Genomic DNA, 131,772 nt, shown 5'->3' with positions numbered 1-131,772 from the left:
TTTGTTGTTTCGATTCCGAATTCATATCTAATAACGTAGTTGATGCTTGTAATCTGTTCTTGAAACCTTGTTCTTGACTGAGAAACTAGGGCTGATCTATAATCTATTCATCTTTAGTATTCCAATTAGATAATCATTCTATTACTTGAGTTTAAATTAGGATTCTTTTTAATCTTTAAAGTTCAGTAATTGGGTTTTGTAAAAGGCAGTTTTCATTTTGGTAGGAGCAATTAAAAATCTCTGAATTGCTTATTTACTTTGGGTTAGGTCAATTGTTGGAAGAATTTAAGTTCTCTCTTGTTATGTTCTGTCTTTGGGTTAGGTCAAATGCTTTATCTATGATAAACCCTTTTTATTGTTGAATTAAAGCAGTGTGAATTTTCTTATTTGATTACAGAAATTGAAAAACCCCAAAAATAGTTCATATTTGTTCTCTCTTAGGAAATAATTTCTACTTTTTTGTTTTCGCTCGAAGAAAGTTAGTCAATTTTGATGAGAGCGAATTGTTTTGTTAAGGATACATTACTTACACCATTTCGTCGTATAATCATGATACTCCATATCGTATGAAATTGCTACGTAATGAAACTGCCTTAAAGTTGGAACAACTCGATGTTAAAACTGCCTTCTTGCACGGAGATTTGGAAGAAGAAATTTATATGGCTCAACCTGAGGGATACAAGGTTGAAGGCAAAGAAAATCAAGTATGTCGTTCGAGGAAGTCTATTTACGGATTGAAACAATCCCCTCGCCAATGGTACAAACGATTTGATTTTTTCATGCTAAAGCATGGTTTTCGCAGAAGTGACTATGATTGTTGTGTATACATCAAGAAGCTTCGCGAAGGTGACTTTATTTATCTCCTTTTGTATGTGGATGACATGCTTATTGCTTCTCGAAGCATGGTGGAGATAAATAAGTTGAAACCTCAACTCAGTCAAGAGTTTGAGATGAAAGACATAGGCGCTGCAAAGAAAATACTGGGAATGGAGATTAAGAGAGAGCGGTCAAGTAAGAAATTGTACTTGAGTCAGAAAGGTTACATCGAACGAGTAGTTTCTCGGTTCGGGATGCAGAATGTGAAGGCGGTCTCAACACCTTTGGCACCACACTTCAGGCTCTCGGGAAGACAATCTCCCACTACTACGGTGGAGAAGGATCAAATGGATCGTGTACCATATGCTAGTGCAGTTGGCAGTTTGATGTACGCTATGGTGTGTACTCGTCCGGATATTTCACAAGCGGTCAGTGTGGTTAGTAGGTTTATGGCAAACCCGGGAAAGACACATTGGGAAGCTGTGAAGTGGGTCTTGAGGTACTTAAAGGGTACAGTTGATACGGGTTTGTGCTTTGGTGGAGACACATGTCAGGTAAGCGGTTATGTTGACTCAGAGTTTCCAATAACTCAAGGCGGTTTAGTTTGGATGCATATAGGCAGTTTCCAATAACTCAAGGCGGTTTTGGTTTCCAAAAATTGAAGTCGGTGGTGAGCATCCAAATTTGGAATGGTCGGCTTATACTAATATTTAAATAGAGGACTTGAGTGCTTTGAATCATCAACAACAACACAAAACAACTCAAGAGCAATTACTCATAGAGTGAGAGCTAGAGAGAGTGAGCAAGTGAGAGAGATTCTGTTCATAGTTTTGAGCGGTGTTTAATTTCTCGGTCGTCGAAGATTTAGTATAGAAGGTTAATTTCTATACGGTACCATCTTGGGACGAACTTGCGGGTTGTATGAGTCGTCTTCATCTATCCTTCGATAAAGATTTCTTGTTCGCCCGAGGACGTAGGCTTTAGGCCGAACCTCGTTAATTCTGTTCGCATATTTAGATTTTGGCTTTGCTTCTCGATTAATTTTCGTAGTCGGATCAATTTCTAGGATAGGTTCGATAGCTTCCGCGACTTTTAGTTCCAACAGGTTTATTGAATTTTTCTTTGGGTTCATGATGTAGAAAGTTTAATTTTATTTCATATATTTGAAATTTATTAACGATTGTTGTTCTCTGGTTATTAATCGATAAGTCGATTTCTCTCTGTCTTGGCTTAATTTAGACAGAGTTTCCTTTCTCTAACTTATAGAGAGATAAACTAATAAGGAATAATGACTAATCATTATTCCTTGTTTCAGACTAACCGAGATAGGTGTTAATGTAGTCGAGGCAAGAATAAATTCTCTTTCCTTAAGACATTTTACACCCCCGTAACAGTACCAAACGTTAGGGTGAATGCCTTCGGGATACAACGACTAACCTTTCAGAATTTTAAGATAGTACTTCTCTATTCTGAAAGCGGACGAACCTTTGTCAGTATTATGAGCTCTTGGACTAACGCGGATGATCTTCTAGATGCTTCTGAAATTCAAATTTCACTCGAGACTTCTTTCTTCCTTTTCCAGATATTCTAGTCTAACCAGAACCTCTAGAAAATACTTCTTTAATTAGATATTCTAGGCTAACCAGAACCTCTAATTGTTAGAAGGGGAGAAGAAGAGAATGAATTGAATTGATGAAAAATGAAGTGGGTTTGATGGGTTTATATAGGAATTGAATAGGTGTATAGTGTCTTTTGGGTTAAAGAACACAACTGTTCGGAACCAGGGGCTATAACTGAATATAAGAGGGTCGGTTCATCTTGGGCCATCAGATCGCGCTTGAAAACGCGGACGGAACGCTGGCCGTCAGATGCGTTCGCGCGTGCCCGCGAGATGCCCGCCCGAGAAGAATCTCGGCCGTTAAATGATGATCCGGTGAGATCCCGTGCTTTGCCCGCCACGGGATCAGCGCGGACCGTTGGATCCGCGAGGATCCAACGCTTCTGCGCCCGGCCCGCATCTATCCCGCCCGCTCAATTTCACGACCGTCAGATCTCGCGCAATCCCGTGGAAAGAACGCCCACCGTCCAGATCTGAGCGCGTTCTCTTCGCGCGAATGCCCCCCAACTTGACTTGTCTTCTTTGACAATTTAGTACCTATTTCAACCGTTCTTCGTTCAAACTTTAACCTTGAATTTCTCATTCATCCGGAATCGGATTTGAGTGATTCTTGGCTCTAAATTGTAGAGCTCGACCAGACGAACGCAATGGCGCGTTCCGTTTCTGAGTTTGACGAGTCGGCTCGAGCCAAAATAGGCTCCGATTCCAACAATCCCCCACATGAATGAAAATTTGAGGTTTTATGCTATGATATATGCAGACATACTATACTGACAGACTGACACTGACAGAGCTCATAAGCGGAACTTCGCTGCATCGGAAGAAGGTAGTCTTTCGACTTTGAACCTTTCCTAGTGAATAACTACAAGGTCTACAAGGACGGCAGTGAACTTTACGTCTTGAACTGAGTCCTGGGAATTGTAATCCAAAATAGCTATCACACAGCTAATCCCATACTTACTTAGGTTCTCGGTTGTGTTCATTTCGGCCCTGAACATTCCCGATTTCGTGTGTGCTTTAGAGAAGTCGTCCTAGACGACCTTCCCATAGAACCGGCATCAATTCACACACATATAGGTTATCCGTAATAAGGTATCCTGCTATACCTCACGTTAGAATCAAGTTCTAAGTTTTCGGATTCATTAAAAGCTTAATGCTTAACCTCTCAATGCAGGTAACACTGTTGTCATCCTAGGAATGGGTAAGAGATAGAGATCTCTTACAGTGTTACTGTCGAGTCAGGATATAGCTTCAGTTCCCCTTTGAACCTAGATCGTGGGATCTCCAGTCATCTAGGTAGGGTTTCACCATGCCTTTACTCATTTACTTTAGGCGTTAGCCCCATTCCCCTTGATGATGCAACTACTAACTCTCTAGATAACCCTTTTGTAAATGGATCCGCTAGGTTATCTTTGGATCTTATATAATTTATAGTTATGATCCCTTCAGAGAGAAGTTGCTTAACGGTATTATGTCTCCGACGAATGTGTCGAGACTTACCGTTGTACATCTTGCTTTGTGCCAGTGCAATCGCTGCTTGGTTATCGCAGTGTATGTTGATTGCAGGCACCGGCTTTGGCCATATTGGAATATCTTCAAGGAATTGTCGCAGCCATTCTGCTTCTTCCCCTGCTTTATCTAGAGCAATGAATTCTGAATCCATTGTTGATCGAGCAATGCACGTTTGCTTCGAAGATTTCCAAGATATGGCAGCCCCTCCCAGTGTAAACACATATCCACTGGTTGACTTAGTGTCGTCGGTATCTGATATCCAATTTGCATATGCATATCCCTCTAAGACTGCGGGATATGTGGTATAATGGAGTCCGTACTCCTTCGTCTTTCTTAGATACCGTAACACTCTCGTTATGGCGTTCCAATGTGTGTTATTCGGGTTACTCGTAAATCTACTTAGCTTATTGACTGAGTAGGCTATGTCTGGTCGAGTACAGTTCATTAGGTACATTAGACTTCCAATAATCCGAGAGTACTCTAATTGTCTTACTGCATTCCCTGTATTCTTCATTAAGTGAATACTTGGATCTATCGGAGTGTTCGCCATTTTTAGGTCATCTTTGCTGAATTTTTCTAAGATTTTCTCAACGTAATGTGTTTGAGATAAACTTATCCCTTCAGCCGTCTTGGAAACCTTAATTCCAAGAATGACTTCTGCTTTCCCTAAATCTTTCATATCGAAAGTTTTCGAAAGCATTTTTTTAGTTGTATTAATGACATCTAAATTAGTTCCCATAATTAGCATGTCATCTACGTACAAACATAGAATAACACATCCTTTAGCAGTTACCTTTGTATAGACACATTTATCACATTCGTTGATCTTGAATCCGTTTGATAATAATGTGTCATCAAACTTTAAGTGCCACTGCTTTGGAGCTTGCTTTAGCCCATATAGTGATTTCACTAACCTACACACTTTCTTTTCTTGACCCGGAGCTATGAACCCTTCTGGTTGGTTCATATATATCTCTTCTTCGAGTTGTCCGTTTAAGAAAGCGGTTTTCACATCCATCTGATGAATTTCTAGATTATATAAGGATGCTATAGCTACTAACACTCTTATTGAGGTGATTCGACTAACTGGAGAATAGGTGTCGAAGTAATCTAACCCTTCTTTTTGTCGGAATCCCTTTGCGACAAGTCTTGCTTTGTACTTGTCTATAGATCCATCGAGTTTCAATTTTCTTTTGAAAATCCATTTGCAGCCTAGAGGCTTGCAACCTGGTGGGAGGTCTACTAGCTCCCATGTATGATTTTGCATGATGGATTCTATTTCACCATTAACAGCTTCTTTCCAGAATGGAGCTTCTGGAGTAGCCATTGCTTCTGTGAAAGTTTGAGGTTCATTTTCTACCATATAGGTTAGAAAATCAGGACCAATTGTCTTAGCTTTCTTTGTCCTTTTGCCTCTTCGAGGTTCGAGTGTTGTTTCCTCGATTTCCATATCATCTTCTTTAGATGTTTCTAGATTTTCCTCTTCCTCATCTCTTACACGTTTTCTACTTTCAGATGAGACTTCTGAATCCTGTTTGAAAGGAAAGATGTGTTCAAAGAACTTAGCATCTCTCGATTCCAGAATGGTGTTTACGTGTATATCTTTGATTTCAGACTTCTGTACTAGAAATCTATAGGCGCCACTATTTATTGCGGGCCCTATGTATACACAGTCCACAGTTTTAGGTCCTATCTTGACCCGTTTAGGAGGAGGAACTAATACCTTTGCCAGACACCCCCACACTTTCGTGTATTTAAAGGATGGCATCCTTCCTTTCCATAATTCATATGGAATTTTACCGGTTTTTCTATGGGGTAACTTATTTAATAAGTGATTTGCCGATAATATCGCCTCCCCCCACAAGTTATGAGGTAAACCAGAACTTATCAAGAACGCGTTCATCATTTCCTTTAATGTTCTGTTTTTCCGCTCTGCTACACCATTTTGTTGAGGTGTATAAGGAGCCGTTGTTTGATAAACTATGCCATTCTTCGCACATATTTCGGCGAAAGGAGATTCATATTCTCCACCTCGATCACTTCTCAAAGTCTTAATCTTTTTATTAAGTTGAGTTTCCACTTCGGTTTTATAAAGCTCGAACTTATCGATTGCTTCATCCTTACTTCTTAGTAAGTAAACATAACAAAACCGAGTGGAGTCATCGATAAAGGTGATAAAGTACTTTTTACCTCCTCTGATTTGAACCATCTTTAAGTCACAAATATCACTGTGAATTAAGTCTAGAGGTTCTGTGTCTCGTTCTATTGATTTGAGTGATGTCTTAGTCATCTTTGATTCTACACATGTTTGACATGTTTGTTTTGAATCAATTTCGACTTTCGGAATTAACTCTAAGTTCATTAATTTCTTTAATGACTTGTTATTCACATGTCCTAGTCTTTCATGCCAAATATTTAAAGACTCAGCAATATAAACGGAATTATTAATTTTATTAATAATAGACGCCTTTGGCGTTACAGAGGTTACATTTAGTTTAAATAACCCCCCACATAAGTAGCCCTTCCCAACATACATCCCATTCTTAGACAAGACGAAGTTGTTTGACTCAAAGACTAGTTTGAACCCATTCTTACTTAGAAGAGAACCAGAAACCAGATTCTTTCGGATATCTGGAGCATGAAGTACATCGTTCAAAGTTACTTCCTTTCCTGAAGTGAACTTTAGTATGATCTTCCCTTTTCCTCTGACCTGGGTGGTTGAGTCGTTTCCCATGAACAGGGTTTCTCCTTCACTTATTTCGTTATAAGAGGAGAAGAGGCCTTTGTCACCACAAATGTGACGAGTTGCTCCGGTGTCGACCCACCACTCTCTCTGGTTGTTAACCAGGTTGACTTCAGATACCACTGCACAGAGGTTCAAGTTCTGAAGTTTCTCAGTCACTTCTTCGGCTTCAGTAACCATAGCACATAGATTCTGAGTTTCGGTATCTTCTATCAGCGAGGCTTGGTCATTCGGCTTCTTATGTCTTTTGCCGGTTTTGGAACGACAATCCTTTGCCATATGGCCTCGTTTGCCACAGTTGTAGCATTGGCCGAACCTTGTCTTTTTCTTCGGCTTTCCTTCGTCTTTAGACAGATGCTTACGCTTCTTACTTGGACCAGTCTCTACGACGTTCACATTCGAGAGTCTTTCAGAGTTCTTCTCGGCAGTGCGACTGTCCTCTTCGATTCGAAGCTTTAGGATGAGTTCTTCAAGGCTCATATCCTTATTCTTGTGGCGGAGATAATTTTTGAAGTCTTTCCACCCCGTGGGTAATTTTTCAATCAGAGCTCGGACCTGGAAAGGTTCATTCGTTATCATGTTCTCTGCCTGTAGTTCCTGTAGGAGACTCTGCAGTTCCTGGACTTGGGTCATAACTGGTTTTGAATCAGTCATCTTGTAGTCCAAGAATCGTCCTACGATGAACTTTTTGACACCCGCCTTTTCAGTCTTATACTTATTGATAAGGGTGTCCCACAGTTGTTTAGACGTTTCTATAACCGAATATAGATTATAGAGTCCGTCATCTAAACTGTTCAGGATATAGTTCTTGCACAAGAAGTCTTCTTGTTTCCATGCATCTATTTCAGCAGTACGTTGTGCCTCATCCTCTATTTCTGCATGGGTGGGTCTCTCTTTGGTTAAGTATTTAACCAGACCCAATGTCGTTAGGTAGAACATCATCTTCAACTTCCATCGGTTGAAGTCAGTTCCCTTGAACTTCTCTGGTTTTTCCCCATTGTTTATGTTAGGCGGAATAACTCGTAGAGTGGTTCTTGTTCGTGCCATTTCCTTTTCTGAAACACACAGAAAGTATACCAAATTAATATCTTATAACCAGAGAAATAATCGCTATAAAATGTCTTAAGATTGTTGTTCTCTGGTTATTAATCGATAAGTCGATTTCTCTCTGTCTTGGCTTAATTTAGACAGAGTTTCCTTTCTCTAACTTATAGAGAGATAAACTAATAAGGAATAATGATTAATCAATATTCCTTGTTTCGGACTAACCGAGATAGGTGTTAATGTAGTTGAGGCAAGAATAAATTCTCTTTCCTTAAGACATTTTACACCCCCGTAACAGTACCAAACGTTAGGGTGAATGCCTTCGGGATACAACGACTAACCTTTCAGAATTTTAAGATGGTACTTCTATATTCTGAAAGCGGACGGACCTTTGTCAGTATTATGAGCTCTTGGACTAATGCGGATGATCTTCTAGATGCTTCTGAAATTCAAATTTCACTCGAGACTTCTTTCTTCCTTTTCCAGATATTCTAGTCTAACCAGAACCTCTAGAAAATACTTCTTTAATTAGATATTCTAGGCTAACCAGAACCTCTAATTGTTAGAAGGGGAGAAGAAGAGAATGAATTGAATTGATGAAAAATGAAGTGGGTTTGATGGGTTTATATAGGAATTGAATAGGTGTATAGTGTCTTTTGGGTTAAAGAACACAACTGTTCGGAACCAGGGGCTATAACTGAATATAAGAGGGTCGGTTCATCTTGGGCCATCAGATCGCGCTTGAAAACGCGGACGGAACGCTGGCCGTCAGATGCGTTCGCGCGTGCCCGCGAGATGCCCGCCCGAGAAGAATCTCGGCCGTTAGATGATGATCCGGTGAGATCCCGTGCTTTGCCCGCCACGGGATCAGCGCGGACCGTTGGATCCGCGAGGATCCAACGCTTCTGCGCCCGGCCCGCATCTATCCCGCCCGCTCAATTTCACGACCGTCAGATCTCGCGCAATCCCGCGGAAAGAACGCCCACCGTCCAGATCTGAGCGCGTTCTCTTCGCGCGAATGCCCCCCAACTTGACTTGTCTTCTTTGACAATTTAGTACCTATTTCAACCGTTCTTCGTTCAAACTTTAACCTTGAATTTCTCATTCATCCGGAATCGGATTTGAGTGATTCTTGGCTCTAAATTGTAGAGCTCGACCAGACGAACGCAATGGCGCGTTCCGTTTCTGAGTTTGACGAGTCGGCTCGAGCCAAAATAGGCTCCGATTCCAACAATCCCCCACATGAATGAAAATTTGAGGTTTTATGCTATGATATATGCAGACATACTATACTGACAGACTGACACTGACAGAGCTCATAAGCGGAACTTCGCTGCATCGGAAGAAGGTAGTCTTTCGACTTTGAACCTTTCCTAGTGAATAACTACAAGGTCTACAAGGACGGCAGTGAACTTTACGTCTTGAACTGAGTCCTGGGAATTGTAATCCAAAATAGCTATCACACAGCTAATCCCTTACTTACTTAGGTTCTCGGTTGTGTTCATTTCGGCCCTGAACATTACCGATTTCGTGTGTGCTTTAGAGAAGTCGTCCTAGACGACCTTCCCATAGAACCGGCATCAATTCACACACATATAGGTTATCCGTAATAAGGTATCCTGCTATACCTCACGTTAGAATCAAGTTCTAAGTTTTCGGATTCATTAAAAGCTTAATGCTTAACCTCTCAATGCAGGTAACACTGTTGTCATCCTAGGAATGGGTAAGAGATAGAGATCTCTTACAGTGTTACTGTCGAGTCAGGATATAGCTTCAGTTCCCCTTTGAACCTAGATCGTGGGATCTCCAGTCATCTAGGTAGGGTTTCACCATGCCTTTACTCATTTACTTTAGGCGTTAGCCCCATTCCCCTTGATGATGCAACTACTAACTCTCTAGATAACCCTTTTGTAAATGGATCCGCTAGGTTATCTTTGGATCTTATATAATTTATAGTTATGATCCCTTCAGAGAGAAGTTGCTTAACGGTATTATGTCTCCGACGAATGTGTCGAGACTTACCGTTGTACATCTTGCTTTGTGCCAGTGCAATCGCTGCTTGGTTATCGCAGTGTATGTTGATTGCAGGCACCGGCTTTGGCCATATTGGAATATCTTCAAGGAATTGTCGAAGCCATTCTGCTTCTTCCCCTGCTTTATCTAGAGCAATGAATTCTGAATCCATTGTTGATCGAGCAATGCACGTTTGCTTCGAAGATTTCCAAGATATGGCAGCCCCTCCCAGTGTAAACACATATCCACTGGTTGACTTAGTGTCGTCGGTATCTGATATCCAATTTTCATATGCATATCCCTCTAAGACTGCGGGATATGTGGTATAATGGAGTCCGTACTCCTTCGTCTTTCTTAGATACCGTAACACTCTCGTTATGGCGTTCCAATGTGTGTTATTCGGGTTACTCGTAAATCTACTTAGCTTACTGACTGAGTAGGCTATGTCTGGTCGAGTACAGTTCATTAGGTACATTAGACTTCCAATAATCCGAGAGTACTCTAATTGTCTTACTGCATTCCCTGTATTCTTCATTAAGTGAATACTTGGATCTATCGGAGTGTTCGCCATTTTTAGGTCATCTTTGCTGAATTTTTCTAAGATTTTCTCAACGTAATGTGTTTGAGATAAACTTATCCCTTCAGCCATCTTGGAAACCTTAATTCCAAGAATGACCTCTGCTTTCCCTAAATCTTTCATATCGAAAGTTTTCGAAAGCATCTTTTTAGTTGTATTAATGACATCTAAATTAGTTCCCATAATTAGCATGTCATCTACATACAAACATAGAATAACACATCCTTTAGCAGTTACCTTTGTATAGACACATTTATCACATTCGTTGATCTTGAATCCGTTTGATAATAATGTGTCATCAAACTTTAAGTGCCACTGCTTTGGAGCTTGCTTTAGCCCATATAGTGATTTCACTAACCTACACACTTTCTTTTCTTGACCCGGAGCTATGAACCCTTCTGGTTGGTTCATATATATCTCTTCTTCGAGTTGTCCGTTTAAGAAAGCGGTTTTCACATCCATCTGATGAATTTCTAGATTATATAATGATGGTAAAGTGAAGCTACAGAAGATTCTCCATTAAGACTTGGACTCCATTCTCTAGAGGAAGAAGAGTCTTCATTAAAAGATAACAGGGGGTTGGAAATTCTGTGTAGTAGATTTGAAGCCTCTATGACTTCCTCTCTTCATTGCAAATTCGAGATAGCTTGAGATCCCAATCAAAGAATTATTGATACTAACCCTCATGTCTTTGATAGAACAATCTTTAGAATTTGAAAATTTCCAAATGCCATGGAATTCCTCTTTGAGAGAAGAAGAACCTGCCCATTTATCTTCCCAAAATGAAGTTTTTTCACCATTATTGATGTGGACTGTGGTGTATTTCTTCACAAGCTTTGCAACCGTTAAAATTTGTTTCCAAGAATCGCCTTTTTTGTGTCGATTTAGCTCTTTCGGGTGCCACCAAAATGGATTCCCCTTGTGTCGCTCTCTAATCATCTGATATCAAAGAGTGTTGCTTTCGTTTCCATACCTCCAAATTCATTTAGCAAGAAGGGAGAGATTAGTATCTTTCAGTTTCTTGATTCCTAATCCTCCATGACAATGAGGTTTTGTGATTTTGCTCCAATATACCCCGTATTTTCCTCTTGACTTGTGAGTCTCCCCACATGAAAGTTTTTATCAATCTATCAATTTGGTTTGCAATGTTGCTTGGAATGAGAAAGATGGATAATAAGTAGAAAGGCATCGCTGATAGGGTCGATTTAATGAGCATTTACATAATAAATAAACATTGAAGTACGGAAACATCAACGTCAAAAGAATCAAAATGTAAAAATTTTACGAGAATTTTGTATATTTCTATTGTGGTTAAAGTCAACGTAATTATGTTTGTAAAATATGATTGTTTTTTTAGAGTTTGAAAGGTGTTGGTGGAGTTGCCAAATTTTTTGCAAAATAAAAATAAAATACTACGAGAAACTCGATGGTGTTGTCGGCTGCTAAATAATCTCACTCGTTGCAAATTACAAAAACGTAAATGATTTTCTCAGTAAGTCATAAATATACGACAAAATATAAATCTGTTGTTAGAATCAAGAAAATGTTGGGAGTATGTATAATTTTTTTGAAGAAATCTATTGCTCTTCCATGTTACATTTTCTAGAAAAAAAAAATCAGATTCTCAAGAGACAAATAATTGAAGAAAAAATGTGAAAGGATTCTTGTTTTTTATCTTGGAAAAAAGTTGATGACAAAGATATGAATTTGAAGCAAAAGAGTTATGGAAAAAGAAAGATAATGAGAGGAATAATTTTCTGTTTTGTGAAAAAAAAAAAAAGTGGTTTGAAAGTTTTCGAGAAAGAGGACTAAAGGGAAAATGAGAAACTAAGTCATTTTTTGACTAGAAGGTAGGTTAAGTATCAAGATACAAGAACAGAGTTGGGAAAGTAAATTACTACTGCTGGAGGACCTAAATTATATTTTAAATTATGTTTGGCGACCAATCAACCCTATGTTTAGACTCACAACCCATCCACCATACCGTTTGAATTTCTCAATTTGTACAACATTCTTCAAAATATATTTACCATAGAAGCTTGTAGCAATTACTAATGAACAATAATTGTAAATCTTACTAACTCAAATGTGAGAGCGATTGCGGGCCTGCGACAATCCACACACAACCCTCATATGTGAGAGAGTTGCATGTATTTTCCAATCTTCAGTTTTCTAGATATTTTTGTAATTTACAACTGATTGTTAAATGTTTGCAATTGATTGTAAAAGGGTTCCACTGGTTGGGAAAGGATTGCAACTACTTGTAAAAGGATTGCATTATGAAAAGGGTTGCAATATCTTGTAAAAGGGTTGAAAAAAAATATATTTGATTTTTAACCAAATAAAATACAAAAATATTTGAATTTTAACAAAAATATGAATATTAGGCTTTTATCAAACAAAATATAACTTGTCTTTTAACTTAACAAAACTCGAAGTGTGGACTAAGTTTAGAAATGGATACAAATTCTTTTTACCGAAAAGGTGAAATGGATACAAATTCTTTTTACCGAAAAGGTGAAATGGATTCAAATTCTTTTTATCGAAAAGGTGAAACTTTATTATACTAAAATATATGTAGGAATGATGAACCAAGTAGAGAAATTGATGTCACCGGAGAAGAGTTATGAATGTCACTGGAGACATTGACATTTGATTTCAAGGATGAAGGTTGAGTTAATTCCATAACTTTATCTTCTTGTTGTTTATGTGGTAATCTTCCTTCCTCCATTATAAAAAATTCTTGTCTTCTCCCATTTTGTTATTTTCTTCTTCTTCTTCTTTGATAAGTTTATACATTCTCATTTCTGTTCACCGGTCCCTCTTCTGTTTCTATCTCTACCCTCTTTCTCTCTGTATAAATAAGTATCAGAGCAAGAGAGAGAGAGAGAGAGAGAGAGAGAGAGATCGAAGAAGATACAAAATAAATAAAGAGAATACATACTACATAATATCACCAAAAAGATGTCTACAAAACTTTTTGAACTCTAGCATCATTTTTTTATGTATCTACATAATATTACCAAGGCATACTATAGCCTAAAACTGTATACATAAATCGCAGGTTGTAACTCACAAATCTTCTGTCAAATATCTTTGAGCATGTCTTACTACAGTTGGTCTAAATGGGTAAAGATATGACATCATGGTTCTTTTCTTAATTAGTTTCCGTTTCATATGAGAGACAATAGAATTTTGTTCGCTAAAATACATTGGGTAACATGTGCATTTACATAATAAATAAACATTGAAATACGAAAACATGAACGTAAAAGAATCAAAATGTAAAATTGTATGGGAAATTTATATGCTTCTGATGTGGTTAAAGTCATCGTATTTATGTTTGTAAAATATGATGGATTTTTTCAGAGTTAAAATGCGTTGGTAGAGTTTCCAAAATTAGTGCAAAATAAAACAGAAATGCTACGAGAAACTCGATGACGTGTTGTCGACTGCTAAACAATTTCGCTCGTTGAAAATTACAATTTTTTTATATTTTTTTTTATCTTGGAGAAAAATTGATGAAAGAAATATGATTTGAAGCATAAGAGTTACGGAAAAAGAAAGACAATGAGATAAAAAAAACTCATTCTTGTGAAAAAAAAGGTAGGAGAGTAGTTTGATTGTTTTGGAGAAATAAGAATATAGAAAAAAATTAGAATTTAAGTCGTTTTTTAACTAGTTGGTTTGTTAAGTATTAGGATAGAAGAAAAGAGTTAGATACGTAAATTACTACTCCTAGAGGACCTAAATTATATTTGTACAACATTCTTAATTGATTATCAAAATATATTACCATAAAAGCTTGTGGCAACTTCTAGTCAATCATAATCAAAATTGTTGTAAATCTTATAACTTAATTTTTAGGTATTTTTGTAATTTACAACTGATTGTTTGATGTTTGTTGTTGGTTGCAAAAAGGCTGGAAAAGGATTGCAACTACTTATAAAAGGATTGTATTATGGAAATGGCTGCAACAACTTGCAAAAGAGTTGAAAAAAATATTTGATTTTTAACCAAGTAAAAATAGAGTAGAGTCTTATGGAAAAGTCATGAGAAAAAAGCGCATAAAGGGAGATTTGAGTAAGAAAACATATTTATATGTGTGGGGTGGTAGAGTTATGTATTGAAATTAGAAAGTGGAGAATCATTCTACCATAACAAATCCGTTCCTCATTATTTTCGTCAAACTAAACTATGGAAAATCAATTCTCCCATAAAAATTAATTTTCCCGGAAAACACAATGTTACTGCAAAAGACAATTTTATTGTTCACGCTCACGCTCATCAAACGGTTCCTAAGTTGAAGTGCCAACTGTGTTTAATTGGATATCTATTTGGATCCAAAATTAGAAACATTTCTAAAAAAAAACAAAAGTCGGAAGTCTCATAATTTAGAAACAAATTCCAAAATAACCGTTGAAAGAAAGAAAGAAGAATTTGAAGTTCACTCGGCAAAATCAACTTTATAAATACTCACCCCCACTTAATTAAGAAAGAAACAAACAAACAAACAAAAACTAATAAAGTTTGAAATATTTTAATTTTAGTCCGTCAGATGCAAACACCACACAAAGAATGGACGGTCAGACTTATACCTTGAGTAACCGACCGAGCTCTTTTAATATAATAGATTTAATTAATTGGATATCTATTTGGACCCAAAATTAGAAACATTTCTAAAAAAACAAAAGTAGGAAGTCTCTTAATTTAGAAACAAACTCCAAAATAACGGTTGAAAGAAAGAAAGAAAAATTTGAAGTTCACTCGGCAAAATCAACTCTATAAATACTTACCCCCACTTAATTAAGAAAGAAACAAACAACAAAAACTAATATGGAGAATCAGGAGAAGATGATTGATGAAGTTATGAAGCTGAAAGACATGCTATCTGTTTCAGAAAACTATTCTGAATCTAGGGTTTTCAATCCAATGAAATCTCTTCAAGCACTTCCTATTACGGTTGAAATACTCCAAGTAAGTCCCCCCAGTTTACTCTTATTTGTGTTTTTCAATTTGGATTTAGGTTTACTGTTATTTAGAGAGAGGGAATCATGCTGTTTGTCTCGTTTTATAGTTGTTGTTTAGAAGTTTAGGGTTCTGACAAAAACCCTTGTTTTTCTTCATTGTTTCTAAGAACTAATTGAAAGATTATCAACTAATTATGGTGGTTTAATCATTTTTCAGGCTACCCAAATTGGAAAAGTTATCAATAAAATAAAGAAGAAATCAGAGTCCATTAAGATCCGTCTACTAGCCCAAACTCTCATTAGTAAATGGAAAAATGTGGTAGATGAGTGGATTGAGAAAGATAAGACGACTACTATTAATGATGTTGCTACTCAGAATTTGATCAACAAAGATGAAAACCCAAGTTTTAATCATGAAAAGCAAGAAGATGGGAAAATGGGATGGGTTGTAGTTAAATGCCTCCGTATCGATGCCAACCCATTGAAAATCAGATTTAGACTACAGAAATTGCCCCAGCATGAACCAGCAGAAACACAACCTGCAAACTTATCCAAGATGGAGGAGAAACATGACAGGTTGTTGGTGGTCTTGAATGAAAATAAAGATCAAGTTCAGAAGGACGATGAGTTTACCTTCCGAGCAAAACTCGAAGCTAGCAAGAGAAAACGTCACGATGGGTATGAACCCGCTGCAGAAACACAACCTGCAAACTTATCCAAGATGGAGGAGAAACATGACAGGTTGTTGGTGGTCTTGAATGAAAATAAAGATCAAGTTCAGAAGGACGATGAGTTTACCTTCCGAGCAAAACTCGAAGCTAGCAAGAGAAAACGTCACGATGGGTATGAACCCGCTGCAGAAACACAAACTGCAAACATATCGAAGATGGAGGAGAAACAGGACAAGTTGTTGGTTGTTATGAACGACAATAAAGATCAAGTTCAAAAGGACGATGAGTTTACACTCCGAGCAAAAATCGAACCTAGCAAGAGAAAACTTAGCGATATGTATGAAGCAGCTGCAGAAACACAAACTGCAAACATATCGAAGATGGAGAAGAAACAGGACAAGTTGTTGGTTGTTATGAACGACAATAAAGATCAAGTTCAAAAGGACGATGAGTTTACACTCCGAGCAAAAATCGAACCTAGCAAGAGAAAACTTAACGATATGTATGAAGCAGCTGCAGAAACACAAACTGCAAACATATCGAAGATGGAGAAGAAACAGGACAAGTTGTTGGTTGTTATGAACGACAATAAAGATCAAGTTCAAAAGGACTATGAGTTCACATTCCAAGCAGAACTCGAAGCTACCAAGAGAAAACTTCATGATGGGTATGAAGCAGCCGAAACACAAACGACAAACATATCGAAGATGGAGCAGAAACAGGACAAGTTGTTGGTGGTTACGAAAGACAATAATGTTCAAGTTCAAAAGGACGATGGGTTCACATTCCGAGCAAAACTTGAAGCTAGCAAGAGGAAACTTCACGATGGTTATGAAAGAATAGAGAAAGGTTTGTAATCCTTATCTTCAATGATTTTGATTCGTTCAATTTTAGTTAGCTTCAAATGGTATTCAAGTTGGTTTTGTTGTCTTTCATGTTCAATATATTAATCATAGTTTTATGTTATGTGCAGCCAAAAAGCAGAGAACGATAAAGACGATTGACTTTAAAAATCTTCCACAAAACAGAGTTGGCAATGGAACTAAAGTGAAGACCCAAAATTTGCGACAGCGCATAATGAAAACAGGACAAAGTTTAGATAATTCATACAAAAGTAGTTGGGGTACAAGATCGACATATTGTATTTGAAGACGTCAAAGGGCACAAGTTGAAGTTCTCAGGAAAAAGTCTGATGTCTGAAATTATATAAACAATGGTGATGTAGTTAGATAAATTTGATGAAGAACTACGTTATGCTTGATCCCTTTTCTATTTTGTGGGTATGTAGGCAGCTGCACAATGGCATGTCATTGTGTTGTTCAGCATAAATATTTAACAAAAAAATATTCATTCATTCATTCATTTTATAACATGTATATATCTAGTCCATGTTTTCGTAATGATCAGACCACCATCTTCTTACTGTTTCTTAATTCATTTGTTGTATAATATTTGTACATAAACAATATATAACACTATTCCATTGTTCTTTTTTGTTGTTTCGATTCCGAATTCATATCTAATAACGTAGTTGATGCTTGTAATCTGTTCTTGAAACCTTGTTCTTGACTGAGAAACTAGGGCTGATCTATAATCTATTCATCTTTAGTATTCCAATTAGATAATCATTCTATTACTTGAGTTTAAATTAGGATTCCTTTTAATCTTTAAAGTTCAGTAATTGGGTTTTGTAAAAGGCAGTTTTCATTTTGGTAGGAGCAATTAAAAATCTCTGAATTGCTTATTTACTTTGGGTTAGGTCAATTGTTGGAAGAATTTAAGTTCTCTCTTGTTATGTTCTGTCTTTGGGTTAGGTCAAATGCTTTATCTATGACAAACCCTTTTTATTGTTGAATTAAAGCAGTGTGAATTTTCTTATTTGATTACAGAAATTGAAAACCCCCCAAAATAGTTCATATTTGTTCTCTCTTAGGAAATAATTTCTACTTTTTTGTTTTCGCTTGAAGAAAGTTAGTCAATTTTGATGAGAGCGAATTGTTTTGTTAAGGATACATTACTTACACCATTTCATCGTATAATCATGATACTCCTTATGGTATGAAATTGCTACGTAATGAAACTGCCTTAAAGTTAAGGGCCATGAGAAAGAACCCATGACGGGTCATCAGAAAGAACCCTAAACGAGCCATAAACCAAACTAGATATGTTATTTTAGCACCTATAAGTTACATGGGAAAGTTCCTTTGGTAAATATGCAGTTACTGTGCCTCGCAAGACTCGAACCCACAACCTCTTGGTATTTTAGAAGATGCGTAACGACTGGTCTACAAGTCCCATGTCCGTGGGAGTAAATTGTTATCACTTGCGTAGTATAGATATAGATTGGAATAATATTGATTTAGCTTAGGGTTTATTGAATTTTTCCAGTCTTTCATTTTGATCTGGGTGAATGATGTAGAAAATTTAATTTAATTTCATATATTTGAAATTTATTAACGACTTTATTGAACACTATGATGGAGCATTTGTTCATTTATTTTTGTTTCACAGTCAAATGCTTCTTCCGGAATGGGAGTGGCTGATCACAGCAAGAACACATTCATGTAACTGAAAAGAAAGAAGGTGCATGGCTATGTTGTCTTTACAAGAACTCATTGTATCCCCAAGTGCTTGAATTCTTCTAATCCATGACAATGAAGAAGTACCATTCTTCCAAGTTTTCATTTCCTTTATGTTTCTTTAACCAAGTGTCACTACCATCTAGTACACTTACTATCTGTCTCATACTTGGCCTCAAATTTGGGTCTGATTGTGTGCAAGCCCTTCCCAATCCTTATAATCTCTTTCTTATCATACTTTCCATCTAACCTCTAATCTACTAGTTCAAGCAATGATCTTTGTTGGTTTACGAATCGTGAACTTTCTTGAATAGAAGCACAGTAGGGCGTCGAAAATCAACGACCATTCGATCCGTAACCACCTCAAGCACTACAACTCTGAAGCTATAAACATTAGCCGAAGTTTTAGCTTCACCTGTTTCGATATATTCTGGTGACATGTAGCCAAAAATCCCTTGGACTCACTTAATGGGATTAGCAACTTGGATTTGATGGTTGTTGTGCTTATTTCTTGTTAGGAATTCAGCTATGGTGAAGTTACTTTATGAGAATAGTCCCACATGGGAGAAGGGGTAACTTATATTTTTTTTTTGATGAAGGTAAAATTGTAATCAAGAATTGCTAAGGTTGCAACTACGAAGGGGAAAATAAAACACTGAAAAGACAAGGAAAATTACATATGAGTTATTGCATCCCATTTGAAAATCCGATCAGAGATAATGGTGGAAGATGACCAAGGCTCATTAACACTCCAATAGTGCACAAGTCCTTTGATGGAAATGATAACATTTGCAGCGGATTTGTCCTCGTCCTTGAAAATTCTTCTTTTTCTTTCATACCATAGGCTCCAAATAATGGGAAAAGGAACAACAAACCCGGCGAAGCTATTTATGGTTCTTGTTGTAGGAATAGTTATGTCGTCGAAGATGTCTTTCGTAAGATTAGCATGTAACCAAACACTACTAAGTGAAGAAGTAATGTATTTACAAATATTTGTTGAGAACGAACATCTCAAAAATAAGTGTCCGAGAGTGTCTCCGTTCCTCTTGCACAACGAACATCGATTTTGGAAACGAAAAACCTCTCGTTTGAAGAAGATCATAAGTTGGGAGTCAGTTGTGATAGGCTGCCCAAATGATAAAAGAAATTTTTGGAGGGACAAAGTTGTTCCAGATAACTTTGTTGGGAAATTCTCTGGGAAGATTACCTTGGTAGCTAGCATAGAAGAAGTTGTTATGATGATGGTAAAGTGACGCTACAGAGGATTCTCCATTAAGACTTGGACTCCATTCTCTAGAGGAAGAAGAGTCTTCATTAAAAGATAACAGGGGGTTGGAAATTCTGTGTAGTAGATTTGAAGCCTCTATGACTTCCTCTCTTCATTGCAAATTCGAGATAGCTTGAGATCCCAATCAAAGAATTATTGATACTAACTCTCATGTATTTGATAGAACAATCTTTAGAATTTGAAAATTTCTAAATGCCATGGAATTCCTCTTTGAGAGAAGAAGAACCTGCCTATTTATCTTCCCAAAATAAAGTTTTTTCACCATTATTGATGTGGACTGTGGTGTATTTCTTCACAAGCTTTGCAACCGTTAAAATTTGTTTCCAAGGCTCGCCTTTTTTGTGTCGATGTAGCTCTTTTGGCTACAATATAAATGTTGGATGCTATTACATGTGAAGAGGTGTTAACCTCTTAGTTTAATATTGATCGAGAAAGAAAGAGAGCCGACCGAGAGAGAAAGAGAGGTGAACCAAAGGGAGGGGGGGAGGGGGGGAGTTTAGCGGTTGAGTTGATAATGTAAAATCATTTCTCTATATGTTTATTATTTGAATAAGTTACAAGTATATATAGGTATACAAAGTAAATCTAAACTATATTTATTTAATATATACAAAATCAAGATTAATTTTATCTAATCAGGTAGATCGTACGGGCCAGCAGACACTCGGGCAGCCGAGTGGAGGCGGGTTGGATCCGTATGGATCTTAACACTCCCTCTCAAGTTGGAGCGGGAAGTAAAGTGACCCCCAACTTGCCAAAGTATCTTCTGAAACGAATCAGCACCAAGAGATTTTGGTAAAAATGTCAGCAAGAAGTTGATCTCCAGATGGTGTGTATTGTGGTGCAATGATGTTGGTTTTGATCTTCTCACGAACAGGTGACAATCAATTTCAATATGTTTTGTACGTTCATGGAAGAACGGGTTGTCAGCAATGTGGAGAGCAACTCTATTGTCACAATGAACAACCATTGGGGAAGAATGATCAATACCAAAAATAAAGAAGTAGATATTTGAGCCACTGAAGTTCACATGTAAGAGTGGCGAGGGCACAATATTCTGTTTCGGCACAAAGCAACTGTTGGTTGCTTTTTAGATTTCCAGAATAAAAGGCTACAACCTAACATGGTAAATAGCCAGTAGTTGAACGACGGGTGGAAGGATAACCAGCCCAATCGGAATCGCGATATCTAGTGATATGTAGAGAACTATTGGAAGATAAAAAAAATACCTTTGCCTAAGGAACCTTTAATATAGCAGAAAAAACGGCGAGCCGCTTCAAGGTGAAGATCAGAAGGGGATTATAGAAACTGACTCAGGTTATTGACCCCATAAGTAATGTCGGGACGTGTGACAGTGAGATATAGATGGCGCCCAATGAGGCAGCGGTAAATAGAAGGGTCGGAGAGTGGAGTCCCATCTGTAGGACTGAGAGGAAGCTTTTGTTTCATCGGAAAATCCGAAGGACGTGAAGCAGCGAGGCCTGAATCTTGAATAATGTCAAAGACATACTTCCGTTGGCAGAGAAAGATACTTGTAGAAGAGCGGGAGACCTCGATTTAAAGAAAATATTGGGGACGTCCCATCTCTTTAAGAGTAAATGTACGATCAAGAAAGGATTTGAGATTAGAAACTGCCGAATTATTATTTCCCGTGATGATTATGTCATCAACATAGACTAACACATAAATAAAAGTGGAAAGAGAGGTGAAGGTAAAAAGGAGTAAATCTGATTTAGATTGAGTAAAAGAGCGACGAAGGAGAACTGAGGAAAACTTTGAGAACCATTGGCGAGAGGCCTGTTAGAGGCCACCATAAAGGGATTTATTAAGTCTACAAACCGTAGACTCCTCCTGAGATGAAAACCTGGGTGGTAATTTCATAAATACTTCTTCATGAAGATCACCTTGGAGGAAAGCAATATTGACATCAAGTTGATGGAGAGACCATCCTTTTATTGTTGCAATGGATAGGAGGACTCTAAATGTCGAAAGTTTTCCAATCAGAGCGAAAGTGTTAGTATAATCAAGGCCTTCGATCTGAGTGTATCTCTTGGCAACAAGACGGGCCTTGTAACGTTCTATTGTCCCATCGGATTTGAATTTTACTTCATAGACCCATTTGCAGTCGATTGGTCTTTTACCAGAGGGCAGAGGAACGACAAACCAAGTGTCATTAGATTCAAAAGGCTTGATCTCACGAGCCATCCCGTCACGCCAGTGAGGAGACTTCATGACCTGAGTGGAAGTGGTGGGCTTCGATGTTGAGATAACCGAGGATAAATTTTTTTGTGAGAGGTCGAGAAACAATTGATGGGAAAATATCGTTCGAGCGGATATCCGATATTGGGAGAAGCAGAATAAACGAAATCATCGAGGTAACTCGGACGGTGGCGATTACGGTGTGGTCCAGTCGAGACATGGGTGCTTGTAGAGAATGAGTTAGAACATGGCAGTTGGATCCGAAGCAGGTAAAGGTTGGGTACAACGGAAGGAACCAGAAGATGGTTTTCTGGAGGCACCGCAAAGGACGTGTTAGTGGGAGCAAAGGGTGCCTGGAGGCACCGTTATTGCGTCAACTAAACCATCGGTTGAGGAGATGTTGGAGCCGGAGGCTCTGTTGTAACCGGAAAAGAATTTGACTTTGTCAGAAACGTAAAAGTTCCGTCATAAGAAATCGATATGGAAGGGACTAGTTGGGATTCGGTTGGAATGGGAGGAGGACCCATCGGAAAGTTTGTTTTCATGGAAAGTGACATCTCTTTAAGTAAAAATACGATGAGAATAGATGTCATTGACCGTACGGGCCGAAAACTCAGGTGGTCGAGTGGAGCCGGGTTTGATCTGTATGGATCTTAACATTACATTGTTTGTGTTCCCAGGGTTGTTTTACTTGGATTAAGTTCAACTTTTAGGGCTAAGGTAAGTAAAGGCCAATAACTATTTACTCAAACTAACAGTAGATTAACTCGTAAAGGTAATTTACCTGATATATCAATAGGTTTAATTCTCACAATCACATGTTTGGAATTCTACCAAGATGTTTGAGGGAGGAGGAGAGGGAGGAGGTGAAGAGAGAGAAATAACGGTGGTTATAGTAGTTGAAGGTGGTTAAGGGAAGAGAAGAAGAAAAATTCGAAAAAAAAAAGTAAAAGTTGTCGGCAATGGATCGTTTGTCTGTGACTACTACCAAAGTGAAGAAAAAATGGTGGTAGGTTTGAGGGAAACAAAAAGAAAATAGTCCAAAAAATTTCACTCACAATTGTTTCTCTGTAATTGGAAATAAATAGGTCAACTTCAAATTGACCAATTTTTGACAAAAATTTTACTCTCCAAAAAAATTCTAATGTTCTAAACGTTGGCCTAATTATAGCTAATGAAACATAAATTGAAATAAAGAAGTATACAAACACCTTTTGTGGACAATCACTTGTCTATTCCCAAACTACCAAAACAAAATAATAATCTTCAAAAACCAACTTGTTTTTTTTGTTTTTGGTGAAACCCTCAAAAACTAACTTGAAACTAAAACAACCTCACTTAATATAGTACTAGTTTTCTAAAATCATTGGGTTCCTAATACTTAATCAGTCATGAAGTGAGAAATTAACTACTTCCAAGCAAGAAAATGAAAAAATGGAAACAAAAAATTAGTTAATTAGATTTTACTACATTAGTCTCGTTACACTAAAAAAAAATATTCAAACTATTTGAAATGAAAAATTTGGTCATAACTCTGCTTTCATTTTTTGTTTTTGATAAAAGAGCACTCAGTTTTTTCTTGTCGTTAGTTTCCTAAATATTTCGTAATTTACAAATAATTGTAAAAGATTTGCAACTAATTGCAAAAGAGTTGCAACTAGTTTGGAAAGAGTTGGAACTGCTTGCAAACAAGTCGAATAACTTACAAAAAGGTCAAAAAAATATAGCGTTCTCAACCAAATAAATTACAAATATTTGGTTTTTAACCAAACAAAATACAAATACAGTATTAAAGATTTAGCGAAACAAAATATAATTTATATCTTTAAGTGTAATTAATTACGAAAAACAAAATAAATTACGAAAAACAATATTTCCGCAAGTGACAATACTCCCACTTGAAGTGACAACTGTAATTAATTGGATTTGTAGCAAAATCTATTTGGAATCCAAATTAGAAACATTTCTATAAACAAATTTAGAAACTAATCTAAAATAACCGTTGAAAGAAATTAGAAATTTACCAGGAAAAATCAACACTATAAATACTTATCTTCCCTCACTAATTCAAGAAAACAAAAAACAAATATGAAAACTCAGGAGATTGAGAAGATCACTTATGAAGTTTTGAAGATAAAACACATTCTCTGTGTTTCAGAAAAATACTCTGAATCTATGGTTTTGAATTCACTGGAATCTCTTCAACTACTTCCTATTACTTTTGAAATCCTTCAAGTAAGTCTCATATAACTCTTTTTCTAAACTATTTGTGTTTTTTCGTTTGGGTATTTCACATTATCACTTGTTAATCTAGAGAGGAACAATCATGTTGTTTAGAAATTAGGGTTTTAGGTTTACGGGTCGTGGGTTAGGGTCTTCGGGTTTTGACAAAAACCCTTTCTTTTTCCCCATTGTCGTTGTTAGAAGTTAGGGTTTTAATTTTACGGGTCGTGGGTTAAGGTTGGTTTTAGGGTTTTGACAACAACCCTTCCTTTTTTTCATCGTTGTTGTTTAGAAGTTAGGGCTTCAGGTTTACGGTTTAGGGTCGTGGATTAAGGTTCTAGGGTTTTCACAAAAACCCTTCTTTTTCTTCATCGTTGTTGACTGTTGCTTTGAAGTTAGGGTTTTAGGTTTGAATAGCATTATCCTTTATTCCTTTAGGTTTAACGTCGTGGGTTAAGGTTTTTGGGTTTTGACAACAACCCTTCGTGTTTTTTCATCGTTGTTGTTTAGAAGTTAGGGTTATGGGTTAAGGTTTTGACAAAAACCATTCCTTTTTTTTCATCCTTTCTAAGAACTAATTAAAGATTAGCAACTAATAATGGTGGTTTAATCATTTTACAGGCTACCCAAATTGGAAAAACTATCAATGAAATAAAGAGGAAATCAGAGTCCACTAAGATCCGGCAACTAGCCCGAACTCTAATCAGGTAATTAATTAATAAAGTACATTATTTCTTGATATAATTAATACTTTCATCATTAATCAATTATGGTAATTAAACATTGGTTGTATTGAAATTTAATTGCAGTAAATGGAGAAATGTGGTAGATGAGTGGATTGAAAAAGATAAGACTACTACTACTGATGTTGCTACTCAGAATTTGATCAACAAAGATGAAAACCCAAGTTTTAATCATGAACAGCAAGAAGATGGGAAAATGGGATGGGTTGTAGTTAAATGCCTCCGTATCGATGCCAATCCATTGAAACTCAGATTTAGACTACAGAAATTGCCCCAACATGAACCAGCAGAAACACAACCTGCAAACATATCGAAGGTGGAGAAGAAACAGGACAAGTTGTTGGTTGTTATGAACGACAATAAAGATCAAGTTCAAAAGGACGATGAGTTTACATTCCAAGCAAAACTCGAACCTAGCAAGAGAAAACTTAACGATATGTATGAAGCAGCTGCAGAAACACAAACTGCAAACATATCGAAGATGGAGAAGAAACAGGACAAGTTGTTGGTTGTTATGAACGACAATAAAGATCAAGTTCAAAAGGACTATGAGTTTACATTCCAAGCAGAACTCGAAGCTACCAAGAGAAAACTTCATGATGGGTATGAAGCAGCCGAAACACAAACGACAAACATATCGAAGATGGAGCAGAAACAGGACAAGTTGTTGGTGGTTAAGAAAGACAATAATGTTCAAGTTCAAAAGGACGATGGGTTCACATTCCGAGCAAAACTCGAAGCTAGCAAGAGGAAACTTCACGATGGTTATGAAAGAATAGAGAAAGGTTTGTAATCCTTATCTTCAATGATTTTGATTCGTTCAATTTTAGTTAGCTTCAAATGGTATTCAAGTTGGTTTTGTTGTCTTTCATGTTTAATATATTAATCATAGTTTTATGTTATGTGCAGCCAAAAAGCAGAGAACGATAAAGACGATTGACTTTAAAAATCTTCCACAAAACAGAGTTGGCAATGGAACTAAAGTGAAGACCCAAAATTTGCGACAACGCATAATGAAAACAGGACAAAGTTTACATAATTCATACAAAAGTAGTTGGGGTACAAGATCTGCATATTGTATTTGAAGACGTCAAAGGGCACGAGTTGAAGTTCTCAGGAAAAAGTCTGTTGTCTGAAACTATATAAACAATGGTGATGTAGTTAGATAAATTTGATGAAGAACTACGTTATGCTTGATCCCTTTTCTATTTTGTGGGTACGTAGGCAGCTTCACAATGGCATGTCATTGTGTTGTTCAGCATAACTATGTAACAAAAAATATTCATTCATTCATTCATTCATTTTATAACATGTATATATCTAGTCCATGTTTTCGTAATGATCAGACCACCATCTTCTAACTGTTTTTTCGTTCATTGTATAATATTTGTACATAAACATGGAGGATAATAGTTCAGGTTTGATCACCGGATTAGAATATTAATATGTTGTGACTTAACAAATAAACAATATATAACACTATTCCATCGTTCTAGCTAGGTTTACAGTAACAGGACTATATGTATTTCTGATTACTTTACAAGAATTCATTGTATCCCAAGTACTTGAATTCTTCTAATCAATGACAAAGAAGAAGTATTCCTTCTTTGCCATTCTTCCAAGTTTTCATTTCCTTTATGTTTCGTTAACCAAGTTTCATTACCATCTAGCATACTTACAACTTGTGTCATACTTGGCCTCAAATTTGGATCTGATTGTGTACAAGCCCTTCCCAATCTCATCAGCCTTACCATCTCTTTCTTATCATACTTCCCATCTAACCTCGAATCTACTAGTTTTAATCATGAAAAGCAAGAAGATGCGAAAATGGTGGGAGACAAAAATTCAGGTGGTGCTTATACCATCTTGAGTGATACACTCACTCCTGAAGAAGGGGTAAGTCTCTCTTGCTCTCTCTGTGTGTGTACTTATAATGTTTATGTTTAACTTGTATATGTTTTGATGATTAAATAATTTCTCAATTTATATGTGCAGAGAGTGGTTGCGATGAAATGCCCGGATAACGTCACCTATCGCATGAAATTCAGATTTAGACTAAAGAAACCGCCCCAAGATGAACCAGCAGAAACACAAACTGCAGACGTATTGAAGATGGAGGAGAAACAGGACAAGTTGTTGGTGGTCTCGAACGAAAATAAAGATCAAGTTCAAAAGGAAGATGGGTTTACATTCGGAGCAAAACTCGAAGCTAGCAAGAGAAAACTTCATGATGGGTATGAAGCAGCAGAAACAAAAACTGCAAACATATTGAAGATGGAGCAGAAACATGACAAGTTGTTGGTGGTCTCGAACGACAATAAAGATCAAGTTCAAAAGGACGATGTGTTCACATTCCGAGCAAAACTCGAAGCTAGCAAGAGAAAACTTCATGACGGATATGAAAGAATAGAGAAAGGTTTGTAATCCTTATCTTCAACGATTTCGATTCATTCAATTTCAGTTAGCTTGAAATTGTATTCAAGTTGGTTATTGTCTTTCATGTTTGATTTATTAATCATAGTTTTATTTTATGTGCAGCCAAAAAACAGAGAACCATAAAGGTGATTGACTTTAAAAATCTACCAGAAAACAGAGCTGCAAATAGATGTCAACCTAAAATGAAGACCCAAAATTTGCGCCAACACATAATGAGAACAGGTACAAGTTAAGCCACAAGGCCTACATATTGTATTTGAAGACGACAAAGAGCACAAGTACAAGTTCTCAGGAAAAAGTCTGCTGTCTGAAACAATATAAACAATCGTGATGTAATTAGGTAAATTGGAAAAAGAACTACGTTATGCTTGATCCCTTGTCTATTTTGTGGGTACATAGGCAGCGGCACAATGGCATGTCATTGTGTTGTTCAGCATAAATATGTAACAAAAACATATTCATTCATTCATTCATTCATTCTATATTTAGCCCATGTTTTCGCAATGGTCAGATCACCATCTTTTAGCTGTTTCTTCGATCATTGTATAATTTTCGTACATAAAACAGTATGATTTGTCATGGAGGATATAGTTCAGGTCCGATCATCGGAGTAGAATATTTCCAGGATGTGACTGAACAAAGAAACAATATATAACACTATTCTATTGTTGTAGCTAGGTTTACAGTGACATAGTATGTCATGAGCACATGTATATAGTACACTATCTCCCTCTCTCTCAACTAATTAGAAATTGAAAACATACAAGAATATGACTACATGTATTTCTGATTACTTTACAAGAATTCATTGTATCCCAAGTGCTTGGATTCTTCGAATCAGTGACAAAGAAGAAGAATTCTTTCTTTGCCATTCTTCCAAGTTTTCATTTCCCTGATGTTTCCTTAACCAAGTTTCATTACCATCTAGTATACTTACAATTTGTCTCATACTTGGCCTCAAATTTGGGTCTGATTGTGTACAAGCCCTTCCCAATCTCATCAGCCTTACCATCTCTTTCTTATCATACTTTCCATCTAACCTCCAATCAATTAGCTCAAGCAATGATCTTTGTTGGTTTTCAAATTCGTGAACTTTCTTGACTAGAAGCACCTCAGGCCGTCGAAAATCAACTGCCATTCTACCCGTAACCACCTCAAGCACTACCACTCCAAAGCTATAAACATCAGCTGAAGTTTTAGCTTCACCTGTTTCAATATATTCTGGTGACATATAGCCAAAAATCCCTTGGACTGATTTATTCGGATTAGGAACTTGGATATGAGGATTGTTCTGCTCATTTCTGGTCAGGAATTCAGCTATGGCGAAGCAACTTAAACGTGGGTCATTCTCGGGGTTGAGAATGATAGCCGAAGAAGTAATATTCTTATGAATAACTTGCTCATCCCATTCTTCGTGAAGATAAAGAATGGCTGATGCTAGTGATTTAATAATTTTGTATCTATGGTGCCATTTTAAGACCATAGTTCTATTCTCTTGATGATGATCGAAAAGAATATGACTAAGAAGTCGACAAGCCGAGTAATCATAAACAACAAGAACTTCTCCTTGTTCAGTGCACCATCCATGGAGCTGAACTAAGTTTCTATGTCTAAGCTTGGTAAGATTTCGAAACTCATCAGTGAAACGAGCCACAAGTGCAGGACATGTCCTCATCCCCAGGCGTTTTACCAAGACATGGTGACGGTTATTAAGGTATCCATGGTAAGCAGTACCGAAATCCATCTCTGCTACTCTTCGATCTTCTGAAAAGTTATTTGTAGCAGAGGCGATTTCTTTGTACGATATTTCTTGTGGTGTGTCAACCGATAGGAAGCTTTTCGTGTGTATGAAGTTGCTTTTCCTGGATCTACTGGTATTGCTTTCACCATTTTCAGCAGTAAGATATACGGTATTACCTTCTATGGCCGTGCTATATAGAGATGAATTTGATTTAGTTGTCGTCATTGTTGTTCTTGTTGTTTCAGAAGAAGATAAGGAGATGTAAAAAGGGTGTGAATGGAAAGATGGAAGAGCGGGTAGTTGCCTGATATTATCACCGGAGAGTACTTCCACCGCCCATTTCATGGTGGGTCGAGAATTTGGATCATTTAGTGAACACAACAAGCCAAGGTGAATAAGACGATTCATATCAAAAGCCTCGTAAGAACCTTTTAAAAGCCGACGATCTATTGCTTTTAAACACATCCCTTCATCATAAAGCTGCCGGATCCAATCAAGCAAAACGATTTCTTCATCTGGGTATGCAAGATCAACTGCTCGACGTCCTGAGACTACCTCCAAAACAACTATACCGAAGCTAAAAACGTCTGACTTTGCTGTTGCCATATTATTCCTCTGAAAGCTCTCAGGAGACAGGTACCCAATCGTACCACCAATTCTAGTCGTTTCTACTAATCGAAATTGTTCATCTTTATTTCTGAAAGATAATGGAGAAAACACTGTCGAAACTTGTAGTTCATGGTCTAGCCAACGAGCCAAACCAAAGTCACCGAGTCGAGCGTTATAATGAGAATCAAGCATAACATTACTTGTCTTGACGTCTCGGTGAATGATCTGAGTTTCCAACTGCTCATGAATATAGAACAGAGCTGCTGCTAAACCAGATACAATTCTCAATCTACTTTCCCAGTTTAGTGTTATAGTTTCTAACTTCTCTTGTTGTTTAAAGAGTACCCGATCTAAGCTTCGATTAGGCATATAATCATAAACTAATAGTAACTGATCTTCATTAATACACCATCCTCTTAACTTAACAAGATTTCGATGACGAAGTTGAGCAACTGCCATTAATTCAGCAGCGAATGTCTTTTCAAATCTTTCTCCTTTCTCTGCAACACATTTTACTGCAACAATAGTTCCATCACTAGGTAAAACTGCTCTATAAACTCGACCGAATCCTCCGCTTCCAAGAATTTCATCTTCACTAAATCCATTACTACCAATATAAAGCTCAGAGTAGCTAAAAATCCTTGGGTTATTATTAGACAGCTTCTCTGACAGTAAAACTCCTGGTATGTCTTGGTATAATTCAGAACTTAATTGTTCTTTTAGCTGACAGAATCCAACCCATTTATGGTTATAAAACTTGTGTAATGAGTTCCGAAAGAAAGTAAGAAATCGTCGGTATAGATGGGTTTTCGTATGTTCTTCCATATGTTTATCTATGGGTAAGATCAAGCTAAAACAATTCAGAAGCTGCATATCATCAAGAGGGAGAAACAGAGAAAGAGAGAAAGTTTAATGGGTAGTGATATAGGGTTCAAAAAAGGTATGATTATAGTGTGAATGTAGTAATGGACTTATTCAATATTTGGTTGAGGGTATGTATTGACTTTTATTTATTGGTATTTGTTGGCCGGAAAGTTCTTTAGATGTGATGAAAGAAGAAGAAATAAAAGACAAGGAAGAAGGTTAAACAATTGCTTGGTGGATATTAGTTCTTTGTCTTTCAACAAAAAGAAATATATTAGTTCTAATCTTCTAGAAAGGTGAAAGTTCTATCCAAAAACTTAAAATTTTATAGTTGAATTTGTTGTTCGTACGGCTTCTAGACAGCTATTTTTTACATGGAGGGTGAGAAATCACATGAAAGACTTCGACAGGTTTGTTTGGAAAAAGACCATATATATATTAGGATTTACGATATCAAAACTGATAGGTGCATGAAAAAGTGGATCGAAATTCAAGGTAGACGGCAGGATTTCGCCCAATAATTGGTAGGATTTCACCCAATCAATCAAGAAAGAGAAACATCGGGGAAATCCTATCGTCCACCTCAGATTTCAGACCCATTTCAGGTCACTTTTTTGTTTGGGAAGAAACTCATTTTTGTTTCCGTGATGACTTAAGACTATTAAATGAACCCTGAAAGACCTACTATGAACTTAAATTGGGAAAGTTGGACAAACACCTGTGTGGATGTGGAGCCTCAAACCATGACACTTACCAAACTAAACAAACCCTTTTAATAGAAATATTAAATGCAAATGACCCAACTAAAATTGTTGATGTTGTAGGTTTTAATTTTTTCTTTTTTCTTTCTCCACTTATCGAATGGCCCAATGTTCTAATAAAGTTATACTTGATTTCATATATCGTGACTTTTGCCTTTCGTCTTTGGAATCCTTTTTAGGTAGCTTAGTTTAGATGTTCGGTGGCCTACTACATCCGTCTCTCTATCTCTTCATCTTTATGATATGACTAAAAGAAGAAAGGTGCGCTATGCTATTCGTCCTATTTAAGAAGTAACCAACAATTTCAAAATATCTAACCTCTATTACGATTATTTGTTTATTTATATATTTATTTTCCTCGTATGATCATCAGTAATGATAAGAGTATAATATCTAAAGAATTGGACCCGTAACTATGTCGAACCCACATACAAGAAACGCAAGGAGGTAGGTTTCTCTATTCTAGTTTGTTGGAGCTACCTTATCTAGACACTGTCAAAAGAGATCAATCACTTCAACCATATATCTAAAACATCAAATATATTATGTAATGTGTTTATTCTATATATATGTACAAAAATTGCATTTATTTTTAAAATGTTCCATTGGTATTTGATGTAAGCTGGTGACGTTACTGATGGTGTATGTGAGCTCACTGCACCTATTGAGATCCTGAAAATACAAAATTGCCATGATCCACGAGGTGACATACCCGATATAACTGACAGTTTGAGAAGGTCGGAGTTTTTTGAAGCAACTAGTTCTTCCTTTCTCTTTTATAGCAGTTTGATGTGTACCAGTTACTAGGTGCAGCATAATGGATCTGTGACTCTCTCTCTCTCTCTCTCTCTGACTTCAATCATGTTCCCGAGGAAAGAGAAGACCCGCAATCTCTAAACCAGCAAGAGTTCTTCTGCATTTATAAGTGCATTATGAGCATAAACATAATCATCAAGACGACAAGCAACACTAATCTCATGAAAACAAAAAACTAGGAAGATTGGCCATGTATTTCTGTCTAGTCTGTAAGAAACCAAAATCGAAAAATGTTTTTCTCGTTCTTTTTCTGAGTTTATGTGCATCAATTTCACTTCGGAACATAACAACGGTGAATATTGGAAGGTAGGTTGTGAGGTTTCATTAGTCATTCCTAAGAGAATAATTACTTCGTATCGTTGTTTACTTCGATTGATTCGTCTTGTGTTTTTATATAACTGGAAAATGTAGAAATTTTCATCAGGAAGGGAGAAGAGACTTACTTTGAGGCTGGTTTCTTTTAAATTCTCTACCAACTCCGCGAGCTCCATTTGTTTCGATGATGTTGCACGCAGCGTCTGAATAACATAATCAAATTATGGTATATTAACTAGACGAAAAAAAAGGAAAAGAAATATTATCTACAAGTATTATACCCCTTCGAGAAATAACTCATTCTTATTCAAGTGTTTAAATACATGTATAACTCATACTATTTTTTCGAGATATTGGGCATAAGTCATATTTTAACGAATTCATTCTACATTGCCTATTTTACCCTTGTTTTTGCTCTTCCTTTTTCTCAATATCTGACTAATACTTACTGATAGTGGTAACAAATCCTACTGGAGAAAAAATACGGAATAATCAAAGAGTTGAGTTTTAAAGGGTGACATCCTGGCTTCCGTAGGAATCACAAAGTCGGTTACCCGAAGAGAAATAGGTTGATCCTCTTCTTAGAAACCCAACATAGGATATACCTATGCGAGTCCTAGGAAATGACTTCAACATGAAAACATAGAAAGGATGGGGTGCTACAGACATAGGTAAAAGTACTAGCAAACACTTAATATTCATGTCACTTTTATAAGACAACCATAGGCTCAACTTTAGTAGTTTTTCACAATACTCAATAGGTAATTGTACTCCTCGGGAGAAAAGAAAGTAAGAATAGAAAAATAATCACTAAATTATTCAAAATGAAGAGGAAGCATATGAGAAGAAGGTAGTTTCCTTACCATCTTAGTCTTCTGCAAGTCAAATTCTATGCCTTTAATACGATTTAACGAATCAATGAGCATGCCGTCTTTCTCGGGAGGGATTCTCACAGGTTTATTCGTGATCTCGGTTACTAACTCTTCTAATCTCTGTAACCTTTGCAAGCATGGATGGACTGCGTATTCTTCTGCGGTCAGATACGTAAGTTGATCTTTGGAATCTGGATTGACCTCATCAATATTACGTTGGTTTTCCAAGTGTCCCTCTACATTCTGCACTTCACCTAATCTCGCCAGACCTCGACGTACAAAATTTAAAACAGCCAACACTTTGAGTACAAAGCGAACAGCAAATGATATCAAATGAGAAATCAACTTCGTTTGCTGCCTCCTGAGATTGCTGAAATCATCTGCCATTAATGTCAAATCTCATTAACAGGTGTTAAGATAATAAAAAACAGTCTGATTCTGGTATATAAAGAACTATGATGAGAAGCTGCACCAAGGTGCAGCCAAAGAAAAATGACATTATCTCTAAATAATTTATGTTCATGAAATATGTGTTAGCCTGAAAACCAAAGAAATGGAACCGTATAAGGTTATCTAACAATGATACTCCTTTAGTAACTTTTAGCTGTGCCGGTTACTCATGACAGGCACTCCGCACTCAAATACTCTTGGTTGGCATTCACACTCACTGACCACCACATGAGGTTTGTGGGTAAATATCATGTATGCAACTGGAATACAAGCGTGTTGTGTTGGACCATAAGTTGGTTAACGGGTATCTATGTATTATGTGACAATAGTTCATGCAAAAGTAAGAACATCTAAATAGTAATAAATGACCTAATAACTTGGACAAGAAAGATTTATGTCTACAAACCTATCCACTTTTGACATTTTTCCACCTACTGTGCCTAAGACCTAGTACTAGAGTGGATATTGATATCAACAGTGCCTTAATTGTTACATAGATATAAGGTACTTAAAACTGGCTAACTCAAGTACCAAAAAAATCCAAGTCCTTGACTCATTATAGCCCCAAGTATCAAACTCGCTACAAGCTGTTACAAGAACTGCTCAACCTCAACACAAGTCGAGACCAGCAACGTTAATATCTTATAGGACACAAAATACAAAATAAGGTGGGCTATCATTATTGACAATGGTAGTGTGGGAAGTTTTTATTCACAACCCTTGTGAAGATTTGGCAGTTGAAAACATAACTACCATATCAGACTTGCTGGACGAATAAGAAAAAAGAAACGAGAACTATCTAATTCTATGTTGTCAATGTTGCAATACTGCTGCTACGATCCGTTGATCAGACTAGCTCCTAGATACTCATATCTAATTGCTAGTCCTCAGTTGACCACTAGCATCAGATTCGAATTTCGACACCTTAGCCAACTATTTGCAGTTTTGCACCAAATTACATGTTCTGGACATATGTTCTTATGATGCATGAAAGGATGGGGAGAACTTTAACGTCAAATGGTAACCAACAAAAGAAATGCAAAATTTATGATTTTTTTGGTGGGTACTTACTTGCTGATTCAACATTTCCAACTCTAAGGGAAACACCATGCGGTTCACGCAAGCTGTTGACTACTGCAGGATCATCCACCCTTACCTAAGGAAAAGATGGACATAGAACAAATAAGACTAAAAGGTTTTCCCTTCAATAACTATTGGGTAAAAGTCAATGCAAGTGGTACTCAACGATGAATTTGTTGCTACTAGTGTACAAACAATGACAAGAATAAATAAACCCATAAACCGACAATTACCTGTATCTGTTTTTAGTCATTAAGTTACAGTGAAGTTAATGTCCCTGGCAACTTTAGCAGGACATGCTAGACAATGAAATAAGGAACCAAGTTTTTGGTGTGTTAACTGTCGGCATGGTATCATGGATAAGAGAAAATGCATTGCCTCCATATTTTGTGGACTTAGCAATCATACTATATTAGTTCTTAAACATCAATTACCACAAAGTTCGTAAATAAGAGCATAAGCGAATTGTTAACATGACTTGTGCATTGATATTCATCAGAAATGCACATCAATGGTATACAGAAACTTCGTAATTTAAGAGTGTATTGATATTCATTGTGTTGCGAAGATATTCACTGAACCTTATTTAGAATTCATTGTGCTACGAAGATATTAACCGCATCTTACTTAGAATTCGTAACAGGAACTTGTTATGTGGATAACTCCATAAAAATACTGCTAAACCTGATAAAAATCCTAAAATTGCTACCTATGATAATCGTAATAAATAGAGACTAATTCTAAAAAGGATCACAATTTAATCAGGAGTTCAATAATTATCCTAAAGCAACACGAAACTAGAAATCCTTCAATGTTGTGGTTGAATCATATGAGACTGTCAAATAAGACATTTTCATTTCACATCAGTGTCATTGTCACTATTGAACTCTTTTTAGATTTCTCTGTCAAGTATGAAACTATTCTTCTTGTCTTATTACAACGATATTCTTTTTAGAAAAACAAACCAGAAAACCCTATTTCTCGAGAGAATAAGTGAAACAAAAAAACTGACCACATAATATGATGATAGAAAGATACATGAAGTTGCATTTACATTGGATCATTTTACTAAATTGACATAATATATGCACGTATGTATATTTACAAGGGACGAATTACGATAGGATTTGAGAACATCCGCCATTGGTACCCATGCCTTTCTCAAAACCACGCACCAAGGCAGAAGCCCTTCCAATTATGCAAAGCATGTATTTTGGAGAAATTAAGACATTGTTAACATGGATTATGGACCTTTTAATATGGAGAAAATTTTCAGACTAGTCAATAATTTAATAAAAAGAGATTTCTGGAAACTTACTTCTTCACGAAGTAAAATTGATTGTGTCAGCGGAGAAGTCCTTAGCCCACTTGAATGCAAAAGGTTTTCAAAATCTGATCCCGAGTCAGCGGGAAATATTTCGCTATTCATAACCTGTAATGAAAAACGCAATAATTAGATTCAGAGTTTAAAATATCAATAATTTTAGCACTACGTGAAGGTATAAAATGCTTTCTTGATACGTTACCTTTGTAGGTAATTTAACTCGTAAATGTTTATTTCCATCTCCATCAGAAGAAGTAGTAGACTCCCTTATATCTGTTGCTTCTCCACCAAGTACCATCTGTATAAAGGATCAAAGAAGTGATTTTTATTCTGGAAAAACATAAGCATGATCCAGGCAACTTACATTAACTGTTTAAGCACCACTAAATATAAACATAAAGTGTCCTTACTTTCATAATTTCTGGATCATTCCATGGTCCTTTGTCAGATCTAAGACATCCTCCTACAGTTGGACATATGCAAGAGCCACCTAGAAAATCCGGCAATTGGCTTTTGAAAAGTAAACGATAATATGAATTTCAGAACAACAGAAATAGCATATAGTTATATAATCAGCCAAACTTCAAAATTCTGCAAATAAAATATCCAAGAGAAAATCCAGACCTTGAATCTATAACCTGCAGCAGCTTGTTTTGGTAATTATTTCCTAAAACCTACAAAACCAGAAAAAAAAATTGTTTCTTTTAGTTTCATCACTCCTGGAAAGGTCAATAGGCTACAAATAGCAGAAGCTCCCCATACATGTATCTTTGTAGTAGTCTTTGGGTCAAGAAAACCTTTTATAGTGTTCCATAGCAACTTGAAGCCGCTGCCAGCATTAACAATGTACATCTGATGTAAAGTCTGTCAAATTAAGCTGGAATCAGTAACTATCTGCATGTTTTTTTCCTTTTGAATTAAATCATACCTCAAGTTCCTTGCAATTAATTACATACCTCAGGATAGTTATTACCATCAATTTTCTGCATTCGGATAATAAGGTCACGAGCAACCTTACCAAAGCTCATCCAATTCTGCATATTACCCACGTCAGATAAATTTAGAACAAATTACCAACATGAAAAAAGTCATATTTAGGTTCTTACCACCCCTTGCACATCCAGTATTGTTGTTGTTGAGTCAATGTGTCTCTTAGCTGCAACAGAACATGCTGGAAATTTCTGAAGAAAAGCTTTCTCAAACCCTTGAACATGGTAATTTAGAAACCGTTCCAGTGTAGTAACATTCATTAGCTTACTTGGTTCAACTTTACCGATTCTTTCTATATAAACAGGTCTCCCGTCTTTGTCCACCCCATGGTAACCATGAGGATAATATCGTTGAACTTCATTAAACTCATCATAAGTGAAATCCTAATTAAGAATTCGTCATTTTGCAAATCCGTTAGACTGTTGAAACGTTATCAACTTCTCAAAAAAAAACATGGTGAAATGGTTCATACTGATATATACATACAAGCTTAGTTCTCATCTAATTTATGTATGCTAAAACTTAAATAGTGCCGTTCTCCTGATGAGATATATAATATAATACAAATGCTCAGAAATTTGAATGTTTGAGAATGTTTCAGATCCCCGATTAAGGCTTCAACTGTCTTTAATAATAAATCAACTGAAGTATTTGTAAGCCCTAGAGAGCTTTCCGATATTTATTCTTTGAAGAATTGAAGGTCTCAAGGAACCTTTAGTTGAAAACTTAAATATGAAGAAAACAAACTGAAACGACAATGTCAACCCAATCAGGTTCTGAATGAAAAATACTAATTAACTCGGACTTTTCTTATTCTCGTCGCGGGATCAACTTCCTAATGTGTTGTCCATGTGTCATCAACAGTGATGACGCATCCACTAGGTGTCTTCCTGGTATGGCCAAATGTTGAACACCGGAATTTATAATCCCGAAAACCTCTAACCTTTCAATCTAAACTACCACCTTATTCAAATAAGCACTGATTTAGATGCAGATGGATCCAAAAGTTCACAATGTTAAGCATATATTTTCAAATAATCCCATTTGACATGATTCTTGACTAGTTCACAATGATAGACATCACTTCACTTGGAATGCCAAAAAGTTTGGATGCATCGACACAATACTTTCAGGCTATAATCAATAGGTGGACAGGTAAACTGCATAGTCAGTTGTCCATGATTGCATCACTAGATTCTCACTGTGCAACCATGGAATGTGCATACCACGTCATCAACAAGCAGTCTAGCAGTACAAAAGAATGATCGAGAAGCGCAATCACATATCTAGCCTAGGCAATCCAGATGGAAACCATACCTCGTAAATATATATAGACACCTCTCTCTACAAATCTGCAAGTCACATTGTTCGCTTGCCCTAGCTCCACCCTAGGTTTCTCAGGTATTGGCTTTTCTGATACCAACCCCTGAATAAGCTTTGTGCTGACCAAAATTGAATTCTAAAACTATAACTTATGACAGAGCATTCTCAGAATGCAATCATACAAAAGGGTTTGAATCGATAGATGTTGCACTATAAAGTTTAAATGCTATATAACAACAGAAGCTTAATACGAAGATGATTAAATAACTACCTGTAAAATTGAATCTACCCTGTACTCCTTCCTCCACTGGAGCATTTCGTCCCACATCTGAACTGTTTTTTCAATGTCAAATTTCCTTGCCTTCATAAATCTGCACCCACATAATTATTTTCTTTACTTACCACTCATGATCAAGAAATTCATTTTTATCACATTTAGAATTATTTTGTATCCAATACACACTAAAAATTCGCCTTTTCCTATTTACGATTTTTAAATGTAATAGCTCAAATTGTTATGACCCTAGATTACTTGTTATACATTTTGCCCCTTATCAACAAATCACTAATTGAGAAGAAATGGGCACCCTTAAAATTTGTATTAGACCCATCTCCACACATAGGGTTTAAGTTGTGAAGGAGCAAAGCATGCAGTGATATAGGCTGGAGTAAGAAACTTAACACAATTAAACCTAATTATACTACTCAAGTACGAAAAAAAAAGATGGAAAGCTAGTAATTATTTTACCTAAGCATCATATGATAATTATCATGTTGAGATGGAAGCAAATCTTTAACAAGCAAGATCTGACGAAATTTATTAACAGCTTCTTCCTCTTTCGCATCTCGAATATCTTCAATCGAAAACGGGCAATCGCGTACCCTCTTCCCTCTTTTTCTAAGAGAATGACTGAGTTTAGTTGAAGCACTCATTGCCTTCTTCTTCAAAGATCCGATCCCAGCTCTTGTTATCCTCTCATCCTCACAAAAATCTGAATCAGACTTTCTTACACTAATATCTTCTAATCCTTCACCTATCAAAATACCTAAAAATTACTACAAATCTTCATAAAAACGTAAAGAAAAAATCCGATTTTTACGGATCCTGATGAACTTTTAACAATAAAAAATCAAAAATTACCTGGCATTATATCTTTCTCTAATTGTAATTCAACTCCTAGATTCAGATTTCACCTACAAAAAAAAAAATTAGATTACATTTGTCGGTGAATAAGTTTCGAATCAAAGCTAAATCAGTCAAATTGATAATCCAACCTGAACTCTAGATAGAAAGCAAGATTGAATACCTAAGATCTAGCTCCAATCAAATTATAACTCCGATTAACATAAAATCAATGAAGAAATGAAGATCAATTAGCATGCATTTCAAATTTTACAGTATGAATTTAACGGTTTATTTGATTCTTCTTATCGAGATTTTGATTTGTGTTAGATAAAATTGAATCGGAGGAGTTTGTAAGAATCAAATAAACCGATGATGAGAGGTTGTTGATCTATCTATTCTTTTTTCTTTTGTTTCTCTCTCTAAAAATGTTAGAAGTGAAATGTGAATTTGTTGAGAGTTAGAGAGAGAGAGAGAGAGAGAGAAAGTAAAGAAGAAGAAGAAGAAGAAGAAGAGTAAGGAAGGGACTAGGGAGTAGGGTGGTTGTTTATTACTGGGACACGGTTTTTCCCGTTTACGTTACGAGGTCACGCTCCCCGGCTCCTCCTCCTCCTCCTCCTCCTTTCTACTTTCCACTTCAACATAAATAACGTGGCGTGCAACCGCCGCTGCCTCCACACATTATTTTTTGACAATCGACCAAATGGGAGTGTCTATTGGTTTTGATCTCTTCGTGATGTATCAACGTCGTGAAACGAATGAATGTTATTAGCCTTGATGTATTTTGCGAAAAAGACATGAATATTTCAAAGAATGGTATACGCACGTAGATGTCAAGATAACAAACATCATTACTTAATAGAACTGATCATTTTGGTAATGAAATAAGTTTATAAATATTCATAGTAATAACAGTTAGATAGTAAATACGGCCTAATAAAAATTAAGTTTAGATACTTTTGTACTTCCCTCTTTGCTCTGCATAACCGTTTCTAGAGAGAGAAAGAGAGATCGGGATCTAGTTCTCCGGCGAAGGGTCTCCCTTCGCCGGATTTTCCTCTTTAATACTTGCCTCTTTTATGTTTTCTATTATTTTCTCTCCCTATCAACTTGTGGTTTTTGCTCGTCATGTGATCCAACAAAATTTCAATATGGCAACCTAATTTAAATCTTTAACCTAATTCCCTCATGCCTAATTTTTTTCCAAAACCTCTTCATGTGTATTGATCGAAGACCCTAGAAAAGATTCAACCACTTTCTCCGATGGTTCCTCGGGTAATTTACAGGGATCCGTTCCATTTCAAGAAAAAAAGGATTCAAAGTTGGGGTTTTTGTAATCTTTGATATTGGTTCAATATTAAGTATGTTGCGAAGTGAAGAATTGTTTTGCAAATCACTACATTTGGGGATTCTATTTCAGCGATTTTGTTGTGAATAAAAAGATCTGCACGCACCAAATTCAATCGGATTGTTAAGATAACAAAAATCAATTTCCCGAAGAACAAAGAAGAAGGAATTGACTCGTCAATTTGCCGAGTTACTGTGGAGAAGTGAAGGAGATGTCAGTATTTTAATGGTGATGGTGGTGGAGTCGTATTTCGGTGGTGGTAGTGGTGGTTTTAGTGTGGGGTATTGGAACAAAGAGGGTTTTAAAGGTGGTGGTGGTGGATTATTTGATCTTTGTGTGGGTATGGTTGTTTAGACCTGGTGGTGTGTTATTATGGAGGGCTCGAGGCAGGGGTGGTGGTGGTGGTCCGACGAGAGGATGAAGAGGAAGATTATTTAGTTTTTCATTATACTTTGGTAATTGGACGACAGGCTTTCCGGTGATGGCAGCGGTTTTCCGGTGATGAAGGAGGTTCTCCGATGACGGAGGCCGTTTTCCGGTGAAAGCGGCGGTGGATATTTTATTATTATTATTATAGTATTTGTCAGACCATTAGAATCTCTTTTCACGATCTTTAGGATCTTTTTGTCGACCTTTAAGGGTTTTTTATTCTCGATCTTTACGATCTTTTGTCGACCTTTAGGGTCTTTTATTCTCGATCTTTAGGATCAATGTGTCTGTGTCTAGTCCAATTTCTTTCCCTTCATGAGGCACTTTGCATTTAAAGGCATGCAACTCTCATGAAGTTTTTAGAGGAGAGAAATAAGAATTATCATCCATGTAAAATCGTGATTTTATCAAATATCAATTATGAATGGAAATGTTTCCCTTGGCTTCAAAAAAAAAATAACAGTTGGACCGTTAAAGACTGTATAAAGAATTTCATAAAAAAAAACTGTATAAAGACACTTACAGACCATTATTGTTTGTCTCAATCGTCTCAATCTTGTTTTTTAAGTCCAAGTTATGAAGATCTGAATCGTCTAAGTCTAACTGATTCCAAATAGAGCTACAATAGTCATTTAAAGTTATTTACGTAATAGGCTCTTAATTCATCTAATTCATTTATGTCTGACTCTAGTAGTCGTAAAATTAGTCTGGAGTCTACAATTCAAATGAGCCAGACACACTAGTCAAAGATAAAATCAACATTCCGAAATCGCTCAGACTCGATCATTTAGACTATTTTGTACCCGTGAGGTCTAAATTAGGAAGAAACAAACACTACCTTATCGTTACATTTGCTTGTTGATTTTCTTTGAATATTATTAATGAATGGATGTTTATAGGGAAATAGAGATGGTATAAAAGGCATAAAGAATTTTGGAATCGTAATATTCCACTTACACTTCAATATTAGAACAAAAGAAACTTATACTTCTATAGTGGATATCTATAGTGACTTCAACAATAGCTATTTCCTAGTCGGGTGATTTCCTTATCTTTAAATTATTAAATGCAATGGCCTTATGTCCGGCCATACATTATACCACCACATTTTTACTTGACCCTTTCCATTCTTTTTTAAGTTAATAGAGGTATACTTACCTAAGCGGAAACATCTCCTCTAATTCTTTTTACCAATATTTCAGATATTAGAATAATATATGGCAAAACCAACTATTAAAACAACAGTAATGTGGCTGCTTATATAAAAACACAATGATTTATTCTCCAATCTGCTCATAGAGGTTTTAGAGGGGACAAATTAGTAGACAAGCCCAAACTAGTCAAGCAATTAAGAATGTGGGTATTTTGATATTCTTAGCATTCACAAAAATTTTGTGGGGTAAAATATCTAATAATTACATACATTTCTTGGGCATATAATATCAAGAGCTTAATCGAGGTCCAAACCCTTAACCATGAACACAATTAATTGCTCATTTCGTTAAGTTCAAGCCGTAACACTTAAATATATAAAAATATAGCATTGTGTTTGAATCATATGTTGGTGAGTATTGATCGAAAGAGGTAACAAGCCAAAGACTATTGTCCAAGTTATTACCTCTTTGAGATAAAGGAAGAAAAATTAAAGAAAAGGGTGACATGTCTAATTTCTAGCCAAATGATACAGAAATGATAATTAGACATAAAAAATTTCATAAGTAGACCCATTTGGAGACGAGAAAGAGAGATATCATGGAAAAAGAAACCTAAATTGTGTATCAATAAAGGCAACATCATGGGCAAAATCCTAAAAGACTTAACCAAATGGCCCACACAATTAACATATGGAGCACAAGTGCGTGAAGTAATAATAATCAGGCATCCTGTCATTGAGCGTGGGTTAACCCTATAATGCAGGCCGCTCCTTAATTTAGTGTTTATCAGGCTTATCGACCACAAATAATTTGCTTGAAAGCAGATGCAACCAACACTCATGTGTACCATGAAATCATTCACACCTCCTCATTACTTGCCCACGCTCTTTCTAGACTCTTCTTTTTCATGATTTTTCTTGATAGACCCCAAAATTACATCAAAAGATCAACATGATTACATAAGAGAATAGAATAAACATAATAGTGTTGACATAACATCATTACATAACACGGAAAATTCCGAAAGAAACTGACACTCCCAACTACTATAACTTACGACCTCCAAATGTTTTAGATTATTGACGTGCAACTAACTGAACCATCAATTATTTGTCTTTTTTGTTATTTGTATCTTAATAATATAATTATAGATGTGCTTTTACAATAAATATTTCAATTTTTTTTTCGCTTTGGGAGATAAATATGAACCTTCTTCTTTTGACTGAAAGTTATGTAGTACTTTCCAAATTTTCCTTTCAACCCTGGCAATCTTTGCCCTATATTTTTCGTATTCGCTTCTTTCTCCAATTATCCACCGGCAAGTTATGTCTCTCTATAATTGTTTCATTTCTCCGTATCTTCCACTTAAGTAAGTTTTACCAACAAATCTTCTCAAATCAACTGTTGATTTTGGCCTTCTTATGTTTAACTAGTTATTGAGGAAAAAAATGTTTAATTTTCTTATAAATTTTACTGTTTCAGTATTGGTTAGTTTGGCAATGACGGTTTTTATTGGAAAAACTTTTTGTGGTTGGGTTCGTTGAGAGAACTATATTTATTTTCGTCTCTATACATTTTCTTGAGCAGATCTCTTTTTACTAGCACCAATAAATTTGGTTATAGTTTTTTTCGATATTGACTACGATAGTCATTATAAAGGCATTAATACATCAATACGATGTGATGAGCACGATAATCGTCAATTTAAATCCTTACATAAACATGCCTAAAGCCCTACTAGCTTAACGCTCAACTAAACTACAAGCCTAAAGCCCATCTAACTACTTCATTTATGCTCAATTTAATAGATCTTGAATTTGTACTTCTAACGGGACCGAATTTGGGTTCTTCATATTGAAGACTGAAGAGTAGATGCACTACCAACTCTTAGCTAAACTTAGCTATAATTATATTGAGGGTGGGAATTCAGGGGTAGACCCACGTTGGGGTCACGTGCCCCCACGACCCCAACTTAAACATCTACGTTGGTCTAAAATTTCGGGGACTTGTTTTTTTCTAAATAAAGGTACTTGCAAAATTTAATCATAAATAAATAATTGGCTCAATGGAGAGAGGCATAGTTGGTAGATGTATGTCACACGTAAATATAGGTAACTGCAAAATTTAATCATAACTCAACAATTGGCTCAAGGGTGAGAGGCATAGTTGTGAGATGTATGTGACATGGGTTCGACTCCTACCACCTTATATATCCTTTTTGTATTTTTTTTTGTATTTTTTTTTTGACTAATTCGTTTTGGGAAGTTTAAAGAGCCAAATCTAATTAGTGTTTAAAGCAGCTCCTTCCTTCACAAACATCATCTCAAAGGTTTTTTGAACTAATTCGTTTTGGAAAGTTTAAAGCACTTCTATTTATTGTTAAAAGTGCCTCCTTCCTTCACAAACTTCCTTTCAAGGGGAGGCGCCACTAACACTTACAAGGGGGGCTTCGAAATTCCCCATTTGTTGTTATCCTCCTTTTTTTTGTCATTATCTATTTGAAATTTTCTTTTTAACTCATATTTTTCGACCAAAATTCCATTAGCTTATTTTCTTTTGTAAATTCGAGTTTGACATTTTTTCTGCTAAAATTCATCTAACCTCCGGTAGAGTTATTTGCATCCCTATATTTCACTTATGCCTTCTTCATATTTCATTTTTATGTATATTTTCTAGCAATATTATTTCAAAGTCATTTTTATCTCTCTTCCGCCCCTTCCTTAACTTCTTCACCTAATATGAGTTATAAGGATTCTTTTGCAAGATCACATCTGACGGCTGGTATAAATTTTTTTTTTGTAATTCGAATAAGGGTACGTATTAGTGTAAACCGACCAAAATCGGATAGGGATATCCTTACAATAACTACTACCACGTATTTCTCTCCCTACTCACGTTTTTCTTTCACGATTTACAACTTATTTTGTGAGTTGGTTAATATCTTCTCTATTTCTTCTCCCTTATCTTCCATCTCCAAAGGATTCTTCTTAGAAAATTTGATTTAAGTCGGGGTTAGCCGAGAGGGATCTATCGCGCCTGTAGGACACGGCGGCAACCTAGTAATTATAATAAAACAGGTCAGTGGTTATATGGGATAAAGCTGACCATATATTTCTGTTGGAAGTTTGATAGAGATCATATCTAACTGTTGATATAAACCTTTTTCATTTTAATGGACTAAAGAAATAGAAGGATATTAGTGTCAACAATAAATTTTAGATATGCTAAAATCTGTTGCAATCTCCCTAAAATATTTCTTTCTAATTTTCTTTCGTGATCTCCCTAAATTATCTCTTTCTATTTTTCTCTCACAAAAAAACAAATCCAACTCAAGCATTAGCTAATGGGGATCAACCGCATCCTACGAACACGTCAAAAACTTAGTGAGATAAAGAACAGATAAATGAGAAAATTTAATTTGTTGGAAACCGGAAGAAGATAAAAAATTTGTTTCTCAATTTCTTCACTCATCCCGTGCCAGGAGTGTTGATGACCTTGAAGAGCTTTAATTATGATAGAAACTAGAGAGAAAATATTATTCATTAATCTCACACAATTAGAATGAATCGATTACAAAGAGATTTAGCTTATATAGCTTTGATTATTAGAATTCTGTTATGGAGAGAGGAGTAACAGAAAAAGGTTGTTAGAACTAATACCTAACTTAGTTAGTTATGACCTCAGTTTAGTAGTTGCTACTCATTTAGTTTATAGGCACCACTACTCATTATTTGTGTATTTGTAAGTTTACACCATTGAGACACCATCTCCTAACTTCATCACTTGATATTGAAACACTTGGGTTACACCTTTGGTGTGTTCTCTGTCAAGCCCTATCAAGATGATGGATCGAGTAAGACCATCAACTTGTCCCTGAGAGATAGAAACATATCCTTGGAAAGACCCTTAGTGAGCAAATCTACAGGTTGCTCTAATGTGGGGATGTGTCGAATTAGGAGCGGACCAGAAGCCACTAAATCCCTCACAAAATGATAATCCACTTCTATGTGTTTAGTCCTAGCATGACAGATTGGGTTACCAGCAATATTCTTAGCCCCCATTTTGGAGCTTTGGACTGAAACAAAAGAGAATTTTCCATTTCAGTAATTTGTCTTTTTCTCCTTTCAACTCTTCCATTTTGCTGAGGAGTGTATGTACATGAACTCCTAAAGAAGATGCCACATTGATCAAGATAAGACCTGAATTCCCCTTTAGATAACTCCAAGGCTCCATCACTCTGAAAATACTTGATAATGGTTGAGAACAGATTCTCATGTGAAGTCTTGAAAAGTTTGAAGTATTTTAAGCTATCTGATTTATGCTTGAGAGGATAAATCCATAAGAATTTACTAAAATCATCCAAAAAAAGAATAAAGTATTTGTCACCATTGAGACTAACTTTAGGTGAAGGTCCCCAAATGTCACAGTGTACTAAGTATAATGGTGTTTCAGTATAGCTCTCTGATATAGGAAAGGGAAGCAACTTACTTTTTGCTAAAGAGAAAGGATGCCAGAGACTTTTCTTTGGATTATCTTGAACTTGAATTAACTTGTTCTTAGATAATAGATGAATAATAGAGTCTGAAGTATGTCCTAACCTTGTGTGCCAGATGGAAAATGGTGCAGCCAAAGAAACCATATAACTATGCTGATTAGATTCTTCTTCTATATCAAATGTAACAGGATATAGATGATTGCTCATTGTTCCTTCATTTAAAATATCATCAGATCAAAGATCTCTTATTTGATAACCCCATGGAGTGAACCTCAGAGAGCATTGATTATCATGTGTGAACTTTGATATAGAGAGTAAGTTTCTCTTTAGATTAGGAACATAAAGAACATCGAACAAGTCAAAGTTATAGGATGAGGTATGTAAATAAGCATTACCTGTAGCAGCAATTGGAATAGATAGACCATTACCAACCATTACTGAATCTGATCCTCTATATACTTGTGGATTGGGGATAATGGAAGAATCATTAGTCATATGACTAGTTGCACCAGTATCAGCCAACCAAATTTTCTTAGTAACAGTATGATGAACCTTAGTAGAAGATACATCTGTGGAAGGAACTATAACCACCATATTTGCCTCTTCAAAAGCAATTTCTTCTGAACCATAATCATAGTTCGATTCATATAACTCTTCATCAGTAGGAGTGCATTTTATCATTTTATCATCTTTACTTTCATCTGTTCTTTCATACAAATGTATACCAGCAAAATTCCCTCTTTGAGTTCGAATTGGCTGATTAAACTTCTTTTGCTGTGGATTGATTTCATTTTTACTTTGTGGAGGTTAAATTGCATCATCAGGTGGATATCTATATTGACACTTAGAAGCAAAATATCCCCATCTTTTACAAATTCCACAAGGAATTTTGGAAAAATCAAAATCAGTTGCAGAATCTCCAACATTTTGAGATGATGAAGAAGAACCTTTAACATTTTGATTATAAGACCTACTTTGATCATATGAATAAGAATTTTGATATGGCGTATATGAAGAATTATTAGATCGATTAGGCATATTAGATGGATACTTAGGTGGTAACTTATTTGCATAATAAGCAGTAGTTTCATCTTCTTGAAGCTGTGTCTTCATCCATTCTTCATGATGAATTATTCGAGTGCGTAATTCACCAAATGAAATGGATGATTCTCTATTATGAATAGCTATAACAAATGATCTATACTCTTTGTCTAGACCTTTCAAAATTATTCTACATTCACAGCAAATTAGAGAATCAGAAAGAGTCTTAATTTTTCGAAGATAATCAGTAGTAGTAGACTCACCTCTTTTGACATTCTGTATCTGTTTACGAAGAGATGCTATCTTAGCTTCATATTCCTCAACATAATTTTGTTCAAGAAACCTCCAAATATCTCTTGAAGTTTGAAGACCAAGCACATCAGAACAAATTGAGTGAGTAAATGTTACTTTTCGTACAGGATTTGACGAAGTTATCTGTCTTTCGCCATTGAAGAAATAGAGGATTTGGAACTTCAATATTGCTACCAATGATTGTTTTTACTGGAATGACTATAGAACCATCAACAAATCCAAAAAGATCAGTACTAATTAGAATTGCTTCATACTGATCCTTCCATATAAGAAAGTTCGATCCAACAAGTTTTTCAGATACGAAGCTTGCTATATTAGGAGGTATTCGGTGATGAAAAATTTGGAGAAGAAGCTGAATTAGATGAGTGTGATGCCATTAGTGATCAATGAAGACGAAGAAAACTATAGTTTCTAGAGAGACAAAAAGAGGAAGAAGATAGGAAAATAAATCACCTCTGGCTCTTATACCATGATAGAAACTAGAGAGAAAATATTATTCATTAATCTCACACAATTAGAATGAATCGATTACAAAGAGATTTAGCTTATATAACTTTGATTATTAGAATTCTGTTATAGAGAGAGGAGGAGTAACAGAAAAAGGTTGTTATAACTAATAATTAACATAGTTAGTTATGACCTCAGTTTAGTAGTTGCTACTCATTTAGTTTATAGGCACCACTACTCATTATTTGTGTATTTGTAAGTTTACACCATTGAGACACCATCTCCTAACTTCATCACTTGATATTGAAACACTTGGATTACACCTATGGTGTGTTCTCTGTCAAATTAAAGATAAGTTATCTCACTCCATTATGGTTTTTTGGTATCCCTCCTTATGTTCTCCTTCCTTGCTGCTTAGTGCACGATGTACTCCAGTTAAAGCTGCTATAGTTTTCCAAAGTGAGAATGAGCTATAACGCCAATACCTACTTTATATGATTCAAAAATAAGAGGGGTCAGTCAATGTTAATATTAATGAAATCTGGAATAGTAGATTGCCTTTGAGAATGATTTTTTAAGTGGGTTTGTAATCATTAGAACGCAATGGGTGAAAATTGATTTGATCAAATATGAGATCCAAATAAGCTGGTGAGCTCTAAATTGGTAACTACATCTAGTTTTCTAAATAAATCAACTACATTATCCTAATAATTAAGTTAAGCTCATATGTCTTGTATATATATAAATATATTTCAACCAAAATATCTAAGAAATAAAATTTGTTTTTATTTACAGAAGCAGGTTTAATTTAAAAAAATGAAAATAACGACTATAACATATGCATGACATAAGAAATAAAACATGACATAAGACATGAAACAAACTTAACCGTTAAACCGAAACATCAGTATCCCATAGAAAATGAGAATAAACCAACCAATATATATACATTAATGTAATTGTGAGAATAGTCTCACATGGGAGAATGGGTATCTAGCAATCGAGAATAGTCTTCTCCACTCACTGCCAATTGGTTTTGAGTTGGATGACCACAAACTTAACATAGTATCAGAGCTAGGTCCCGCACGTGATAGGCTTAAAAATCACATGTGTTCCACGTTCCTCCCAAAAAATACACGTGTTAAGCTCAAAGAACGCCACACGTCAGGGGGGCGTGTGAGAATAGTCCTACATGAGAGAATGGGTATCTAGCAATCAAGAATATAAGGTTGGGTGTCTAGCAACCAAGAATATAAGGTGTAGGTCCTCTCCACTCACTGCCAATTGATTCTGAGTTGGATGACCACAAACTTAACAGTAATCAATAGTACTTCATTTGTTCATCACAAAACCCTCGACTAGAGAATTAACTACTCATAGATTCAATCTTATATGTGCATTTAGTTGTAAGTGAAATTGAGTCTAGCATGATGCTAATTGTATAGCAACCGACTTCATTCACTTGTATCACCTAGTTAGAATAAAAACAAGTAATATTTAAGAAAATCAAATAATAAAAACAAAGTAATATTAATTAAGAAACAAAAGATATTAGTATACACTATTCAACCACTACTATAACTAGATGAAATTTCCTACAATTAAATTAAAATATTTATAAGAAGGATCGTATCAGTAGTTATAGGATTACCAAATCTTGAAATTAAATGCCAATGATTTTGTAATTTATAACCCAAACAACAACTATAAATCTAAAGAGTCCATTAGCTTTATGTTTCACTACTTAATTGACAAGAAAGAGTAGCTCTACTTTCAAATTAAGTTTTATTCATTTTTTATTGTTGAAAAAAGTTAATTTCTCTTGAGATGGAAAAGCACGCCCCATCCGTTTTCTTTCTCCTCGTTCTCTTTGTCTTCACTTCAGGTTTTTTACATCGTGATATTCTCTTTACATTTCTACCAAATAGATTTATTTTGAGATATTTTTTATTCTCATAGTATCTAAAACAATTGTAATTTCTCAACAAAAAAAAAAATTCTAAAACAATTGTAATTAATATATTTTTATGTAGTGACAGAGATGGCTGATGCACGGGATCATCCTAGAATATGTACTGATAAGAGTCAAGGTTGTGGTACTGCCTGCCATATAAGATGTGCTCTGGAGAAAGGAGGCAAATTTAAATGCCTCCATGCCATTGTTTGTGAATGCAAGTACCCTTGCTGATCAATCAACAATAATCCCTATCCATAAATCAATTAACAAGAAGAACTAGATGTATGAAATGTTTGTTATCCATGAAATATCCGTCTATTATAATAAAACAGCTCAGGTTACATGAGGTATAAGTCTGAGCGCCCATTTTTATTGAGAGTTTCAAAAAGATCACATCCGACGGCTGGTATAAATCTTTTTTATGTAAATCAACTCAACAGGGAAGGGTATTACCGTCAACAATTAATTTTTAACTTCTTGAAACCACTTGTGGACTTTTATACCCTCATTTGTATTAGATATTATCAAATATGTAAACTTCTAACAAATTAACTGCAAGGCTATTGTCGCCATTTACTATATACCCAACAATTATGGGAGGAGATCGTGGAAAGAAGAGAAATTAGTGGGGAAGAAATTCAGTTAAAATATCTCTAAACTACATAAATCACTCTCCCTCACCCACACACATATTTTTCTCCACTAAATATGGTTATATTTTTCTCTCTCTCCCTCTCCTCTCTGCAACTCGCTCTGCTTTATTAATTTCAGATGGTTACAGCGTTAGCAAGAGGTATTTGTCCCGTCATAGGACCAGGTGTCTCACAATCTGAGTATGCTAAGATCATAGGAAGAGTGATGTTTCTGATGAATCACACCAGACTTGACATTGCGTTCGTAGTAAATAGACTCAGTAGATACACACATAACCCTAGTGAGGAACACTGGAAAGCACTTCATCGCCTGCTTAAGTATTTAAGAGGCACAATTGATCTAGGCCTGCATTATGGAAAGTTCACAGCAGTGCTGGAAGGCTACTGTGATGCTAACTGGGTCACTGACAGTGATGAAGTCAGTTCAACTAGTGGTTATGTTTTTGTGTTGGGTGGAGGTGCTGTATCATGGAAGTTGATAGGCCTAAAATTAGGTCTTTCCCCAAGTGTAGGGGTCAAGTTATAGTATTTAAAATAAGATCGAGTATCGTTCCAAATGACAAGCTATTTTACCTAAATCTCGAATTAAAAACCCCCTTCGAATTTTTGGTTTGATTTGGAAACTACTTAAAGAAAGAAAACAATACTAATAGACTAATAAGAATGAAATCAAGATGAGAAAAAGGATCTAGGGATTTCGATTTCACCATATAAATGGACTACTTAAGACAAGCATTCAATCAACAAATCACTTTTTGTTTATAACTCAAAACCTAGCTTAATGAACTAATTAGGTTTCGGATAATATTCTTTAATAACACAATTCAAAATCAAGAATATATGATTGACTATCATATAAAACTAAATTCCTACACTATCATTCATTATCTAAAAGGCATATCTCATCTAATAATTCAATAAAAGCATGAAATATCTAATTATAATGCATGAATGATAATAAGGTTATAGAATCAACATGAAATGACAATCAATAGGCATTGAAGCTCAATATAAGGATTCATTGATTTATAACATATCTCAAAATAAGCCCAAAGATGGGTTTCCTCTACACTCTAGATACAAATTTAGCTACTCATGGAATCTAAAGTAATATTCATTGAATTTATAAAGTAAATGGAATTACAAAAGATTAATGGAAAGAAATCACCAAGAATGTTCAAAATCCATATTCCCATGTATCTCCATTTTGATGTCCAATATTAGCTCCAAATGTCTCAAGAATATTACCCAAAACTCCAAATAATAACTTATTAGAAGATAAAAGAAGAGAAATTTAGAAGAGAGATAGAAGAAGAAGAGATTTTAGAGAAGAAGGTATAGAGGAATTAGAAGGTTAGAAGAAGAAATTAGAAGTAGAAAGAAAATGTAGAGAAGAGATGAAGGTGGTAGAGAAAGTAGAAGAAAAGAATGGGGGCTAGGGTTTTTAGTTTAGAAGAGGTAGAGAGAAAAGGAGGCTAAAAGAGGAGAGAGAGGCTAAAAGGGAGAGCTTTGGTTGGTTCTCTAAAAGTCTTTATATAGAGTTAGGGTTTGGTTGGAGTTAAAGTGGTAAAAAGTGGAAAGCTGAGGGCTACTTTTGGAATTTTTAGGGGTTTAAAATATAAAACCCTAAAAATACACAAGTGTAGTGGCGGCTAGGGTTTCTGGTTGGAATTTCGGATGCTAAGGTGTAGCCGATTCACCATATTATAATGCGCCACAAATATAAGCCGTCGGATGAGGGCTGCACGGATCTGGAGGGTCGCGAGAAAGCCACGTGTCCTGGAGCACGGAATCTAGCTGCTTCGAGCAACACGGAATAAGAATAAAGGACGAGCCGTGCGATCCAGAAAACGCGGAACCTAACGGCTAAGATTAAAACGTGGAAGCGGGACTATGGAGTTAAGTTGCGACGCGCTACACTGGATCATGCGTATAGGATCCATTTCGATGCATAGAGGGAATACGAGAATTGGATACGCCGGCCTTCACAATGCGCCACGTGTTCCTCAGTGTACCGCGTGCCTGAATCCTTCCCGACAGTGTCCCGAAACTTGACCAAATGTGCACCAAATGTTGACCTGACTTTGCATTTTTCACTCATCCGGACTCCGAATTGACTTCCGTTTTCTCCTATGGACTCGTCTCGACCTCTACTTTTCAGGCACGCACTGACCTTGGCCAAATTACCAGAATATCCTTCACTCCAGATGATCAAAATACCCTTCATGCATCTTTTCCTCGTTTTTAACCGTTTTTCACACCTAACTCTACAAAAGACACCTAATCAAGAAAACCAACCATTTGATTACAATAAAGACTCGAAAAGAACTAACTCTGCTAAATTAAACGACTCAGATGGGTCATTTTCATGACCCATCAGAAGTCTTCCAAACAGACATGCATAGCACGTTCCACTATGGAGTCTGAGTTTATCGCTCTTGAACTGGCAAGTCAGGAAGCAGAGTGGTTCAGGAGTCTCTTGGGAGACATACCACAATGAGGAAGGGAAACTACACCAATTTCCCTTCATTGTGACTCACAGGCTGTCATTGCAGTTGCAAAGAATAATGTGTTCAATGGCAAGAAGAGACACATCAAGATAAGGCATGCTGCAGTTAAGCATATGCTGAAAAATGGTGTAATAGCCTTGGATTATGTGAGGTCAGAACAAAATCTGGCAGACCCACTTACTAAAGGCTTAACGAGGAGACTGGTTCTCGAAACGTCTAAGGGAATGGGGTTGAAGCCTCTGTGATGATTTTCCATTCTTGTGACGTGGAGCGGAGTCAGCTAGAGTAAAACTAGCAGAGCTCCATTGAGGGTCAGAATTTGACCTAAGGATGAGCCTAAGGCTCTTAATGTATTCATAGCCCCTTGTGGTGGTTCTAATGAGACGGACTTGATGAATACACCGATAGCTAATGTATCCATTACCGTAATGGTGGTCCTATTGAGACGGACTATATGGTGTTTAGCTGTTGACGATGATGAAGATGAACTTCCCAAAGTTCTTAATGATTTCAGACCCGAGTAAGGGGTCAGAGCCTACGATGAGGTAGACTCAAAGATATCACCTACGTGAGCCCGAGGGTGTAAGGCTGCCCTCTATAGAAGACAGACAACAGTCTTCTAAAACCTCACCAGTCCCAAGGTATGTTCAGGGCCTATTTAATGAACATGAACGAATCGCGGAGAACGCAGAACTCACCGGGTATCGTATGTGTTGTGGGGGTCTCAGCTAGAAATCTCCAAGTTCAAGAGTAATTTCACTTGGTTGCTTTATTTTTGGTTGTTGCCTCACTCCACTATGTGTCAATTCAAATCGAAGGATATTGAACACTTAAGTACATGCCCCACTTCCAGCTTAGCAGTCAGAAGTCTTTGATAGCCATTACTATCTAATAATTAATTGAGAGTGAGCCTCACCCACTCACTACTAGTCAAGACTATTTGTCTTCTAGTTAGCACATGGGTGGGGTCCACCTCTAGAAGGAAGATGGCATTCAAAGCTTTCTTTCTCTACACAATTAATGTCCCACATCTCTCAACTAGTGAAACTAAAGGTGTCTTATAATAAGTTGCTTGACAACTCATTATAAAGCACATGGTGGTGTAGAAAAGGCTCCCACACGCGCGCGCACACATGTGAGGCATTTGGGCTTTTAACCAATTTGGACTATTTGGGCTAATTGGGCTATTTGAGTTATTTGGGCTAATTGGGCTTATGGGCCTTTGGGTCGTGGCCCGTGAGACCGTGACCCCGGGTGCTCGGGTGTTCGTGAGCTCGGGAGCTGGGGAGCTCGGGAGCTTATAGTGAAAAGACTCTTTTGCCACGAAGAGTAGTTTTACTTAAACTCGTTTTGACTAAGTCGGTGGGATTAAAATAATCTGTATTGGAGTATATCTCTAACTGATCTCGTAGGGTTAATCAGTTTCCGAGTTTATCTCCCACTCCCTTAACTTCTCTACCACGTTTCCTAGGCGGTTAGGGTTTTCTCAGAGGTTATATATACTGGCCGAAACCAAGAGAGAAAACACAACTCAATTTCGGCTGTCTTCCTCTTTCTGACTGTTTAAGTTTTCGAGTTCTGTTATCTCCATTACTATCTCTGTTAGTGCAGATAGAGGAAGTAAGCTGTGGTCAATCCTTGGGGAGTGATCGGAATCAAGTAATTAGCACCCCGGTTACTCCGAAATCACTTTCAAGGCAGTGGCCTCCATACCACGACACAGTGAATAAGTTCTTTTCTACCCGACAGTTCCATTGATCTACCCCATATTTCCAACATAAAGTGTTTCAAAAATGGTGATGTTTTATTGGCGAAAGATCACATGGACATAATTTTATATGATCCAAAACAGAAAAAAGCTCCGGTCCATAAGCTAAGTGCAATCTCAAAGCGTTTTGAAGCAGTGACTTGTGTTAGTAGTTTAGTTTCACTAAATTCTGGAATTTATTTGAAGCAAGAAGTAGACAACGTGATCCAAAAGAAGCTACGAAGACTAAAGTGTTGTTTGTTTTTTCATTTTTTCAGATCTGAAATCTGCATTGGAACCCAATTCAGATTTCAGATGTTTGTTTTGGATTTTAAAAAAATCTAAAATTTTGGCTGAATTGGGCCGAAGTCTGAATGGGCTGAAAAGGAGCCCATATATTTCAGACATCAAAACAAGTCTGAAAAATGGGTCCAACTTCTGAAATTTGTTAAATGACGTTTCTGCCCTTTTATTTTAGGAATAGAAATTTTTCCATCTGTGAACACCTCCACCACCTGCAAAATCACCATCATCACCACCGGCGAAATCACCGTCAGCACCACCTCCGACAAACCCAACAGCACCACCACCCACCAAACCAACAACACCACCACCCACCAAACCAACAACACCACCTCCGGCAAACCCAGCAACACCACCACCCACCAAACCTACAGCACCACCTCTGGCAAACCCAACACCACCCACCAAACCAACATCACCACCACCCACAAAACTAACAGCACCACCTCCGGCCAAACCAACAACACCACTACACGCAAAACCAACAACACCACCTCCGGCATACCCAACGTCACCACCACCCACCAAACCAACATCACCACCACCCACAAAACCAATAGCACCACCACCGAGAAAACCACACCACCTCCGGCATACCCAACTTCTAAACCTTCGCTTGAGTAGAAAAAGAGAGAGTGAGTGAGAGAGAAGAAGAAGAGAGAGAGAGAGAGAGAGAGAGAGGAACTTTCTCTCACTAGCTTTCCAACGATACTTCTGGCGAGAGATTTCCATAGATGGAGAGATGGATGGAGGCTGTGTTTTTTCTTAATCGGAGAGATGGAGGCTGTTGACTGTTTGAGAGGAGAAGATTTAAAGGCTAGGGTTTCTAGTATTCTATTTAAGATAAGGTTAGGGTCTGTTTGGTGAACTACATGAATTAGGGGTATTATAGTCAAAATAGTAATTCAGATTCATTGATTCAGATTTAAGAAACAAACACCCAACTTTTAAATTAATTCAGATTTTTCAGATTCAGTCAATTCAGATTCAGCCATCCACAAAAAAACAAACACAACCTAAAATAAATCTTCAAAGACTTGTGTTATCATTGCAAAAAAAAAGACCTGTGTTATATTTGCCGACTATTAGTTTGTAAATTCTTGGTTATATAGCTTTTGTCCGGGCATCTTATGCCCAGAGTTTCAGATCATGTCTTAACTGACTAGGCAGTAAGTTTGACTTGTTTCAGTACAATATTTAATCTTGATTTCAGTACATGTTCTGACCCTGCTGGAAAGGGATATATTTTGTAACTATATTTTGCTGAAATTTGAATTTATATATATATTAAATCTTGGGGAGTTTGTTTTTTTGCGAAGTCAGATCTGAAATCTGACCTGAGGTCCAAATTGACTAGAGTCAGATTTTCTAAACATTTGTAACTGTCCAGTTCGTGGTGCCAGACTCTCCTGAATGGCTGATTTAGATCGATTTTAGGTCTCTGCGAAATTAGATGGATGAGTCTGACTCAAACAACGAGAAAGTAGATCACCTTACTACCTTCGATGATGTTTCTCCTTTTCAATATACGTGCAGAGTAGTAAATACATGAATGGTGTGTTTGGATGAAGGAATCATGAATCCACGCAGTCTTTAGGATTCATGAGTCCAAATTTTTCTTTTTTGTTTGATAACTAATAACAATTTTAGAATTTAGAATTTTTTTTATTATTATCTATATTTAAGAGCTTTTTTTTTTGCCAAACCATTTTTCCGAAAAATCATTGTTTTTTTTCTGAATTTTTTTTCCAAAAATAGTTTTTTTTTTCTCTTCGAGAACCTTTTTCGCAAAAACTGTTTCTTTTCCTGAAAATAGTTTTTACTGGAAACTTTTTTTATCACGAGAACCGTTTTTTTCAATGAAAATTGTTTTTCGCGAAACTGTTTTTTATAAGGAAACTGTGTTTATTAGGAAAACCATTTTCTTTAAGAAAATAATTTTTATTGAGAAACACTTATTTTTAGAGAAACTGTTTTTTACGAAAATCGTTTTTTCGATAAAATCATTTTTTTATACGAAAATGTTATTTTGGAAAAATAGTTTCTGAAAAAAGAACATCTTATTAGAAAATGATTTCTGAAAGGAACGATTTTCTCGAAAAAATAAACAGCTTCTAAAATAAACGGTTTCCGTGAAAATACAGTTTTTGAATAATAAAATCAGAGTAAAAACAGTTTTAGCGGAAAGCGGTTTCCCGAAAAGAAAAGGGATTTTCGGGAACAAAACGGGTTTTCGAAAAAAATAAGCGATCCCAGAGAAAAAGAAAAAGGTTTCTAGAAAAAAACGAGTTCGAAAAAAAATGGTTTTTTGGGAAAAAACTGATTTCCGAAAAAAAAAGTAAGTTTTCGTGAAAAAAAAATTCAGTAAAAACATGTGTTTTTAAAGAAGTATTTCTTTTGTTTGCTTTTTAGTTTGAAAAATGGAAAATCCTAGCAAATCTTGTCGGGTAGGGTGGGATTGTGGATTCATCAGCAAAGTCTTGTAAATAATGTGGAGATTGATCAATGGAACAGTTTAATGTGAACCATTGAACTTGAGATCTGACCCCATTGATATTGGTCATTTGACCAACTTATGGCTTGTGAAGTGGGAAACTAGTAATGGAGTACCCTTAAGTTTCTTGTGTTTAGCCTATCTTACAACATGTAAAAAAAAACAGTGTTTAGCCTATCTTACAACATGTAAAAAAAAACATTCTGCATAAATTTTTGAGGAATTCAAAGTGTCTCTGTTTCTCGGATCTGTGAAGTTGTCTTGTCTGAGTCCGATTATTGGGATCGTTCAAGGATAAGATAGTAGTTTCAATGCAATTAGGTATTCATAGTTCAATTTTAGACTTAACCATGTAAATGTTTTAAAATACTTTCAAGACGTAAGCATCGAGGCACACCTCAAGGTGAAGCGGTCACCTGATGCCTCAAGACCTGCGTATTTGAACTCGAGAGTGAGACATGTACATCTGAAGGCGCATGTTAGTTTTGAGTTGTTGGTCAACGGAAACATTACAACTCCAAATTTGTTAACATAAGTTCGATAGGTATAAGTTCTGAGCTTAAACTCAAGACGATTTAAAACTATAACACATTCTAGTTCACACTTGTAACTTAGACCTTAACTGACCACATTTAATTGAAGATAGGAGGGAAGAATTACTACCTCAACATAGTGACGATCAAGCTGGTGGTGGTCGGTGGGAGAGAAGATGAAGACAATGGTGATAGTGACACGTTAACCAGAAGATTAAGATGATGATGGTGCTAGTGGCAGAGCCGTGTCTTGGGAAGGGCGAGCAGGGCAAACGCCCAGGGCCCCCCACCATAGTGCGGCCCACTCCTCATGATTCCTATATATTATGTAGGTTAGTTTTCTATTCTCCTCCTGCCTTTGTACATGTGGCGTCAAAAGGAGACTTTTATTCTTTTACGCCCATCAGTCAAGGTAATTTCCAACCAACTTTGTTAGTTTCCTATTCAATTACTAATTTTTCTCTCTCTCTCAAACTTTTCTCTCTCTAACATACTAACAATTAATAGGGATTTCGCATATGTAATTATCATATCATCTAATTAACGGCTAAATAGGAATTTCACATATCTAATCAACATATCATCTACCCAATCAACTTATTTTCTTGTTTAAAATATTTCATTGTTTTAGGTTGATTTAAGATTATGTTCTTATATATTTATAGGATTTAATCAATATACATTGTTAATTAATTACTAAATTATTTGTTATTTTTTTCAAGTCCGAATTATTTTGAGTTTTGTTTTTATTTTACGTATAATTTTTTTTATATATTTTGTTTATACACCTATCCAAAATTTGGCCCCGGGCCCCCAATTTCTCAGACACGGCTCTGGCTAGTGGTTGGTGAAGCTGGTAATCAATGATGCAAAAGAAGAAGGGAGATTTGTTGTTTGGACCTCCTTTCGTATAATTGACTTGCTTTATGGACTCTTTTTTTCCAGTGATGCACTTTAGACTCTCTTTTAACTGAATCACTCGGGGATATTCTGTCTCTAAAGTTATACTTAATAAATTCATACTTTACCCTTAAATAATTAATATTGCAGTTTTGGACTCCCTAATTTACAGTTTATTTAGCTTAAGCAGTTTGGAGTCATCTTCTTCTTAACTCATCTTCTTCTTTCATTTAACAACACTCACCAAAGAAACAATAATGTAAATTCATCCTACTAAGGGAGATGATTTCTTAGAGATATAAAGGGAGATGATTTGTTAGAGAGAGAAACGTAGGTTGCTAGACAGAGAAAAGAGGTGAACGGTTTTAGATAAAGACCTTGTATAGAGGTGAGCTTTCTGAGATGATACAATATGCTGACTAAGTCCTTGGGGCACCTTCCATTGAGAGAACTTAAAATTTGAGTAGCACTCACTAATTTGATGTGCCAATTAATTGAGATGGACACCCACTGATTTGATTTTAAAAAGGAACGCCATAGGTGATTTCAAAGTGAAATCTTAAGAAGTAACAATTAATTGAGGTGCTTGCAACAATTCTCCTGTAGAAACCTGAGAGTGTTCTCCATCTATCTCTTAGGAGTATTTCTCTCTCTCTCTCTCTCTCTCTCTCTATATATATATATATATATATCTATTATATAAAACAGAAGGGAAAACGATGACTGGGACAAACATCCTTTTATAATAAAGGATATTGTCTAGAAGCCCTTCTCAAAATTTATAATATAGTCCTTCGTAGAAATAAAGTTACCTATTTAAAAAAACAATAATCGTTTCCTTCTTAGAAATAAAAATTCTAATGTAAGAAAAAAAGAAACAAAATAAATAATGACTAATTTAAGAGAAAGTAAACAAAAAAATAATAACTAATAAAAATCTCTCTCTCTCTCAATAAAATATAACAATAAATTTCGTAACATTTGATTGATACAAATGTCCGTGCCCTAGGGCACGGGATATACCTTAGAAATAAAATAACTAATTTAAGAAAAAAAGTAACAAAATAAATCTCAAGGGTTAAAAAAACAAATTAAAATCTCTCTCTCAATAAAATAATAACTAATTTAAGAGAAAAGAAACAAAAAAATAATAACTAATAAAAATCTCTCTCTCAATAAAATATAACAATAAATTTCGTAACTCTTAATTGATACAAGTGTCCGTGCCTTAGGGCACGGGATATACCCTAGTATATATATATATATATATATATATATATATATATATATATATATATATATGTCTTTGAGGATGAGATCTGAATACAAGTAGAATCTTACGAAGAGAGTTTATTTAACATAAAAATGAATCGGGTATAAAAGAAACGTGGTGGGCTTTTATTAATAGTCTTAATTCGAAGCAACCACTTATGTATACGTTTGATACAATAAAGCCCTCTTCCGTAACACCTGAACAAGTATCTAGACTCATCACTTTAGACATGATTGAAATGGTGGCTTTAGAGTTAGTTTTAGAGGAGAGATGGACAGGTGTTCCAAACTACAATTGACTTTGTAAGGGTAGAATTGATATTTTTGTAAGTATTACTTTAAAGATGGAATTTTCTCGGTTGATTTCGTCAAAAGGGGGTCCAAAGTGCAACACTGAAAAAATGGAGTCCAGACAGCAAGTCAATTATACAAACGGGGGTCCAAATAGGAAATCTCCTAAAGAAGAATATAGGTTCAGGTTGAGATTGTCTCTCTCAAGCAGCCAGTGGCGAGTTTGATGTGGGGGCACATTTAAGTAAAAGAAAATAATAAATTTATATGATATAAGAAAATGACTTTTATTGTTTCAATTATTTTTACGGTGATCTTTTTCGTGGATCGAAAAATTGAAACACATTAAAAATAATATCAACAAACACCAATCATAAGCATACAAAGGGGTGTCCACCACCCTTTGATGTAACGGTTGGACACCCCTCTTAAGCCCATGAGGTTGTGAGATCGAGTCTCGGTGGAAGCAGTTGCCACCAAGATTTATCCTATGTAATTTAGACTATAAATAATGGGGTTAATTCCGTTTTGGCCCCCGATTTGTGACCAACTGGCCGTTTTAGCCCCCATAAGTGTCCGACAGTTCGTTTTGGCCCCAAGGGCCAATTTTTTGACGAAATTATCCTCGGGGCCAAAATAGAATTATTTCTAAAAAAAACCACATCACCCTTTCTTTATCCTCCACTTCACCTTATCTCTCCTCCATCTCACCCTTCTTCTCCGGCGAAAGGTTGCCGGCCGGAATAAAAATTTCCGGGCGGCCACCTTTAAAAAAAAAAAAAAAATTCTCTTTCTCTCTCTTCTTCTTCTTTCTCTCTCTTACTCTTCTTCTTTCTCTCTCTTCCTCTTCTTTACTCTCTCCCTCTCTCTTTACAAGTCCGGCGAAGGGGAGGACCCCCTTCGCCGGACTTGTAAAGAGAGAGGGAGAGAGTAAAGAAGAGGAAGAGAGAGAAAGAAGAAGAAGAAGAAGAAGAAAAGAGAGAGAAAGAAGAAGAAGAGTAAGAGATAGAAAGAAGAAGAAGAAGAAGAGTTAGAGAGAGAAAGAAAGAGAAATTTTTTTTTTAAAGGTGGCCGGCCGGAATTTTTTATTCCGGTCGGTAACCTTCTGCTGGAGAAGAAGGGTGAGGTGGACAGAGGTGAGGTGGACAGGAGAAGAAGGGTGAGGTGGACAGAGGTGAGGTGGACAGGAGAAGAAGGGTGAGGTGGACAGAGGTGATGTAATAATTGTTATATGACGTGGACAAAGAAAAAGAAAAAAAATAAATTACAGAAATGCCATAGGGGTAGAATTGGGAGGTTGAAAAAAATTTGGGGCCAATTAGGAAATTTTTTGGGCCAAAACGAACTGCCGGACACTTATGGGGGCTAAAACGGCCAGTTGGTCACAAATCGGGGGCCAAAACGGAATTAACCCTAAATAATGTAATAATCAGGCTTTAAGCCTCTTTGTTGTCGGGCTTTAGGCCTCTTTCATTCTTGGTTTAAATTAGGCAGTTACCGTGCTTATTAGATATTCATGTTGCATCAATGTCTTGTAACAACTAACGTAGATCGTAGTCGAATTCTAAAAAAAAAAACATAAGTTAATTATTCAAAATTAATAGTATTAAATTAAAAAAAACTTTGAAATTAATCTATAAAAAATTAATCACCGAAATATTTTGCAGCTTATAGAGAAAAATAGAGAGAGGGGGAGAGAGAGAAGAAAAAGATACCTTAATTTTGAATGAATTGAAAATGTTATGAACTTCAGTTTCATCTAAGAATTTTTGGGCTTATAGTCCAAAAAACGGGTTCTAATAGTAGATATAATCCTCTCTAATCCTATAAAGGGGTTTAAAATCAAAAAAATAACATAAATGGATATCTAGTCCATTTGGTCTCATCTAGAGAGAAAACACAAATCTCTAGAGTAAATATTATTTCATAATCCCTAATCTAACCTTTCCATATTTTATAACTGATTTATCTTCGAAATCTATGCATATCTTTTTCCATATTTATCTCTCATATTTATCTCTCATATCTTTTTCCATATCTATGCATATCATGTTTCTATTCGAAGTAAGGATATCTTCATTATTATCTCCCATATTTATCTCCAATCATGTTTCTATTCAAAGTAAGGATATCTTCATTATTTTCAGTAACGGAAACTCTTTATTTGATCTCTCTAAAACCGATTGAGTTGACAAACCTCCATTAAACTCAGAAAATCTTCTTCTTCTACATTATATTGTTGTCCAAATTCACCATTTATCAGGTTTAATACTTTCGAAATCTTTATAAACACCATTGTTAATATCTAATATTTCTTCTTATAACTAAAACCCTAATTATTTCGCTCTATTATAAAACGTATCAGATTTATGATACATATCTATAAGATCTGTTTACTAATTCATTAACTTCGAATGTATGATGTTTATTTTTTCTCTCTAAAATTTTCATAACTGTTTAAGATCTTTATGTTTATTGCTTATTCAATGATTCATAACTAAAACCCTAAAATTTTCATAACTGTTTAAGATCTTTATGTTTATTCCTTATTCAATGATTCCTTCAAAGTTAGTATGCTATGTTTGCATCCAGTGATAATATCATATTTCTTTAGATCTATGTTTAATCTTCTGTTGTTTCTGATATTTCGTGAGATCAGATTATTAATCATCAATCGAATGTTTGATGTTTATTTTCTTTCTCTCTCTTAAAATTTCATTTATATTTTTTATCTTAATGTTTAATCCTTCAACCCGAGTTTGACATTATTGCAATCAATCATCATAGCAGATATCTTTAGATTTGTAGTTTAAGCTTAATGATATTCTCATTTTTTTTTCTTCAGATCTGGTTTTCAATCCGTACGGATTTATGAAACATTTGTTCTTTCGTACGGTTACTCATAACAGAATTTACAGTACATGTACTTTATCGTAAATTACCTCAATTTATAGTAAATTATAGGTAATTTATAGAACATTACCCGTGCTTTAACACCAAAACAGTACTCATTTCGTCAGTAGAAATACTTCGCTTTACTATCAAATCTCGTGTACTTTGCAATAAAGTATATATAATTTACGTGTATCTTCATGTTCTTACCATTATGTATATAATTTACGTATAAGTGCACATAAATTGTGTATTATTTATTTACCATTACGTGTACTTTTCACCCAAAAGAGTAGCCTTGATAAGTTTACCAAACTAATCAAAACCTTCAAATGTTATCAAAATTTGACAAACATTATATATAACTTACGAAACTGTACATGTAGTTTATAATACAATATATGATTTTTTTTCTTTAATGTATGTGTATTTATGTTTGTAGATTTGATATACCAGATGAAATTTCAAAGAGAATCATCAAATCAAAGTGAGTCAACGAAACTAATGGAGAGTACATGGATGGGCACCATTTTTGAACCAAAGAAGATTTTGTACTTTTTTTTTTTGTAACGGAATGTAAAGGATGTGTAATGTAAAAGAAATTATGTGTAATTTATTGAACAAGACCCACATACATTTGATAAATTATGTTGTATACTTGACAAATGATGGTTTCCTCGTCATAAATAACACATGATTTACGTATTTGTTTCATAATTTGTATTCTATGTGTATTTATGTATGAGTAAAAACGAAAACATATGTTGCTTTAATGTTCCCAGAAAAATATACTATTTCTAAAACTGAAAGTTAAGTGAGAGAAAGTGATATATATATGTTTTGTATATTAACCCCCAAATCACGCTAAATTGATCCTAGAAAATATACTATTTCCAAATCTGAAAGTTAAGTGAGAGAAAATTGATTTGAATCGAAAAAAATTTACATAGTAAGAGAGAAAAAATTGATTTGGTTTCCAAATCTGTAAAGAGAGAGAAAATTGATTTGGTTACGATTTTTGTTTTGAATTGATTTGGAAATAGATTTGCTTTCCAAAACGGTTAGAAGATAGAGAAAAATCAATTTCGGATTTATATGGTAGTTGCTTTAAATCCCCTAAATCACGCCCACATTAGAAACATTCCAAATTCACCCTGAAAAATTAAAAATCCCGTGATTTTTGTAGGAGGGACATGGACGGTAGTTCTCTCATAAAGAATGGGTTATTATGTCCATAATGTAAAAGGACTAAATATCTATGTTTTGGGAAGATTGGATCATAAACCTTTTTTGAATATTATTTTGGTCTATACACCAACGGACCCTTAATTTAACTAAGATAAGAACAGAAAAAAATCATACACCTAGCTATCTTATTTTGATGTCACGACTAAATAAGTATATTTTATTGTGTCTTTGTAAAAATAAAGTTGACTACAAATATTTATAATTATTGTATCTCTGTTTATTTTCTTTTCAAGGCGAAATTAAAGTTTAAATTAGTAAATTAAGGTGGAGCGAAGAGTTAATGTATTGTCATAACTCAAAAGTGCAGTGGTTGGACACCCCTCTTAAGCCCATGAGGTTGTAGGATCGGAGTTTCGGTGAAAGCAGTTTGCCATTAAGATTTCTCCCATGTCATTTAGGTTATAAATAGTGTAATAATTTGTCGGGTTTTAAGTCTCTTTGTTGTTGGGCTTTAGGTCTCTTTCATTCTTGGTTTAATTAGATAGTTATCGTGCTTGTTGCATCTTCATGATATATCAATGCCTTGTAACGACTAACGTAGATCGTAGTCGAATTCTCAAAAAAAAAAATTGTAATTAAAATGGGTTGAGCTTTTACCAGATTGGCATTCACAAGGGGCGTGCGTGGATGAGGGGGTGCGAGTGGTGCTATCGCACCGCCCCCTTCTCCCTAGGCTCCTTTCTTGATATTTTTTGAAAAAAATAGCATCTCTATAACTTAAAATCTAATCTAGATTGTAAGATGAAATTAGCTCAACTTGTCCGCTACTGGCCTAACACCACAAGGGTCATGGTTTCAAGTCATTCAAGCTAGGTCCATTTTATTTTTTATGGTTTAATAGAAACACGAAAATCGAATCTAGATTGTAAGATGAAATTAGCTCAGCTTGTCCGCTACTGGCCTAACACCACAAGGGTCATGGTTTCAAGTCATTCAAGCTAGGTCCATTTTATTTTTTTTTGGTTTTATGGTTTAATAGAAACACGACTTGGACTACAATGGTTAAAAGCCCAATGTTATTTTTTTTTGTAAACCACCACTAGAGACTTCAAGGTAGTTAGTAGATTCTGTAATCATATGTTTAATTTGTTGTACTATTATAATTCGTATAATGAATTTTTAGGTTCATTACTTACAATAATACATAATATTTACTTTGAATAATTATTTGGGTGTATGATTTTTTTATGTACTATTGCGATATAAAGGGCCTAAATTAAAAATTCACATCGGATTGCAAAATTCTCAACCACACCACTGTCAAGCACTGGAGAGTCGGGGTTTCATGTCTCAAAGTAATCCATAGGAAAATCCTCCGTCACAAGTTAAGGAAATCTCCCCTTCTTCCTTCCATTTCTTCACCTCTCCCCTCCACTTCACTTTCTTGTCACTTCGTCGTCTTCACCGGTGCAGGTCGACGGCTAATTGTTTTTTTGACGACCTTCAAAATTAATAATAAATTTCTTTTTTTTTTGTTTCTGCAGGCAAAGATACTTATACTTTTGGTTGCCAGTCCACACATATTCAAAATCGTCAAATGAATAGGGCCGTCCGATCAGCGCCCTTATTGTACTTCATTATGTTTTTGACAAAAATACCCTTGTTAAGATTTTAGAAAGAGAAAGAGAAAAAAAAAAAAAAAAATTCTGTTTTCCGGTTCTTCAATTAGAAAAAGTAGAGCTCAGAATTTTAAAACTTTTAATCGTCAATAAATAGCTCAACTTCCCTAGCCTGAATACCTTGTCAATTAATTATCTCCAAATTAGGGTTTCACTTTTGGTTTTTATTCTTCTAAATTCTTCAGTCGTTTAATAGTTTATATTCACAGCATCTATAGAGTTCTAACGAATTTCGTTATCCCTCAAGAACTTCTAGGGTTTGTGATAATGGCGACACCAGTGAGACGTTGTTCTCGAAGTAGAACTAGGGCAAGCGAAGTAGAGTCCGCACTTAAGACTGCGAAAAGCGAACTAACGAGTAGTATAATGCAAACAGAAGTAAACGACCCTAATACTTTTGATAATCGGCTAGTTCTACGGTCTAAATATCGTGCAGTAAAGAATCTGATGAATCGTAAGAGAAATCCTTTCTACGATATTTTCTTTTATTGATCTTGCTATAGAATTAGGGTTTTTTTTTTTTGGAATTAGAATTAGGGTTTTATATGGGTTTTCTTTAATTCTTTTGCAGTTAAAAGAGACGAGATTGGAAGTCCGGATTCTGAGAAATTCGATTCCATATTCAGTGAAGTTGAACAGTTATATAAACTAGGTAATAAAATAAAGGCATTGCCAACCTTTTCTCCTTTTCTTCTATTTTAAATTAGTGGATACTCTTTCTAAGTCAGATCTGAAATCTGTTATTAGATAGTGGAATTTGTTTTTCTTCTAAGTCCGATCTGAAATCTGACTCGAGGTCTGAATTGACTAGAGTCAGATTTCTCAAACATTTGTTTTTGTTTGACTCGTGATGTCTGATCGTCTGAATGGCTGGTTTGGATTGATTTTGGGTGTCAAAGAATTTAGATGGACGAGTCAGATTTAGACAATGAGGAAAAATGTGGGTTTATGATCAAGGTCTTGTATATAGTGTGGAGATTCAATGGAACTGATTAATGTGAACATTGAAATTGATTTCTGACCCCATATGATGTTGGTCATTTTGACCTACTTATGGCATAGGAAGTGGAAAACTAGTAATGGGGTACCCTTAAGTTACCCTCTCTTACAACATGTAAGAAGACAATGTCGATAAATTTCGTGGAGTTCAGGTGTCTCTGTTTCCCCAATCTCTGAAGTTGTCTTGTCTGAGTCGGATTTATTTAGAGTTCAATTCAGACTTAAATATGTTGTCCTGAGTTGTGTTTAAGAAAGATCCAAGTTTAACTTTGCCAGTGAGTCAGAAAGCCGAAAGAAGAAAATAAAATTAATTTTTATGTGACTTGACTTTTACCGAAGCTGTGGACGTATTTCTGTGGTTTTAACATCAAACTTAAGCGCAACAGTGACCCTTTACCTAAAAACACACAACGGTAGCCATAATGGGCTAGCGTTCTTACAGTCAACAGGATACATGCTTTAGAGTTCTCCGTGCAATGTTTGTCCTTCGAGATACTCATAATTCACAGTGCCACATGATTAATACTATTGTGTTGATTGTTCATTCATAATATTTTTTCATTAAAGAGCTGTCGTTTTCTCATTCTTATTTTGTTGAGATTTCAGTTAGGATGCCCAAGGAACAAGTTATAGATGCTAAGGCTCTTCTATACATCACCGACACTTTGTCTACATCTGTAAAATCCCAGAACAGCGAAGGTGTCACTCCTACAGACTTTGTGACCTACCTGCTTAAAAATTTTGCCAATCAAAATCGAGTAGCAAGAACAGGGCGATCTAAAGTATCATTGGCTTGGAAGGATGTTGGTCTTGGTGTCTGTCACCTCTTTAGAAAGGTTTCAGGCTGCCGCACAATGTAAACAAATATCATACTTCCTTTAGAGAGAAACCCTATTAAGACTTTTTTTCTGTTAGTATCTTTCTCTAACTCTTCGCTAATTGTATTTGAAGGCTTGGTCCAATGGATTCTAAAATGAAGCAACGAAAAGCTTATCAAAGAAAGCGTACAAAGCTTATTGCTAGTGAAAGTCCCAAAGATGTAAGCTTCCTCCTCATTTTCATGTTTTTTTTCATGTCAGAAAAGAGGCAAACTGTTTTGTTCTATCAACTAGCTCTTGAGTGAACCTTTTTTGGTTTTTGGCTGACCAGTAATTGAATTTTCCTTAGTGTCGCTGGAACCAATACACAGTCAATAAGACTACCATCTAGTAACTATTTGAATCATGAACACCTCCTGTTTTGTCGATACCTGAAAAAAATAGTGTATTACGATATTCGCTAACGAGCTTAAATGTTGAACTCTTTTACGGTGGGGACACCAAATTTCACTTGAACGGATTGCTTTGTGCAGCTGGACGATGCAAGGGAAAAAGAGAGAATAGATACCGACAAAAACATGGCAACTATGTTTGGTATCTTAAAGAAGGAAAGGAGTGTGAAGCTTGAAGATGTGGTTCTCAACAGAAATTCATTTTCCCAGACAGTAGAGAATTTGTTCACTCTATCGTTTCTTGTGAAAGATGGGAGAGCTGAAATAACTATAGATAACGGTGGTTGTCATCTAGTGTGTAAGATTCATTTTCCATACTTTCTTCTTTTTCCCTGTTTTTCCCAAGTTTGTTCCTCGTTATGTAATGGTCGATATATTCTGCCAGCTCCTAGGAACGCACCAGCTGCCACTGCGATTGCCTCAGGCAATGCTAGCTACAACCACTTCGTATTCAGATTTGACTTCAGAGACTGGAAGGTACTTTCTTAGAAAACGCTTCTAGATCTTCTGTTAGCTGTTTATCTTTTATGTTATCAATTTAAAAGTTCTTTCAAATATGATAATGAACTTTTTCATTTATCTCCACCCTTGATCTTTTTGTGCAGTTGATGAAGGATTCCGTGGATATAGGAAAGGAGCTTATGCCTCATCGGTGTCAGCCAGACATCTTAACTCAATCTCAAGGACCTCAAAGCCACCCTGCTACCACAGCACCAGTCAGAAAGTCGTGTAGGAATCAAGGTCTTGTCGTACAAGAAAAATCAATTGTCAAAAACTCCCCTGAAAATGATAACCCAAATACAATTCTCTCTCCAATGCGAATGCGTAAACGTAAGATTCGATGATTGTTGGTGGAGAACAAGCAACATTCGCTTGTTTAGATTTTTTTTTTCCGATACAGTATAGGTTCTTTGAATTTATTATTGCTTGTATATTTTTCTACTATCAGTGTATATAAAAAATTAAAAATATATTAGGGAGGATTTTCTTTCTGTTTCCTTCTCGACTTATTTGAAATTTCAATTAGTGTGATCTGGTGCTATTGAAATTTGGTTCTGTAGTTATTTGCCAGGACCATGTTATTTGGTCTAAGTTATCTTTGGACTAAGATTTCATCATGGGCCACGAAATGACTGAAAGGACCATTATAAAACCCTAATCAAAACACAAGAATTAAGTATGAAGACAAAGTATTAGTTTATGTAAGTTCCGAACTATTAAATTCCAAGTCAAAATCAGTTGATTTGGTTTTGCTGGTCGACAAAAGCTACTAGGTAAAGTCTGGTTCAAATAGTGTGCAAGCAGAACGAACATATCGCTACTCAAATTTTCATTCAGACTGGTAAAACATTCAGTAGTAATCAGGCTAATCTAGATCCAGAATAGCTCTAATAAACAACACATGCTGAAAACAACACACCTAAAAAGCAAAAGGAATAACAGAAAACAGGAGAACAAAAACACCTACAGTAAACCAAAATTAACGATTCGGCAACTATTAAGACATCTGACTATTCTCAATGCGGTAGAAGAACCTCATATGGAAGACTTTCGCAATTCGGTAGCACCGTGAGCAAAGTGGCACCTTTCTCCGAATGTGCATGACCCCTTGGCAAAGTTCCCACACAGTTTTGTCTTAAAGTTATTTGCCGACGGTGCAGCAGCTGCTGATGGTGCAGGATAGTGGTTCTTCACAGATCCTGTTGCCGCACCAACATTAACAATTAGTTCGCGAACCATGGCGCTGGCTTGCTTGATCTGATCAAAGGTTCCCTCCAGCTCAATGTTCTTCAAGTTTGGATCCGATTCATGTTCTCGAATTGCTAGTTTGGCTCCGGTTAAACGACAGATCTGTTTTGAGTTAACGCCACCTTTTCCGATGATTGCTCCAGCAAGAGATGCATCTACACTGATCTTAGCTGTCGCAGATGCACCAAAACTTGCTGCTGCAGAATGGTCTACTGGTGGAGGTTGCTGCTCGTATCTGTTCATAGAAGGCGGACCCATAGCCCGTCGGTCTTGAAACGACGTTGATTTTCCAAGTTCTCTCTCTCCATGTGCGAAATGGCATTTGTCTCCAAATTTACAGCCTTCTGCAGAGTTAAATTTGTTGCACATTTTGGTTTTAACAGATGATGGAGAAGAAAGATCAGGCACCATTGGTGGACCAACTGGGTTTCTTGAAGCTGGTTGAAAAGCTTGATTTCCACTCAAGTTTGTCATTTGGGACACTGCATGAATACCACCAGGGAAATAATGCAAGAAATGGCAGCCCTCACCAAATGGACAACCGTCAGTGCTGCACCAAAATTGTAAAAGAACACAAATCAGAAACAAAGCTTGCACTTATTTGCAAAACAACAGGAGAAAAAAGCTGCAGATGACAAGCTCAAAAGAGGCAAACAAGAAGATTGGTATCCATTAATTATAAAACAGAAGTGGAGGACTTAAACATTGAAGCATAAGCTTATAACTGGAGATCGTTGTTGATAACAGCATTTGATTGGATTACTCAAATGAAAAAAAAAAGCATGCTATGTTATATTACAAAGAAATATTTGACACAAAATGGGTGACAAACCAAATTGGTTGACAAATGCACTTCCATGCCAATGAATCTTTTGTTCCTCTGATTTAACATGCCACAACAAATTCATCATCTTAGCTTCAGCCGTATATAATTCTAACCACCGACATAGGCATTCAAAAGAGAGATAACAAGTAGATAAGAAAAGCCACAACTGTTGCCTCAATACATACGTTAGTATTTACCCTCTTTTGATAGATATGTGGTTCCCCCAATACATACTTTAGTATTTACCCAATTACCCCCTTTTGATAGATATTTTTACTAGCGAGCAAACAACTTCCTATTTGTCTGCTCCACCGCCGACCTCAACTGTAAATTATACGGTTTTTAGCAGTTACTAATATACCTAAATCTGTGAAACTGGAATTTGTGCAGAAGGTTCACGTATATGTGTGAAATTGGAACTCTCAGTTGGTTAACCAAAAGAACAACTTACCCAAAAACTATCTTACAACAAACCACCTAAGAGTTATTATTTTATGCACACGAAAGAGACTTCAATGGAAACTTAAACATAAGTAACTACAAGGAAATGATGTAAACAATGCCCGAAAAAATTACGCCTTTTAGCAAAAAATATCAGTAACTTCAAAATGGAAAACGAAATCAGCATACTTTCACAATCTAACATGTATTCAATCATTTATTACAAACACACTCCAACCAGATGCAACATTACTTCACCAAATTACCTGAAGAGAATATATGTAACTGTTTTAGTTAAGTGCTACTATATGGATACAGTAAATTCCAGCAGACATCTTTTGCTTCTCAATACAAAGTTATAAACTGAGAAGCAACTGCTTTTGAGCTGCATTTTTTTTCTGGCAAGTGATTCAATAAAATTTTACTCTTACAAAAGCCTCTGTTTGCTTCATTGAAATAAAAGTTATATGGACCTGTATCATAGCTTTAGATGTTCAATTCATTAGCCGTGACAATAAAATTTTATATTGTGTAAATTGTGAAGTTAACCCTGATTTAGTACAAACATTTGCAAGAAGCATATGTACATTATGAGTATTTGTATATTAGACAGGTTAAGATTACAACCTGAAAAACTTGGTGCATGGCTTTGATTTGCTTCCTATACCAGTTGAAAACTCCATTTCTGTTGCAGAACATTAATTACTTCTTCTCAGTTAAAGTTTCTGTGAGTTATTAAGATGATACTTCACAAAATCTAACATATTGATTAATTAGCTTCGTGATGAAAACACCCTCTATCAAAATTTTAAAATGTAACTATGAATAGATGATAAATTGAAATGGAAGAAATTATTAATGACATTAAAGATTTCTTTGTTTTTCTCCTTCAATAAACAAACGTAGCAACGATAGTATTTTACATCCTTCCCTCTTTTTTCCCTTCGATAAGTGAATCAAACTAAGGATACACACATGCTTCTTTTTTCCTTTAATTTGAAAGAATAGATTATCTCATTTACTCTTAATTTTAAATGGTATTTTCTAGAACAAAAGTATCTAGTCATTAATTCATAGTTCCGATGAGAACTAGTGGAGAGAGAAACTTTAGAAGTCCTTAAACTCCATAGAACAACAAAAATGATCGCCGTTTACCGCCCCATCACCACTCACCAATGCTATGCACTTAACATATTTATGCTTACATCAAGCAATAGCTAACCTAAACACATTTTCTTCTTCACCTTGTTGAAAAAAATCATTTTCAGCTTATACCTTTCTATCTTAAGCATTTTTACAAGTTTAATCATGAACAGGTTCAAGTTTTATCTTTCAAATATCATGAACAAGTTCATCCTTTCAAATTTCTTACCTTGGAAAAGAGTAGGGTAAAGCCTAAAGGTACTCAAGGTCTATGAAGGAAGGGCAAGCATGTTTGGGCCATTAACACAAAACCCTAATCATACAGGATTCAACTCAAATTCAACTTCTCAAATAGGCTATATAAATCATGAAAAGCAGTTAAATTAAACAGAACCACTATCCTAACTCCAAAAAACTAGAGCAACAAACTAGAGTAAAAAAGCAAAACCCTAATTGTAACTAAGACAAAAAAATGAGAACTAGAAGATGAAGAAAGAGAAACCTTGTTTGTTCCGTTTGAATCCGCCATTGCCATTTAGAGCACCACCATCAGGCATCCCTCTCTTGCGATTAGGTCCAAAATCCATGGAGGTAATTATAGATTTTAAGAAAGATTCCAACTTTTCTCTTACCAAAGCGAAACCCTAGACAGAGAGAGTAAAAAAAATCTAGGGTGTCCGCTAAAACAATAGTGAGAAGCTCGGAGAGGTGAGGAAAATAGAAAGATCGAAAGAGAGTGTGGAAGGTGGGGAAGAAGAAATAGAAGTGAAAAAAGGATTTGGGGATTAGGTTTGAAGTGACGAAATAATAAATTTTGGGTGGAGTTTTAGATTCCGCCCTTTCAGATGATGAAATATTGAAATCCAACGAAAATATTTCCCATTCACGTGCTCTCTCCTTGACCGCCTGACGGCTTATGAGAGCTTCAATTTGATGGCCCAAGGGGGGTTTCATAGGGCGCCGTTTTTGTTAAAGGGCCTCCCATAAACACATTGACTTGGTCAATGATCAATTGTCATTGGTCAAGCTTGGGTATGCATGTCCCTTTGCAATGGGTTTAAAATCCACTTTGAGACTTTATATCACCCACATTAGTTAGTTTTCCCTGTAAATCTTATATCACCCACATTAGTTAGAACGGGCTCAAATCACCGAATTCATACATCATCTCACATTGTTGTTGTTTTCAAACTCCGAAATCAAGAGGTAACTTCTGTTGGAGTCGGTGTCAATTTTGGCTCGACCCGACTCGTCAAACTCAGAAACGGAAGGCGTCGTTGCGTTCGTCTCGTCGAGCTCTTCAATTTACAGCCAAGAATCACTCAAATCCTTTTCTGGATGAATGAAAAATTCAAGTTTAAAGTTTGGACGATGATCGGTTGAAATAGGGACTAAAGCGTCAAGTTGGACAAAGTCACTTTGGGGGTTGTTTGAGCGAACCACGCACGTCCAAATCTGGACGGTTGGCGTTCAGTTTGCAGGAATTCGCGAGATCTGACGGCCGTGCTTTATGACAAGCGGGACAGCGTTGGGACGACGTCTAAAGCGTTGGATCAGACAGATCCAACGGACCGCATCATCCCCGCGTCGGGCAGAAAGCGGGCTACATCCAATCTGTCTATCTAACGATCATTTCTCTCCTCCGTCGGGTGCCACTTGGTGTGGATCTAAGGGATGGAGTTTCTTCCGAGTTTTGTAGAGAAATCTGACGCTCCAGATTATAATCGACTATAATATTCAGTTATACTTCACCTTTTGTCCCTAGTTCTGAATAGGTGTGTCCTTTTAACCCAATAGACACATGTATCCATTCAATTCCTATATAAACAACCCAAAACCATTCCAATTCTCATTCCATTCATTCTCTTCTTTTCTTCTAACAATTAGTCTTTTGTGTGTCTGGAATACTGATTGGTAAGCAATTCTAGTATATTTAGAAAAATGAAGAAAGAAGTTTTGAGTGAAGTTATAATCTAAAGCGTCTAGAAGATTCAAGTCCATTTTTTTGTTCTCTTCTCTTCTAACAATTAGTATTATGTGTGTCTGGAATACTAGTATCACTAGAAAAAGGAAGAAAAAAAGTTTTGAGTGAACTTATAATCTTAAAACGTCTAGAAGATCCAATCGCATCAGTCCAAGAGCTCATATTATTAACGAAGGTTCGCCCGCTTTCAGAATATAGAAGTCCCATCTTAAAATTCTGAAAGGATAATCGTTGTATCCCGAAGGCATACACCCTAACGTTTGGTACTGTTACAGGGGTGTAAAATGTCTTAAGGAAAGAGAATTTATTCTCGCCTCGACTCCATTATCTTTTGTCTATCTCGGTTAATCTGAAAGAAGGAATTACTGATAAAGACGGTATTCGCTTATCGTTTATCTCTCTATAACTTAGAGAAATGAAGTTCCCTACTTCAACCCAGACTCTAGCTTGATCAAAACCAGACAAAGTTAAAGTAAACTCAAACCATAACCAGAGAAACAACAACTTCTTTATTGCAAACCACCATGGATGATTTCAAAAAATTTGGGGAAATAAGAAAGGACGTAAAAGAATCAATTTTTGGATATGATTCAGTCTCTAAAGAAGTATATAAACATTCCCTAACATATATTTACATGTTTGATGATTTATTTTTTGGTTATATGAAGAAAAAAATTGGAGAGCATTAAGGGTAATTTGGTCTTGTTCAACCGAATTTGTGTGTAAATTTCAGTTATACCAACTTAAATTTATCTCCTAAAATAACAGAGTAGAAAGCCTAAGATGGAATGAGTAGGGTCATACCGAAATGGTAAGAGAAAATTCGGTTCGAGCATACTAAGAAAACTACAGTACCAAAGGTAGTTTACAGAGAGATTTGTTGTTTGGACCTCCTTTCGTATAATTGACTTGCTGTTTAGACTTTCTTTTTTCGGTGTTGCACGTTAGACTCCCTTTTGACAGAATCACTCGAGAATATTCTGTCTCTAAAGTTATACTTTAAAAAATTTCAAGTTTACCCTTATATAATCAATATTGCACCTTGTAACCCCCTCGTACATTTAACTCATCTTCTTCTATCTTTAACTCATCTTCTTCCTCAGAAACCTTAATCATTTAATCCCTCAAATTAAATAATAAACTTATGTGGATTTTCTTCTCTGAGTCTACTGCTTGTGCATCACAGTTGGGTTATATAAACTTAGGGAGATTTACACAAATTCCACTAGATTTACTGTGCATAAATTGATTCAAAAGGCCCATCTTCTTGCTGAATTATAACAAAACGAAAAAGAATGGCAGACATCCCTCATGATTGATTTTAGAGTTCACATTCTTACAGTAGTAAATGGAGGATAAGTTTTCTCTCACCAATTACAACATATGCTGTCTCATCAAAAAAGAAATTACAACATATGCTTTCTTCTTTCCCTCTCTAAAATAAAAAATCAGAACTCTTCTTCTGCCATCTCAGGTTTGGATGTTTCATTCAGAGCATCTCCATTGGTAAGTGTTCTACAGTGTTCATGTTTCTTCTTTACTTTAATTGAATGGAAGTTTTATGTGATGAAATTTATATGATTTGTTGTTTTGGATTTTGGGGTTTGTTTTGTTTCAATGCTCCATGAAATATATGAAATGGGTTGTTAAAGAAAGTAGCTATTAATGGTCATCAATGGAGTTTTTGTAGTTTGTTAGTTTTATATTACATGTTATCACTTACTCTACAGTGTTCATGTTTTTATATCTTTGTTTTTGATCTTCTATTTGTCCTGTTATTTATAATGTAATTGCACAAAGATTAATGAAATTTTGATGAAGAAAATGAGGGAAGATTAGAGGAAACTAGCTTGTGCAATATTTCTCTGTTTTGTTTCGGTTGTTTTTAGTGTCACAGATCCTAATGACCTTAAATTTTGATTGATTTCAAAAATGGGATTAGAAAACCCAGAGCTTCTAAATTGGAATGATAATGGAGATGATCCATGTGGGTTTAGTTAACTTGTGGGCTACCATAGTACCAACGGGTTTCCATGCTTTTAAGGACGTATGTTTTGTTTCCGCATTTTATATTTGGAGAGTAAAACTCAAAATATACGTTTCTAACGGTTTTCTTTCTAAAACAGAATATTACGACGTTGGCCTAGAATATGAGGTCTGAAGACTAATAGACTGAAATTCCTAAAGCTAGGGAACTTCTTAGATAAAGCATACGAAAGCAAGCACACAACATTCACCTAATAAACTAGTTTAAGTAAAGTGAATGGACCGCCTTTTGTAATTGAAATGCAGCTCCATTTTATAAATGCATTCATGACATAGTTCAAATTCCTTACATCAATGCTGCCATAATAGAAAGCTAAACCATATCCATCCACTCTATCTCTTATTAAGAGCTACTAGCTTGCAATTTCAATTATTATTAGCGAACTATCTATCGACAGTTCAACCCTTGGTTCCAGTCTGGCGAACGAGTCCTCTTTTCCAACGTAAGCCACATGCATTGCACAGATTCTGAAATTATTAAAAAAATGTTACTGAAAAGTTAACTCAAAACATATAACGGAAATAATATGTCATGACTTTGCAAGATATTGTAGTAGTTGGCATTGCCGTAGTAGATTGCACAACATTAAAACAAATGTTGGGACCTAATTTTGCATAAAGAAAATTACCTCGCCCGAGGGGCCTCTGCGCCATGCTGGACTCCAGTTCGCTTTGCAGGAATAGCATTTGTGCATGTCCTTCGAAATTTCAGAGTAAATAAGAAATTAATAAGGCACAAAAAATCAATTATCCTCGCGTTCCAAGCAACACCTTCTCGAACAAATTTGGGACATCATAACAAGGATAACATGCAATATTTGTCTCATTTTAAAGATTAACCACCTTAATGAAATGAATGCATATGTGGAATCTAATATAGAGATTTACATGTAATATTGATTTCTAAGTGTTCATCTTCATCACCTTCATCTCAATTTCTCATTTTAAAAAAATTCTTCTCTGAAAATCTGTTAGGAAGAAATCTTGTAGATTATTTCTAAGGTTTGGGAAAAAAAATAACCTAGAAGATCTGGGTAAACAAAATCGACTTAAAATCGGAGTGCTTGTAAGGTGTTTGGGTCAAGCCACCAACACAAAAGTCGGGTTCTTTTAGCAACACCCTCTTTTGTGTTCTTTGTTTTGCATTTTGTATGTTTCCTTCTCTTAAAAAAAAATCTTTGTCTCATGTGTAACTCTTTTTTCCCTTCGATCTTTTTTCATTTTTTAAAATCTAGAACTCGCCTTTCTCTTTCAGAAGTATTTCATTCATCTCTATACATGACTTGAATGTTTCGCAATATTTAACATCTAATTATACATCTTTATGTTTTTTCTTTTTTAAATTTACTTTAAATTCAGATTCAATTTAAAACCCACAAGTGAAAAGGACCATTATTTTCAAAGGGAAATACTGAATGTACAAAGGATTTTGTCCTTTTTGACAAAATTCTTGTCTTGATGAGTCAGACGGGTAAAAGAACGATCTAGATTAAGGTTAAATTTTGAAAATTTTTGTTTTTTAGCTAAAATGAGTCATTAAATCAAGGATTTTGTCATTGTAGCACTTGCCACTTACCAAACCTTTATCTTCCTATTGTGAAACCACTATTTACTAAAACTGAAACCCATCAAACAATGGGCTTTAAATGCTAAATGACAATATGACACACTTGTAAAATACTGGTAATTGAATAATCCAAAACTTAATGTCATTCATTTGTGTAAAAGAGCCGTTTCTTTTAACAACTACTGGGTCAAATAGCCTTGGATAATAAGTTCATTTTTTTCTTTGAGATCAATTGATTTTGACAGTAGGAAATATGCATTTTGTTTTCGCTCACTCAAAATCAACGAACTCTGATAACGACATGTACATTTTCTATTTTTACTAAAATCATTCTATTCGTATAACAAGAAGTACAATTGTGATGTAGATCACTTCTTAATTCGCTTGTCTATACACCCAAAACATTACTTACTCGTAGTGAACTTTTAACCTATATGGAAAAAGATGGCCTCAATCAAAGAACGAAAAGGCAAACAAAATTTGTGCCTTTTCGAAGCTCATAGTTGATTTTGTCTTGTACCATAAAATATTTGGTATAATGGTTGAGAAGATTTTGGGTATGTTCGAAACCAAAACCCTTTTTAGGGTTGTCTTTTAACCTCACAAGCCCTTTTCTTTATTCTTTTTTTCTTCTGAAAATGATAAACCAAGTTCATAACGATAACCAGAAAGCAGTAAAGCAACAAGTTACAAATTCACGAACACAACATAAAAGAAAAGATTTGATAATTTTTTAATGGATGATTTTGAAATGGTAATAAAATATTTTTAAGCTACTCCATTAAAGTTTTTTTCATTATACTCCATTGAAGTTAAGGGTAACCAACTTTGCATGCATGTGAAAAGAAAGATTTGGATATTGTATTTTAAAAACTTCTCAAGAAATAGAGATTTTTAGTAAAAAATATGATTTGATTTCTTACCAACAATATGAAAAAAGTTAGGTTCAAACAACATGGGGACTTGGGGAGGATAGATCGTACTAGGGACACACATACATGTAAATGTGTATTTGAAACAGTATGATTCGAACCCTAGTTTCCCAGTAGATAAATGTATATATATATATATATATATGTATTTACCTCAGCAGGTCCTGGAGGAGGAAGAAGAAGAGTGAAAGGCATGGGAGCAACAGCAACTGGAACAGGCAGTGGTGGAGCAGGGAAAGGAGGTACTGGGTTAGGTTGGATAGTAGGGTTGATTTGGGTTGGCAATGGACCCAATCTCAATGTACAATCAACTTGATCATGATCAACCTTGGTCTCTTGAGAAGAAACTGATCCTTGAGTAAAACTCATGATGTAAACTGCAGAAGTACAAACCCTAGCTAGTTGCTACTTCTTTAAAGAAGATATGATGCTTGGAAAAAGAACACAATGTATTTAAGACGGAGAAAAAGAAATGGCAAATGCTACAACCACTTAGTGTTTGACATACATCCTCACTCAGTAAATTGCTAGCATGATCTGTGCCCTTAATTTAAAATTATAGAGATATTCAGATAAAATCGATGAAAATATGTGGTCTGGATGATGTTATGTCAAACTTTTAGTAAAACTTGAAGTAAAATTACAAAGAAAAGAAGCATCTCTAATTTGAAATTAGTAACAATGAAAGAAGAACAAGTGTTAGTAAATAACAAAAAAATCATTACAAATTCAGTGGTGGGTGGCTAAAGAATCTGCCACAACCACCCAAGATGCCTTTGTGTTGTTTGTAATGCTTATCACGAGGATAATGAGAACTCCTAGTTCTTGTCTTTTTTTAATGGAAACAAGTTAGAGCTCTCAATCTGATTTAGATTTTTGATTTTTTGTTATTCACATTCACTCCAATTCTTGACATAATAGTACCTAATTGAAAAAAAAACAATCGAACACTTCTTATGTTATTTACTTTTCAACCGTACTCTCCCTATGTCGTATTATATACGTGAACAATACGACAAAAAAGAAGAAATTACATTAGGGAAGCTTCGAAACTTCTCGAAAGTTCACCTTGAAGTTGCGATTAGTTCCGAGTTTGTTGTTGTCTCACTATAGATTTAATTACAGTTGTTACCGTTATTTAACTTCGGACCAGTGTAATGCTATCTTCCTTTGCGGTCACATTCTTTCTTTGATTGCATTGTCTATGTGGAATGTGGACGATACGACAAATAGCAAAAACTTCAAATTTTAGGAAAGTTTTGAAGCTTCCAAAAACTTAACTTTGAACCCCCCACATCCGTTACGATTTTCTGGTTGATCCATGGGACATTTAATTGAATAGTGATGTAGACGCAGCGGAAAGTAAAGAAGATAAATAAAGAAAGGGAAGAACGATTAAATAACTGAAATACTTAAACTTCGATTGATTTTCTCTTCAAGATGTAAATGATAATGACAGACTGGACCTCATTTTATAGGAACTTAGACTCTTCTAGATAGACTCAAATTGGACTTTCCAAAATAACGAAAGTACTTAAACAAAGCAACTTCCTAAACCTAGACTCAATAAGAATCTTATTAAACTTAGACTCTTTCTAAAACCCTAATAGCTAGGCCGAGTGGCCTAGGTGGATGAGCCGGCCGAGAGGCCCATTGACGGTTTATCTGGCCCGGTCTTATCTGCATCAAATAGCTAGAAATATATAACTCAAGTAATTTGGAAACCTATCAAGGAATGTCTTTTTTTCGCCCTTTTAGTATTTCTTCTCATTTTCAAGTGATATTTCATATTCATTGTCATGGTTGAGCAAAACAAAAGTTACCACACTTCTTCATCATAATACGGGCTATGTTCTTATTTCCAAGGTTTTTTATTGTTTTCTATTTTCATTTTTATGGTTATATATGTAAGAAGATTGATTGTTTTAAAATTTTTAAGCTAACCAATCATTTCTGGATAAGATATTTAAAAAATGTGCACTTTTAAGACTTATTTTTGACAGGAAATTCAAATCTCCCTTAAAAATATCTTGGCTCGTGATTCTTTGAGCTCGAGCTGGCGGCCGTTAGATTCATTGAGAATCCAGCACCAAATCTTTACATCCAGATATGGAAAGTTAATTATATAAAAATGGACCTTATATAACTATTTATTTACAAAAGATGCCATCTTCTCTGTGTTTCTTCCATTAATCAGATAAGAAATTACACAAGTTATTATCTCTCTAAAATTCCTAATCTAGTCGGAAAAGCTGAATTGGTAATGGAGAATTTGCTCAAGTAAGTAAGTAAGGAGCATTATGTCTTTCACGGGTTCATCAAAAGGTAGTTCCACCGATCTTCCTTCCATAAACATGGTCAAGATTAAATCCATTATAAGGAGTAACATTAGCTTCTAAAAATCCATCACAATTAGCTTTTAATAATCCATCACGAATTGCCAATTTCTTAATTGTGGTCTAAAGACGATACATTGATCTACCCCTTTATAACATCTGGATCAGCTCTGCTATAGAATACACCATTAAAATCGCACCTCCAAGAACTCTTCTCTTGCATTTGGAACATCTTCTTGATTCATCAAATTTGGATATTCATCCTTATGACCATCTCTTTCAAAAAGTGAAATTTTTTAATTTTGGGATAATGTTGTTGCTAATGGACAACCAAATGTTTCTCCTCTAACGATTATGTAATCATAATCATCATTCATATGGAAAGTTCTAATGATTCATGCCTCACCGTATGAGCTCGAGCTCACTGAATCACGCCTCAAAATCTTTTGTTCATAATGATTCATAGATTTTTCAAATCTTCAGGTCCCTCGATTATCTTGTAAATTTTATGATGTGGTGAAAGAATAAGATAACCTTGAGAATAAAAGCGAATTAATTACAGGAAATTATTTCAAATTGAAACACGATTCTCTCTCGAAAACCACAAAACGAACGGTAGACCTACTTAAATTTCTCGATTTTCTTGGGCTTATTCTCAAGAGATTTTTAGTTTCTATATTGGTGTGATTTTTAGTTCTCAAATCTCCACAGGCTATTCTTCAAAATCTCTGTTAAGGTACTATTCTCTTCTTCAAAAATTTGGAAAAGTTTCAACACCCTAAAATAAATATGCTCATTGATTTCAAAAAAATTTGTGTTCTAGTTCATCTTCAGTTTATCTCTTGAAAACTTTGTTACTGTTATTATTGTTTGATATTTTTGCAAATCGTTTGCAAACAACTACAATATGTTGCAACAACTTTCTATATTTTTTGCATTAAGTTTGCAATAAGCATGCAAATCAATTTTCACTTTCTTTCTTTAAAACCTAAACTCAGTTTGCAAAGACTAGCAAACAGCTAAAATGATTCAAACTGCTTATAACCGCTTGCAAATTATTTACAAACTACTTGCAAAGACTTACAAAGTGTTTGCAGAGTGACTCAAATTGTTTACAAAGGCTTTCACATTGTCTACAAATGATTAGAAACTGTCTGCAAAGGCTCGCAAGATGATTGCAAACTGTTTGCAAAAGTGATTCAAATTGCTTGTAAAGGCTTGCAAACTGTTTGCAAAGGATTGCAAACTATTTCTAAGGGATTGAGGAATTTTCTGAAAGGACTCCAATGATTTGCAGTAGTTTGCAGTGTCATGCAATTGCTTCCAAACTCAACGCAGTAGTTTGCATTAGTTTGCAACTTGTTGTAATTTGTTTACAAAGGTTTGCAATTGAAGCTTGAAAATTGAGAAAACAAAAACAAACGAAGAAGAAAAGAAGCAGAAGAAGATGGGGATTGCTTAGGGGCGCCTTTTGGGTCATATGGGGTGCGCATACAGACGGAGGCCCCTCTAGCAATTTTTCGGTGCGCTTATTATCCTCCAAAAATAGTCATTGATAAGTACTAGTTATGACTTTGTAAGTATCTGTTTTCTGTCTAGTTTTCAAACTAGTTTCTCAAATTCGTCCCATTAGTAGCGGGACAGGATGGGAGCTTGACAATTGGTAATAGTCATTCCTAATTAAAGCCCCTCGTATTCGAGCATCGCAAATCTACACTCTGGAATCTATTGCACCAAGAATGATATCTCATCGGCAATCTATTATAGTATTTGTCGTGTTTGTAACAAAAATAAGTTGTGCCTTTAGTTTTTGGGGGTAGTAGTTGGACACCCACTCCCCAATATAGAAGTCCCAAGTTTTATCCCATAGAAGTAGAAATCTTAGATTTATTGAGTTTGGTTATAAATAAAGGTAGATTAGATTAGCTTTAGGTCCCTGAGATTGACCTTTAAAAGGTTATATATGACCTTAAGGACTTAGGATATCTTAGAGCATCTCCAATGGGACACTCTAATAAACACTCTAAAAATCTAGTTGTCAAGTGTCAAATAAAGATTCTCTTTCTTAGTGTCAATATAGAGACACTCTACATTTGTTTGGTATCCAATGGAGATCTATAAAATCTCTTACTTAATACACATGTCCCTCTTCAATTCAATAGATAAAAAGTAGTTGAAAAGCAAAGTTTTCTATTGGTTGAAATTATAAAGTAACACTTAGAGAGTCTCAAGTAGACACTCTCATTTTAGAGTTTCTCTCTCTAGACACTCTATAATAAATGTGTCCAACTCATAATAGAGTGTCTAACAAAGTGTTCCATTGGAGATGATTTTTCAACAAAAACTCCAAAAGTCATATGTGGCACTCTAAGTGTTAGAGATTGAGTGTCCCATTGGAGATGCTCTTAAATAGGCTGTTACAGGGTTTCGATTCTTGATGTAAATTTGTAACGTCTCCTCATGATATATCAACGTCTTGTAGTTTGTGTAAAAAAGTAACCATCTTTGTTGCTCGATCGATTTGAACGCAGTATACTTGAGGAGTGCATCATACTTGACCTTTTCTTATTGGTCTTTCAAACTAACCGCAATATGACTATTTGTGATACTTTATTTTTTCTCAACATACTCTTCTCTATGTTCTACACTGCTGGTGTTCTAGTACGGATCCACTATGAGTCAAGGGTAAATCGTGATGTTTTTATCTGTTTTTGATCTTGTTAATGATTTCTTTTATTTGTTTTAATACATATGTTTATTTATATAAAAATATATTTAATGTTTTTTTAAATATGTTTTATATATTTTGTAAATCAGATGTGTTTTCCAACCATCCTATTGTTTGGTTCAAACTTTTGTTTATTTGATGTTTGCTTGACACAAAATGTTGTTTGCTCGATACAAATAGTTTGCATAAAAAAATCAATTGATTGTTCGGTACAAACTGTTGTTATTTCGATGCAAATTGTTGTTCGTCCTAAAAATAGAACGAAAAAGAATGAAAAATCGACAACTTTTTCAAGACAACCCACATATTTCTCTCCCTATTTTTTTTCTCCCAGATTACATCTTAGAAACTACCAACTTGACAGTAGAAAATCGTGAGAGAGGTCGAAATAACTAACCCACTCTCCCATATCTTCCTAATTTCTCACTTAACCTCCTAACTATTTGACTTAAAATTGAAATTTTCTCACTTCCTTCTCTACACGATCCTTTCCCTCTTTCAAAAACAAAAAAAATATATGTTCTTCCTTCACATGAAATGTGATTTACCGGCGAAGCCAAGAGGGATCTGTCGCGTCCGTAGGACGCGGCGGAAACCTAGTAACTAGTAAAAGATGAATGAACTATTGAGAAAATTATAACTTCGAAGGAAAAATATAATGAGAAAATTGTAGCTTCAAGGGAAAAATACTGATCAATAATAAAACAAAAACGTGGGTCGAAGATCCAAATTTAAACATTTTCCAGTTAAAAAACATGTTATATTTTGTTGGTTAAAACCAAATATTTATATTTTATTTGATTAAAAATTTGTATTTGTTTAGTTAAAAATCAAATAGTTTTTGTAATTGGTGCAATCCTTTTGTAAATTATCTCAAACTCTTTTGTAAGTTCTCGCAGAACCTTTTGCATGGTTTCGCATTTGCTGAAGTTGTCGCAAACACCTAGAGAGCTGGAGACTTTTAAAATTAAGGGATCCTCATTAACCAAAAATGAGAAATTTATAGGAGGTTCCAAGGTTTTGACAACATGTCCCACAGTAAAATGAAATTTTGAGTCTAAAGTCCAAAATAGAGGGGGTGATTAACTATATATCCATTCCTAAACCAATAAAGACTATAAGCACAAAATAAAATAGAAAATAAGTTCAAAGTGTATTTTACGGTGGACCTCAGTTCTCAAACCATTTATTTTATCCCAATGATGGTCTTATACAAATATCCAACCCATTGATAGACCATAGGGTTTTTTGGAGTTGAGTTAATCAAATATTGTTTCCAAAAAATTATGTTTCCAAAATTTAGAATTAATTTCTTTTTTCTAATTAGAATGAGTTTATTTAACTTGATAAGTTAGGAAGAAATAGATAAAAGAGAGGTTAAACATGTAAATTACCCATTATTGAGGGGGTAAACTCAATTACCAATTACTGACGAGAGGGTAAGCCCAAAAAACCCTATATTATATCCGGATACTAAACCCATTGACCCAATTGTTTTGGACCTTAAATCCGCCCCTAGTAATAAAATCTCCACAAAATCTCTATTTTTCATATTTCGAGTGAGCCAGGCACTAAGAGTCATTTGTCATAGATAATAATGTTAGTTGCTAGATGATCTTAGGTACCCTTTCACACGTGAAAGAAGAAAGATTAAAACTTAAGGGGGTGGTAGTGGTTGAGGGGATTGGGGGACATTTTAATGTTTGTGTTATTGGTTGGGACCTTTCAAATGTTCCCAAATGTTTGTGTTACTCGTCTCGGACATTTTAAATATCACGTAATGTTTTTGTTATTCGTTTGAGACATTTCAAAGGTTTCGAAATGTTTGTGGTATTCGTTTTAGACATTTCTAATGTCTATGTTATTCGTTTGAGACATTTCAAATGTCTCTCAATGTATCTATTATTCGCTTGAGACACGAAATTATAGACATTTCAAGACAAATTGGTTTCGTGGACATTTGGGAACATTTTAGTATAAATTTGGAGAGCTTTTGGAGACATAATATTTCTGAAAATATAGAAGACACTTGAGGACATTTGGAGACATTTCAATACAGATATAATAAAAATAATAATTATTATCAAATTAGAATAATAATATATAATGATATAACAATATTAAGTATTATATTATTAAAATACTACATAATATAATAATATTATTATTATATAATTACTATATTATTGTATTATTATTATTATATTATTAATATATTACTAATATATTATTATATTACTATATTATTATACTATTTCGAATAGTAAATATCCACCAATTATTCATCAATTTATCACCGTTGTCTACAAAAGTAAATAAAAATATAATTTTGAAGTATTGATAGAAATTTGCTCAAGACAATAATATTAATATCCAATAATAAATATTTACCAAATGTCTATCAATGTCCGCAGATATCTACGGATGTCTACGAAAGTCGAAAATATACTTTTGAATTATTAATAAAAATATTTTATTTCATATGATAAGAAAGTAATCTTATTAAAATAATAAATACCAACCAAAAATCCATCAATGTCCACAGATATTCAGGGATGTGTACGAAAGTCGAAAAAATGCTAGTACAAATATATTATTCCATATGATTAGCCAATAATGATAATATTAAAATAACAAATGTCTACCAATTGTCCATCAATATCCACAAATATCCACGGACGTCTACAAACATTGAAAAATACTATTTTTGAAATATTAGTACAAATATATTATTTCATATGATTAGGCAATAATGATATAATTACTATTATATTAATAATAAATGTCCACCAATTATCCATCAATGTCCATAGATATCCACAGATGCCCACAAAGTTGAAAAATATATTTTTGAAATATTAGTACAAATATATTATTCCATATGATAAGGCAATACTGACAATATTAAAATAATAGATGTCCACCAATTGTTCATCAATATTCACAGATACTTGCAGATGTCTACAAAAGTTGAAAAATATATTTTTTGAAATATTAGTACAAACATATTATTTCATATGATTAGACGATAATGATAATATTAAAATAATAAATGTTCACCAATTGACAATTGTCCTTCAATGATATAATAATAATAATAATAATAATAATAATAATAATAATAATAATAATAATAATAATAATAATAATAATAATAATAATAATAATAATAATAATATCCACTACACATTTTGTCTATGGATTCAATATTTTGAAATGTCTCCAGACTTATGGGCCAAATGTCTACAAGGCGTTTTGTCTATGAACCAAATGTTTTGCAATGTCTCCAGACTTATGGACCAAATGTCTACAAGACATTTTGTCTATGAACCAAATGTCTTGAAATGTCTCCAAAACATTTTGTCTACAAACTCAATGTCTTAAAATGTCTATAAAGATAATTTGCCTATAGATAAATGTCTTGAAATGTCTATAAGACATTACTTTGTATATAAATGTTCCCTGATGTCCTAAACCACTACCACCCCCTAAGATTCTTAGAGGAGGTGTCTAGTCAAGAAGTTATATTAAAATTTAGGGTCGGGAAAACGGTCTGGAACTTTACGCCCCGAAAGTGCCCGAACCGCGAAAGTTCGGCGGTCAGAATGAGCCCCAGCCGGGCTTTAAAGGTCGTAAAAAAGGGCACTAGGGGACGGAACACAACAAAGCCTTTCACCCGACGTCCGACTCGGTAAGCCTGAGAAATAAGAGCTTGCGACCATTAACCCGATTATCCGCATGGTAGGAACCCGTATGCCATCCTTTTCTCTTCAACATCTTTTTCTTTTGGTGCAAAAACCAAAGCAAAGATCTTCTTATCAACTTTTGAGAAGATCAAATTTCCTGCAAAGAAAATCGATAATAGTTTCAACGACTCCCAATGGAGTTTGCTTGTCTAAGATTAATCTCTGAACTTCATCGTAAGATCCGGCAAAGTTTCGAAAAGATTCATGAAGGGAAGAAGATGAAGTTGAGGGATTTTTTCTGTATCTTTTCTTGCCCTACTTCCTCTTTAGTCAGAAATAATTGCCATATTCTTGATGACGGTTTAAGATTGTTTCTTCTAGATTTGATTTGGGTTTTGCCGGATGATCTGATACCTGACTTGCCCGATTTATTTGGTAGGCTCGGACGGGCTTTGGGCATCAGAAAATCAAGATATGTCCGCCCGCCGATCTTAACGGACATAAGGGGAAACGACTCGATCTGTCCGAGCCCGAAAAAAGAATACTGCCCGTGGGCGCCGATCTTAATGGTCAGCTACGGAAAAAATGTCTTATGAATTTTAATTCCTATCAAATTCAATATATAACTGATAAGAGTTCATCTATAGGCACCAGGCCAAACAGCTGTAGGCGGGCGACCATGTCATTAACTCGGGTCAATAACCATTGATCTGAGATCCCTACAAAACACCCGATCAACTAACCTGGGTGAAGTTTACCTCTATTTTCTGCTATCCTCTTCTTCTTGCAAAACAATTTTTTTTTTCTCCCAAACAAAACCAAAGGGAAATTTTCTATATCTTCGGATCCACCTATATGCTTAGTTCACAAGAACGATGAAACTAACAACAAGAAGAATTCATCTGAGATTCGACGAGTTGGGGAAACAATAAGCAGAACAAGAGCAACAAGCCTCCTTAGAGCATCTCCGATGCAAAACTTAAAAAAAACTCTAATTGACTTATGTGTTGAGTCTCAATTGAGATTCTCTTTCCTATGTGGCTACTTGAGTGTCTCTAATTCAAGTCCTTCTCCAATGCAACACTCTAAAAAACTCTAATAGATACACATGTCATACATATATTTAATAGGAAAAAATGGTTAAGAAAGAAAGGCTTTCTATTGGTCCAAAAATTAAATTTGATGACTAGGACACTTAAGACTCTCAAAAGAAATCTCAAAAATAGAGTTTCTAGTTGAGACATCTTAAAACTTAATGCTTTCAAATCATCTTAAGATCTCAATTGAGTTTTGCATTGGAGAGGTTTTCTCTCAAAAAAAAACTCTAAAGTCCTAGGTGACACTTACGATTTTAAGATTGAGTCTTGCATTGGAGATGCTCTTAAGATTGAGTCTTGCATTGGAGATGCTCTTAGTAGGAGGAACAATACGATAGGACCTCAACTTAATTACTGAATTAGTTATACATACTTCGACTTAATTACTGAATTAGTTATCCGGTGGATATTGTGCACTCATGATCCAAAAGCTCAATCTCTATCTTCCCTTGTTTGTTGAGCTCCATTTTGATGATATTGTGTGAACAAAAAAAACAAGCTGAAAAATTGAGTAAAGAGCCATGTGTGTGACAGATCTAAAAATGTAAAACCTTTTTGAATCTGAAGTTTTACTTGAGGGCTTGATTGTGTTAACTGTGATTGAGAAATTAAAGTTGATTAACGCCCAGAGCGCCTATAAATAATTTAGCTGTTAGAGCCGTTGCATATAGAGCCGTCCGTCCGCTTACAACCATTTGGTTGGGTGCCTTTAGAAGCATCAAGGTTTGGTATATAGATATATTCCGTACAACAAAAGAAACATCATTTATTGGAAGTGAAATTTCATTACAAAGACCCTACTAAATATAAAACATAAAATAACCAAGACACTAAGACCGAGTGATACAACAACATCTCCATCCCTTTTATTACTCCTACAAACCCTAGCTAGGAAGACAACCCTATAATATAATATATATATATTAGCGTACTACTTACTATATGTCTCATCTAGTTTAGTAGTGCGTCCCAGTCGTTCCACCAGTTGCTGGGTGCAAACCACCAGCAGCACCACCGGTTCCATGTTGTTGTTTGGCTGCTGCGTTTTGCTCACGTTCCATCTGTTTCTTCATCTCAGCTTCTTGAACCCTTTCTTCTTTCTTTTGTGTTGCCATTTCTTTCTCCATTGGATCACTTGTTGTCATTCTCTCTCCTTTCTCTTGTAAATTTGCTTTCGTTTTCTCCATTCCTGCTTTTGCTGAAGCAGCTGCGTTCTTACCTGTCTGCATCTTTCTAAAGATTTGATTGTTGGTAAAATTGATCGAGTATTTGAATATGATGATTATGTTGAAATTGATGAGAAAGACTATATATATATTTTTCAGGAGATATAGTTAGTGGTTATCTGTTTTTGCCACCTTTCTATGCCAACGACACGTGTCCGTGTAAAGACACGTGTTTAAATGTTAGATTGACCTTTGCTGATTCTGTCATTGGGAATTGGGAATCATATATAATACTTATGGATTTTATGCTGTACGTGGAGGTTCGAAAACGAACCACCCAAGTTTTGGCTGTTAGTACACACGTCAGTTTCAACATGTTGCATGTAACTTTGAGAGAGGCTTGCTATCTACATTGTAAATTTTTCTTCGAATGTATGGAACAAAAAGAATAAAACAATTTGGTTTGAGACGTGATACAATCCGAGGCATCATTTCCTTCTGTCTGCACAATAAAAAAATTATTTGGACAATTCTCATAGAGATAAGATAATACCGGATTGTATCATGAAAAAATATGAAATTATCTAGAGAAATTGAAAAACCAATCTGATCCAAGTCATAATCTATATGAGATTCCCAAAATGAATAATAGAGGATAAACCACAAAGTAAGGAAGAATTACATATCTATATACAAAAAAGGTTCAAATACGCGAATGGAAACTCAACATTTAAAACGATATTTTATAATTAATTTGTAAGTTATATCTAAAATATTAAAGAAAATTCTAAAGACAAAAATTAAATGTACCTATTACCGTAAATGTAACTATTAAGTGAAATTTTAAAAGAGTTATTTCTTTTCAGACTCGTAATTTGTGACCAGTTTCTTTTTTAGTTCTTTATTTTTCATAAATTCTAAAATGATCACTTTTTGATAAAATCATAAATTAAATTTAATACCCGTTTTTTTTGTTTCTCTTATTGCCCTTCATCTAAAATTAATTCTCATATTTTTTTTCTTATTCTTCTTATAATTATTACTATTATTTTTGTGGGAATCTAACTCAAAACTAGTTGGTAATGAGCGGAGAGGACCTAGACATTATATTCTTGGTTGCTAAATAACCTTTCTCTCATGTGGGACTATTCTCCCACGCCCTCTTACGTGTGACATTGTTTGTACCTAACACGTGTCCTTTTTTTGGATGTTGTGGAGCATGTGTGGCTTTTAAGGCAATCACTTGTGGGCCTAGTTCTGATACAGGTTAGGTTTGTGGTCATCCAACCCAAAAACAATTTTCAACGTGCAAAGGACCTAGACATTATGTTCTTGGTTGCTAGATCCCCTTATTCGTTTTCTCTTTTTTTTTCTCAATTTCGTAGTTACTTGTGATTATACTCGATGCCTAGAATCTAATACTGAATTTCAATCTTGGTAAAAGTTTTATGTAATTCAATAATTATCGCCATCCAATGATTGTATTTTAGATTTATATAGTCACTAGGTATAGCCGGTGCCTCCTAATGTGGTGTAAAAATGCCACATTAAGATCACTAAACTTCGATTAGTTAGTTCATTTCGGGTTTTATTTCTAATAAATTATGTGTTTTTCTTGTTAAGTAGTTTATTTGGAGTTTGATATTTGTTTCGGGATAAAATGAATCAATTCGTCACATTTTCATCTCATGTGGACGAGAACGGAAGAAAAGAACACCAGGAATATTTTTATCATTTTGATAAAAATCAGAGGTCAAATAAAAAGTGGAGTAAATGATGAATCTTCCAAAAAAAAGATGGTGAAAACGGAAGTCGAATCGAGTTCGGACGAGGAAGTTATGAAAGAAAGAAGCCGAGGGGCGTTTTAGTCTTTTCTGGAAATTAGAGATATAGAGATATATGATGAAGGCACTCTTTTGGTTCTAAACTACAATCAAAGTGCAAGCCCAAAAGAAACCTGAAGAAGAAGAAGACTGGTCAAAGGTTTGGGCAGAGTAAAAAATGTTAGACCCCAAGTCAAGGTTGGTTATGTTTGGTGGTAGAAAAGAAAATGAACAGGTATGAAAGAAGGGGATAGGGGTATTGGGGGTTCTCTGGGAAAAGTTCTGGGTTTAGAGTTTCGAGAGAGCTTTAGCGAGAAGGGAGAAGGGAGAACCAGCCAAGCTTGGTCGGCTTGCACTCAAGGTTGGCCAAAACTTTGGCCAACACGGGACAACTAAGGAACCTCACCGGCAACTCGGGATTATAGAGAAGAACAAACATCTCGGGTTTTGTTGTTACACGAGCAGTTCCAGTCAGGGTTTTGAAAGGACGACAATACGAGGCTCATAACTAACACAACAACTCAGGATAGTGGTATTCTTCGTCGGACTTCATAGTCGATTCTTAGTTCCGAGCCTCGTGTTGTCGTCCCTTCGAAACCTCGACTGGAGCAGCTCTTGTTACAGCAACACCCGAGTTGCTTCTTCTTCTCTGTAATCTCGAGCATCCGGTGAGGTTTCTTGGCTGTCCCATGCCAGCCAAAGCTTTGGCCGACCTTGAGTGCAAGCCGACTACCTCCAGCACGGAGAAAATAAGTAAATATGAAGAATTATTTTTTATTACTAATAAAAATTTGAATCGATACAAAAGGATAGACTAAAATTGTACAATAGACCAACAATTATGAAAATAAAAAATAAAAGAATCAAGGAAGGAAGAAGATATATAAAATGTTTTTTTTTTCTTTTTTCGCAATAAGCAAGATTTCAATCAACTACAAAGCTCTCTAGTGAGACTATCCCTAGCTAGTACATGACAAATTCGGGATTCCAGTCAGGTTCAAGTTACATTATGAATGCAAGAAAATTAGGCTAATTGATGAGTCACATACTACCTTCCTCCATCTCTTTCTCTATCCCTGTCGTTCTCTAAAATCTCCTTCGTCGAATCTCTAGTTTCCAGACGAAACCATATCTCGTTTCATTTGGAAACCAGACCTCGTCTGGTCTCGTTTCGAACTAGACTTCGTCTATATAATGGGTAGCACTTTTAGTATATTCGGGCCAAGTACTGTTTTTTCGAGAGCGTGAGAGGGATAACCGCAGTTCGAAGAAGTAGGATATATATATATATATATATAGGTTTGCTTGATGTTGTGCTCTGGCCAACGCTTACATCTCTATCCGTAGCACGGGAATGCAGTAGTTTAATATATTTGTCTTTTTCACTAGCGAATTATTCATGTAATATTTAATTTTCAAGATTTTGGGAAAGAAGTGATTATGATGTTTGTATAATGGGGAATACTACAATTATTAAAATCTTATTCAATTTACGAATGACAAATTATATATTTTTCATTCATTAAGACTTTTAACAAATAATTGATGAAAAGATGCTATTAGGAAGGTGCCACGTCAATTTTTTAAGTCAAACTCTAAATAAGATGCCCCAGAAAAGAAAAAAAACATGTACCTATAATATATATCCCCCAAAAATAAAAAAAACTAGACGTGAAACATGAGCACATGACCTAACCACTGCTCTAGCCAGCCAAGAGAGAAGATATATGATGTAAAAAAACATGAAATCTCACTTTTAAGTTCTAACTATTGATAAAAAAAGTCCAATGACATTTAAAGATATTTCAAGATCTAAAAAGATTAAATTTTATATATTTAAGATATTTTTTACAATTATCTATTATTGTTATAAGATTATAAAACACAACAGAGAAATTTGCTAAGTGCCTTCCCCAATTTCAAATTTGGGGCATTTCTTAGTTAACTAATACAGTAATACCACGTAAAGTAGACCAACGGTTTAATATTTCATAGCAGGATAAAGAGAACAATAAGTAATGTAGGAAATAAAAATCTAAAATCCTGAAGGAAAGTCAACAGTTGGTAGCCTAAGTGGTTCCAAGGTGTTGACATAAACTCCAGAAACTCCTAGAGGTCCCAGGTTCATATTCATGCAAGAGTCGTTGGCCGAACGACGATCCTCTGCCTGCGACGTGAGAGAAGGGTGTGTTTGGACAAAAAAATTAGTGAATAACTAGGGAAAGACTTCGCAACAAAAAAAAGCTAGGGAAAGACCACCCCACCCTTTTAAGTAGAAATCAAAGTTGATAGGATCATAGAACAATTAATAAAAACTCAAGGAAAGTCTAATTAATCATAGAGAAAATTAAAATAGGTATAGTTCTTTATTTCGTGAGTTCTTTTTTTTTTAAAACAAACATAGAATTTAATTGATAAGGTTAGTTACATAGTTGCCATGATGGGATGATAAACAGTTAGGAAGACAAGAGTTGCTAGGAATGCCTGAATTCCTACAGTTAATAGCAGCGTTATGAGCGTTATGAGTTGCTAGGAAAGCCTGAGTTCTTTTAAGAATAAATTCCTATGCAAATGTATTGACTTTTTTTAGTCTAACTTTGCTACATCAAAAAAAGGAATATCATTTCACTCATTCCATCTGCCCATTTCTTAACCTTATAAGAACCCCTAACTTCCCACATCTCTTCAAACCTCTTTCTACAATTTAGATCTCAATTCTCAACTCTACCTTTCAATTTTCTTTCCTCCTAGTACTTTCAATGGCTGGAATCATTCACTCCAAATCTACTCTTATATCCACTCTAATTATCCTCTTCAGCTTCATCCTCATCTCCCATAAGATGGTAAATGCTAAACCCAATAGTTTTGGAAGAAGTTTAGATCCCATAAAATTTATGGGACTTAAAAAAGAAAAACTTAGTCATTTTCGTGTCTATTGGCATGATATTGTTAGTGGTCCAAATCCAACTGCCGTTCGAGTAGCGGAAGCTCCATCTACTAATCAATCGGCTACCCAGTTTGGTGCTATGCTTATAATCGATGATCCCCTGACCGAAGGTCCGAGTTCAAGCTCAAAACAAGTTGGACGGGCCCAAGGGTTCTACGCCTTTTCCTCCATAAATGATGTGGGATTGATTATGAACATGAATTTTGTTTTCACGGTAGGAAAATATAATGGAAGTACAATTAGTATTTCGGGGAGAAACGCATTTTTCTTGAAGGTTCGGGAGATGTCGATTATTGGTGGAAGTGGGATTTTCCGTTTCGCAAGGGGATATGTTCAGGCCAAGACTTTCACTGCCAACTTTACAACACATAATGCTATTGTTGAGTACAATATTTATGTTTTCCATTATTAAAATTATTTTCTTTTTAAAAATCTATGTTTCAGTTGAGTTTTTCCTTTTCTGATATGTTTGCATTTACGTTATGGGTTTCATACTTCGTGAATATATGAAAATAATCAATAGATTATGGTAAAACACGGTGGTTCTATACTTATCCCCTGTTGGAAAATTATTTATATAAATAAATTATTGTTTGAGTAAAATTATATTCATAAAAGAAACACAAGTTATAGATACTCACAAGTCACAACCCAATAGAGAGGCATCTTGTAGAGTCACGACTAACTCTATAAATACTCAATGTGATTTTGTTGCTTTTGATGCATACCTACATATAAATACAGGAAATCAAAGATAATATTGTAGAGTAAAATGACGACAGACACTCACCCTCGTCGTGTTGTTCAACAATAACATTCGTTTGTAAAATTCATACAAGGGACACAAAGTAGTATAGTTTCCAGATGTTGTATATTTTGTTACAGGGATTGATCACAAATTGCAAATAGGTTGATTGAACATAGTTTTTACTCTCTTGCGGTCAATATCATATAGTACTGTACACATTTATGTTACCATTTGGCTTGCCGCTTGTATATGTCGAAACTCATATAGTTTGTAACAACATTTTAGAGTCAGTGAAGCCAGTCAGGGCTTTCTTTCTGTTTTTCACCACAAATATCATCTCTGATTCTTTCAAAAAAGATAATCAACTCTGTCATTCCAATTTCTACCTGTGATTTCCCTAATGGCCCCCAACTTTGTGACCAGCTTCCCGCTTGGCCCCCTACTTTACGAGAAATACCCATATGGTCCCCTTCCTCATAACACCGTTACTCTCTCTCCTCCATCTCATTTTCTCTCTCTACCACATCATTTGACCACACCACATCATCATCTCCGGCAGGGGTTGCCGGCCGGCGACCTTCAATTTTTTATTTTTATTCTCTCTCTCTCTCTAAAAACTATTTTTTTTTTTTAACTCTCTCTCTCTCTACAGATCTAGAGAGAGCTCCATTGAAGGTCTGTTCACAGACCTCCAATGGGTCTGCAAACAGATCCATTGAAGGTCTGCCAACAGACCTTCAATGGATCTGCTCTCTCTCTCTAGATCTGTAGAGAGAGAGAGTTAAAAAAAAAAATTTAGTTTTTAGAGAGAGAGAGAATAAAAAAAAATTGAAGGTCGCCGGCCGGCCGGCGACCCCTGCCGGAGAAGATGATGATGTGGCGTGGTCAAATGATGTGGCAGAGAGAGAAAATGAGATGGAGGAGAGAGAGTAACGGTGTTATATAGCGGAAGGGGGTCATATGGGTATTTCTCGTAAAGTAGGGGGCCAAGCAGGAAGCTGGTCACAAAGTTGGGGGCCATTAGGGAAATAACCCTTAAATAATTTTAGTTGCCATAAAATGTAATACTTCCTCAGATCTTTTCACAACTTTAACCAACTTCCAAAGTTGTCATCAGTAACTTTCAAAAACTTTTAACGGAATATACATGAACAAAAGTAAGCAAACGTTGATCTACTTTGCTTGACAACACGGTTATCACTAAGAATCAAAGTGATTTTTGAGAGAACAAAAAAGGAAATTTTAGAGATTGAAAATTTTTCGAGCAGAAACATCTTTTTTGTTTCTCCCAAATTTACTTTTTCTCATCACGCCTGCAAGGGTTGGGGTAGATTTTTATTGTCTGCGACTCTTCAAAAAAATTCAAATTTTCTTCTTCTCCTTCCACCACTGACCATCATCACCACCTCTGACCAACACCATCATTTTCCTTTCTCGCCCCCTCTCGTTCTTTCTCGCTTTTCTCTTTCCTTTTGTTCTCCTCGTCCTCCTCCCTCTCCTCTCTCCTGCTCCCTCTCTTTCTATCTCTTTCGGCGAAGAGGAAGCTCCATTCGTCTAGACGTTGAGGAAAGGGATTTCTCTTAAACCAAAATGCATCATGGTTTGAAAGAAATCCCTTAAACAAGCAGTCGATCTGGCAAAGATGGCCCTCCTTTTGCCGAAACAGATAAAGAGTGGGAGGAAGAAAGAGGGAGGGGGAAAGGGAGTAATGATGGTGGTGGGTGGTGGAAGGAGATGAGGAAGAAGAAAAAATTTCAATTTTGTTTTGAATGGTAGCATACAATGACTGTGTGACGACAATCCTTGCGAGTGTAAAGATGAAAAGTGGTGATGGGAGTTTGGGGAAAACAATGTTTTTCCCCTCAAAATTTTAATAAATTCAGTCACACATTTTAAGTCGAACCGTCGTTATACCCTAGGTACGAGCAATACATACCTCAAATACATGTATAGTATAGGGCCACATTTTTCTTATTCGCTTCGCCATCAAAACGTTGGGGTCGGCCCTGGCCCAAACGAATAACCAATTTTGGGCCACTCAGCTCACACGTTTCATTGAGAAATATTTTGAAGGCACATTTTTAATTAAGTTAATGGGCCACCAAGCTAAAGAATCAAGGGTCCACGGGTTTTAGGTCCAAAATAAAATTCAAAAAAGGATTTAGGTCCAATCTTCCCAGAAAATAGGATTTTAGTCCTTTTTTCTTTTGGAAGAAACATTGTTGATACATAATGTGTTATGTATGACACATACAAAAAAATGAAATAAAGTATGAAACTTTAACAATAAATAACACGTTATTTATGAAACAAAACAAGAATCAATAAACAGAAAAACACTGTAACTTTGACATCTAGGCATACTTTAACTATACTAAATGTGTTTCGTTGTAGAAATATACGTAATCGACACTAAATAACGTGTATATTGCGAAATAGATAGTAAGTTTGAAATCAATCGAAAAAATCTGAGGAAAAAAAGAAAGAATTTTGAGGATTGGTTTTCAAATTAAAGTGAGTTTTTTCTTATATAAAAGGTTATAATGAGTATTATGAATAAATAAAAATGATAGAAATCTGTTTTTCTATAGAGATGGGTCAATTTAGACTAAATATCCATTATAATTATTATTTTGGCTTAAAATTCTATATTAATATTAGGGTGGACTAAATATGTGTTTAGGTGTAGATTTTTTTACCAAAAACTCAAAAATTAAAGAATCAACCCAACAAATTACGAACCAACACAGCCGGTCATTTCCACTTTCCCAAGTAAAGTGGGTCCCACAGGTTACTTTCTTATTTTTAATTCGACTGGTTACTTAGGGCTTAGGGATATCAAATGTCAAATCACAAAGACACAAACTAGTCTTATTTTTTTTTCTTTGAGATCATTTCGATACCTTATCAGCTGTGATATTGTGATTTCTGGCTCTGTAGGAGAACTGAATGTTGTTGCTGGAATCGTGTAGACGTTGGGTTAGATTTTATTGTCGCTTTCAATGATGATGTACTTGTAGTTAACTAGTTATTAGTAAATGACTTTGACTCCACTTTCCTTGCTCGAACGAGCTCGAAGAGTTTCTACTTTTGCTTCAATGTATTTAGCGTGAGAATCATGAGCAATAAAGCTGATTCCAATACAATTGTTAATGTCAGCAAACGAGGCATGTGTGTTAGTTTAATAGTATGGGTAAACTGGTGGAGTCCAACATTGAAAATATAACTGTTTAGCGGTTTTAATTACACTAGGAGTGCGAAAAAAATGAATAAATCGTATTAATAACTAGAGATTGTCTACTGATATTCTCAAAACATTGATCACATCATGCCTTTCCAGATATAGTCTCTGCTTCCCTCCATAGCCCTTAACCTAAATGCAAATAGTTAAATTCTCCATTTTCACGTGCCTCTCTTATCTCTTGCTAAACCAATCGAAATCAAGTAAATCTTCATAAGAGTGTTTACTGTTCACTTCATACCTCTCGCCATTCACCACATTCCTCTCTTAGTATCTCATTGTCTTTCTCGCTTACAATGCAAATAGTTAAGTCCTTATGATTTATTAATTGTAGCAACAAACTATAGATGACAAAATTAATCAATATACTCTCAACAAAAAAAAAAAATTAATCAATATAAAATCTTCACTTTTCATGTCCCTGCTGTTAAAACGAAAAAGGGGACTATATTGGAAGCTGGTCATCTTTAGGGGGCCATTTTGATCAGTTGGTCATCTTTAGGGGGCCAAAATGGAATTAACCCTAAAATTATTAATTGTAGCAACAAATTATACACTGACAAAATCAAATAAATCTCCATGACCGATAAATTAGTCAAAAGACAGATGCCAAATTTGGGTTTATTCATTTTATATGTGCTTTTTTTTTTTTTTTTTTTTTGTTGAAGGTATTTTATATGTGCTTAGCTATTGTTATTTGATCATTATTATGATGACTATTATCATTATTAACATATCTATGGTTTATTGCAACTATTATTATTGTCATGTAAATCTTTTACTTTTGTGAAGGTCCGCTTTTGGGCCATTAAAATGAGGGAATTCATTGTATACGACGTTACTAACACTGTTACAGTCTTTGTTATTATTTAGAATCATGAGAATTAGAAGAAAAGAATGCTCCAATATTGAGCTCCCAATATTGGGCTCACTGAAAGTTTGGGGGGACCGCGCACCTTTGTTTACAGAGAAACTAAAGAAAAGCTTTCAACAATACCTAAAAAAGAAAGAAAAAGAAAAAAAACAACCACTTGAAGTTGAAAAACATCACATACGTATTAAAAAAACAAAAATGATGCTATGCCCGGTGGGAATCCCGGGCCAATCCCGGTGCGCTGACATGGCGAGCCAACCGGGCATAGCATCTGACGTGTTTTCAATAGGAAATGGAATTAGATGAATTTCAGAACTGGTCCCTTTAATTTACTCATATTACAAAGAAGGGCTTTTTGTTAAATAAGGGATTAAACACATTCACCCGTATTTTGTTGCTTCGTCTTTCCTTTCTTCAGTTAGGACAGGAGTTAGGACTTAGCTTCCATATTTCTTCATCCAAATTTAGGGGTTTCATCTCATTACGAATCCAACTTAGAGTTTTCATCCAAAGTAAGAAACTTTTTTCCTAAACCAAATTTGGGGTTCCCATCAAGTTCGAACTTAGGGTTTTCTTCCAAAGTACGAGTCCAACTTAGGGTTTTCTTCACTCGACTTTTCCTCTTGGGTTTCTTTAACAAATTCGAAACCAAGCAGCTCGGTGGGTTTCATTCAACAAGTATTTCTTCTTCAACAAGTTTGTTCCAGGTTAATCTTCTTCAACATGTACTTTTGGTGTTGTATTTACTTATGATTGTTAGATTAGTGATTTTGAAGTACTAATGTTCTTGTTGTTGAGCTTAATCTTAATCTGAAATGGGTATTTTGAATTGATGTTTTAATGTGCTTTACTTTTATCAAACATGGCTATTTTTATCAAACATGGTTACTGTTAGATTAGTGATTTTGAAGTACTAGTGTTCTTGTTGTTGAGCTTAAGCTTAATCTTTATCTTAACTCATCATCTCTCACTTCACAACTTCAAATCTTAACCAATTTATTAACATCATCTGTCATCTTTCTTCAAACATGGCTATTTTTGTTTCTGTAGGATTCTTGCTAGTCTCTTTACTAGCCACCACTTTCATAGTTGCCTCTGCTGCTAGTTTAGATCAAGAATTCGACATAACTTGGGGTGATGGTCATGGTAAGATGCTCAACAATGGACGACTCCTTTCTCTCTTGATAAAACCTCTGACTCTGGTTTTCAATCAAAGAAAGAATACCAATTTGGTAAGATTGATATGCAGCTCAAACTTGTCCCTGGCAACTCTCCCCACACTGTCACTGCCTACTATGTAAGCCTCCATTAACCACGCCCACCTTCTTTCATTTCTTATCACCCATTAATCAATTACAGTATGTTCATAGAGTTGATTAGTTTGCATTGGTTTTGACTTGTTTGTTGTGAATTTTGATGCAGTTATCATCTCAAGGACCACCACGACCAACTTTGGGAGTATAGGCTTGACTAGATTGAGTTTGGTTGATGGAAAAGCTTGTAAGTTCTTTTGTTCAAAATTCAAAAGAAGTTGACGAAGTTGATGTTTGTGAAGGAGAGGAAGAGATCAAGATCCAAGAGAGATAGAGAAGAGTGTCAAAGAACTTGTTCAATGGGAGAATCCTTCAAGACATGTGAACTTGTGTGAAATTTATGCTAAAGTGAATGCTTTGTACAGATAAATGAACTATTAAAATTTGATAATTTAAAGAAGTTTTCCTCATAAATTTTGTGCCTATCAATCTCGGTTGTATTAAGAATATGTTTATCATAAATTACTTCATAAACAAATTTCGAGCATGTTCGAAGAACACCAAGAAAATGTGAACTAGATCAAGGAAGAGAGTGTCGGCTTTTAGGCTTTCGCTCAAGTATTTGGTTTCTCTTTCTTTAACCGTTCGAGCTTTTTTCACAAGATAAGATATTTGATGAAAGCACACTTAGTTTAATTAGTACATAATATTCTATTATTCTCAGCGGGCTCTAACTTATCATTCTTTTTTTTCACAAGATAAGACGTATCATTTCTTCAACAAAAAAAAAAAAGATAAGATATATCCTCAGTTCGCCGAATGAATCAAGAGCATTAAGGACATCATTAGCCTACATTTAGAATACATATCTATGAGAGCTGGTTTAACACTGATTCTATGATCCAAGTTGTTTCTATTAAGATAAGAATGAAGTCACTTCCCAATTTCAAGTGCACCAGCACGAGCACAAGCGGAAAGAACACATACCGCTGTTACATCATCAGGATCAAACTCATTAACTTTTATGCCTCTAAATATGTTAATAGCTTCCCCAGAAAATCCATTTTGAATATAACCAGTAATAGTCAGAATTCCATGTCACAATATCTCAGACATTTTATCAAACACCTTCTTTGCACTACCAACAACACCACAAGTACAATAGAGATGAATCAGAGTATGACCAACATGAACACCAGATTCAAGCCCAGTTGTGAACCGTGGATATGGATTTGTTTTCGTGAAGAGGAAAAAAATGAAGGGAGAGGAAGTCGTGTCCTAGCTGAGATGAGGAAAGAAAGTCGAGTGAAATTCTAAGGGTTTTATTCTTGTTTTACAAAAAGCCCTACTTTGTAATTATTAGAATTTTGAGGGACTATACGTGAAATTTATCCAATTCCATTTCTACTGAAAACACGTCGGATGCTATGCCCGGTTGGCGCGCCATGTCAGCGTGCCGGGATTAGGGCCGGGATTCCCACCGGGCATAGCATTATTTTTGTTAAAAAAAAGAACATGACTTACCATCTTATGACAAGACCTAATTGACTAATACCACTTGCACACTACCTTCAAATAAACAACATACACCACCAAAATAACCTTCAACTTTCAACACAAAAAAAAAAAATAACCTTGAACACATCCCCCAAATACCTACTACTAATTTCAACTATATCCCCCCACCAGTCCCACCCGCATTATTATGGGTATACCCACCAGCCCGTGGGTTTCCAGCCGTAGTCCCACCCGTACCCGTATTCGTCCCAATCGGGTGCGACCCCATGACTCCTTCGGTCACTCTCCCTCCATGTGGTTCACCCGTTCCATGTCCAGGTAATGCCGACTGCTGGTGTAAAACTGTTGAATGCACCGTATTTGATGAATTCACTCCACCTACATCTGTCCCTTGTTGTTTGGCTGCTGCATTTTGTTCACGTTCCATCTGTTTCTTCATCTCAGCTTCTTGTACCCTTTCTTCTTTCTTTTGTGTAGCCATTTCTTTCTCCATTGGATCATGTGCTGTCATTCTCTCTCCTTTTTCTTGTATGGTTGCTTTTGTTTTCTCCATTCCTGATTTTGCTGAAGCTCCTATGTTTGAAACCGTTTCTTTAACTGAAGCCGCTACGTTCTTTCCTGTCTGCATCTTTTCCCACTTTCTCTCTCTAATGATCTAATCTAAAAGCTTCTCACTAAAATTTTATCTCTGCAAATTTTGTTTCGGTATATTGATTTTGAGATTGAGGGAAGAGACAGTCTTTGTTTATATAGTACCAGAAAGTAGTTATTGGTTCATGACACGTGTCGATTGAATGTGGTAAGTATTGACATGTGTCCGTTTAATTGACACGCGTCTACGGGCTTGTAGATAAATTGAACGTTTCGAGACAGATTCTATAGTTTTACCTTGTACGTGGCGGCTGGGGCATTTCATGTTGATGACACGATTTGGCGGCTAAGACACGCGTCTTATTTAGGATCTTGCATATGAATTTGCTGAGAGGGTATGTATTGTTGGATAATTTTGTGTGGTTCGGTGGAGGGAGACGTGTCTATATATTGGGTCTAAATGTCCAATTAGTGAAGGGACATCTTCTTTTTAGTAAGCACATACTTGGTTTTTTTTTTTTTTTTGTTGAACTAGCACATACTTGGTTTTCAAAAAAAAAAAAAAAAAAAAAAAAGGTTTATAAATCGTAACCTTACGTTTTTTGTTGCTTAATCATGCCCCTTAATCAAAAGAATTAAAATTAATCTAACGACCTACGACTTTAGCTTTCTTTTGAGTCGGTTGTAAAACTAATCACACGTTCCCACTCTTAACAAAAACTGTTTATGTACTTTTATACCCTCGCTATGTTTTAGAAATAACACCCGGTTAAGCTTTAAAAGTTCAGTTCAAGGGGTAACATCATCATTTACCATTTCCCCCTAAAATATGGGAGGAAATCGTGTGAGAGAAAATGGTGGATTACTTCTCTAACTTCCCAAACCGTGATTGATATATGTATTTATACATTGCTCTAATAAGATTTTCATTCAAAATTCAATCCATCTCTCTCACACTCTGTGTATTTGTTATGTTCTATTTATTAGTTTTTTTAAGAGAGATGAATAATGTATCAGAGTACTATATACTTCAAGTTTGATTCAATCCTCCATTGACTTTCTTTGTATTTCTTATGTTCTCTTAATACTTGAGGTTTGAGGTCAAGTTGTATATTTTTTTCTTTACAGAAATAGAGATGATGATCTAATTAACCAAATTATATTATTGTCTCTGTCTTTGCACTTGAATTGACCTCTTAAGAATTTAGGTTTGATCTAAATTTGTATCTTTTTTTTGAGAAGGACATGTAAGATGATAATTTAACTAACCACATTATTTTAAGTTTCAAATTTAATTCAATCTCTCATTTTCGCTCTTCATATGTGATATTATCTTAGGATTTCAGGCTATTTGACCAAAGTTGCACATTTTTTTAGTACTACGTTGTTATTATCCACTCTTTAATATATATATCGGTAATTTAGTCGATTGTTATTATCTTTTGTTATGAAGACATTAAAGAAAAAAAAAATATTTCATCACACTAACAATTATATCTTTATTTTTAAACCCTTTGTATCTTTTGATGGTTGATAAAGAGATATATGTAAATTATGATTTATGAGGGAGATAATTACCAAGAGAGAAAAAATAGAATGAGCGATATTTATCTAATTATTTAATTTCACGCTCTCTCCTGTCATTATAACACGTTAAAATGACTAAACAAAGAATGATAAGACTTAGAGCAACAAATTTATTCACAAAAGAGAAAAAAAATCATCTCCACATTTTTCGTTGTGTGTCGTTTTCCATAATAGTGTTAACTCAATGTTTGTAACACATTTACGTAATTATTTAGGTTTTAATTTCTGAAAATATAAATATTTAGGTTTTAATTTGTTTTTAACCATATTTTCCGTCTTTTTTAATTTATATTTTCTTATGTTTTCATGTACCAATTATGAGTTACAGTAATCTATTATTATTGTGGCTAACATAAAAAAATTATGGGTGTTTTGGTTGAGTAAAAAGAGACTTTTTACATAACCATATCCTAAACAACTGATTAATCCTGAAGGAAATAGTAAAAAAATCATCTCCATATTTTCGTTGTGTGTCGTTTTCCATAATAATGTTAATTCAATGTTTATTTTCTATTTACATAATTATTTTACTCTCATTACTAACTAACTTTTTAGGTTTTAATTTCTGAAAATTTCAAAATATAAAGATTTAGGTTTTAATTTGTTTTTAACCATAGATTCTGTTTTTTTTTTTTATTTATATTTTTTCATGTTTTCATGTACAAATTAAGAGTTACAGTAGTCTATAGTTATTGTGACTAACGTAAACAATTATGGGTCCCTTCAACAAAAAAAAAAAAAAAAAAAAAAAAAAAAACATAAACAATTATGGGTGTTTTGGTTGAGTAAAAAGAGAATTCTACAGACTCATATCCTAAATAATTGATTAATCTTAAACTAGGTATCTCCCGCGCCCTGCGGACGCGGTCAATCCCGTCGGGCTTACGCCAGTCGTGGTCGGAAATTTTAGTAGTACAAGTACGGTGGGTTCAAGCTTTCGCTCGGGGTGCACGTACTGCGTTGTCTACGTAATCGACGTCTGATGTCACACGAACCAAGCGAAAACCTAGATCTGCTAGCACTGTGGTGCATATGTTTTGTCATATAGTGCTAGCACGCCTAGGTTTGGGCTAGGTCCGGGTGACATCAGACGACGATTACGTAGACAACGTAGTACGTGCACCCCGAGCGAAAGCTTGAACCCACCGTACTTGTACTACTAAAATTTCCGACCACGACTGGCGTAAGCCCGACGGGATTGACCGCGCCCGCAGGGCGCGGGAGATACCTAGTAAACTATTAACATCTATCCCATTGTAAAATAAAAAAAGAAATTAATTATTGGAGATCTCTTTCACTCTCTAAGAGTATCTCCAATGCAACACTCAAACTCTAAATCTTAGAGTGTCACATAAGATTTTTAGAGTTTTTCTTTAAAATCTATCTCCAATGCAAAACTCAACATGAATCTCTAAAGTGGTGTATCAATATTTTAGAGATCCTCAAAGAGGACACTCTAAATTTAGAATGTCCTCTTGAGTTTCTGTAAGTGTCACATAAGCAAATCAATTCGTTTTAAATCAAAATATAGGTTTTTAGAGTTTCTCTTGAGTGTTGCATTGGAGATGGTTTTAAAACAGAGTGTCTCTAAATGGTCAAATAGAAAAGAGACCATTTAGAGAGCCATTTTTCACACTTGACACATAAGATTTTTAGAGTTTTTCTTGAGTCTTGCATTGGAGATGCTCTAACAACTCTAGAGAATTTATATTAGGAACCATCTTTACATAGAGTAGAAAATGGAAAGGAAAAGTCTCTAGGGTGGTGACATAAATAAATTTTATTATTATTGTCGTAATATGTTCGATATTTCCACCAGACTGACTGGAAATTTTCATATTCACAAAGGGAATTTTTCTTTTCTTGAGAAATCGACTACGATGTACGTTAGTCGTTACAAGACATTGATACATCATGAAGACGTGAGGAGCACTATAACCGCCTAATTTAAACCATAATGAAAGAAGGGCCTAAAGCTCGACAACATGAAAGAGGCTTAAAGCCCGACAAATTTATTATATTATTTACTTTATATGTTGCCTAATTACATGGGATAAATCTCGACGGCAAACTGCTTCCCTTGAAACTCGATCCCACGACCTCATTGACTCAAGAGGGGTGTACAACCACTATACCAAAGAGTGGTGGACATCTTCACCAAAGGAATTGTGGTCGAAATTCTGACGATAAAAATAGAAAGCTACCAAAAATTTTTCCTTCAAAAATAATCAAAGAGCTTTTATTTTGGGACAAATCTTCACCCACATTATCCCTAGTGTCATGAAACTTTGATTTCAATCGAGCAGAAACCTATAAGATCTCTCTCGAGCTGAAACTAATAGGGTTTCAGTCGTAATTCCCGACGAAAAATTTAGGTTTCAATCGCCGAAGCGATAGAGATCCCGGAGAGAGGGAAAGTCATGCAATGGCTGGAATCAATAGTCAATGATGGGAGGAGATGAGGAAAAAAAAAGTTTCGTTTTTCTATAGAGTTCTGCAAAATTCACAACTTTATTAAAAAATTAGATCTTAAAAAATTTGTGATTTCCAAAGCGCGGACGTTTTTTATTTGTTTTCTAAAATCATTATCATCCAGAACTATTACTAACAACAGGAATTATTTAATTAAAATCATTTTATAATGCTTTGTTACAAAATCTAATAATTTTTTTTTTATGAAATAAATCTAATAACTATTATTTAGTTATTTTCATTTTCCAGGAGGGGAATAGGGGATATATGTAGTTTAATGTGAATATAAAAAAAGATACAGTTTAATGTGCAGTGTGTTTGTGAATATTTTGAAAAAAAAAAAGACAGAAATCTTAGATTTGTCAAAAATAATATAATATTTTGTCTAACTTAGCTCATTTTAATTTAAGTTAAATGCTTTAAAGCGCAAAACAAAAAATTACGCTTTAATATTATTAGTTAGAAAGTTAGGCAATCCTTTTTCACAACAAACCTTCAAATTTTCGACCACGCCACTGATAATGCTCTACATAAATAAAATCCTTTCTTTGTCATTTAAAATAGTTTTTGTATACCTATGTTTTCTTTTGAGAAATCAACTACGATCTGCGTTAGTCGTGACTAGGCATCGATACATCATGAAGATGTGATAAGCACGATAACTGCATATTCGGATATAGGCATATCCATATCCGAATCCGATAATTATCCGCCAGATATTAGAAATCAATATCCGAATCCGATAATATTAACGGATATCGGGTAATATCCGATATCCGAAACTTTAACAAAATTTCAAATTTTTTCTTTAAATTTTTAACCATTAGTTCTAAATAATAAACCTCAACTATACATTTTATATATTATTATGAATAAATTTAAATTTTTATTAATTTTTTACATTACTTATCGGATACGGATATTTATCGGATCGAATATGAGTGTATCCGTATCCGATAAGTAGATATCCGATAAGGAATATCCGATCCAAAATTTCGAATACTTTTTTAAAATTCGAATGCGGATGCGGATCGGGTGTCGAATATTGGAACATCCATTGATAGACTTACTCTTTGGTTTGTCGTTCTTGGCTACTATAAACTTTGGAAATAAATATTGAAAATAAATTTTGACCATAAATTTTCTCTCTTAAAATTTATAGAAAGAATATATTTATTAACTCAACCAGAATGAACTTCTGGTTTACTACAGGCTAAAATAAATTTATAAAAGGGCAATAATGAGAGAAAATAAATGGTTTGAAGCATGGAACCCACTAAAAGTACACTTTTGATTGTTCATTTCATGTTTTATTTTGGTGTTATGATGTTTAATGATTTAGGAGTGGGAATATAACTAAGCGAGGGGCTAAAAGCACTCGCCCAAAGTGTTGTTGGCACCCGGGTTGCACATGAGACAATTCCCAGTTTGTACTTTGGCCGAGTGCCAACAACAGTTTCTAATGAAATTGAAGTTGATTCTAATTCAAACTGTTGAGAGCAAACTAAGATTTGCTCATAAATTTGCAAAAATATTTTTGACGTTGATTTGAGCGAAAAATTGTATTTCCACAAAATGAGTTTTTTTACGATATTATTCAGTTTTGGGCCTAATTTCCTAATATCCCTTAAATTTTGGGTTTTATAATTATCCTCTGTTTTAGAAACCGCAAAAATATGTTGGTCAACTAAGTCTCCAATAGCCTGTAAATGTTTCTTTGATTTTTTGTCGATCAAAATTAAATATACAAATAAATGTTCTATAACCGAGAAACAAAAATATGAATTAAAAGGACCTCTGGTAAACCTTTGTTTTCTTAGTTCAACTCAACAGAAATTTGTTTTCTTATTTTTTTTTTTCACATTTCTATTGAGTCAGCAAGATGTGTATACCAGAACCCACGACCTGTGATGCCCACGTTACATATACATAAGTCAATTAAAAGTAGGGCCGTTTGAGGTGGGGGCTCCTGGGAGGATTCAAATTCAATTGAATTTCATGTTGGGATTTTATCCCATAAGTTACCTTTAGATCAGTTTCAGGAAACTTGGGCCAATAGTATAACCAACTACTAGTCCTAAAACGAGTTGGTTTTAATTAGAAACTATTAGGCCTAAAACGAGTTGGTTTTAATTAGAAACTTCCTATTAATCTTCCAGTCGTGGACAAGTGTTAGACTTTAGTATGGAAACTACCCTTTTTAAGATTTTATTTCTAAATTCAACTCAGGATCCAAGGTAAAACCTATATATATACTATTGGGATTTTAGTTTTAAACCTAAATTGATATCTTAATTGAAGAAGACTAATAAGAAAAGCAAGAAGAGGTTAACTATGGCGGACATCTTGGGAGATGATATCATGACAGACATTCTTATACGGTTGCCGGTAAAATACATCTCAAGATCCAGATGTGTATGCAAGTCGTGGAGTAAGTTATTTGATGATCCAACTTTTATTCAAAATCACCATGAATTACGTAATAGAAATCAAGACTTTAGTCTCATTTTTAGTACTGCTAGACACCTTTACGCACCAAATCATAATGCAATATCATTATCATCTTATGTTTATGCTCATGAGATCAATTACCCAATGAAGCTCGATCATCTCTCTGTTGATATTATTGGTTCTTGTCAAGGTTTGATTGGTATAAAAGCGTCGGCAAATTTTCTGTGTATTTGGAATCCAACAACAAAGGAATACAAGGTAATACCGTCTCCACCACGAATTAGCCTTTCGAAAGCAGAGGTATATGGTTTTGGTTATGATGATCGAGAAAAGGATTATAAGTTGGTAAGAATTGTGAAAAGTACTACTTGTACTAGATTGTATGAAGTTCAAGTCTATACATTAAGATCAAATACATGGAAAAACATTAGTTCCATTCCATATAGTTTCTTTGATTGCAAAGGGGTATTTCTTAATGGAGCTCTTCACTGGATTTCGGAAAATTCAGGAGTTATAGTTTCTTTCGATCTTCGGGAAGAGAGATTCTATGAACTTCCACTGCCTTATAATTGTTTTGATGATGACACCACAGGGGAGACAAGTTTGGGTGTTTTGGGAGGTCATCTTTGTGTGTGTTGCAGTTCTTACGAGATCAATAATGTTGCTATTTGGGTGTTGAAGGATTACACAGTGAGCGAGTCTTGGAGTCAATTGTTAACTGTTTTTCAACCAAGATGTTTTGAATTGATTGACTTCACAAGGCCATTGTATATCCATAAAAATGGTGATATCGTATTTGAGGCAGATATTGAAGAAGGGGAGAATAAGTGCAATTCTTTAGTTACATACAATCAAAAGGAAGAGAGGGTTACAAGCATAGTAAAAGTGGGTGGTGTACTAGGATGTTTGGATACAATTGTTTACGTAGAAAGCCTAGTTTCACTTAATTCACGTACTTACGTCAAGGAAGAACAAGGAGAAGAAGCAAGAGAGCCAGTGAGAAAGAAGTCGAAGAAGACATAGAAGAAAACAAGAAATTGTAGTGGTGAAAGTTATAATGAGTTGGGGAGAAAGCTAGAAAAATTTGTCAATTAGTATTGTGAATTGATTGTTCTTTCTACTTGAACTATATGAAATTGATCGTACATGTCTTTTTGTTTTTAATTTTATACAAATGGTTTTACTCTCTAGCATTTTGATTGGAGATGCTTTAAAGGTTGATTTTGAGTTTGCAGTTTTCCTATAGAAAGTGAAACTTCAAATTATCCCAGAGATATGAGCCCCAATGCTCCATTTATCTGTAATGATCTAATGGTGGTTCAAAATGAAATGTAGGGTCCAACAATGCAGACGGAGCGCCAACTAGTCAAGGAATTGTGAGGGTTGGTGGTTGGACGTATCAAAGTCATAGAGTTTTACCATCAATGAAAGGCGTCTATTAAATTTCTCAAGAGACTGAACACCTTGATTAAAACATGGATGGAAAAGAAAAGATCCATGTTAAGAGGCGCCTATAGGGATTCGGCTTCAACCCATATTGATCGTGGTCGCTGTGACATCTATATATTTTGCAGTCTTACGAAAGATTAAAATGTCTAAAGAGGCTCCAATTATTTACACAATGGCATGCAATTGATAGTTCAATTGGTAGTGCATGTACTCCAAAACTCTAGAGGTCTTAGGTTCGATTTGCAGGACTTTAGGCGAGTAATTTTTTTTATTCTTTTATCTTCGCTCTGATGAGACATGAAAAATGTCCCATCTGAATCTCTTAACTCGGGCCAGTTAGTCCAATTCGAGCAGTTATTCTGATGAATTGTGTGTTTCTTTGGCCCAGGTGTCTCTTACAGAATTGTGCGGGAAAGACAGTTAAAACCGGGAGAAAGCAAGGTCCATGGGCATTTTTGTCATTTGAAAATCATGTTAGTCTGGTTATTTGGTCAACCTTGGAGCTCGAATGAAATGTAGAGTCCAAGACGAATCCAACGGCGAAAGCAGAAGTCCGATCGGAGTCCGGACGACAAAGTTACACCATGTCAAAGTAGAAGTCAAGATTAGTTGACTAAAGATTGGAGTCAATGAGGGTTGACCAAGTTAGCCAGAGACACATGGCGCAAATCGGGCGGATCAAGGGTAATTTTCGGTACATATTCGGGACGTGTTGAGAGGTCGATCTGGTGCATGTGCGCTATGGGAGTTCAGTAGTCCAGCAAGGATCTAGCGGCCCATTCTAATGAGGGATGCGTGGACCAATTGAATAGTGTACTGAACGCCCTTTCGATCGTCAGCAAAGCAGCAGATCAGTTCACTTTAACTGCCAACGTCAGTTCCGGTTGTGCGCGCGGATTGGGCCATGACAACTCACGTGTTTCCTTTTCCTCTCTTTATCTCTTCAATTGTTCTTTAGGAAACTTAAGACGAGTAGAGAGAGAAAGACCTTGTTCTTATGGAAATTTCAAAGAGAGAGAGAGAGAGAAAACCGAGAATTGGGAAGATATTATTGAGGGAAAGAGAGAGTTTCTAAAGAGGGAAGATGTGATAGATTAAGCAATAACAGAGCTCGAAAGGGAAGGAAATCAGCGAGGTATTGAGCAGTCTCGAGTATGATACAGAGGAAGAGAAAGGGATTTTAGGAGAGTTTCTCCATTTAGAGAGTGGAGGTGATTTTTCTAATTCTTCTTCTGGTATATAACAGAGAAAAGAAACAGAGGTCGGATCATCTAGAAATCGGCCAAGAGAGAGCAAAACAGAGGGAAGAAAAGAAAACCAGCACCATTATCTTATCTTTTGTGTTATTTTTAGTGGAAGAGAGATAATTGAGAACCACCATCATCTTTAATCACATTCTACTTCTTCTGTATCTTTCTTTTTTGTGAGAGAAAACAGATATTAATAGAGAGAGAAGGAGTGTGATTTTTGTAGTGAGGGAGAAGTTGTTACTGATTTATAAAAGAATTTCATAAATTATAGTAAGAGAAAGGGAGAGGCAGAGATATTTAATATAATTTTATGGGTTGTTATTAAAGACGTTACTGTAATCATCTTAGATCCATCATCTTCATTGTATTCACCTCGGTTAAAAACAGAGGAAGAAACCAGAGAGGGACTTGTTTGGCAAAACAGAGCTTTTTCAGGAAAGTATTTGCTCACAGGAATATAACTTTTTCCACAGGAAATATTTTTTCCCAAGGACCTGTTCGGCAGGCAGAAGAAAACCATTTTCAGCAGAAATTTCAGTTTTCTCCTCATACATATATCTCATTTTTTAGGTGGCTAATACGTGGACAACCATTTTTCTTATATGGACAACTATCTTATGTGGACAACCTAAAAATATTAAATTTTTCATATGGACATCAGTTTCAAAGGGGACAACTCTATATTATTTTAACTCAAGTCCTCTTCGAATCAAATGTAATATTTGATTACCTCTCTCTTTTTCCATAAACCCTAAGTTAGTTTGGTTTTCTTCTATTTGTTCCTCTTCATGATCAACACTCAAATTTCTAGAGAGAGAAATTCTTTAGAGAAACATTATTGGTTACGACATCAAACAGAGAGAAGGGAATTGCTAAAGAATCTTCACAAAAAGAAAAGTAAGAACCCAAAAACCCCTTAAATTTATAACCCTAGAAATCAAAATTTTCAAAACCCTATTTTTTTTTGTTTGAAACAAGTAGATCTGCTCGTGTTTCGCGAGAAATCAACGAAACACGAGCATATCTCATTTTTAGGATAAGAAATATTTTAAGAACATAAAGAGGGAGAGAATAGAATCTCATTTTTAGGATAAGAAAGACTGATTTGGTATGGGGTGGGGCTAAAAGCACCCGCCCAAAGTGATGTTGGCACCCGAACTTTTAGCCGCACTCTTTGGTAGGCCTGTAAACGGTAGCTTATCGGAAGTTAAACCATTAATGATATTGGGGTGCTTCTAAAGCACCGAGTCGAATTGATATTAGCAGACGGATCTATAAGCATAGACCCCAATAACTAGTTTATATATAGGCGGTGGAAAATCTGTAAGCAGCCAACGCTCTAACTCCCCTCTAACGACCAAGTTAGATGCCCTAACCATTTATTTTTCTTCTCATCAGACTTAGGTTTCTCTCTCTAAACAAAATGGTTCCTTCTCATCACCACTGGGATTGTTTCAAACATATCACCACCCACCAATTCTTCACTAGGGATCTCCTGTGTCTCTGCAACAACATGAGGCAAATCGAAAACAGTAAATTGTCTCTGGAAAAGCCTTAACAACATATGAAAATGGAAGTGAACTTCACTTAGGTTAGTTGACCGAGTACTTATAGAGATCTTGGGTCAATGGTCATTGACCCGAGTCAATGAGATGGAAGCCCGCTTACAATCGTTTGACCCGGTGCCTATAGAAGCGCCCAAAAAATTGGCCTAAAGCCCAACAAAATGAAAGAGACCTAAAGCCGACAAACTTACTATATTATTTGTACCTTTAATAACCCAAGTTCAATAAACTATAGATTCCACTTCCTGTAAGAATCGAACCTAGGACCTCCAAAATTTTGGACTTTAAATCAACACTTTCAACTACTTAGACAAGCAAGTGTTGGCAACTTTTTATCTATTTGACTAAAGAAAGAATCTATTAATTTCAATTTATCACTTTTCATGTAACACGAGAGTTTCATATTTTCTTTTTTAAAGACTAGATTTCTATGTTGAGTCTATATAAAACAGTAAATGTTACTTTAATAAACCCTTTAAAATGAATAAATAATGCAAATCAGTAGTTACTTTTTTGGGTGCTTCTAAAGGCACCGGGCCAAAAGACCGTTAGCATCCATCTCTGTTTGCACCAGGCCCAACCGTTCCTTTCTCTATTAGCACCGTCCAACTATGTAGGCACCGGTCAAGTGGAGTTAACTCTAACCCCTCCATCCATCTCTCACAAAATCCAACCAGAATTTCGGACAGAACAATGATGCCTTAAGACGGACTAGACCAGTCCGCCCATTTCCATTAAGTCACGGATTAGCCAATCCGTTACTCTTCACATACTCACGGATTGGCATACATGCTGATAATGATGCTGCCCGAATGTATACAAAGTTGCGAGAAGAGTCTAAAGTTGAGTTGTATCCTGGTTGTAAGAGGTATACAAAGTTGTCATTTCTTTTTAGGTTATGGCAACTCAAATGTCTTGGTGGAATTAGCAATAAGATATTTACAGACATGCTTGTTTTGTTGAGAAAAGCCTTTCCTGATGGGTGTACATTGCCCGAAAATTTTTCTCAGAGCAAGAAGATTATAACAGACCTGGGTTTAGACTACAAGAAAATTGATGCATGTCCGAATGACTGTATGTTATTTTGGAAGGAGAATTCAGATTTACAAAATTGCACAGTATGTAATGCTCCAAGATATGTAAAGAAAAGTGGCATTACAAATAGAAAAACTCCGGCAAAGATTCTCCGCTACTTCCCATTGAAACCAAGGTTGAAACGTTTGTTTATGTCATCTAAAGTTGCAGAAGACATGCGATGGCATGAAGAAGGTCGCACAAAAGATGGAGTTTTTAGACATCCAGCAGATGGAGAAGCATGGAAACACTTTGATAAGATATTTCCAAGTTTTGCTGCTGATCCTAGGAATGTTAGACTGGCATTAGCAACCGATGGCTTCAATCCATTTGGGAATATGAGTTCTGCGCATAGCACATGGCCAGTGGTACTGATTCCATACAATTTACCACCCTGGCTGTGTATGAAACAACCTCATATGATTTTGTCCTTACTAATACCAGGTCCTAGGAGCCCTGGAAATGATATTGATATTTACATGAGACCTCTGATTGATGAATTGAAAGAATTATGGGAAGAAGGGGTAGACACTTATGACGCATCAAAGAAGCAAATGTTCAAAATGCATGCAGCTGTCATAAACACAATTAGTGACTACCCGGGCTTGGCAATGCTTTCAGGTTGGAGCACGAAAGGGTACAAGGCGTGCATAACATGTGGCAAAGATACAACCAGCAAGTATCTGAAAAATGGGGGTAAAATATGTTATATGGGACATCGTCGTTTTTTATCTATGGATCATAATTTTCGTCAACTTAAAAAGGATTTTGATGGAGATGTTGAAACAAGAGAACCTCCTTCCCCTCTAACAGGTCTAGAAATAGTAGAGTTATTGAGAGGAATTCCGCACACATTTGGCAAAATTCCTATTGAAGATGGTGAAGAAGGTGAGGAAGGCAAGCGACCTAAAAAAATACCTCGAAAAACATCTAATTTTCCTGATAATTGGAAGAAGTTCCCTATACTTTACGAGTTGCAATATTTCCCATTTCTTCTCCTTAGACACAATTTAGATGTTATGCACACCGAAAAAAATATATGTGATACCGTGTTAGGCACTCTTTTGGGTCAAAATAAAAGATATCAAGATAATCTTAAAGTAAGGCATGATTTAGAACTAATGGGTATCAGACCAGAGCTCCACGCAAAGTGGATTGAAGATTCAAACAAATGGTATATACCTCCTGCTTGTTATTGGATGACTAAGAGCGAGAAACAAACTTTTTGCAGAGTATTGAAGAGTTTGAAAGTGCCTGATGGGTTCTGTTCTAACTTTTCGAGATGCATAAAAGTTAAGGAAGGCAAAATAATTGGTTTAAAAAGTCACGACTCTCAAGTTATTATGCAACAGTTTTTGCCGTTGGCTATTCGAAATATCTTGCCAAATAAAGTTACCTCGGTCATTATAGAACTAAGTGCGTTCTTTCGTGAATTATGCACGAAGGTAGGTAGGCCAGAAGATTTTACAAGATTGGGAGAAAGCATTACTTTGACTATTTGCAAACTAGAGCGGATATTTCCGCCTACATTTTTTGACGTTATGATGCACCTACCAATCCATATGGCCTCCGAGGCAAAATTAGGTGGTCCTGTTCATTACCGTTAGATGTATTTTGTGGAAAGGTATTTTTTGTTTGTACACGTGAATTGAGTTCTTAATAAACTATTTCTCATATTTATATTACATGAATTTTTCATATACAATTTGTAGATACTTGTGTACACTAAAGAAATATGTGCGAAATAAGGCTCAACCCGAGGGGTCCATTGCAGAAGGATACATGATTGAAGAGTGCTTGACGTTTGTCACAAGATACTTAGAGGATGTTGAAACCCGACTAACTAGACCCCCAAGATATGTGGATGACAGTCATATTGGAAGTATTGAAGGCTTTATTCTTAGCAATGAGGAAAGGGATCAAATACATGATTATGTGTTATTCAATGATGACAACATCTCTACAATAATCGAGTGAGTTTTCTCCAATTTACATAAGTAATACACTTTATATGCTGCAAATTAGAGTAATTTACTAATAAATATTGTTTGATGCAGGCAACATAACACCCTTCTTCAAATGTTGCATCCAAAATCATCCAAACATGAACTCCAATATAAGCATAAAAGAGAATTTGCATGTTGGTTTAAAGAATATATTAAAGAGAGTCTAGAGGCGAATTTGCCTATATCAGAAGGGCATGAGGCGCTTGCAGAAGGTCTTTTTGTTGCAGCAAAAAGATACACTGGTTATACAAGCGGCGGGTTTCATTTTAAAACTATGAAGAGAGAGTGTGGTTCTAAGACACAGAACAGTGGTGTTGTAGTTACTGCAACAGTATCTAATTATGCTAGTTCAAGGGACCAGAATTCGGTTGAAGCAGATTTAACTTATTATGGGCGTTTGGTCGACATAGTAGAGGTATCATATCCTCGTGGGCGTACATTTGTACTTTTCAAGTGTGAATGGGCAGACGTAACCACTAGTCGAGGTATAAAGGTGGATACACTTGGATTTACACTTGTAAATTTTGCTCATACGTTACCAACCCAAAAACAAGAACCCTATGTGTTGGCATCTCAAGCACAACAAGTTTTTTATGTACAAGACCCAATAGAGAAAGACTGGCATGTGGTCGTGAAGAATAAGCCTAGAGAAAGTTTTGATATGGGTGAAGATGATGATTTACTAGTTTCTGACTATAATCCATTTGGTCATCGACGTCAAACTGATTTTTCATGGGGGGAGAATGTGAATTTAGTTAGGGAGGATGTGATGGGAGAAACAATTGAAGGTTCCACTCTTATGGTGAATAGACGGAGTGAACCTGTTGAAGTTGAGGAAGAAGGAGAAGAAGAAGATGATGATGATGATGAAGAAGAAGAAGAAGAAGAAGAAGAAGAAGAAGAAGAAGAAGAAGAAGAAGATGATGAAGAAGAAGATGAAGAAGAAGAAGAAGATGAGACAAATGAAGACGACATGTACGATCAGGATGACTTCGACGCATGAATCCGCTTAGACTGAGCTGAATAACTTTTGTTTTGTTAACTAATTATTAATGTGATACTTAATATTATTGTTTTCTTTCAAGAATGTTCATGGTATATATGTTTTTGTTTTGCTGAAGGCTATAAGCATTCCAATATCTCATATTGATTAGAAATGGTCCTAGCAAAAGCAAGATTGCACCCTTTAGCATGGGTTATATGATCTTTTTCTTTTGTTTTTGATTTTTTTTTAAGCAGTGCATTTGGTGGAGATAAAATTATTATCGAGGCAGTCACTAGCACCGTAGCAGGTATGTATTCTGTTTAATGTTGATCTTTCGTAGAAATCAAAAACTTTTAAAGGGGTTTGAACCCTTTCATTGTTCCTAATAATGCAGCCATATCCTTATGAAGAGTGATGTGCCAATGTGCAATGTTGTTTTCTTTTTTTGCCTTTATGTATGATGGTTAAGTTATGTATTGGTTTCAGTTTTCAAATATATTAACAAGTTATTCTTATGCTTTTGTATTAGATGGCTGAATCAGAAGGACAAGTCATTTCTAGAAAGGGAAGAGGAGAAACGAAATTCACCTGGTTAGGGGACACGCATGATCCACTACTTACAAGTTGGAAACGCAGAAAACCTGTTCAAACAAACTCAACTAAATTGTCATCTTTAGTTGGAAAAATTGGGAGAGATGTCAAAATTTTACCTGTCCACATAAGCAGCTGGAAACAAATGCCCTCAGAACGTAAGGAAGAAGCAGTCCGCAATATCAGGAAGCATTTTCTCATCCCGGATGATAACATAAAGTGGGTGCTTGAAAGTTTAAATAGAGCTTGGAGAGATCAGAAATATGAATTTAAGCGCTTACACTTTTATCCTTTTTCCACATCGGGAGAACGAATTAGAAACAGACCAAAAGTTGTTCCCTTAGATTCATGGAGGTTGCTGGTGAAGTTGTGGGAAGATGATAAAAACGCGGTAAGTTTCAAAATACAATTGCAATGAAACATTATTATTGTTTTAATTGTTGGTTTTCATTAATAAATTTACCATTGTCATTGTTTGTAACAACACAGGAAAAAGCAGAAAAAAACAAAGAGAACAGGAAGAAACTTACAATGCCACACACTGGTGGTTCGAAGAATTATGCAAAACATGCCATCGAGGTGAAAAACACTTATTATAATTAAATTTGTTAAATATATATATATATATATGTACTAACATAATGACTTTTTTTAGATCGAGGAAGATCCTGAAAGAATTGCACCAACGGGTACACCAGCTACTCAAGTAGAAGTATTCATCAAGATACATACGAAAAAGGATAATACACCAGTAACAACTCAGGCGGATGAAAAGATGGTAACGAGTAAATTAACCAATGTTATACAATTTGCTTATAAACATGTTTTAATCCCTTTTTGTACTTTCAATATTTCAAGAAAGAAATGAGGGACCGAGTTGCCAAGAATACTCAAGGCGGGATACCTATACAACAAGATGGACCTGATCCCATATTTGCGGAGGTTATGGGACCTGAAAGTAGAGGATTTATCCGGTGTTACGGAAAAGGCACTCCAAAAACTATTTGGGGAGAATCATCAACGACCAAATCTCGTAATAGCAATGAAGAAGATCCGAACGAAAAAAAAATGGAAGAGATGAAAAACGAACTTGATAGTACAAGGGCGGAACTAGCAGCAATAAAGGATTACTTGAGAAATCTTCACAACAAAGAGGTATAATCCTAAATAATTACGATTTAAGATCTAATATCATTACAAAATCAATATTACAAACCTATATAATCGTTTTGCAGCAACATGTTTCAACACCTGAGTTGTCGTTTGGAAGTACTCCTACCGATCCAAGTTCATCCACTCATTAAATTAGCGTAAGGTAATCTTTTACATCATGCATATCTTAGTTATGAACATATTCTCCTTGAGTTGTTGCTCTCTAGCTTTAAACCTAGATTATACGTAAGAGACACTTAGTTGAACACCTTGTAACTAAGCTGTAAAGCTTGAAACCAATCCAACACCACCATGTAACTAAACATAAATATGACATGTGTAATATAGACACCTTTATAGGTATTAACTACTATATCTACATAAATACGATCTATGTAACATGGACACCTTCATAATGCTTACCCATTCAACCCGTTTAGATGTCCTCCTTTTGTTGAATAATACTAACTCTAAGTATTTGTTTTCTTATGTAGCAGTTGTATCATAAAACACTATGTGATCCGATTTACTTGTTTTAAAACATAGGTTGCCCATTTCGTTTCAAATGTGACTTGTAGGTGTTTCTAATTAAATATCTACTCTATTTTTTATATTTATCCTTTATTCATGGATGATGTTACTTTATGTCTTCTTTACTTCAATACTTTGTTTCTTTTGTAACATAGGTTCTCAATTTTGTTGCTTAGGTTTTTTTTCTTTTTCTGCATCTTTCTAATTGGATTATCTATTGTTTTCAAGTTTTTACAAAGGTATCTTCTTACTGTTGATTATGTGTGATATGTGACAGGAAACTACAGACTCTTCGATCGTTATTGAAGGCATTTGGAATGGCAACATCAAAGTTGAAGCGGATTTGATATCTTGACGATTCATAGAGACTAAATAGCATAGTTTTAATGTATTTTTTCTGTTGATATCTGGGAATTAGGTATATAGAATGATTGAAAAATACATTCTCTTCCGGTTATGTAATTAATTTTGATTATTCTGTATTAGGAACATTGAATACATTTAATATTAAATAGCTAGAAATTTTTCAATTATTTTTTTTGTAAATTTCATCTTATTAGGGACGGTTAATCTTCCGTCCCTAATATTTATTCGGGACAGATTAGTGAAACAGAACCGACCCAAATAGATAGGTGGTTGACGGATGGTAAATATTTTTGGGGACAATTTCTGCCTGTCCCAAATGAATTTGGGACGGCTATCTAGCCGTCCCTATATCTGTCCCAAATATTATTTGGGACGCCGGTAACAGGGACGGTTTTGAAGCTGTCCCCAATGGACATTTGGGACAGTTTATGACTATTAGGGACAGTTTAAAATCGTCCCAAATGACCATATTTTTTGTAGTGGATGATTTACTAAATCTCGGTGTCCAGATACAGTAAGTTTCAGAAGGAATTGATTCGAGATCTTCATATGAAGAAGAAGAAGACGATGATGATGATGACGTTGATGAATTATGTTCGAGATTCAGGAGATGATTTCTATCAAAAATTGAGAAAGTCGGGTTGATTTGTTGATTTGAGAAGAATTCATCTTGCGGCGATTCAAATTGGAAATCGTCATTTGATCTGATTGTTCTGTCGATCTGATTGTGAAGTGAATCCATATCTTAATTTGATTATGTTAATGTTAGAATTAAGATTAGGACTTTCATCGATTATGAACTATATGAATAATTTATTCCTCTAGTTTAACAAGAAGATGAATTGGGATTACTTTTGTTTCGAAAGAAGATGGAAGAAGCAAATGAAGGTGAACGTCACCCACATTAAATACCAGTGCTTAGAGAGAACTCGGGTCAAAGACCATTGACCCGAGTCAACAAAATTTCTAGATGCTAACAGCCTTTTGGCCCGGTGCCTTTAGAAGCACCCTACTTTTTTTTTCAATTTGTAAGAAACAACGTTTTTTGTTGCAACAAGAAAAAAGAGTTTAGTAACGACCATACCTTTGGAAAAGGAAGAAAATTTGGGGGAGGTGGGAAATTTTGGGTAGAAAATATAAGCCTAAGTTATTTTAATTTTTATTCTGGTTCACCAAAGCCCTCTGGGCCCTCTGCTACTATTTCTTCTTCATACCGGTGAAGGATGCCCACAAACTGCCAATGCCGGGACCTAAATTTTTTTTTTCTCCTGCAATCCACCACCACCATTTCTTCCTCCTCTCACCCCCACCACCACCACCACCACCGTTTCTTCCACCGCTCCTTCATACCACCATCCAAATTCCATTGATTGTAGCATTGCGTTGTAGCCAGGCCCGTGGATGAGCCAGTGCCTGCCCGCACTGAGCCCCCCACCAATACAAAGGTCCATATCCTATAAGCCAATATATATAGATAACGGTAGATTTAATAACATTACCTTTGCATTTGCTCAGTTGGTACAGTGTACACTACTTAAGCTTTCAAGCTAGTGACGGAGGATCGAGTCACACAGCCCGTCATTTGATTACTTTTGTGGTTTTGAAAATTCAAAGTCTTAATGTTAAATAGACTTTTATATTTGCTCTACTACACTTTTATAGAGGTGAGGTGGAGAGAGAGTGAGGTGAGGTGGATAGAGAGTGAGGTGAGGTGGAGAAGTATTTTGTTTTCCTCCAAATAAAATTGTCAAACAAAATTGACCAATTTTTGACCAAGTCTTCACACCTCGGAAACTTTTTAGCTTTCCCCAAAGCGCTGGCCTTGTTAATTTGGGTGCATTCTTTCAACTTTTTAAGTGATTTTTGAAAATAAAAATTTAAATATGTAAATATATATATATATATATATATATATATATATATATATATATATATATATATATTTACATATGCGAAAATCATTATGCAAATAGTAGCATATCTAAAAAATTGTTGTACATTATAAAGAGAAATTATTTTCTTTCAATCATTTTAAACTAGTCATGCTCGCTAGAAATCTTTGTTCTGCCCCTAATCATGTTTGATAAGTAGCAAACTGAACAATATTAATGATTTTATATTAAGTTAAATTCCACGAAAGTTTAATATTTTATTATGAAAATAAAGAACAAAATTTTGTTTCAAGTTATTGTGGATTCTTAGACTAAATTTTCCAATAAAATAAAAAATGGAAAAAAATTTCCTACGATTTTTTTTTTCAACTTGTATTTAAACTCATCTGTACTGGCATATTATCTTGCATTTCGTTCAATTTTCGTTTTGAATTTTTTATTGTACGAAAGGTCCATAAATTTTTTTCGCACAGGGCCCCGAATTTTTCAGCCACGACCCTGGTTGTAGCCAGTGTTTGCCACCAGTTCTTCTTCATCTTTCCTCTCTCATCACGTCTTCCCTTTTCCCTCGTCCCTCTCTATTTATTCCGACAAATCGGATATTCCCTTCGCACGGGACGCCACACGTGTTTGGGGGAAGGAGATGTCTCCTTCCCTCAAACAAGCACGTTCTGGCTTGAGAGATCACTCAAACGAGATTTCCGATGAAGTGACCCTCCCAATCGTCGTCCCTTCATCTGAACAGATTTAGAAAGAAGATGAGAAGAAAGAGGGAGAGGAGGATAGAGAAAGTAAGAAATAGAGAAGTGATGGTGTTGGTCAAAGAGGGTGGTGGTGGTCGGAGGTGGTGGGCGGAGATTGAAAGAAATGAGGAAGAAGAAATTTCATTGCTCCCGAAAGTTTAACAAAATCTACATTTTCAATTTCCTATAAAATTTTGTTCCCCAGAAAACTTTTTGATTTCCCTAAACAGTGGCCTTAGAGCATCTCTAATGCAACACTCAAACTCTAAATCTTAGAGTGTCACATAAGATTTTTTAGAGTTTTTCTTTAAAATCCATATCCAATGCAAAACTCAACATGAATCTCTAAAGTGACGTGTCAAGATTTATTTTAGAGATCCTCCTCTTGAGATTCTCTAAGTGCCACATAAGCAAATCCATATGTTTTAAACCAAAATATAAGGTTTTAGAGTTTTTCTTGAGTGTTGCATTGGAGAAGATTTGGCAATAGAGTGTCTCTAAATGGCCAAATAGGAAAGAGGCCATTTAGAGATCCATTTTTCACACTTGATATTTGAGTTTTTTTTTAGTCTTGCATTGGAGATGCTCTTAGCTTTCAATTTCCTATAAGATTTCACTCAACTTGAAAGTTTGAATACAAAACCAAAGTGACGCAACACGCAAGTGGGGGCTGCTAAAAGTACTAGACAGACTATTACAAGCGTCAGGTTTGGGTGTTTTACTCATCTCAAATTAATCAGGTTTCGGTGTTTACTCAGGTCAAAGAAAATTTACCCAAGCCTTCTATATGCGTCCTGAGATGTTGCTGTTTCCAGACTAACCACTTTGAGAGTGTGTGCAGGGCTTCAAACTAACCGGCCTAAACTGTCACTTGGATTGGACAATCCGAAAGCATGCTAACACTCTCAGAATAGTCAATTTGAGGCTTTGCTTAGAGCATCTCTAATGCAAATCTCAATCTTAGAAACTCGGAGGGCCCCTTAGGACTTTTAGAGTTTTTATCTCAAAATTCATCTCCAATGCAAAACTCAATTAAAATCTCCAAGATGACGTGTCGAGGGTGGAATGGAGATATCTCAAGAGGACACTCCATTTCTAGAGTGTCCTCTTGAGATATCTCTAAATGCCAACTCAACATTTTCATATATTTTAATGAAAGAAAATGCCACGTAAGTAATTTTTGGAGTTTTAGAGTGTTGCATTGGAGAAGTCCTTCGAATAGAGGATCTCAATCTTGACAAATAGGAAAGATCGAAAAATTAGAGATTGACATTTGAATTTGAAACATAAGATTTTAGAGTTTCTTTTTAGTTTTTCATTGGAGATGCTCTTACTCTCTCGGGCTGGTCAGGTTGAGACTTCGCTTACCCTTTCACACTGGACGAAGTCCGAAATCATTTATAAAATTGATCGGTCTCGTTCTAGTCTAACTCTACTTATAAATTATTCGAAATCAACATAAAAGTGATGATAAACATTTTTCTAGGGTTTAACCATGTAAAAAGTTATTCAAATATTAGATTTAATAATATTATGACTTTTAAAACCGAACTTTATTAAGAAATGAAGGTCTTTTGAAGTATTTTTCCAGTTTTCTTAAAAAAAAGGATGGTATATGTTAAGACACCAATAAAATTAGGAATTTGGTGAAATCTTAAAGAAGACAAAATCAAATGGGTGTTGGCCACAAAGTTATTAGGGTAATTAAAAGACGCCCTTTGAAGCGTTATTTTCTCTCTCTTTTTTTCGTTGTTTATAACGACGGTATAATCCGTGTTCTATGGGCATATGAACAGTTTTATAAATCTCTAACTCCTTAACATAAGTTTGGGATGTAATATCAACCTTTGGTAATACGTTCTCAGAGATATAATCTCAATCCTTAGAGATAATTTTTGAGAGATATAATCTCAATTTTTGGAGATAATTTTTGAGAGATATAATCTCAACTCTTGAAGAGGAGGGTATATTATAAAAAACATACCCTCCTCCTTTATTATAAGAATATATTTTGGGTGCTCAAGTTTTATTGGTTATTTGATTGTCACTCTATTGATGCTCTTAGTATTTTTGAAATGTTTTGCCATCTTGTTTGAGATGAAGAAGATGACCAATAAGAAGGAGAAGAAAGTGAATCAGAGATGAAAAACATGATGAATGAAAAAGAAGGAGACAGTGACCTAACGTCGTTAACTTTACCGTTAGGTCAAACTGCTTTAGAGAGTGCTTCTTTAATGAGGGGGCTTATAAACAAACATTTAAAAATGAGGAATACTTTTAAGAGCATTTCCAAGGAGACACTCTAACAAACACGCTAAAAGTCCTAATTGTCAAGTGTCAATGAAGATTCTCTTTCTTAAGTGTCAATATAGAGACACTCTAAACTTTTTTAGTCTCCAATGAAGATCTCTAAAATACATGTACTTGATACACTCACTCACTCTTAAATCTTTATAAATGTTCCACATCATCATAGAGTGTCATTAAAGAAGGTTTTTTAACAAAATCTCTATAAATCTTAAGTGACGCTCTAAATTATAATTTGAGTGTCCCATTAGAGATGCGAGCCGCTTTAACAATAACGGAGAGGCCTATAAAACTTCCTTTTTTTCAAAGGGTAGAGATTGTGATCCGTCCATTGTAGATATTTTAGTTGTCCAAAATCAATCTTGACCTTACATAGTAAATAAACTTCCTTATAAGATAATATTTGTAAAACTTTCTAGGGTTCCTATTGGTCCCTTGTAAATGAGATAATACGAATAAAATTGAAACACGTATAAGAAAGAGCTCAGTCCAAACTGTTGCTAGTGCTTGGGACCCAGAAGGCCACTTGTGGAGGGAAACCCAAGCTTAAATATCGGAGTTTGCGATTGAGAGTAATCGCCGGAGCGATAAGAATTTATCCTCGCGAGGGAGAAGATTCTAGAGAGAGAAACCGAAGAGAGAGAGGAGCTTCTCCTAAGGTACTGATCCTTCTTCCTTCCTAATTTCATTTTCTCTCTCATTATATATTTGATTTCTAGTTAGTTCTCTGTTATTTGATCATGCATTTTAAGTTTAATTTAATTTGGGTTGACGCCATAGATGTTCTAAGAAGTTTAGCTGTAATGGGGTTCAAAGGTCGGATCTAAGGGTTTTGATGACCTCATTAACCCTAAAAATTTGGGAATTCTACCTTTTGTTAATTAAGATTTGGTCCCAATTTTGGTTTCTAGTTAGGAATTATCTCATCTAAGAACGAACTCATTTTGAAGTTGAATAAAAAAATGAGAAATTTGTTCCTTTTTCAGCCCTGTTCTTCTTGAACTTGATATCTCAAATGTTATTGTTCATTTTCAAATTGAATCTTTAGGATCTAATTTGATGGAAACTCTATCCTGACATAGTGACATGGCTTAGATTGTTATCTTATTCAAAGATTCTTGTTTCTATCTCTTGATTACTGCATTTCAATTGTTGAAGAACAATTTTTTCTCTTGAAATCTCTAATTGAACAGAAGGGTATCTCTAAGTCTTTCCTATAGAATTTTGGCGATAACATACAAACGTTTCTCTTTGCACATGTAATTCCATTTTAACTTTTGATATATGAAAGAAAATTCTGTTTTTTTTTTGTCATGTCACAATAGAATGTTATTAGTTTCTAATATTCGACTCGAATAGTACATCCTCAAATTGCATTTGCTATTCTTTGAACTAGTTGATTAAAAAAATTACGACTTTAGGATCTTAACAGTTGGATTTAGATGACTTTGAGATTTAAAAGAAAAAAAATCAAATTGTCTAACAAAGTTTAAGTTAAAATAGCATTGTTTATAATCGTTGACCATTTTCATACATGGCCTCTTGTTGTGGCAGTAGGTAGAATGGGACCCTTAAAGTTACCTCTTTTACAATTATGACTTTGCCACAGCAAACAAGATTAAGACCTACATTTGGCTTTTCCTTTTTCTAATACACACGTTTGTGTTACTCTGTTCTTTTGATCCACCAATGTTGAAGTTTGAGAGTTGATTTGTTCTAGTGTTTGACTAAGATCTACTTATTGTGTAAATTTTACTTTGGGATTCGTACTTCGGACTTGACTTGAAAATCGGATGAAATTATTATTTTGTCGGGTGTCGTTGAATTAGGTTCCTTATTTTTATATAAGAATATCAATATGACATAAAAAGGTTTTTGTACTTTCTCCTGTATCCATCGGATTCGAATGAACTAATGTGTTATTATTTTATGATTTTATTTCTTTTTCTTGGAGTGGCACAATGGAATTTACAAAAACTTGATTAGTTTCAAAACGCGTTAAAAATTCAATTTTATATCAGATTATGATGATACTTATTGTTGACGTGTTCTTGTTTTATTTATTGTCTTAATGTCTTTTCAATTGCGGGATGGAAGGAGACTCAAGAGAGCCCTTAGTCTACCCGGACTAAAAGTACTTAGCCCGTGAATTTTACTTCATTTTCGGCCGTGTTATATTTATTTTTTGAGGAGTCCGTGTTACATTTATTGTGTATTGGTACTTTACTTGATTTAACTCCACGGTCTCACTTAAAATGTTGATTCGAAGTGGTGGAGTATGATTAACTATTGAAAGTGGGAGAGTATGATTAGATATTGAACTCTGATCAGGTTCTAGCTACTTGATTTGAAATTGGTTACTGATTCGCTTTTGACATACTCCAGGTTAAGCAATCTCTTCAACTCTGTAGAAACGAAAAATGGGTGCTGGTGGGAATATGCCTGTGCCGGAAACCAAGAAGGGTGAGAAGAACGCCTTCACTCGAGCACCTTACTTGAAACCTCCCTTCACTCTGAGCCAGATCAAGAAAGCAATTCCTCCACATTGCTTCCAACGCTCTATCCTTCGATCATTCTCATATGTCTTTTATGATCTTACCCTCCTTTCCATCTTTTATTTCGTCGCTATAACTTGCATCCCTCTCTTGCCTGCTCCACTCTCTGCCCTAGCTTGGGTTGTCTACTGGGTTTTCGCTGGTTGTGTTGCTACTGGTGTCTGGGTCATAGCCCATGAATGTGGTCACCATGCTTTTAGTGATTACCAATGGCTTGATGATACTGTCGGTCTTGTCCTTCACTCTCTGCTCCTGGTTCCATACTTCTCTTGGAAGTACAGTCATCGCCGACACCACTCCAACACTGGTTCACTCGAACGAGATGAAGTATTCGTCCCAAAAACTAAATCAGCAATCTCATGGTTCTCTAAGTATCTTAACAACCCACTAGGCCGAGTCATCACACTAGGCATCACGCTTACTCTTGGCTGGCCTTTATACTTAGCTTTCAACGTATCAGGACGTCACTATGAGCGTTTCGCTTGCCATTTTGATCCTCATGGTCCGATTTACAGTGACCGTGAACGTCTCCAAATCTACATATCAGACGTTGGTTTCTTAGTTGTCCTATACGGATTGTTTCGAATTGCTGCAGTCAAAGGATTGACTTGGGTAATCTGTATTTATGGTGTTCCATTGTTGATTGTGAATGGGTTCCTTGTTTTGATCACATACTTGCAGCATACTCACCCTTCCCTACCTCACTACGACTCGTCGGAATGGGATTGGCTAAGAGGCGCATTGGCGACAATGGACAGAGACTACGGTGTACTAAACAAGGTGTTCCATAACATCACAGACACACATGTTGCACACCATTTGTTCTCGACGATGCCTCATTATCATGCAATGGAGGCGACAAAGGCAATTAAACCGATACTTGGAGATTATTATCAATTCGACGGGACATCATTTTATAAAGCAATGTGGAGGGAAGCAAAAGAGTGTGTTTATGTGGAACCAGATGAGGATAGTTCTAATGGTATTAAAGGTGTTTTTTGGTACAACAACAAGCTCTAAAAATGAAGGATGATCTCATTAGGAAAGAGGGTGAGTAGGGAGATTTTTCTTTTATCTTTTGATGTTAGAATTGACATTTTTTCAGTGTGCTTGGAATTGAAGAGATGATCTCCTCCACATTTCTATTGTGAATTTTTGTTGTGGTTGCTATTCAATGCTCTTGCTTTTTCGACCAAAACAAAATGCTCTTAATTTGCTCATTTTAAAATCTTTATTGACAAGATTTTTTTTCCTAATATAGTTGACTAACTAAATAAAAAAAACACCAAACTAGCTCTCACTGTATATAATACTCGAAAGAGCCCTAAATTCGTCCATTTACTTATATAATAATCATTTTAATTTCAGTAAGTATTACTCTTTCAACTCGAAATCGAAAAATAATGGAAAATTATCGAGGAGAAAATAATTACAGAAGGTAAATAATTCGTGATTACTCAGTTCTATTTGAACTTAAACAATCAATGAGAAACCATTTGATGCTCGATTATCATAGTCTATTTATAATTCTATTTTCCTCGGGTTATTTGCACTCAGCTTATTAACCATATTCAACCATAACCAACTATTAGCTAAATAAGAGCTACTGGATCAAGTGGGCTTGAGGTCTGAAGTAGAGAGCCCCTCATTCTAAGCTTCCTTTCACTCTAAGCCAAATCAAGAAAGCAATTCCTCCTCATTGTTCAAACTTCAACCATCCATTCCTTCTCCTACCTTTTATATAATCTCGTTTCTATCTTTTATTATATTCCTCCGTTGAGTCCGTTCCCATCTTCTTTCTCTATCCTAGCTTGGTCTATCTATTGCCTTTTTCGCTGATTTTGTTGGCCCCGGTGTTTGGGTCATTGCTCATAAATGCGGTCACAATGCCTTCACTGATTACCAATGGCTAGACGACATAATCGGTCTTATTCTTCATTCTTTCCTTATATTCCCTTATTTCTCATGGAAATATAGCCACCATTGTCCACTCTAACATGGCTTTGCTTTAAAATAATGTAGGCTATATGCCTATATTCCATTACACAAATCAAAAGTCTCATGGTTTTATAAATACTTCAATAACCCACTAGCCCAAGCCGCCACACTAGACCTCACATTGACTCTTGGTTGGCCTCTGTTCTAAGCTTTCTACATTTGGGGCCAGTGGCGGACCCAGAAATTTTCACTTGTGGGGGCACATTTTAGTCGAAGTAGAGAAAATTTAAATGAACTAGAATAATTCATATCATATATAATTGACCACACTAAATTTTTATTTTTGACACAATATTAGATTAGAAAATTCTGAATTTTTAAAAATTAAGAATATTTATTTAATTTATTCTATGAATGTGAAAGACAATAGTTCGCCGAAAGAATGTAAAATAGAAGTAAAAAACATAAACTAAAAACTAAACAAATTAACCACTGAAAATTATATCAAAGATTGTTAGTTCTTTTAAGAGATGTGCGTGTGATGGGAA

At 35.4% G+C, this 131,772-nt stretch overlaps 9 protein-coding genes, 2 long non-coding RNA genes and 3 pseudogenes across 19 annotated transcripts; 8 read left to right on the top strand and 6 right to left on the bottom strand.

Moving 5' to 3' along the window:
* Positions 1-24,101: 24,101 nt before the first annotated feature.
* On the top strand, positions 24,102-27,923 carry LOC147558969 (uncharacterized). Of its 4 annotated transcripts, XM_086660725.1 has the most exons (6): positions 24,633-24,784; positions 24,875-24,960; positions 25,063-25,160; positions 26,793-26,892; positions 26,992-27,412; positions 27,535-27,923. In XM_086660725.1, the coding sequence occupies exons 4-6, from the start codon at positions 26,824-26,826 to the stop codon at positions 27,663-27,665; spliced, it is 621 nt and encodes a 206-aa protein (XP_086516851.1). In that variant the 5' UTR covers positions 24,633-24,784; positions 24,875-24,960; positions 25,063-25,160; positions 26,793-26,823; the 3' UTR covers positions 27,666-27,923. The 4 variants fall into 4 exon arrangements, with proteins under 4 accessions (XP_086516848.1, XP_086516850.1, XP_086516849.1 ...); XM_086660724.1 differs by lacking the exons at positions 26,793-26,892; positions 26,992-27,412; positions 27,535-27,923 and adding an exon at positions 25,906-26,354 and having other exon boundaries at positions 24,450-24,653; positions 24,712-24,784; positions 25,063-25,781; XM_086660723.1 differs by lacking the exons at positions 26,793-26,892; positions 26,992-27,412; positions 27,535-27,923 and adding an exon at positions 25,906-26,354 and having other exon boundaries at positions 24,540-24,660; positions 25,063-25,781.
* A 138-nt stretch (positions 27,924-28,061) lies between these two features.
* LOC147558968 (receptor like protein kinase S.2-like) lies at positions 28,062-31,048 on the bottom strand. The gene has a single exon (XM_086660717.1). It carries the CDS (start codon positions 30,653-30,655, stop codon positions 28,238-28,240), a length of 2,418 nt encoding a protein of 805 aa, XP_086516843.1. The 5' UTR covers positions 30,656-31,048; the 3' UTR covers positions 28,062-28,237.
* An 882-nt stretch (positions 31,049-31,930) lies between these two features.
* Positions 31,931-40,438, bottom strand: LOC147558967 (Sec14p-like phosphatidylinositol transfer family protein). Of its 4 annotated transcripts, none has more exons than XM_086660720.1 (15): positions 39,885-40,438; positions 39,719-39,771; positions 39,326-39,611; positions 38,849-38,948; positions 37,371-37,637; positions 37,221-37,298; positions 37,027-37,128; positions 36,889-36,938; positions 36,675-36,774; positions 36,467-36,562; positions 36,259-36,372; positions 34,932-35,016; positions 33,402-33,790; positions 32,667-32,741; positions 31,931-32,320 (listed from the first exon to the last, which is right to left on the bottom strand). In XM_086660720.1, exons 2-15 carry the CDS (start codon positions 39,723-39,725, stop codon positions 32,267-32,269), a joined length of 1,803 nt encoding a protein of 600 aa, XP_086516846.1. In that variant the 5' UTR covers positions 39,726-39,771; positions 39,885-40,438; the 3' UTR covers positions 31,931-32,266. The 4 variants fall into 4 exon arrangements, with proteins under 4 accessions (XP_086516846.1, XP_086516847.1, XP_086516844.1 ...); XM_086660721.1 differs by having other exon boundaries at positions 39,853-40,411; XM_086660718.1 differs by having other exon boundaries at positions 39,326-39,623; positions 39,885-40,319.
* Positions 40,439-46,143: 5,705 nt separating this feature from the next.
* LOC147558966 (uncharacterized) lies at positions 46,144-49,000 on the bottom strand. The gene is made up of 2 exons (XR_015233573.1): positions 46,331-49,000; positions 46,144-46,283 (listed from the first exon to the last, which is right to left on the bottom strand). It is a non-coding gene; the product is annotated as an uncharacterized LOC147558966 (long non-coding RNA).
* Positions 49,001-67,374: 18,374 nt separating this feature from the next.
* On the top strand, positions 67,375-70,612 carry LOC147558965 (non-structural maintenance of chromosomes element 4 homolog A-like). 2 transcript variants are annotated; one of them, XM_086660715.1, is made up of 8 exons: positions 67,390-67,540; positions 67,602-67,799; positions 67,917-67,997; positions 68,951-69,200; positions 69,296-69,383; positions 69,696-69,912; positions 70,000-70,091; positions 70,220-70,612. In XM_086660715.1, exons 2-8 carry the CDS (start codon positions 67,613-67,615, stop codon positions 70,457-70,459), a joined length of 1,155 nt encoding a protein of 384 aa, XP_086516841.1. In that variant the 5' UTR covers positions 67,390-67,540; positions 67,602-67,612; the 3' UTR covers positions 70,460-70,612. The 2 variants fall into 2 exon arrangements, with proteins under 2 accessions (XP_086516840.1, XP_086516841.1); XM_086660714.1 differs by having other exon boundaries at positions 67,375-67,799.
* Positions 70,613-70,927: 315 nt separating this feature from the next.
* On the bottom strand, positions 70,928-74,697 carry LOC147558964 (zinc finger CCCH domain-containing protein 14-like). The gene is made up of 3 exons (XM_086660716.1): positions 74,276-74,697; positions 73,258-73,315; positions 70,928-71,913 (listed from the first exon to the last, which is right to left on the bottom strand). The coding sequence occupies exons 1-3, from the start codon at positions 74,358-74,360 to the stop codon at positions 71,151-71,153; spliced, it is 906 nt and encodes a 301-aa protein (XP_086516842.1). The 5' UTR covers positions 74,361-74,697; the 3' UTR covers positions 70,928-71,150.
* Positions 74,698-78,030: 3,333 nt separating this feature from the next.
* On the bottom strand, positions 78,031-80,788 carry LOC147558963 (uncharacterized). Its single transcript, XM_086657696.1, has 3 exons — positions 80,456-80,788; positions 78,433-78,501; positions 78,031-78,271 (listed from the first exon to the last, which is right to left on the bottom strand). Exons 1-3 carry the CDS (start codon positions 80,669-80,671, stop codon positions 78,203-78,205), a joined length of 354 nt encoding a protein of 117 aa, XP_086513822.1. The 5' UTR covers positions 80,672-80,788; the 3' UTR covers positions 78,031-78,202.
* Positions 80,789-95,835: 15,047 nt separating this feature from the next.
* On the top strand, positions 95,836-96,620 carry LOC147558962 (dirigent protein 19 pseudogene; annotated as a pseudogene).
* Positions 96,621-101,335: 4,715 nt separating this feature from the next.
* On the top strand, positions 101,336-102,675 carry LOC147558961 (uncharacterized). Its single transcript, XR_015233554.1, has 3 exons — positions 101,336-101,655; positions 101,999-102,245; positions 102,371-102,675. It is a non-coding gene; the product is annotated as an uncharacterized LOC147558961 (long non-coding RNA).
* Positions 102,676-103,745: 1,070 nt separating this feature from the next.
* On the bottom strand, positions 103,746-104,422 carry LEA4-5 (Late Embryogenesis Abundant 4-5). The gene has a single exon (XM_086660713.1). It carries the CDS (start codon positions 104,345-104,347, stop codon positions 103,874-103,876), a length of 474 nt encoding a protein of 157 aa, XP_086516839.1. The 5' UTR covers positions 104,348-104,422; the 3' UTR covers positions 103,746-103,873.
* A 6,213-nt stretch (positions 104,423-110,635) lies between these two features.
* Positions 110,636-112,008, top strand: LOC147558959 (F-box protein CPR1-like). The gene has a single exon (XM_086660712.1). The coding sequence runs from the start codon at positions 110,704-110,706 to the stop codon at positions 111,841-111,843; it is 1,140 nt and encodes a 379-aa protein (XP_086516838.1). The 5' UTR covers positions 110,636-110,703; the 3' UTR covers positions 111,844-112,008.
* Positions 112,009-116,295: 4,287 nt separating this feature from the next.
* On the top strand, positions 116,296-121,056 carry LOC147558958 (uncharacterized; annotated as a pseudogene). Its single transcript, XR_015234151.1, has 8 exons — positions 116,296-117,782; positions 117,871-118,131; positions 118,216-119,161; positions 119,679-120,131; positions 120,230-120,319; positions 120,396-120,518; positions 120,599-120,895; positions 120,976-121,056. The product of XR_015234151.1 is annotated as an uncharacterized LOC147558958 (transcript).
* A 6,099-nt stretch (positions 121,057-127,155) lies between these two features.
* On the top strand, positions 127,156-130,489 carry LOC147558957 (delta(12)-fatty-acid desaturase FAD2-like). Its single transcript, XM_086660711.1, has 2 exons — positions 127,156-127,390; positions 129,117-130,489. Exon 2 carries the CDS (start codon positions 129,152-129,154, stop codon positions 130,304-130,306), a length of 1,155 nt encoding a protein of 384 aa, XP_086516837.1. The 5' UTR covers positions 127,156-127,390; positions 129,117-129,151; the 3' UTR covers positions 130,307-130,489.
* On the top strand, positions 130,316-131,528 carry LOC147558956 (delta(12)-fatty-acid desaturase FAD2-like; annotated as a pseudogene).
* Positions 131,529-131,772: the final 244 nt, after the last annotated feature.

This window comes from Eschscholzia californica, unplaced genomic scaffold (assembly GCF_041429995.1).
Source record: "Eschscholzia californica isolate CP2 unplaced genomic scaffold, dmEscCali1.0.p SCAF_2, whole genome shotgun sequence".
Lineage (NCBI taxonomy): Eukaryota > Viridiplantae > Streptophyta > Magnoliopsida > Ranunculales > Papaveraceae > Eschscholzia > Eschscholzia californica.
The sequence above is the reverse complement of the archived record's forward strand: the minus strand, read 5'-3'. Positions and strand labels throughout refer to the sequence as shown.

Excerpts from the sequence above, each read along its gene's own strand:
- LOC147558969 (XM_086660722.1), top strand. The coding sequence starts at position 25,193 with ATGGGATGGGTTGTAGTTAAATGCCTCCGTATCGATGCCAATCCATTG. Across the intron at positions 25,782-25,905 it reads TTATGAAAGAATAGAGAAAG|CCAAAAAGCAGAGAACGATA; the intron begins GTTTGTAATCCT and ends TGTTATGTGCAG.
- LOC147558968 (XM_086660717.1), bottom strand. The coding sequence starts at position 30,655 with ATGCAGCTTCTGAATTGTTTTAGCTTGATCTTACCCATAGATAAACAT.
- LOC147558967 (XM_086660718.1), bottom strand. Across the intron at positions 36,373-36,466 it reads GAGTTAAATTACCTACAAAG|GTTATGAATAGCGAAATATT; the intron begins GTAACGTATCAA and ends TTTTCATTACAG. Across the intron at positions 33,791-34,931 it reads TGGAAATGTTGAATCAGCAA|ATGATTTCAGCAATCTCAGG; the intron begins GTAAGTACCCAC and ends CATTAATGGCAG.
- LOC147558965 (XM_086660714.1), top strand. The coding sequence starts at position 67,613 with ATGGCGACACCAGTGAGACGTTGTTCTCGAAGTAGAACTAGGGCAAGC. Across the intron at positions 69,201-69,295 it reads GTTTCAGGCTGCCGCACAAT|GCTTGGTCCAATGGATTCTA; the intron begins GTAAACAAATAT and ends TTGTATTTGAAG. Across the intron at positions 69,913-69,999 it reads CGGTGGTTGTCATCTAGTGT|CTCCTAGGAACGCACCAGCT; the intron begins GTAAGATTCATT and ends ATATTCTGCCAG.
- LOC147558964 (XM_086660716.1), bottom strand. The coding sequence starts at position 74,360 with ATGGATTTTGGACCTAATCGCAAGAGAGGGATGCCTGATGGTGGTGCT. Across the intron at positions 73,316-74,275 it reads ATTCAAACGGAACAAACAAG|AAATGGAGTTTTCAACTGGT; the intron begins GTTTCTCTTTCT and ends GTTCTGCAACAG. Across the intron at positions 71,914-73,257 it reads CCATGCACCAAGTTTTTCAG|CACTGACGGTTGTCCATTTG; the intron begins GTTGTAATCTTA and ends ATTTTGGTGCAG.
- LOC147558963 (XM_086657696.1), bottom strand. The coding sequence starts at position 80,671 with ATGAGTTTTACTCAAGGATCAGTTTCTTCTCAAGAGACCAAGGTTGAT. Across the intron at positions 78,502-80,455 it reads CTCCTCCAGGACCTGCTGAG|GACATGCACAAATGCTATTC; the intron begins GTAAATACATAT and ends GAAATTTCGAAG. Across the intron at positions 78,272-78,432 it reads GCAGAGGCCCCTCGGGCGAG|AATCTGTGCAATGCATGTGG; the intron begins GTAATTTTCTTT and ends TAATAATTTCAG.
- LEA4-5 (XM_086660713.1), bottom strand. The coding sequence starts at position 104,347 with ATGCAGACAGGAAAGAACGTAGCGGCTTCAGTTAAAGAAACGGTTTCA.
- LOC147558959 (XM_086660712.1), top strand. The coding sequence starts at position 110,704 with ATGGCGGACATCTTGGGAGATGATATCATGACAGACATTCTTATACGG.
- LOC147558957 (XM_086660711.1), top strand. The coding sequence starts at position 129,152 with ATGGGTGCTGGTGGGAATATGCCTGTGCCGGAAACCAAGAAGGGTGAG.